The 139502-nt window shown below is 44.7% G+C and overlaps 1 protein-coding gene across 2 annotated transcripts; it reads right to left on the bottom strand.

The window, feature by feature from the left end:
* Nucleotides 1–19990: 19990 nt before the first annotated feature.
* DDHD1 (DDHD domain containing 1) lies at nucleotides 19991–88962 on the bottom strand. 2 transcript variants are annotated; one of them, XM_074821113.1, is made up of 13 exons: nucleotides 88163–88962; nucleotides 74601–74774; nucleotides 66021–66122; nucleotides 58188–58316; nucleotides 56276–56423; nucleotides 46040–46146; nucleotides 45784–45890; nucleotides 34115–34377; nucleotides 31890–31965; nucleotides 26168–26317; nucleotides 24597–24849; nucleotides 23121–23306; nucleotides 19991–21037 (listed from the first exon to the last, which is right to left on the bottom strand). In XM_074821113.1, exons 1-13 carry the CDS (start codon nucleotides 88875–88877, stop codon nucleotides 20856–20858), a joined length of 2592 nt encoding a protein of 863 aa, XP_074677214.1. In that variant the 5' UTR covers nucleotides 88878–88962; the 3' UTR covers nucleotides 19991–20855. The 2 variants fall into 2 exon arrangements, with proteins under 2 accessions (XP_074677214.1, XP_074677215.1); XM_074821114.1 differs by lacking the exon at nucleotides 66021–66122.
* Nucleotides 88963–139502: the final 50540 nt, after the last annotated feature.

The following is a 139502-nucleotide window of genomic DNA, read 5'->3' as shown; positions in this document are numbered from 1 at the left end:
GTGCTTTTGCTGTTATAATGGAGATAATTGTAAGGGCTATTCCTCTGTTTTCCCATATGCATTAATAAAAGCTTTCTTGAGCTCGCTCTGGGCAGACTAAACCAGGTTTTACCAGACAATTTGGGCTAATGTGGCTGATGCTGCCAGAGGGGAATTGGGTAAAACTGCCCCGAACAGTGGGAGGATGGACAGCAGATGACCTCCCCCACCAAATCCTCCCCGGGGCCTTAATCCCTGTCCATGTAACCCCCATTTCATCCCCCCAAACTTGGGAACTGGAGCATAATTTACAGGGTGACAGCTCGGGAGGGCAGGGGAAAGCCGGTCTGTAACAATAAAACTCTCACAGATTGTATCTCAGTTATTCTTCCAGTGTGAAACAATAGGACAATAAATAGAAAGGGTTACTCTCAACCCGAACGCCTTGGATGAGGTTCCCAGCTGATGCAATTCAATACGGCTCCGTGGAGCTAGTAACCTTTTAGTACAGCAGATTGCACGCCGTGAGGTAGAGCCTGCTGGTTCCTTGTGCTCTTAAAACCATTTGCAGAGCTTTTCTTTCCCGGAGGACGGGGAAAGCTGTTCTCTCTGCCCTCTCCATCCCGTCTGGGGCTGGGTGCTGTTGTCCCGGGGGTCTCTCCTTCCCTCCCAGCGCCGCTGCTCAGCGGTGGGTGTGCGGAGAGGCGGGCAGCATGATCTCCAATGCTCGGCAGAGACGCAAAGCGAGGTCAAAAATGTGCTGGCGAGGTTCTTGCGTCAGAGGCAGCCAAGCATCCCCGGGGCTCTTCCCACTGTTTGCAAGAAGTCCTCACTCCGTACAAGCAGCAATAGCCAAATAAGGTGCCGAAACGCACGGCCGCTTCCATCGGGACAGGGATGATACCTACCAGATCTGCCGGCCCGCTGCTCCTTCTGCCTCTGCTCCGTGGAACCCGGGATGCTTTTTCCGATGAAACCACTCAACGGGCATCTTTGGGAAATCAGCGATGAAGCTGAGCGGCTACTTCCCTGTTGTGGGTTTATCTGACTTGTTTTGCCCCTTTTTGTTTTGGTTCGTGACCTTTTTTTGTTTTTTAAACTGTTAGAGGCAGTTGTGGAAACCAGCTGGCTCCGGGGCTGCGGGCAAGCCGGTCAGACTGGCTCTTTGCAGGGTGACCAGCCACGGAGCTCTGCCCTGTGCATTTGGGTGCCTCGGCTGGGTGACTGCAGCAGGAAAAGCAGCACAACTGAGCTCCCGGCCTGGGTCCATGTACAGAGGCAGAGAAATTCCCCAAACCTCCGTGTAAACAAAAGCTCTGTTTCCTCAAACGCTCCAGCGCGGGCGAGCGCTAACCTGGGGGTGGGCAGCCCCTGCTTGGCCCCCGTCACCCCTCCGCTTCACCCAGGTCTCAATATTCCCTGTCTGCAGCTTCTTCCTTAACAAGGGCAAAGTTTCAAAAGAAAACCCAAAAAAGGAGAAACGCAGACGCTTATTTTTCCTCCGGCACTTTTTGTGTCTCTGACACCTCCCTGCCTGTGTGCGCCCTTACAACCCACTGCCACTGGTACCGCTCCTCTTCACACGGGGTTTGCAAGCTCTTTGCTTCTCCCCAAGTTTTACTCTGAGCTCTTTACAGACATCCCTTAAGCGACTGGGGACTTCGAGCATCAGTTGAGTCCCTCTGAAAAAATGTACTGCTAGAAATAAACTTGGGCAGCGACTGAACAGCAGCACAAACCACTTACTGCCTGCTCCTGCATCTCCAGCACCGTGTAACAGCAGGTGAGAGAGGTTCAAACTACCTGGGTGGTTTTCTCCATGTGTCTCTTCATCCCCTTCCACCTCTAAGCATCTTCAGGACGTAGCCAAGGTTCACTGTTCACAAATGACCATTTCCCAGCAGAGAGAAGGTCGTGCTCCTGGCAAAGGAAATGTGCTGGGTAACTCCGCTTCCTTGTTTATTCCCAGCCACATTCGTTCTTCCCTGATTTTGTCATTTCGGAAATGTCCATGTGACTTGGCTTTTTTATTTTTCTGGATGTATATGCAGAGTATGCAGCTGTCACAGATACGCATTGTACAAATGTGCAAGCACCTGGTATACGCATGGAGTTATTCAGCATCCTTGTAATGAAAGGATGGATAATATCTGGGATTAAGGTCTTGAAGAAGCACTTGAGTTGTGGAGGTTTAGCCTTTCTAGATTGTAGTAATTCCCTCTTGTGATCTTGCAAAGATTATTCAGCATCTCCATACCCCAGTGCCCAGCAGTGAAATAATATTTGCTTATGTCCCTTAGGACACAACTCCAGCGATGCAGCCCCACCGCTTTGCTCATGCGTAGCCTTCCTCCAGGCTCATCATCTCAGCTGGATGTATGTTTGCTTCTGATGAATGAGGTCAGAAGAATTCCCAGGAGTTTGTCTCATCTTTGGGCCTGTCCGTAACGGAGCCTCGGCACCCTTTTCTGGGAGGGTTCGTAGCTGACGTGGTGTCTTTGTGTTTTTCCACTAGCTGTGGGGGAGAAATGACAGCAGGTATCAGAGCTGGAGGGGTATGTGGGGCCCAGGGTTGAACACATAAGGCAGCACTGTGTATCTTCAGAGAGTTTGAGGGCCAGGAAGGACTTGTAGGTCTGTAGATTCAAGTCCTTGCATCTTCAGGATAGGATGTTTGTCCTACTTACCCCAAGAGAAGTTCAGGCAACCTGATGTGGAAATGCAGCTGGGTGCTCCGGGCAAGGAGTGCCAGTGCCAAGATGGGTAATGCTTACTTAAAACAAGAGCCATCGACCTTAGGAGGGCCATGTGGCTGGCTCTCTCCTCCTGATGGCCAGGGACACATGGGATGAAGCCAGAAACCAAGATTTGAGACTGTCACAACAATCCAGCTTGGTCCTTCATGCCCAAAGGTTACAAAATACATCCCTGCAGCTGGAATAAATCCTACCTTGCAAGAGATAGTTATGCTCAGATAAGAGACGTGGAGCCAGAGTTACCTCCTCCCTTGGTAAGTCAAGCCAAGGTTTCATTGCCCTACAGCTACAAAATCACATCTCGTTTCCATGCTGCATGTGCCTAACATCAGCCGTGGTGCACTGGAGCCTGCTAGGCTTGTGTCGCAGGACAAACCCTGCTGCAGGGCTCTTCTCTGTCCCCTCTTCACCTTCTTTCCAGGAATTGGGGTCAATTAAGCTCTTGAAGCCTCAGGCTGGGAGGTTTGTTTCCCAGCCTCTTCCTCCGCAATCAGCTCTTCATAACAAATAACTCAGCTGGCTCTCCTGACTCGGCGTGTGTCAGGCATTAGTTTCCTGTTGACATTAATCCCTGTGCTGTCGTTTACTTTTACCTTTTTTCTATCATGCGGTTGTGTCCTTCTGATGTTTCTAGCTGCTAGGAGTGAACTCCACAGAGTGTGACTCTTGCCTTGGCCCAGAAAGGAGGCAACGTGCTCCAAATCATTCCCCTGTCGTCCCCAGGATCAGAAAAGTCCTTGAACTTTGTGTCTCTTTGAAAGAGCTGGTAGGTCCTAGAGCACCCTCTTGACATCTGTTTTAGCCAGAGGGAATTGTTAGCTGAACACTTGAATCCATGTGATGGAGAATTTGGATAAATCCCAGGTAAATGCTCCTAAAAGTTGATTCATCCCCGGGGCTGAAAATGTCCTTCCAGCTCCCTGCCCAGTGTCTCACAACGGCCATACCCAGGACCCCGCTCCCGTTGCTGATCTTCCTCTGCATCATCTGCGCCTGGCTCGTGGGTTTGGTACCCCTCATCATCCTCACCTTGGACTCTTAATGTCACCTCATGACTTGTGCAGCAAATCACTCTGCTCTGCATAGCCTGTGTTTTAGTAAAAGGTGGGACAGAAATGCTGCACCAAACAGCCCCAGGACCCCCAGGGATGTTGGACCATTGCCTCCATCCAGCCCACCACCAAGGTTTCCAAATTCTTTCGACAAAACCTGTCCCAAACATAGCTCTCAGAGGGTGCTCTCCTGCAGATGTTGCGGATGCTTTGCATGGTGCTGTCAGCAAGTGGTTGAGGTAACTCATTTTCTAGAAACCCAGGGTGGAAAATGCTGTGTTTTGATGAGGTAATCCCAGAACACAGTCAGTCTGTAGAGTTTTTTGGCTAAAAGTGACTTCGAAGGGTACTTTACTGCAGTACTGGTTTGCACTTGCCCAAGAGAAAGGGGCGTCCCAAAGGTTCAAATATCTCACACCCTGCCTCTTCTCCTGTAATATACAACATATTAAACCACTTTCTATTGTCCATCAGATTTTTTGAGCCTTTGTTACTCCCATTCTGGCTTTTCTCCACCTTCAGAAGGCCTCCTATTCTTTTGCCTTTACAAATACAAAGTACAGGCTGGAAGGCTGGATTTCTCCCATGGAGCAGAGGCTCAAAGAAACACAAATGTCACGCAATGCTCAATCACCATCCCTGGAGCTGGTGACTCTGGGGCGTTAGAAGAAACACCCAGTGTCATTTATTTACTGCTAGTCAGCAAGAAGGAAAAACAAAAATCCCAAATAATTCATCTGATGGCTCCGACACCATCATCTGCAGAGCCGGCCAGATAGTGGAAAGCCTCTATTTGGAAGTGATTTACTGGGAAGCAGTAGGGGAAGAAAAAAATAAAATCCCCAAATCACACCATTAATTATCCACATCTGCTATTCAAGCCCTTTAAGGGCAACCACTTGATGGGAAGCAGAGCTGGAGGAAAGCACCCTGTGGTGGCACCCAGCACCCTGCAGATCTCCCCAGATCATGAAGGAGGGAAGGAAAACTACCCCCAGCACCCTGCATAGCCCCGTCCTGTGTATTTGCAAAGTGGCAGCCCCGCAGTCGGCATCACCAAGCTACAGCATCAAAGCCCCACCCCAAGCCCTGGCACTGGCACTTCCCGTTATCTCTCCAGCCCCAGCTCTCCCCTCCCCAACGGTCTGGGGGAAGCTGGCTCCCAGCCCGCGGGTTTTCCCTCTATCAGTGCTGGGAGCAGTGAGGCGAAGCTCATCCATCACACTTTGTTGGGGGCCCGAGGGCTGCGGAGGCGTAGAGCATCCCTGAGACTGGCTGGGCCATTCCCACCCCGATGGACGCTCTCCAGAGAGGGGTCAAAATCAGCTCAGGATGTGTGGGGGTCAAAGACAACGCCCAGTGAGAGCAGATCTGTGTCCTGCCCAGGCCTGGGGTTTCAGCACACCAGTTTTTCTTTGCTCAGCATAAGATGAGCTCCCCAGGGCACTCTTTGACCCCATGGCATTGCAAAATTCCATGAAATAGAGTAGCAAATCCAGCCCTGGGGACTGTCTGTCCAGCAGTGCTCAAGGGACATCAGGATGGGGAGGGACTGGGATGATTTTCCCACTGTGGAAACCCCAGCCTGGGCCACCCATCCCCTCTGGCCAGTACTGGGATGTTCCGTGCTGGCTGCACCACCGACCTACTTGGTGCCAGTGTCCTGGTCCCCACACTGCAGCCCCAGAAAGATGCTCTGAGATGGGTTTATTCTTCATCTTCCATGACCAGGGGTACAACAGCTGCAGCTCAGGGCTTGAGTGGGGATACCCAGACACCCCCCCCCCAGTGTGGAGAGCAAACACCAGTAGGAAATTGGGACACACTCGTGGACTAATTAGGCCCCAAAACCCTCCACTCCCCTTCGTTTGGCTTCCTGAGAAGGAGCCATGTGGCCTCAGGCTCCCCAGAGAGGAGCTGCCTGCTGCAGAAGGAAGGAGAGGCCAGCAGCAATGGCCTTACAGAAATTTTGTTCCCATTGCCCGGTCCCAAAAGCATCCAAATCCTCAGGAATAAGGATTTCGGAGCAAGCCACACTGGCGCAGGGAGCTGGGAGTTCCCCACATCTGCAAAGCCCCAGGGGCCAAACAAGAATAGCAACGGGCCCATAAATCACACCTATCCTTTAAATCACACCCTCCTGATAAATCTCACCCCTGCTGCGGGAAGCTGTGAAGGTTGGAGGAAGAGGAGGAGGAGGGCACCACGGATGGAGCCACCGGAGTTTGGCCGCCTTTGCTCATGCGCTGCCTGAGAACAAAAAGCTCCGAATGAGGGTTTTTATCGAAACGCACGTCAGAGCTCTGCGAATGCCGGGCTGATAACAGACAGCCGAGCAAAGGCACCGACGCGACGCGGGCACCGGGGGCACCTGCAGCACAGTGGGGTATTTGGCCACGCAGCCCTCATGGAGCCGTCATGAAGGGCAATTTCATCCTGCACAAATAACCCAGATTTGACCCAGACCCCAGGTTGTGGGCGCAGGGGGAGCAACCCAGCATCGTCCTCTATGACCGCTTCACTTGGGCATCCGTGGGGCTCCTCACAGCCCCCCAAATGGCTCTTCTGTCTTGTTTTTAACCAAACACAAGCATATCTTGGCTCCTCTCGCTGGGTTTGGGGTGTTTGCTGGTCAAATCTGAGTACAAAAGGCTGCAGCCAAGGAAACTGCAGTCGTTTTCTCCCCATTTTACAGATGGAGATGCTGAGGCCGGTCACGCAACAGTGACTCACAACCCCTGAGGATGCAGCTCCCCCCTGGAGCTGGGATTGTTCTGCCCAGGATGGCTGGTGTGGTTTGGTACAATGGAAAAGCACAACAGCCCCTGCATGCAGGTTTGGGTCAAAAATAACCCCAAACTTCTTCCTTTTTCAGGGAAAATAATGCTGGGCTCAGATTTCCCAGCCATGTCTGCATCTCTCCTCTGTGGATCGCTTCGGCTCTCAGTGCTGTGCTGAAGTTTTCTGAGCTGAATAAAGGCATTTGGGGAACATCAAGCAGAAAACAAATGCATCTATTAAAGGGGGAGGGAAGTTGATACCTTTTACTCGCCTCTCAGACACCCGAGATGCCCTGTGTAGCTGCAGCGGCTGAGCACATTTGGGAGCCTGTTGCACCGAGGGAGGCTGGAGATGGATGATGCCCGGACAGCTGGATGGTTTTGTGCTTTTTCAGCTTCAGTCTTCACTGGAAAGGTCAGATGCAAGCAATATGGTAATGCAGTTAGTGCTGGAAAAATAGAGACAAGAGCAGATCGGAGTGGTTTAATAAGGGAGATGTTATTGAATCAGCTGAACTTCACCTCCAAGCAAAGTGGTCTGAGGCGATCAGCGTCTCTTGTAGGAAGGAGAGGTGGGCTCTCAGCTGGTCATGAAGAGGCAACGCGGGGAGATGTTGGGAATCCCCAAAACCCCACTGAAGTGTGAAATTGCCATGTCTTGAGAGCTCCTAGAGGACACACAGTGGTCTGCAGCCAAGGGTGCTGTCGTGCACCTATAATTTCTGGTGCAACCCCACATTCCCTGCAAACTGGGGACAGGTGGGCTCAATAAGATCCCTGCTGGGGACCTCAACTTCCAGTTTATCAGCGGTTCATGGCGAGATGGCAGAGTGACCGGTGAGGAAAGGTTAAAAGAATTCAGGCTGTTTACCCTAGAGAAAGACAAAGACAGATGGCCGATAACATCTTCAGGTAGATAAAAGAGGGTTTATCTGGAGAGGGAGGGGTGGAAGAGGGAGGAAATGCTCTGTTCCCCGTTTCCGCAATGGATAGGCAAAAAATAACGGGCAGGTCACCCAGAGAAAGGTTCTGGTTAGCTCTTTGGGGAGACTGTTTAGGTGCAAAGGAGTGAAGGACTGCAGATGGAGGGGATTCATCATCATCAGAGGGTTTTAAAGCTGAGCCAGAAAACACGCATCCTGGATGGTCTGTGTGCCTGCTCTGTGTCAGTGTGGCTCTCCCACCTTCTCTGATCAGTAGAAGCTTTTGGTGGCTCATTGCTTAAACTGGAGGATGCTGGGGCTGCTGCCTGATCTAAAGAGCAACATCTTCATTCTCTCCAAAGATGGGCTTGAAATTTGTGCCATGCACAGACTTGGCCCAGTCCCCACTTGTAGGTAAATCTCTGTGCTCCACTGTGTGCTGCATCCAGCACCGAGGATGCCCCAACCCCACCGGATGCTGGGAGGATGGCTGTCCACTCGTGTCCTTGCAGCTGCGTGTGGCTAAGACCTCTGGATGGAGAACATATTGTTGCTAGACCATCTCATGGGCCAACAAAACTACCAGCAACACAGCCCAGGTGGGAGCGGTGGCAAGTGCTGGGGAATCAGGACCCTTCATCCCTGCTGCCCATTAGCGCCATAGAAAGGTGGTCTGGGATTGCTCCTGAGGTGCAGCAGGATGATACTCATGGGATCAGCAATGATGGCAGGTTGGTCACATCTTGGACCTGCTGCTCCCCGGGGAACGGAGAGGCCAAGACGAGGTCATGTTGCATGTTTTGCGGCCTGGTTAAAGCTGCAGCTCTCATGCACCAGGCACAGTGAAGAGTCAAGCACAGTCACTAGGGCTAGAAACTGCAGAAACCAGCTGGGGCTTGGAAAAGAATAAAAAAAAAAACAGCCAGAAAATAACCCGCCACATTGAGAGCTGACTCTAAGCAACAGTTGTTTAAACATGGCAGAGTATCAGAGCGCTCGAGGAGCTGGATGTGTGTACAAGAGGAAGGTAGCTGGAGGTGGGTGCCAGTATTTTCTGGCAGCATTGGGTTGGAAATATCCTTCAACTCCTTAGATAGCAAGCCGGAGATTACGATGCAAAGGAATGCACTGCGAGCCGCTGCTGCACACAGCCGTGGGAGGGTGAGAGGAGAAGCCAAGCCCCATGGCAGCATGATAGGAAACAGCCTGGAGACGCACAGGGAAGAGGAGAAAGCCAGGCCAATGCTCTGAAGTGGCTTAACAGGCCATGGGGAAGCTCTTGGGAAGGAGACTGGAGCAGGGGGGGATGCGTTGGGTGAGAGGAGGTCTCCATGGCAGAGAGATCATAGAATTGTAGAATGATAGAATGGGTTGGGTTGGAAGGGACCTTTAAAGGGCAGAGAGATCATAGAATGATAGAATGGGTTGGGTTGGAAGGGACCTTTAAAGGCCATGTAGTCCAACTCCCCACCATTAGCAGGGACATCTTCAACTAGACCAGGTTGCTCAGAACCGCGTCCAACCTGGCCTTGAATGTTTCCAGGGAGGGGGAATCTACCACCGCTCTGGGCAACCTGTGCCAGCATCTCACCACGCTCATCATAAAAAGTTTCTTCCTTATATCTAGTCTGAATCTACCCTCTTTTAGTTTAAAATCATCACCCCTTGTCCTATCAAGATGGGGCGATGGCTATTCCCCATGATGGACGTCATGGTTTCAGCTGGGACTGCTGCTCCATGCAGCACAAATGCAGTGAGAGCCCCAGGGAGCATGAACTGAAGTGACAAGTTGGGGGGGAGGTTTAGTGCCACCTTTTAGGGGATGGCAGGGGCACTGGCCACATTTGAGATCCCAACCCAGGCCCTTGCTCCCCTCCCACCTTGGCCTGTCAATCAATGAACAAGGCCAGGACATACAGACCTGGACTTCACCACGAGCGCCTCTTATGCAGAGGTGCTGTGCTCATGTGCTGGAGAGCACAGGAAAGCATTTATCACCGTGTTTGGCTCCCCAAAGCTCTCCACACCGAGCACCGGCTGCTTTTGGGAAACCCCATCTCCATCCGACAGCCCCAAACCTCACAGGTCTGTGTCACCCTGCATCCAGCACCGTCCCCCATGCTGGCGGTCACGCAGACAGGGAAGGGCAAGTCTTGAACGCTTCTCCTTGGCAGGGGACCGGAGGGAAGGGAAGTGATACAGGAAAGTATCTATCTCAACTGCATGTTTGAATGTACAGCCAGCAAAAAGATATTCCCAAGACCTCACTCATTTTCCCAACTACACGGAAACATGGCAATGGAGAGGAGGAGAGACCTATTTTGGCTGCCCAATGTGCTTTTCCTCCCCAGAGGGCTTTAACTAAGGTTCTGAGAAGCCACTGCCGTTTATACTGAGCTTGCAGCCTCCAGCTCTTTATTTTGCTCAGTTTTAAATAACATGAACATTGTACTCCATCAGTTCCTTTGGGAGATTACTTTTTTTTTTTTAAAGGCAGAGTCCAGGACATTGTGCTGCCAGAGTATTTTTTCCAAGTATCAAGTCCCCTGTCCTTCCTTTCAGGGCTGCGGTATTGCCAGGTTTTGCTTACATCTTTCCAGTGTTTTGGGCACTGGAGATGCTGCCAGCTGAGCAACGATGGCTTATTCCAACTTTTGTTCCTTGCAAGGAAACACCTCTGCTTCCTCGCAAGGAAACACCTCTGCCTCCTCCTCCATCTCCTGGGTGATGACACCCGATGATGACAGTGCCAGGCCAGGAAAAAACAGTGATAGCAGCACTGGAAAGAATAGGAAATAAAAACCCCACAGAAAAAGAAAAAAACCCAAACCAACAAAGTTCTGTCAAATTGCATGGAAATTAGGCACCATCTTGCAGGAGTCACTCCTGGATCTCAAAGGAGAGGTTACCAAGGCCATGTGGATAACTGGCATGCGGTGGGTTGGTTATAAATGATGTGTCCTTCCTGGAAGGGACCCTGGCATGGAGACGGGACCTGCTGTCCGATGAAGCAAGCCCCTTCCTAGGAGAACCTGAGTCCTGGGAGCAGGGCTGGCATCTCAGGTGGCTTTGGCACATGACACCACGATAGCCACCTTCCGTACCCAAACGGCTTGTGGTCACGGCAAGTTGTCTCGGTGTGATATCCCAAGTGGCCCAGGGAAGAGCAGCTCTCAGGCTTTGCAGAGGGACAGGGAGGATCTGATTCCCAATTTCCTTTCCCTGGGAGGGGTGGGTGCCAGGTTCAGGCAGGGCCACCCTGCGGTGCTGACTCACAGTGCCCTTACGTGTCTTTTGCCATCAATCCAACATCCAGGGATGCGCTGCTGGAGAGTCACTCAGCTGGAATAACTGTAGCATCACACTAGTGGAACGGCCACTGGGAAAACTCCCAGCACGGGTAAGCCCGTAGTTAACTTTCCAGGCAAAGTTGTAGGAAATGAGAAGTGCAATAAGGGAGAGCACAAAGGCTGGCGCGTTTCGGCTCTCCTCCATCCCAGAAGATCAAACAGATGGGGATTGTCCTGTGAAGCAGAGCAATTTGGGGAGGTAAAAAAAAAAAAAAAAAAGAAAGGAGGAGATGCTTCTTTGCAGCAGAGCTGCTCCAGAGATCATGGGTGACATTTCCAGCAGGGCAAGGCATGCTACACAGTCATGTCCCAGCTAATACAAGGAAGATATGGGCTCGTTTCCAAGCACTCTGGCTTTGGGCCAGTCACTTAACTCTCAGCATCTCAGTTCCTTTAGCTGGAAAAGAGGCAAGCTGTTCTTCCTGGCCTCTGCTGTGCCGTTAGGTCTTTGGGAGGTGCGGGTGGGGTGTACACCTACAGCCCTACCACAGCAAGCTCTCAGTAGTAGGGTAAGATGGACACTGGTTTTCAGGAACCCAGTCCTATGCTCGCAGGTGCAAGCTTGTTTTCTGCAGGGTCAGGTTCAGGAAGCATCGTTTGAATGATTTATGGCCCGCTTTTTTGGGGAGCTGTTTCCTTGTTGGCCAAGTGCTGGAAGTTACCCACTGCTAAGGACAGGATGCTGGGAGCACTGGGTTGGCTCTGACAAAAGCCCCATGCCCTTAACTCGCTCTCTCCGAGGAAATTTGGCATCAGCAGTGAAGGTCACTGCACCGAGAGCTCTGGGGGACAGCAAAAGGATGCCTTAAAAGAAGTCAGGAAGGGACTTGTCTGTCTGTCTGTCCCTCTAAGCTGTTTTACAGCCAGCATCTCCCTTCCTTAACTCACAGCGATTCTAAAAGCATCGCGGGGCCAACAGATAAAATGTTTGAGACTCCCTTGGGCTTCTCCTAGACTGCCCAGGCACAACAATCCACATGCAGGATGCAAAAGGCACTGGCAGGCACCGGAGCCGGACTGCCTGGCTTCTGGAAAACTGTTTCTGGGGCGGGAGAGCTACCAAACACACAAAGCACCCAAGAACCAGGTAAGCGTCTTGCTGCTCCCTCTGCTCTCCAGGACACCCATCCTCTCCTTCCAGGAGCTGGGATGTTTTAGAGCTCGCAGAGGCGATTCACAAAGTTAACTGCAAACTAGAAAACCTTATGTCAGGAAGAAGTCACAAGGCATCCTAACCAGAAACATATTTGGGGAGTGAGTCAGTGGAGGGGGAAGCAAAAAGAAAGTTGCACCCTTTTACTTGATGAAAAAAGCATATGGCAACAGCCAGTATTGTGAACAACATTCCCCACTCCAGCAACCCAGCCAGAAAGAAAACTCATGACTCAACCATTGCGTTTCATCCAAATCTGAAGAAAAAATCTCATTCAGGAGGGGTATCTTCAGGGAGAGTCAGCAAGAACTGATTTAGGCGGTTAATTAACTAAATTGTTTGGAGAGGGTAAAATTATTTTGCAGACACTTTTAGGCTCATTTTAAAGCCTTGATTTAAACACAGCTTAGACTGTGGAGAAACAAGTGCACTCTGCAGACACACATAATGCACAGAATATATGCATCCGTGCTCGCATACACACATGCTTTCTCCAGATACCACAGAATAAACTCGGGCGGACCTTAACGCTTACACAGAAACAGCTTGCATCCAGAGCTCCTGCTTCCCCCAGGAGGCTGCAAATATGCCACCATAAATCATAAACCCGAGGAGGCCAAGAATGCCATCACGATTATGGAATATAACTAGAAATTGGCAAAACGTTTACTGCAAAATCCATACATATCTAATTTTCTTTGGGTAACTAGAATAAAGGAATAGGATGCATTGCAGAATGCAGGATGAACACAGTCTGCAGACGTTTTCAGGCACTGTCGCTGGCTGAGGCTGTTCAGAATCAAAATTCACTGCAGAGAGAGGCAGTGTGAAGCAGCCAGTCTTCAACTTTTTTTTTTTTTTTTTTTCCCATGACTTTGTGGTTGCAGATGTCAAAGCTGTAACGCTCAGTCAGCCCAGTGACTTGGGAAAGAAAGTGAATAATCCCTAGAAAGCAGCCTGGCGATGCTGGGTGGGAAGCTGTTGCCTGCAGGAGGTCAGACAAAACACATTGGTCCCTCCTGATTTGAGCCATCCATCAGCATCCAAGTTTAGGTGGCTCTGGGTGGGGAAGTGATGGCTCCTGTTGCCTCAGCACAGAACCGCAGCCCAGCTGCTCCTTAGAGGCTGCCCACTGAGAATGGGCTGGAGAAACGGGCTGGAGACCGTGCACCAGAGAACCCCCAGCATCGGGACAGGCTCAGAAAGGTGTTCCTGGAGCCACATGTGTGCACTATGGGCTCCCTGCTCCAGTTCTGGGAGGTCCCACCTAAGCAGACAGGACAGAGGTTGCTTTGCAGGACTGTCCCCTGACTGAGTGTGGCCACTGGAGTAATTAAATACCACCAGGACAAGCCTTGGGATAGCGATGTTCAGGGTGCGCAGCAGTACTGTGGTTCAGGTGTGCTCGCGGCGAGTAGGAAGGGATCTCTTGACCCCAGAGAGTCAGAGGGTGTGAGGGGCAGGCCCAGGGCTGAGCCCCCCGTGGGAGGAACGGGCCGTAGCTCTGGTCCTGCTCGCTGCCATCCGCCTTGCGCCCACGTCTCCTGATGGGAGAGCATCAAGCTACAACATGTGTTGAACACGTGCTGGCTGATAAGCATCAGGCTGTTCCACAACGCTGCCAAGCTTTGCCTTGATTTAATCAGCGCTTCTCCTGCCTGTTTTTAACTCCCCCTCCTTCCCCCGCCCTGTCAAATGCAGATGTGGTGTCTCCAACACCAAGGAGATCGCAGGTTTCTTTCGTGACAGCAGAGCACGCATCGGTGGAAGGAACATTTCTACCCTCTTCCTTTTTTTGCAACCACCACAAAGCATCCTCACCTCCCTCCCTCCCCCCTGCTGGTTTTTAATACTCTAGTTAATATGAAAATTAAGAGAACCCACACATTCAATTGCATGCAAGGGGCAGTCTGGTAAGCATAAAGGAGAAACCCTGAGGAGCGTGCCAAGCGACATAACTGTCCCATCCAAACATCGTGCTTTGTAAACACAGAATACTCAGCTGCTGTTTCAATATAAACCCTTCCTGCAAAGCACACAAGGCTCAACACCAGTGCCACATCCGAGCTCTTTAAAGATTCCTTTCCCAACAGTACCTCACCTTATACGAAGCACAGAGATTAACGGAAGGACCCTTCACAGTCCAGCAGTGTTAAAACTAGTTGGGGAAATACTGGTGAAACGTAGCGGTGGCATCGCTGGAACACACTCCTCTAAGACACCAGCTGGGAGATAAATAGTGTTTGTTTTGGAAGCAGTCTGTCCTTCTTTGCAAATAAGTCTAACCATTTCCTTACTGAAAGCGCGCTTAGCAACATTGAAAGTGTTATTTTTAAACTTACGTATTGGTCACTTAGAAGTAATTATGAACGCGAAAATTTTGGACAAATCCTGCATTATTAAACATTCTGGAAAGTTATCAGAGCAGGACATTGGCATTTTCAGCCTGCAAACGTGCATGCTCCTCATTTGGCCCTTCAGCACAACAGAACGGGAGCGGGATGAAAAGCAGGAAAGATAAAACATCTGTGCACGTTTCAGAGGGTTCTCCTCATCTCGCAGAGATTTTTGCTGTTTTGCATTTCCTGGCCGATTCACAATGGGAAACTCCTACCCTGGGAGGCGGCGGGGGAGCCCGTTCCTGCCCAGCCGGACGCCCGGTGACAAAGCCCAGGGCTCGTGGCAGCCCCACGCCAAACCGTGGCGAGGGGGAAGCCCCGCTCGCTCCGTGCAGGCTGGCTTTTGTAGCACCGGCCAACTCAGCACCCAGGTTTCACAAGCACCACTGCCCCGAGACCACGTCCATTTACACCGGCGCCTTCGCTCCATCGTTCACAATTACCTTTTCCACTACGGAGGGTTAATCGAAATTGTCTCCATCCCCAGCCTGCTGGTCCTGATGCTGCAAAACCTGAATATTTAAAGTCCCCAAACCCCAGTGCATGTTAGTGACTCAGTTCTGAAAACACAAGCTGTGAAAATACACCAGAGGCGATGTGGTCTGTCAGCCTCTTTCCGGTGGCAGCACAAACTCGTTTTCAGTTTTAGGTAGGTGTGAGTGACAGCAGTAGATGGAAAGAGATCACAAATTCAAAATCCCCCTTCCCACTTCCTGCTTTCCAACCAGTCTGGGCTTTGCAAGGCAGAGGAATATGAATAGAAAAGCAGAATTCAACCCTTTGCTTGCTGAGAGGCTGCTGGGCATAATACAAGAGTGCAACAGCGCACGGAGCCCAACACGGATCACAGGGTATCCAGAGATTCAAGGGTTCAGTGCTGGCCAACTTGCCAAAGTCTTTTATTCCCCCACTTAATCCATATTACATAGAAAAGGCAGGAAGAGTAACAAGCACTAAAGGCACTCAGAACGTGATCCAACACTCGCTGAAGTCGAGGGAAGCCCTTTGTTTCAACAGGGTTGGGATCTGGCTGTTAGAGAAGCAGCATAAGCAGGACCACACCGGTAGCTTGAGGTGGTTTGTCATGTTACCAGTGATATCATATCAGAGAGAAAAAAAATCTGGACTCTTAAGGCACTGGATAAGGTTAATTTCTACTTGAAACAGCTATCACAAGTTCAAAACCCAAGCTAAAGGAGCCTTCTCATAAACTGAAGAAAGTAGTAAAACCTGGAAACCTGAGATGCTTTGGCACAAACATGCTTGAAAATTCTGTTTTAAAATGGAAGTCGAGGATCTTCTTTATCAAGGAGTATGGTGAAATGGTAAGATCCTTTAAGTGGCTGCTCTTTAAGTACAAAGTATGGGACCACTCTCAGATGACATACTGACTTTTAAGGAGATATTGAAAGAGCCATAAAACCAGTAAGAAAAACAAATTGGACATGGGATCCTTGGAGCTCCAGCGTCTGGTCAGGGCTGCAGCCTGTGAAGTTTGCACTTTACCTCTCCCATGTCCATGCTTACAATCAGCGAGGCACCAGGGAATGGGCAGAGGAGCTGCAAGAAATGGTATTTTATTTAAGAAACAAAGAGCGAAGTTAATCTGTGGCAGATGCTCATAGAATTGTCAGATGAAAACCCTCCCTTTGGATAAATCAGCAAGGATTTCAAAACCACAAGATTGCTTCTGGGACATCTCATGTCTGCAGGGGACTCATTGACTTTTCACTCTTGAAGGGAAAGGATGGGCCAAGGTCTGCTAGTCAAGAGCTGCTGCAACTGCAGCTGGGGAGACAGGGCATTTTGGGAGGAAAAGGCTGATGTTGGAATTTGCTTCCTAATGGGACTGGAGAGCACTGACCTCTGGGACAATCTGAAGCTCTCATAGCCAGGCATTTCTCTCCATGTATTAGGACTTCTCTGATTCCTTGGAAGAGGAGACCATGTCAACACACTGTCAGCATCAAGAGCTGTGCATGCGGTTTTAAGTGCTTCTGCGATGGCATGCAGAGAAACACAAAACATTGTGACATCTATAGCAAAGTGTGGGTCAAATGGGCCTCAAGGGATGTAGGAGAAACCCAAAGAGCAAGGAACCCATCTTAGGAGAGGCCAGCCCAGATCCACTGCTCACTAAAATGCCAAAATTCATTGACAATGACAGAAAATGCTTTGTCAGTCCTGGAGTTAAGCTGACTGATGGAAGACACAAACGCAGTGAAGGGAGAACATGCAAATCCATCCTGAAAGCTAAACACATCCAGCTGGGCTTTGCTAACGCTGAGCTTTCAAAAGTCTCCAGGATCACAACGTGCCTCTTGGGTTTCAGAGTTTCCACTTTAAGTCTTGAGGATGCACAGGCCATGGTCAAACATGCATGAAACAAGCTTCAATTCCAGCCGACAGAAATCAAAGCAGAAATGAAACGGTTCAGGAAAGGTTCAAGTGCAATGGGTAAGAGACAAACTGTGCTAAAAAATACCTATGGAAGAGGGAGGGGAAAGCCAAACCAAGAGAACTTTGCTTTTGTTGAAAATAATTAAATGCAGATCAAACACGGAACGCAAAAAAAGCGTCAGGCTGAAGTCTATCCGATAAACCAGAAAATGGGATTGTCACACGGGTGACATTTTAAAAAAAGATTTTAAAGCTTTTCGCAAGATCAGCAAAGACAATAGGCACAGACTCTGGGGAAGCAATGAAAAGTGGTCGCTACAACTGCAGATGGAGAGCAACCAGTAAGATAATGCTTGGAAAATGGAAAATAACTCAGTACATGTGGCGGTCTATTACCAGATCTGGGTGTGTAAAAGCTTACTGAACCCCGGACAGTCACTGAAGATGTATGGCAGAGACGGGGGAGATGACCCTGTAAAACACCACGGGTCAATCACCTGCAGTTCAACTTCAGTAGAAAAACGAGGTGCAGAGGCAGAAACCTAATCTCCAAGAAAGTAAGAGAAAAAAATGGGAAACAAGGGATTTCAAATAAACTGGCTGGGCAGAGGGCACACAAATATACATTAACTATCTAACTGCAAACAGTTGACATGGTGATTCATGAACTTGAAAAAAAAAAAAAATCAATCCCCACTGATGTAGCCACAGGCAGAGTCATCTCAACTGACAAGTGGCACGGGACATGAGCACCAGGACAACAGAAAACCACAACCAGGCATAATATATCTATGAGAATGCGAAACATGTTTCAGAGTTCAGCCTAATACTACTAATTAGGAAAGGAGATAAAATAATTGAAGTTGGCCAGCTAGACTACCACGGTGAAATAAAGCAAAGGGCCTCTGACTCCAGAAACACGGGCAACATAAGCAGAGAGCATATACAAGGGGAAGGGAGGCTTCCATGTAAAACCATGACAGAATAATTAGGAGCAAAGGGATGGAATTCAGAAAAACAAAAAAATAAAATTTAAAGCTTATTATCTGCAAAAATTACCTCAGAGCAAAAAACCTGAAAGGGTCAAATTTGGACAAACTACTCCAGGAAAAGTTTCAGAAAACTGCTCGGTATCAGTCAGAAGACTGACAACAGTGCAGCACATTTCTCTTATCTTGGTTTCTCAAGAAAAACCACCAGTCAACACAGCTTGTAAAGCTAAACATTGTTCTTGCAGAAGAAAACAAGTCAGTAATTGGAAGCCAGGACATTCCAGCTCTATATTATGCCATGGACCATCTGACCAGAAAGTTTTAAGCGTGAAATTTAGACTCCAGCATGCAGAGACGTGACCCTACTTGGATCTGTGTTACACTGCAGAATAGAAATGGGGCAACCCTTTTCCTAACAACTTCAGAATTTAATTTTCAAATAGTATTTCATCTTTGCAGGAACATAAGAGATCTTTTTTGAGGAATGGAAAGATGAAAGTCTGCCTACAACATGCTTAACATCTTTGCATACACTTTAGAATAAATCTCCATTTATTCTTTCAAGGTATGTTTTGTCCTTGTAATTAAGCTTGGAAATTACCAGATGCTCCATGAAGTTACAAATTAGATCGGAATCATACATACATATGTCCTTTAACTGAGGAAAAATGCAAAGCAATGAACAGGTATTGGTCCTTATTATCCCTTCTCCTAGCAGTAATATGGTTTACTCCTCAGCTCTATATTGTCCCTGATTTACCAAGGGGTACGTACGTAAAAGTAGGATCCCATCCCTTATAAGGACAGCAGTCAGCAAGTACCAGCATGTTCTGATGCGAGAGGAACAGCTATTCCATAAATCTGAAACATGTTCTGGACAACAGCAGAGTTTACACAGACCACAAGAATTGTAGGAATTAACCCCCTTTTGTTTACAGCACTTAAAGAGAGATCTAGTGTAGATCCAGTAGTGTAAGGGGATAACGCAGCAGTGACATGATCCGACTCACGGTGCTGAAAAACAAACCATGCACATTTGGAAACGTTTTGCACCTTCTAAATATAAAAGGAGATTCGCCTTTTGTGTTTAACTTCTCCTAATTAGGAAAAGCTGATTAAACAACTTATGTGGAAAGGCAGTAATGTAAACAAAAGCCTGTTTTCTGGAGCAGAGGTGTCAAGCTTCCTTCTCTTAGAGGGTTACTTTATTTTTTTTATGATTGTTCATCAACCAAGGTAAACATGTCAGGCAGGAGAGTTACAATTCACTGAGGCAAGAAGGAATTTTTTCAGAGATCTACACTGAAGCAAGGTCCTTTACACCATCTGAACATCTTTGCTGGGTATTGGTTCAGTGCACTTATAGCGCTGTTTCTGTCATCATCTTCCCTTCCCATTCCCCTCCACTCCGGCCTTTCCTTCTTCTTTGCCTTGTTTTTTATCCCTTCATAACTATTCCTAAATCCATAACCCCAACATAGAGGCCTAGCTCCCAATTCCTCCCCCACTGCGCCACAGACCAGGGAAACAAGCAACAGCCTGAGCAATATTATTTGGGAGAATAATTTTTGGGAGAATCTCCCCCTAGAATTTCAGAAAGGGATGTGTGGGTGGTTTCCACGCCTCTGAGCCACTGGCTGAGGCTGTCTGCTGGTGTGGGCTGATGTTGCCACATCTGTTTACACTAAGAACATTGCTATTCACCAACGCCACAGCCTGATTTTTGGTTTTTAAAGAAAAGTTTAGATTCTGCAGCTTCTACATCTGCTATACAGATCATAAATACCTCGGGCAGAGGCAGCTCAGAGGCCATATATGACACTTCTACTCCAGAGCCTTCCACATTGTTTTAAAATCTCAGCAATGACCTTTTAGTGTTTCATTTGGAGATTATTTCCTTTCATCACAACACTTCTCTCTTGACTTCTTCCTGAATTAGTTTCAGATGCAAACCTAATCTAAGCTCTGGTATTCTCAGGCTTCACCAAGTTTATTTTATGCTGCTCTCTTTCCTTTAGATAGGATCCTTGTGCATAAATACACATTTATTTTTATACAAACACGTGCACACATAATACACATTTAATAATGGTAAGTGAAAGACAGCTGGATCCTCTGCAAACCAAGTCTAATGTGCTGGAGAAACACTTGGGACTTAAAAAGCAAAGGCAGTTACTTACCTTTGAGAAGAATGTGACTGATGTCATTTGTGTGAAACCACAAATATTTATTTTTAATGAAAAAATACTTAAAGTGTGCCACAGTGTCCATATATTCATTTGAATAGTAGTACAAAGATATGTATTTCTGAGAAAAAGTCTTAACACTGTAGAAAATAAATGTGGTTCTTAAATTATGTCAAAAGAAACCAGTAAAAAAGTAATGTTTTATACACTGGAATAAAATGAAACAATTAAAGATAATAATAAATTATAATTACAGTATTTCAAATATTTGCTTCATGCTTTTTTCAGCATTAGTTTCTAAATGTGTCACGTATAATACGCCCTCGGAAGCCAGCAGTCAGAATGGTCTTTCAATGATACTGTGGATAATAGGATGTGGAGCTGAATAAAGTCTTAGAAAAATGACACCACCATTTGTTATTTACTGATACACAAAACATCAGAACATGGCAGTTTTAGGTTTGTACCTAACATATATTTTTGTTAATGGAAATTAATTTAGTTTTGTTTTTTTTTTAATCAACTAATCTTTTATACTTCAATGAACTAAACAGCAATTATGGTCATTAACAAGTATGTCACCCAAGCACACTGCACAACCGTGCTTACGGGATGCTACACGCTGCATTGGCTTTTTATACAGTCAAAGTTAACAAGAATTTGGAATCATTTCAGGTCTAATTAAGCACTGCAAAATGTTTAAAACTATAAAGTGCTTTTAAATATAAATCATTTTTGCTTTTTAGAAATAAGAAAAAATCCAAACATGCACTTAAACCTGAAACCTCCATGCCATATATACTGCAGTTTAACAGTAAAACATGAGTTTTGTGCCATTTGTTTTAAAATTTCCTTTCCCACCCCACCCCATCCCCAGTCAAAAATTCAAATAGTGTCTAAATTGGATTTGTCAGTATCTTCTTGGTCGGGTTTGCACATGAAGGTTAGAAGGAAAAGAGCAATATCCAGAGATGACCAATAGGCAGTGTGTGATGTGACTGCAGACCAGTATCTGCTCTCCACGAGACCTTCCCTGAGCTCGAAATCAATCCTGTGCTCCAGTTCCACTAGAAATTGAACAAGAAACAAAAACGTTGTTAGAATTTTATGTCAGCAGAATAAAAAACACCGACATGTTTTTCTATCAGGTTTGGGTTCTGATTCTACTTGTTGCATATAAAATGCACAGAGTATCTCTATGTTTACATTTAACACTACACTCGTCTAAATCAACTGTGATTTTTTAATAATACATACATACATTCTGATGCACACGCATTTAGCACAATGACCTAGGAGTGGTGCTTAGTTCAGGGATAAAAAAAAAAGAAATTAAACCTTGGAAAAAGCTGGCATTTTTTTTAAGCAGCTGTTTTCCTTATAGGAACTACATAAATACATTTATTTATACTCCTTATAATAACCACACAGCAGTACCCAGCAAATGTTGAGGTCCTGTTAGGAACCACTGACTTTCAGAAGGTGGATGCTCAGAACTTTCTGAAATAAATGGACTTCTCGCAGCTTTAGTGGCTCTACAAGGAGACTACAGCCAATATTACAAGCCCTTTCTGAAAACCAGCCATCCCTACACAGCACTAGCTCTTTTCATTTCCAGATTATTCAAAATATATTTCAGCAGTTATCCTTTCATTTCAATGGCTGCTTTGATTAATACCACATTCAAAGCAGTTTTCACTGTATGTTTAACTGGGCCAATGGCTAATCTATTGTTAAGACACTTTAGCAGTTAGAAAATCTCTACAAGGAGCAATAGAATAAAAAGGACAAAACTAAAAGCCTGCTTAGCTACAAAAGCCAAAACCCCATATTGAGTAAAAAATGCAGCCATTTATCAAAGCCAGTTTCAAGGAATTTTAATTCTTGGCTCCAAGAGCACATAAAGGGAGCATCGCACAGGCGCTGCCTCCGCCCTCACGGCACAGTGGCACCCGGGGAACGAGATGAGGGCCTCGTCTTTTCACAGGAGCACTGCACCGCTCTGCAAACGCAGCAAGGAGAGGGAGTCAGGGCTCTCCAATACCAGGAGACAACCACAGTCGTTTCCACTAAGACGCATACATTAAAAAAATTAAACACCCAACCACCAGTCCCTCTGCAGGAAGGACGCCCCGAACGACTCTGTCTCCCTCCGACGAGAGGCCGTTACAGGAGCTTGGGCGGCTGCCAAACCCCACCACAAGCCCAGCGGCCGCCCTCTCAGAAGCAAATACTTTGGCCATGGATTGCATCATTCAGCTTCAGCCTCGCTGGCCTCTGCTCCACGTTCTCCTTCTATGGAGCAGGGATGGGCTTGCAGCAAAGAGGGACGCAGGAACCGTGCAGAAGGCCCTTGATGTGCCCCCACCCCCTGCCAAGGACCTCATGGGCAGCTCCACAATACTCACTGTCATGCCACTCTATTTTCCTCAAGTTTAAAACAAAGTCTCTGTCCTCAAATACTGACTTTGACAGATTATCTGTTGAAATTAGCAGTGATGAACGGACAGCAATGTATCATGTGAATGATATCACAAGATACAACATACTTGTGACTCCTTAGATTGCAAAAACCCTTGCCTTGCAACAGTGCCAATGAGAAGTTTAGAAATAATATCAAGTATGAATTTCTGTAAAGGAAGTACCTATACTTTTCCAAAAAAACTGCTGCTAAAGTTGCACTTTCTGTTTTGGGCAGTTCAGATCAGGACAAGGACAGCTTCTGTTTCCAGTCACACATGTCTTTAAATCCGGATTGCATCAGAATTGCAAATGTATGTGGAAATTTAAATAAATCCATTTTATGATAAATGGTGAGAGGGATTCTCTGCACCAATTATATTGCTTCTCCTAGTGGGAGTCTAGGAACTACTGATATGCAGATCTCATTAGCCAAAACTCATACATGCATATGTAAGTACAAACACATATACAGATAAACCTCCTTTAAGAGGAAAAAAAGATTAAAGGGAGAACAGAGGCTGTCCTTGGACAGCAGGAATGGATTCAATATTTATCATTTTAGAGCAAACCAACAAAATTAAATAGTGGCATATGTTGTTATGGTATTCCCAGCCTCCCACAACATACAGATGCAGCCCACTAAAGGTCTTGTTTCCATGGGGTTTGTAAGGTGGACTCGTCACTAACCTGTGGGCTCAAGAAAGCCTGAGCTGCTGTGAGGCAAAGGTGGTGTCCCAACAGTTGTGGCCTTCTTGTCATCTCCCCCCTCGGCTCCATCTTTTCCCGTCTCGAGTGTCTGTGGGGTGGTTGTACTAGATCGACCAAATCTTGAAAAAAGCATCCCGCCGAGGCCCTTCCCAATACTTGCAGCTCCTGCATTCAGCATGGAGGAAAAAAAAAAAACCAACAACTAAGCACGAGGGCAGCTAAATCAAACCGCAAATTAAAATCACTGTAGCACCCATCAATTAGAGTTGAGTGACAGACAGAGAAAAACACTATTCATACTTTTCTAGGGTGGGAGCAGCTTATCTGACTTAAGTGTACACTGTTTATCATGAGACTAATCTAGCATATGAGCAAAGGCTATAATTTGAAAACTGTAGTTAGGGGAACAAAAATACTTGAGAACACTTCCTCAGCAAGAAATCTGGTACTTTTACAGACATGTTACATTGCAATTCCTCTTCGATAAAAAGTCTTAAGACAAAAATGCTTCATAACAATGTTAGTACTTTCTGCACGCAAGAATCCCATCAGGACATTTAAGACATTCCTCTCATTAAGGGTCCTTATTCTGGCATCACCCTTACAGACACTTAGAAATGCTACATCACCCTTTAAAAGGACTATTTTGGTTGCTCAGGAAGAGGGGTGTAAAAGTTAAGAACAGATACGTGATGTTTTCTTCTGACTTTGCTGCCACCTTATGGACAAGACATTAAAGTTATTACAGTAACACAGAAAAAGCAACCCTGCTTTGAAATACCACATCTTTCTACTTAAGGACTAAACTGCTTTTATATACTTTACTTATTTGATTGGGAAGATTCCTGGCACTAGCCTTCCTCCAAATCCCATGCAGAGAGCTAAAGAAAAGCCTTGAGTCAACAAAAACTGCAAGTGCGTGCTCAAATATAAGCTTCGGGGAAAGTGAATTTAAGCTCACTTAAACCAGGGCTTATTTTGAATCAGAAAGCCAGAAGGGGACAGACTTCATATTAAAACAGTCTGAATTTCCTATTGTAAAATCATGAGTTAAATGTAACAGCTTACATAGAGTGATTTTTCTCCTATTTGCCAATATCAGAAAATGTAGACACAAAACAAGCTGTATTTTTTTTTCCCCCATGAAGCAGAATGGAAACTATTAAATCGCCAGGATGTTACTTCAACAAGGCAGACAACAATAAGGCAGCAATAGCATAAACTCCCTGACCCACACCCTCTCCCCGCAAGCCTTGACTCCGGTGTATGTAAACCATCTTTTCGTCAAAGTAAATGTCAGCTGGGATTAAAACAAGCCCCATACGCCTACATCGAACAAACCGAAACGGCCAGGAATAGTTTGCTTATGGTTGCACCTCAAACACCACCCCACAGAGTGGTGAAGCTCTACAAGAAGGTCCTATATCTAAAACAAAGGACATAAAGAACAATCACCTAATATACTCGCTTTGCCTATGTTTGTTATAGACTCTCCGTAGTGGCGTCGAACCATGACTGGTGAAGTAGTTGGGCTTGGTACAGTTGAAACACTTTCGCTATCGGTAACTGAGGTAGGTTCTTTTGTTGGGTTGAGAAAACTTGGCTTCATATGTTCGTAAGGTAGAGGGTTTGCAGTGTTGTACCAGTGGATCTGGACAGGCGAAATGTTGCTGTAGTGTTTCAGAATTAAAGGTTCTAACCTATAGGCCTGCAAAAGTAATTCAGAAAAGAAAATCCTGAGCGTCAAGACTGAAAAAATCACCTTCCCTTCTCATACAGAGTCCTCTCCAACCTCAAATCCAAAATATCTGCAATGAGTGAAGCCTAGAAAGTGACAGAATGGTGGAGTTATGTTCTGGTTCACTTTTATTTTTACAGCCTGGAAAATATCTCAGCTGCCCAGTTGCTTGTGCATTCACTTTTGCACATTTCTCTGCAATGCTTCTACTACGTGCTCTTACAAACATGCAAGTTACTGTTAACAGGTATTTGTTATTGTGCATTGACAGAGCAAATTTTACATACAGTTGATTCTGCACAATACAACAGAGGAGGAGGAACTGGCTTTGTAAACATTTTGCTTGATGACTGCATTGATCCCTGTGCAAACCATGAATTGGTGTGCTTATTAAAAAAATCATTTTCTATTGATTCTTTATTTTTCTTTGTTTACTTAGATATAGAAAAGCATTCTGCACTTCTTTATCTCAAAATTAAGTTACTATTTGCTGAGTGGGACCACAGAGTGCAGCCTGACCCATTGTCCTAGATGTCCCAGGGAAATTCTGGTTTTGGAGTAGCTGAAGCTGAACAAGATCTTGAGATGAGCAGAACCAGCATGTTTGGTCTGAAGTCTGAATATACTCAGATTCAGGTAGAGTTTAAACACATAAGTATCCTCAAATTACTCTTCTACTGTAGGCATGAAATCCCTAATCAAGCTTGCATCAAAAAAGTTGCCAAGGTGATACAGATCAAAGGCCCTTTGATAACAGCAAACACTGGCTGCCTATGGAAGAGTATAAGGACAGGGTGAAGCTGTACCAATACTGCCCTCCCAAGTGCTATCCCGCCCTCTAACAATCTGTTACTCTGGATCCCTTGGGGATAAAAACCCAATGATTTTGTTTTTCTACAGTATTTCGGAAACTGCTTGTGAAGCCTTTAGCAGCCGTAGTATCTTTGGACAGATGATGGTTAATGGAAGACTGTAAGTTAAACACAAGTTGGAACTTGACTGAGAAGGATTATTTCTCTGCAAAAAAAAAAAAAAAAGCAGAGTAATCTCGAATCTTATGTTTATTAATATGAAAATAGAAGCAAAGTATATGGTATTTAAGGCAATTATTTGTTGGAACTGTTATTCTACAGTTACAAAAACCAAGACATTGTACAAAAATCATTAACAAATAGTCCCATGCTGAAACATACTTGTGTTGATTCACACGCTTTGAAGTTAACATCATCACACAGCTGATGCTTAAAAACAGTCAAGGTAAAAGCTTGCAACTGCAATTAAAACTCACCACTGGATCTGTTGGATGAAAAATATTTAGTAAGCGGTTACAAATTGTTCTGGGCAGAATATGGTCTTGACTACCGCTGTTTCCTGGACGGATGCCACGCAATGCCAAAAACACTGCTAATGGAGATCCCATACAGAAGAAATTCTCAACCTAAGGAGAGATTTCATCCACATTAATAAGGATGGAAATAATGCTTTCCAACATGGCTGGATTTGATTTCTCTCTTCAACTGATTTCTCAGTTTCAACTTAGTATTACTAAGTCAGAATGGGGAAGACCACTGTAACATACATACTGTAACATCAAAGTTAAGTTTCCCATTTCCCTTTGCTGTAAGAAGAGAGTTACATGTTGTGGTGCTACATCGCTGGAAAACTAAAAAACAAGTCAGATACTTGAACTGAAAGAGGTCTCCCAACACTGGAAAGGCTGGAGCAAGAAGAATCTGGAAGACGCTAAGGAAATGTGATGAGTTTCACAAGACTGAAGCCTGATTTCTCATGAAACTTCCCAAAGCTTACACACCTTCTTAATCTTACCCTAACCAAGTACTCCATGATTTGTTTTGCTACACACATCCATCGAGGAAGTAGAAATGCAAGCTATGCTGAGTATTAAAGTTAGTAGTAATACAGTAGTCACACACATACAGGCTGGTGTTATGTACAACCTCTTAAAAACACCTAGTGTTAAGTGAACACAATGGTGCTCGTCAAAAGCGCCACCACGTCACACGTTAGGACCCGCTACCCAGGAACAGGTACTGCACACTGAGCGACTCTGCGGGCTACTCTCACGGCATCCAAAGCTCCTGTGACCTTGCTCTGAAAGGACTGCCTCTAACACCAAGAGGCAATTGAGTAAACCTGAACTGCAACTGCTACCCCATCTGACAAAGGTCACTGAACATGCATCAGTGGTAACGACTTTTGGTCGCTGCCAACCTGGGCCGGGATTCAACAGTGACCTAGAGGTGAAATGGCTTCGTATCCCATTACCAATCCTCAGACATTGTCTCCTAGAAACATCAAATGTAAAACTCTGTAGTCAAATATATTTTTGTAAGTCAAAGTTACTTTTTAACCTTTATTTTCTTATATGAAAAATTAATTTTACCATTAGCAGACCTTCACTGCAGCTTTCCCAATAGTAGTGCCCAGTTTGCAGGGCACTACAACTGAGCAACTCCTAGTGTGCTGCTACTTAACCAGCAAGAGAAATCTCTGCATTCTTGCTAAGTGCACGCGGAGGATGCTTGGATTCCCATGTGCCTTCGTTACATGTCAGTGCATGGAGTGAGGGTGTAGAAATAATGGTCTGTTTGATCTATCAGATTCCAGCACTGCACAAAACATTCCTCCTCCTCTGACTTGGCACTGGCACCCCACCTCTTCCTTCCAAATGAATGCGCAAGTCCCAGTTCAATGGAAAAAAAAAAATAATTTAGGTCTTCAGCAAAGCTATTCAATGTCATATGCTGCAAAGCACTGCTCTGTCATCTATACCGTCACTCTAGACTGGTGCAAAGCTGCTTTCCTTTCTTATAATCAGGCTCCACACAGACCCTTACATTTTTGCAGTTTGGACAAAAAGCTGTCTTATCTTCAAATACAATAGAAACAGATATTCACAGTGCAATCCTTTAAACGCAGTAAGTAACCTTTAACCCTGTCCACCCAATAGTGCTGTATCGAGCGCCTGGAGTACATAATTATGGTCCTTCTGCTTCAGAAAGAAATCAGAGAGTGACTGCCAGCTTACACTTGCTAGCAGATGCTTAAAAGATGTTTTCATGAATTCATCTTAGGCAAGCACAGACTAGGCAAAAATCTCAAAAGGTAGATAGTTTCAGTGGCTACATGGTGCGTGGTTTTGTTCCATTGTTTTTATTGGTAAACATAAGATTAACAGTGATCACAGACAGATGCTTTTTTCTTGGAGGGTTGTTCTTTGCTATGTATCTTCTTACATGTGTAAGCCTTTTAACATGGTCTTCCACCTCTGGAATTGCTTACAAAGTACCGATTGGTGGGTATCTTAATGGGTAGCACCAGAGCAATACCAAAGCAGTGAATGCTAAAAATCAAAAGCAAGCCTTCCAAAAATAAAATCCTTTAAATTGCAGCCATTAGACTCCCAGCGCTGTTGCAAAGTGGCTGAAGATTGCCATGCGATGAAACCTACTGGGAATAGAGGACTAAAATCTTTCTAGAAAACATTTATTAATTTTGGTGTTTCTCCTAGAAGCAGGAGTGGGGCACTTCACATATATGCCTGTAAATGTTTAACAAGAGAAGGCGTATTTAAGAACATGACCTTTCAGGATAGCATTTTTCTCCTGGATATGAGTCAAACAGAAGACTTAATGAATTTATTTGTATTTTAAGCGGAAGCTAAGCTAAACAGTCATCAATTCTACTTAAGACTGCAGTATCTTCAGAATTTAAAAAAAAGAAAAAGCTGAATGAGCCAACAAAAGCAAGGCAGCGCAGCTCTTCTGTGCACAGGTAGGTGTGGGGAACAAATGTTCTTTAGTGGTGATGTTAAAACAGAAGACAATTACAATTTATGTTTCTATGCTGCCTTTCAGCCTGGAGGATCACAGACATCTTCTCAAAGTGAGGAAATACAGACCTCTGCAGCAGCCTCTACCCATTCCTGCATCCAGGAATGTTCTGCAGCCCTAGCAGACAAAGGGAACAGAGACATACCAGTACTACACGGGGAATTGAACTGGGCAGTTGCGTGTTGAACTACTACAGCACATTTCTGCGTTCAGTTTAAAGGCTTCCTCCTCTCAGGTAAGGCTGCATGTCAGCATCCCATTAAGCTCTCATAGTTCTTGTACATGTAGTAAATCACTAGTATTTTATAAATAACTTGTGACAGTTGTTATCAACACTGTCAGATGATGCTACATAGAAACCACAAGGTCAAGTACAAGCTGGAGCTTCTTTCAGAAGAGTTTCTGTAACTCTGGGTGAATGAGAAGTGCTAAGGAATCCTGAAGCACATTGACAAGTCCAGATTTAAATGAATTTCCACCTCAGTACTAGGGAGCAACTGAGGTATGTCCCACCCTCCTCTTCCCTAATGTGATTGAAAACCATCCTACAACACAGTTATTTTCACTCACCAGAGGCATAAAGAGTAGGTACTGCACCATTCCTGATGTTTTCATGTTCTTTAGCTCCTTTAGCCTTTAACTCTGACTGCTCTTACATAGCTGGTAGGGAGAAGGCTGCCCTCCTAAGCTTTACGTTTACAATGGGCTGTTGGCTTTGCTTTTAACGCACACAGGTCCTAATGATTTAGCAGATTATTCAATTGTGCCATCTGAGGAGTAGTAGAGGAAAGAGAGCCATAAAATACCTCACTCTCAAGTTCTCATTCTGGTGGCTTGTCCAATACATGATTAGAGTCCAAGACACTCCATATCTTCAAGGGTTTTTTTTTCCTCCCCAAAGGGTCAGTTAAACACAATCATTTCTTCTAATATTAAATCCCAGCCAAGTTAGCTGCTGTATTTATTCTCACATTTGTCTTGCCAAAAGCTACCTTTGTGCTTCCTCAACATCAAGCACGCCTAACTCCAATTAATGTAGGACTAGTGACTTTCATCCTGGGAAGCTTAATTTGTTTCAGTCCATAAAAGAGGCAACGCGTTGACAGTGGCTAGCCTTTTTCATTACAGCTGTAGATGCCTGTTTCCTTGTGTAATACAGCCTAAGAAGATCAGTGACCAAACTCTCCTGCATCACACAGACCAACGTCATTTGTGGATCAAGCACTCGTAGTTAATAGCAACTCATGATCAAACCAGAGCTCTGATCTGCCGCAAAGAGCCAAGGTGCTGGTAGTTGGTACCTACAAAGCAGTTAGTTCTCTTTCAACAAGCTAGTCACCCTCCATAAGCAGGACTGGCTTGCTGATCAGCAATTGTCTTTCAATGACACCCTGCAGAAATCCTCCCTTGGCAGAAGCACTTTGCCATCATGTTCACGGAAAGCCTCTCTCTTCCCCTGGAGCTGTCTCAGGCATGGTACTCAAGCAATGGGAGTCACTAGTGTAAAGCTTCACAGAAACAAACATCTTCCTTTCAGTAAGGGTAAGAAAAAGGATGTACTGCAGTAATTTGGATTGATACAGTCCTCTTTCTTCCCCCTTTCTTTTCCCCTCCTTTCCTACTCCCTCTAAAAGCATCTGTTCAAAAAATCTTCAGTCTAAATGCAACTGAGTGAAGAATAATCTTTCACAGAGCTGGAGAAGTATCAGCTTGACTCCAGCTTCCTTGATGGTAGAGATAATAGCGTGATACATGTTTTTAAGCAGTGATGAAAAGGAGAAGGCTATGACAAATTGAATTATGGTTAGTTTCCTCTTTTTTATGGTTCAAGGTTGACCTTGGCTTCTAGGAGTCCTTCTGAACTCAGAAGGAAAGAAAAATGGCAAGTTAAGAAACAATAATCTGTTTTGTTCTCATCTATCATGTCACACTTCTATGGTTTAATATTTCAGGATATAGTCAAGCAACTAGAAGGTGTTGCACATCCCATCAAGCAGCTAGAAAATGCCTTTTCCCAGTGATGAGAAATCCTAGCAATTTGTACAGCTGATCAGCAAGCAATCTATTTCATAAGACTAAAAGTAACTTGTGCTAACTGTCAGACCAGAGTAATTTGGAAGGAAACAGGTTGCCCAGAGAAGTGGCTGCCCCCTCCCTGGAAGGGTTCAAGGCCAGGCTGGACGGGGCTTTGAGCAACCTGGGCTAGTGGAAGGTGTCCCTGCCTGTGGCAGGGGGGTGGGACTGGATGGTCATTAAGGTCCCTTCCAACCCAAACCATTCCATGATTCTATAAAATCCACTGCTGGAGGAAATTCAATCAGATTTTCTCAGAGATGTGACATGTTAGAAGTAGTCCCCAAGGAAAATGGATTAGTCAATAAAGTAGAAGTGAAATTGTTAAAGATAGGTGATTAATGTAATTTGCCAAACAGCTTTTACCTTCCCACATAGTTGTACGTGTGTGTGTAATATGTACAGGTAATGTATATATATTATGTAATCACAGAATCACACAGAATCATCTCGGTTGGAAAAGACCTTGAAGATCCTCCAGTCCAACCATTAACCTCACACTGACAGATCCCAACTACACCAGATCTCTCAGCGCTGGGTCAACCCGACTCTTCAACCCCTCCAGGGATGGGGACTCCCCCCCTGCCCTGGGCAGCCCATTCCAACGCCCAACAACCCCTTCTGCAAAGAAATACTTCCTAAGAGCCAGTCTGACCCTGCCCTGGCGCAGCTTGAGGCCATTCCCTCTTGTCCTGTCGCTTATTACTTGGTTCAAGAGACTCATCCTCAGTTCTCTGCAACCTCCTCTCAGGGAGTTGTAGAGGGCCATGAGGTCTCCCCTCAGCCTCCTCTTCTCCAGACTAAACAACCCCAGTTCCCTCAGCCGCTCCTCATACGACATGTGCTCCAGACCCTGCACCAGCTTACACAGGTTTATATATTTACATAAACATATATATTTGTACTAAATAGTAATATATGAATACAGTAACATCTTTACACACACTTCAACCAATACATTAAGATTATTCTCTAAACATCATGTCTAGGGACATGGAAAAAAAAGTAAGTAGAATAACTCATATTGCAGGTGTATTTTTACAGCAAGTAGAACATTCAGTAAAACCCCTCGAACATACATACCTTAAACTTTAAGACAGGTGGTTTTGATATGGTGGATGCCTTTAACCCATGTAACCTCTCTTCTATCTCTCTCAACCTAGAAAATAGAGATCTTTCTGAGATCCAATAAAAAATGTAGCCTTAACCTCTCTGATCCAAACAGGCATTCCTGTGGGGTCCAACACAGTTTTGTCTGCTGGGAAGAGAGAGTGATGGTGTCAGTATTTCTTGGATGCAGTCCAATTGATTAAGAATCAAAGTATGTGAAATACCATTTCTCTGACCACAGAAGGAATCCATCAAGACATGACAGTTTCCTTGTTCACCACCCCAAGCATCTGCTCACCCTCCTTCCTCAGGAGTAGGTGACTCACCTCCCATTTCCTTGGTGTTTTTGCAGCTAAATCACCTGTTTTGTTTGGTGTTTTTTTGTTTTGTTTTTTAATAAAAAACCCCAACAAAAGCCACAGGAAACTCCACGGCCCAAGTGGAATAGCTGGAGGACAGTATCCCACCCTTTCAACTATCATTAAAAAAAGGTTGTTCACCTGTTTTTCTAGTTAGCCTGAATTTAAAGAAGCAGCTACAAAATAAAGCACCATATGGACTGGTAAAACTGTTCCCCATCCCAACACTAGAACACTACGCCTGCTTTAGAGCAGGAAAACACCATCTCTTCAAGTTCCACAAAAGCATTATGTAAACAAATACACTAAGCTTAACCTCTGCCATCCTGATCACAAAGAAGCAGGTCTGCAGCTGAAACTTCTCAAAGACTTCCCAGTACTTTCAAAAAAAGTTTGTATGCTTTAACGAATGTGATTCAGTCCTAAAAAAGGCTGCACGCGGAATTCTTGACTCTTGTGAACTGTTGTCGAAGATTTCCAATACACAACCTCACATGCTGTATGTTATTCTACAATTTACACATGCTACAACACACTCTACTCAGGCATAAGCATTTCCAGAAATCCACTGTGTGTTTGCCAACTTTACAATACTAGAAATCCAGAAGTTACAGGACATCAGCAGTGTGTTTTCTATCCTTTCAGACTGAATTGCACTAAGATGGCTCACAAAATGGAGAGCCACTCTAACTACAGAGAAGTGCCAGTGTCAAATGATACTTGGATTACTGTGGATGCAACCTGAAGCACCTCAGAGGATGACTAAGGAGCTGGAGCTGTGTGAAAATGGTAATTTTTCCCTGATCATATGCTAGTGATATGCCTGAAGGGTCATCTTACCACTAGACAACTTCATTAGGTTTCTTGCTTCCCTTCCTCAGAAAGATAATACTTTATCCAGCCCTGCAGCTGACAGAGATGTCCTGTACCAATCCCTAATTACACACATACTGATTTCAAGCACTGCAGGAGATCTGATGCTATATAAACGCTTCCAAAGCACTGCCAATACTAAGATAGGTTTCAAGAAGGAACCCAAAATAACTGATATGATTTTTCCTCACTTCCCACTGGAAAGATGGAACCTTAAGATACTATTACTAGATTCTCTATCTACAGGTGTCTCATAGTACCTCAATATCCAAGTTAGGACAGGGAAGTCACCTTAACACTGTGGACACATCACGATGATGTGCAAGGTTCCCTAACACTGCAAACCCCTACCAGCACTTGCAAGGTGCTGAAAACAAGATCCTGTTTGTCACAGTGGGCAGTGCTGCTTTGCACTCCAAACAGCACCATCACTTCTAGATGGCAGCAAGAAGCAGCTAGTAAATGATCCAGAGCAAAGTAGCAACCCCATAAGCCCCATCACAGCAATTACAACACCTTTATCCAGCTGGTGAAGGTCAATTTCCAAGCTGAGCCTAGGACAAAACTTCCCATTTTCCTCTAGAAATGTAGGAATTTCACTGCTCAGGTTCTGCTCAGTGTTACAGCTCACTGCCCACCTGCAAGCTACTTTGTTGTGCTTCTCCTCAAGTATCTGGAGGACTAAAGGCCTGACCTTCTTTCTTCCTGGCTATGATCTGCTCCCTGAACATTTGGTCAGTGAGCAGTAGCTAGTTGCCCATAGGACACGGATTCAGAGCTCCTATTAGTGGTGCCAGCTCCCTGTGCCTGCTCAGTCTTGTGCTTAGCATTTCCCCCTGCCATTCAGCACCAGCAGAACAACATCAATCACAAAAGATAACAGTCATGGTGGGTTCTGGAAACACTCCAAGGGTGTCATCTAGGGACGTGGCTTTCTCCTTTAATAATCAGAAGTGGATGTATTACCGTTGTTTAGTTATGTAAAGTTCTTCAAGTAAACGTTGCTCCTCATAGCTCATCCAACGGTCTTCAAGCTCCTCCTCTTCCTTCTGCAGCAACTGTTCGTACAGCCTGACCGGGTTCCAGCCAGTCATGATGTCGTAGGTGATTACACAGCCCAGCGAGTGGGACACAATTGAGACTTTCCCTCCTTTCTCCTCAAACTCTGGATTCCGGGAGCAGAAGAGTGTGTATAGGCGGTTCAGCTCCTGCTGCAGCCCTTTCACCAGCTGTTTCAAGAGGGTAAGGAAAGAAAGTTTAATATCAACATCTTATTACTCCTGTTCATGCATGTTGATGTACTGCACTGACCAGCCTCTCGAGCATGCAACTAGGATGAGCATGATGGTCTGTTCACTTAGGCTGGGAAGATGAGTAAACTCTTATGGTCAGCAGCAACAGCTTGGTTGACTGTCACTGACTCCAGTGGTTCATCTCTCCCCTCCAGACCCAGCAGCAACCACCACACACGACACATGGTAACCCTAGAACTGCTACACTACACAGTCCAAGGCATTAAATTGAAATAAACCCTTAAACAAATGACAGCTGGGCTTAAAATGCTTACCAGCATCCTCTGAGGTGAGCAATAGCAAGGGTCCTTGGTTTTCACTAGCAGTCCATTAGCACAACAGCAAGGATTAACACAGCTGTGTTTCCTTTATTGCTCGTTTCTATACCTTTTCACAGCACTGAATGTTTCTCCTGTGTCAGAGGTTCAGCTCCTTTTTTAACCTAAGGAGGCTGGAAGCAGCCTGAGCCACACATGATCTGGAATCAACTCACATCTCTGCCACAAGCTTGGCACATAAGCCTAGACAAGTCATACTCTCTCTTCTCCATTTATCAAAGTGAGCAGCAGCAGCATTCCTACCTCATTGCGGGGGACTGGGAAGATAAATCCACTAAAATGGATATGCTCAGATACTACAGTGACAGCCTAAATGGGTTCTGGGAAAATATCCTCAAATTGCTTTTGGATCTTTGTAAAGCATACTTGAACTCATCAAGTCTTTCATTATTCTGCCCACTGCTTGGCTACAAGGAGATGCAGCTTTCTGTCCCACTCCCCCTCCTACCGTACCGCTCCTATTGTAATTTCTTCCAAAGGAATCAGAATGAAATGATGCTGCTAAAGAATAAAAAGCCTCATCTCAGGCAAAAGGAAGATCTGGGAGGAGAAAAAGCACAAATGAGACAGGCAGAGCCAGAATTTGAACATTCGATAGAAATAACGCGAAGAAAACCAGTTCTCTGGTTATGGGTTTCTAGGAGGGTTTTGGGGGGAAAAGCAGGAATGCAGCATGGTTCTCAAACATCATAGGCTAATCCTACAGTCCTACTGCAATAAATATATATTGGTCCTATGTTAATTGAGTCTTAAGAGGCTTATATGCTTCAAATCCTACACTAGGGTACATATCCATAAAAATGTTCAGATTCACAGAAAGTAGAAACGGTGAAAGCCATGAGATTTAGGAACTAGACAATACAAAACCAGCAGCTTTCTTTGTGAAACTCAGCATGGTAACTGAGCAATGCTTCCAGGCTGTGGCATAGAGGAGGACAAACAAGAAATTGCAAATCATTCCCTTGTTAGCAACAGGAAATTAAAGCTATAGAACATGTAATTTGAACATGATTTTTCAAGAGCCTGAATCATTACCGAATATAAATATGAGTGGCACTAGGACTGTCAGTGTTTGGTACACATTTTACTGAGCGAGAATCCACACATCAAACCCTGTGCCTAAAGGACTGTGAAATGATTAACAAAGCCTTGCAACAGCTTGGAGAAATAAGGAGAAATAATAGTACATTTTCAAGTATTTTTGACTGTGATGCTGCCTATTCTTGCATTTGGCTCTATTCAGACTTTCGCACATGAACAAAGAGGCAGAGGTTTTAGCAAGAGTTGGAGCTGAAAATAGAAATCAGGACTAGTTTTGGCTGGCTGGCATTTTCTCAATTTAAAAAGGTTTTGATTAAAACCCAAAACAAAACAGCAGAGACGTGTTGAAATCAAAGTGTTTTGGGATTCCTGCCAGGAGCTCAGTGAACTGAGGGAATGCTGATATCCAGCAGTTTGCGTGGCTGGCTGCTCTGGTGCCCTCCAACGGAGCCAACGTTGCCATCAGGGAGCTCAGCAGGGAGCCCGGGACCCCCAGCCATAGAGCAGACACTCTGGATGGAGCACTGCCTTCAGATTTCAGAGTTGGCAGTGTAAAAAATGCCAAGCAAACCAGTGCTGGACTCATCACAGCTTCCAGCATCCCTGTCAGTACAGCAGGGAGAGAAGTAATGTCATCTTGTTTTAAAAAAAATCCTAAATAAGCTGTATTAATATATCTCAGCATCCCCAAATTTCTTCCGTGGTGGGAAAAGTAAGATGCACAGCAACTCAACCACTTCCCTTGGTTTCTTGTTGCATAAAAGCTGTCACTCCCAATGTCCTGCCCAACTTGCTCAACAGCCCTGTACCCTACTCTCCTGTACCCTATTCCTGCACAGCTTATTTCCCTGGAAAAGCAGATATCTTCCAGGAAGAATGATATCATGTCAGTCTCCCCCACAGCCCATAGGCACAGAACGGGTAACTAAGCTTCTGGCATCATGGCATTTCATTACAAAGGCCTTGTTCTCTTGCAATCTGGGGGCATAAGACAGAATATTCTTGGGAAGTCCTGGTTGGACACCAAGTCCAACCCTGTTTTTAACTGTCCTGCTCCTTAAAAAACATGCTGTTACTGAGAAGTTAGGCAAAAACATGAATAGCAACTAAGAAACTGCATGGATTTCCAAATAGCTGTGTATTTGGAAGTTTGCAGACCAGAGTCCAAGCACTTAATTCAACTAAATCATCTGATCAAGATTGTTTCCAAACTCCAAATCACTGGTTACCTAGCTTAATTGTAGAGTAGAAGGTCTGCTGTAGTAAAGCCTCCAGATTTGCAGGCACTATGAATGGTCTGGTTTGCTGCTATGACAAAAACAGAAGCCCTCCACCTGCAGCGAGCGCTTATGGATGTCTGTATCTTGCCAACAGTTCTGTATCAGCACTAAGATTAGAAATGGAAACTTTTAGTATAAAGAAAAAAAAAAGGAGAAGAAAAAACATACTCACTTTAAGTCCCAGCTAAAAAATTATTTGGTTAAGCAGTATATGAAGTTAAGATAATATTTAATCCTGATTTGCTTTCTTAGTCTTAAAAAGCGTACAGTATTCTAACTTGTAAAAGAAAAGCTTGGTTTGAAAAGGGCTTTAGTCCAGCAAGTGTAACATGAAGTGCTTTCAAATCTCTTGTGTAGTTACAGCTTGATATATATCCTAACACTCCATATAATAATACCTTCTATAAACACCAATTGTCTTTATATTTGTGAAAAACTAACTTTTTTCATTGGAATTAAACATGAAAAATAGAACTACCTAGCAAATTTTCTCTCCTAAACAGCATCATTGTAATTAAAACCAACTTTAAGAGCTGAAGTATTTTTTTTTTTAACCACAGCTTGTCTTTTTCCTGACCCAGAGCTTGCTGACAGCTTCTCCTGCTCTCACAGCACCTACATCCAACGACCTCCTGATAAAGGGAGCCCTTTCCCCGCTGGTTTCCCCGGTGCTTCTGCCAACCCCAAGCCTCACCGTCTGCCAGTCCATGGGATCTATTATGTGCTTAGGAAGCACCTGCTGTTTTTGCCTGAAAACAGGAAAGCAGGAATCATCCAAGAAAAAAAAAGTCAACAGTGAAATGCAACATGACCAGACCCTTCTCTCTTTCCATCAACCCTCTTGCCTCCTCTCTCCCAGTTCCCAGCTTATACTGGGGACCAGTGGGACCGAACATTCACAAAGCGCTGTTTCTTCAGCCCCCCCAGCAGGGCTTTCAGCAAGGTTTTCCCCACAAAAAGCCTAGAGTTTCCTTGAGTTACTGCCCGACCCATATTACCATCTCCTAAGGCTTCTCCCACAGACTAAACAAGCTCGAATATCTCACAAAAGAATAAATGTGGCAAGCAGTTGATTGAGTTGAATTTTTTTTTCCTGTGCAGCTGCTCCCACCAACGCTGCTTGCTGCTCTGACTGCTAATCTGCTGGCTGCTCTGCTCTGCTCCATTACCCTCAGCTCTTCCAGGAGGACCAGTGAAACACAGCACGCTTACGTGTCTGTTACTGAACAGATCAAACATCTGTAGAACACTTCCTATTTCTTAAAAAAAAATAGCCATATCAAATACCTTCCTCCCAGCTGACCTTTGTACCACAGCATTAATTCAGCATCAGCCTGAGGACACTTCAATATTTGAAAGAAAGGTACAGAAAATTTTCCAGTGTTCCTATTTTCTTCCCCTGAAAAGTCCTTTCTCCCTGTTCTGATTTTTCAGGAAAAATTTCCTAAGCACCTTTTGCAGACCAATTGTTTCAGTGCAAAAGTTTAGTGTAGGATTAAAATGCTACAAGCCTTGTAGATGTACCCCTGCAAATACTCACAGATACCCAGAGAACATGAAATACAAATAAAGCAGGACTTTGCAATGACTTAAGCCTTTAATACAATCAAATTTCCAAGACTGATTTTATGGCAAGTCATAATCAGGGACATGAAGCACCACACAATTCTCAGGCTGCCCTTACGTACTATTAAATTTTCAGACCTGCTCAATACCAGCAGAAGCACAGGCACTTGAGACACAGCCTATGATACAGTTTGACAGAGCAGCGTGCAAGAAATCGATGTGTTTCCTACATATTCTAGTCTGGTCCCAAAGGGCAAGGGAGAGACTTGACTTCCATCAGTCAAAGATCTCAGCAAAACAAGGTGAATGGAGAAAAAACGCCACCGGACAACTGAGCAGATGTGCTACACTGCTGTTTCTCTGCGAAGCTCTTCTGGGAACGTGTTTCATTTTTTGCTTCATGAGAAGGAGATTGATTACTAGTCGCCTGAAGCTCCCTTTATCAACTGAAGTTTTGCCAATAAATCTTCCATGTGGGGAACTCAAGCCTGCAGGATCAAGTTGCTCAGAAGTCATCAGCCTATATTCTGACAAACTGAGGTTAAGTGCTCTATGCCCTTCACAAACCAAATTAAAGGCAGACCAAGGAATGGTCTTTCTGCACATTCACAGAGAGCCAGCGGGTCAGCTGTGTAATTCGAGGGGAAGCCAGAAACCAGACTGTCGACCAAGGAACAGGTTTCTGGATTTGATCAGGCCAAAAATCCCCTCTGCCTTCTACTTCTACGCCTGCTTGGCATATACGGCTTCCAAGAAGTCCACAAAATAACAGCCCATTCCACCTGTTCAGGAATCCTGGTGGCAAGGGCCTGTGTTTTATAAAGACAAGATGGGAGGCTGATGCAGATGAGACACGCTACTGTCATCTCAGGCAGAAGAAGGAGCTGTGGCAAGGCTGATAAAAGAGGCAGAAGGATCATGTCTCTAATTACCTCTTGGGTATTGGGTAAGCCTGAACTGCTGGATCTTGATGGGGAGCAAGTAACCACGTAAGCAGTGAAACACCCAGAGCTGCTGCCTGTCTCAGCTGAAGCCCTTTTGTGCAGAACATTAACAGCATCCTGTGCTGAGCTGGAAAAAAACAAACCTCTAAATCCCTGGTACCAGCATCCAAAACAGCTGTTTGTTCCTCCTCTGACGCAAAAGAAGCCTTGCAAGACACCAGCATAAATAAGCATGCCTGTTTCTTACAAAGCAAAAGGAAGTCGGCTGGGTGCGTGGTGGACAAACACCTCCTGGACCCACACCAAGGAGATCCAGGCAGGAGGAAGAACTTCACCCCCAGCTCATTCTAGCAGGCAGATTGCTGGGGTTGAAGGGGCTTTTCAGTACATGCCAAAAGTTCTGGGGTAGAAAATTACATTTTCCCCTCAATATCCAGGAAATGAAGGGTTTTTTTTCAAGAAAACAAGGAGTACAAAACCCCTGCTGGCACCCTGAGTACAGAAGTAACACGGAGCTCTTGCTCAAATCCTCAGTGACCTGCTTGCTGCCAAAACTTGGCTATAGCACTCCAGTCCCAACCTCTTTGATCTGTCAAATCCAACAAAAACACTTGTTCTCCCCTTGGGCTATGCTGATTGTCCTCTTCTGAGACTGCTCTCAGCTCTGACCACCCCCTTGCTGTAACTTTCAGAGCTCCTTTCTCTCTGCCGTCGCCGCAGGACCCTCACCCACTGGACAATCTACTCAAATGAACAGCTTGAAGCCCAAGAGAAAAAAAATAAGATTAGCTACATATGAAAAGGGAGTGCAGGAAACCTGACCTCTGTACCCCTCCAGCTTGAATAGCATGTCTGTTTTTGTAGGCTTCGTGGGAAAGGAATTTTAAGGAGATCTGAGGAACAGTGAGTTATGCAAGCAGCTCCCTCCAAATGTCAAGAGAACTTCAGGAGAAAGTGCAAACTCGTTTGAAATTCAGCAACCAGGCAGTAAGAAGGTGCGTGAGCCAACTGGAGGTAGAAGAAGGTCCTTAAAAGCCAACAAAAGATCTGCAGTTCAAGGATGGATTGTAAAGGACCATGAAAGCAAAGACAAGGAGTGTTTGCTTCACGTGAACCAGGAGAACGTGCCAGCACACAATGCAGAGATGGTGAGACTGTTGACCCTTCAGAATACAACAGTTGTCACGCTTCCTGACTGCATCACTGATGTATGCCAGGAGATTGTCACAACAACAGATGAGAGGCCAGAACAAGCTGTGTGAACAGACAGGAACGGCTGCGTGTCTTAGTGACGTTACAGAAAAAGGATCTGCTCAGACCCGAGTCTCTCTCTCAGTGACCATCTCTCTGTTGAAAAGCAGAATCTGACCCATTTCTAACCAAGTCACTCTGTTCAAGACTAGGTTTAGGTTCAGGCAGAACCAGTAACCAATCACTTGATAAAGTTGAGTATACATTCAAGGACAATCAAATGAATTAAGCAAGCCATGAAAGTGCTGCCAAGCAGCTCCTTGTCTATAATGTTCAACAGAGTTGAAACCAGTGTTGAAATAGTCTCAGCTAAAAATTTCCTCCTTCACATCCCTCTTGTTTTCAAACACACATAAAACAACTGCCTTTTATTGCTGAAAGGAGTGCATAGGAGAAGGACATTTCCATTGCAAAACCTCATATCAAAGAGGGATGAAAGCTCTAGTAGAAGTTAATACTTGTCCTGAATTTCAAGAGCATAGTCATTAATTCTCCTTTTTAATATGTGTATAATAGCAAACCATCAAGCTGTTTCAAGGTGGACAGTGAAGTTTGCCCAAGGGAGCAATGCTACGTTAGCTGCATTACACTGCATTCCCCCTGGCCTCCTAAAGCCTGTAATGCACCTCTAACCCCGAGCCCACAGCCACCACGTCCCAGACCCCGGCTTCTTCGTTTCCTCTCCTCAGCTGGTGAGAAATGTTCAATAACCACCACGTTTCCCTGCACTTCAGCTGTGGCAGAAGTAATCCATAAACATCTCCTACTAATCTTCTGAGGCTACTGCAATATTTGCACCAAATCTTTAGAGAGCTTGGGATGACGGATGTAAATAATCTTTATTCTGTACTAAAGGCATTTTCTGCCAAGACAGATATCAATAATTTACAGAATTACAATTAGCCTGCAAGTAAGTACAGTGAAGATCAGTAAAATAAGCACTTAACAATATAATGAAGGTGACAACACTAAATTTACTATGCATCAATTAGTCTTTTTAATCTCTGCTACAGCCATTTATTATTAAAGAAATATGAAGCTACAGTGACACAGATGTGAAACGAAGTCAGCCACTGAAGACATTGAAACCCAAGATTACGTTACCATAGATGGGACTAGCAAGGTCAGAATTAAAATGTGAAATGATTGGTCATTTAGAAATAGACATGTGTGCATCAAAATATCAATTTATTGCTTTTCCTTATTATCTGTGTAATGTTTAAAGAGGGATTCTGTTTTACTCCCTGGGGATCATTGTACAGGTGAGGACTGCACAGCACAATTCACCTGCAGCCATGCACAAACACCACAGCTGAATCTGTTGGCCGCAGACATCGTCCAAGTGAACTCTGAGACCAGGCTGAGATGTTCATAGGGCTGTACTGAATTATTAATACCTGTCTGGTATCACATTGCATGTCAGAAGTCAACGGCACCTTTTGGATATTCTCCTACCATGCCACAGAAGAAACAATACCTGAAATCAGAGAGGAGGTCATCCACCACGCTCCCGTAACGCTTCGCAGAGCAATCCATCTGCATCTGAAACAGCTCTCTGCTACCTCACGTGAAAGACAATATGACAAGGTTTCCTCCCCCTAAAAGAAGATAGTGGCTACCCACTTGCAAATCCCTTAAGTTGTTTAAAGGGTGGTCAAGAGCTTTAAAGAAGCCGTGACGTTAGTTCTAGATGTGGGGAAAATCCTTAGAAGTAGAAAGAAAATTCATTATCAAAGTACTGTTGAGTGTTGTCAGGTGAACAGTGGCTTTACTCTTCTCTAGGCTGAACTTGCTGCACTGCTCAATTTATTTCACAGGAGCACAGCAAAGTTTAATTAGCTCCTTTTGAGATACTTTTAGGATTTCTGGATGGAAAGCATTAGGAGCGTCCACAGTACACAAAGAATCGGGTTGGCGTGATGAAGTGGCGAGCAGGAATACTAATTCTGAGCAACATGTGACCATGTGAATACTTGAAGACAAGGCTCATTTCTGAGCACTCAGGGCAAAGTGCCACAAAACAGCTCCACAATGAACATGGGAAAATACCCAACTGTTTTTCCAGAAGAATGCTCAACTTGATACTATTGTGCTTAAACTCTGTCAAGTTAGGTCACAGAAAATAAATTGGGATAAGGAAGAGTAACCAAAAAAACCCCCTAAATCCCAAACCAAGTCTCCTTTCTGTAGGTAAAGGCAAAATAAAAGGTGAAAAAGTCTGCAAAAACTATTTAATGACTATGAGCTTTATACAACTTCTAACCAAATGAGCTGAATCAAACAAGAAGTCACACCCCTGACAACTCACTGGCAGAACACGAGCTCTGTAGCTGAATGAACAAGAAGAAAACCTGCATCCCAAACATTTTGGCTGCAACATGAAAGATGCATTTCAGAAACCTGTTCTTCAAGTTTTTAACATTTCATTTGTAATAGCATTTTGTTTTTTGAACAATACAAATCGTACAACTTTGCTTTTGAGCAAGTTGTAAGATTTATCCATTCAGTCTGAATATGGTAAGGTAATGATCAACTTGTTGCAAATATTTCAAGAAAACTCCCTTGATTCAGTGATGAAAATGTAGTCTTTTGTAATCAGATCTAAGCACAGCCACAGCACACCCATTTTACTTGTCAATTATTGTATGTGAGGGATGGTGATATACCTGCAAAACTACAGTTCTACTGAGCAATGAATTAAATTTTTCATGCATTGTTGGCCAGCATACCTGAACTTTACTCACTAATCCATTTCCCATAAGATGCCCACAGACATGCTGAGTGTCTAATGCAGTTTAAAAAGAATCTATTTTAAAACTGCTGGAGAAGTTTTCATCGCTTGTTACAAAGTTCATGCTGGCTTCAGTTCCATAACAGAGAAGCCTGATACGCAGTGGAGAACCCAGAAGCCCTGAACAATGAACTCTGCATGACTGAGCAACAAGAGAGGTACAGCTTTTGCTGCACCTATTGCTAGTGTTGGAAGCTTAAAAGGCTCTTAGCAATCTCACCATCACTGCTGCTATCAGGAAAAGAACTATTATTAGGTAGTTTATGTTTTAAAATTATGTTGCCAGTCTAAAGGACAAACATACCTAATTTTAATAAAAGGCAGCATCAAATTCCTACGTAAGCTTTGAAAGTCTCTCTCCTCTCACCCTGCCCCAGTCTAACCACGCACAGAGCACCAAGGCTGCAAGAAGATTATCATTGCTCCATACATAATGTAGTCAATACAGAAAAAAAACTACAATTCCTGTAGAAACTAATCCTAAAACGTCCCCACAGGGGTTTTCAGAAGTGTGACACACAAAGGAGACTTTGTCCCAAGGCTAATGCCAGCTGGTTACACACTCAGGTGTTCAAGATATTGACACACAATCCTGAAAGAAAAGCGTTTCTGTCACCAAAAAAAAGACTGCATTAGCAGCTTCTTAAATACATATATCCTTTGACATTTTTCTTTAGGATACAGCTTATCAAAGGAGATGGCATGAGCCAGACAGACTGTGCTTATGGGGGTAAGGAACATCCCACATTTGTTCACTCTTTGCATTTCCCCGATTTTACACAAAACTATTTGGACTGCCACCATTTGTTCTTTAACAAAATGGGCAGTCTACCCAAAAACACTACTTGTAATTCAAAACTCAACATAAGGCATTTTCATTTGGTAAAATACAGAATTCCCTCTTCATGTTTCAGTTTGCCATTTATTCCACCAAATGCCAGAGCAGCCTTGCTGCCCTCATCAAGTATAAAGCAATGCATGAGCACCAGCTCCTATTGCACAGCAAATCGTCGTTAGTTGTAAACAGATTTCATGTCTAACAGAGCCCATCTAAAGCAAAGAAAGGATTTCCAGAAGTTCTGTATTTATTTCTAGTCCGTTCTACATGTATTCCTATACTACATGAGACTGAAATTTGATATTCTGGACTGCACCACAAATCAGAGAATAAACAGATTATCTTCTTGTGCATGTTTGTCCTCTCAGCAGGGAAAAAAGGTAAAGACCAAGACTAGAAGTCATAATATAAGAAGACTTTTTAGCTCTACTGACAATGGTTTGCAGGACAGGTCCTACATGGCACTTCAGATTTTATTCTTCCCTGTGTGACATTTGTTATATGCACTGCCTTGAAGTGGCATGGCAAGACCAAACCCACCCATCCTGAAAAGTTCTGCGCAAGGAACTTTTGCAGAAGCATTATCTTAAGACGTAACTTTGACAGCATATGATGAAAGCATAGCGTATTTGAAAGCATAGTGATGCACTGTACGTGTTTTACAGGCTACTTTATCATATATTCAAGGCTTTTCCCCTCTGATTAACGGGCTCACTCTACAGCTACACAGATTAAAGCACACATGTACCTACAGACCTGTGGCAAGGTAAGATGGGAGCGCCCAGGATACGAACACTCCCCTAACAAACAGGTAACTGAGGGTCATCTTTCTTTTCTGCAAGGCAAGTGTACACAAATGCATTAAAACTGGCTTGGGCATGTTTGCACATGCTGTCATCCCATCCGCCTGCAGAACTGACAAAAATGAAATGACAAGCATCCACAGATTTTGCAAGAGGTAAGAAGAATCTCAGCTCTGTGGAGTCCCATTGCTCTGAATATACAGATGGCATGAAATACTATAAAAAACCTTCCCATTTCCAAGCTGCTGTTACAGACCCATCTCAGCTCTGCTCTAAATAATTACATTGATTGTACTTTTTGCTGTTTCTCTACTCCTATCACTCTTAAAACTCTGTATTTTGATTACTCTGGATGACCATTACATAGTAGCAAAGTGTTAGTATTCTTCATGCAGGATCTCTCAGAAGGAAGCTTTGCTTACATTCCTAAGTCCAGTTTGTTTCAGCCTCTATGCCCTGCTCTAGTAAAACTTGCATAAAAACACACTTACTTCATCTCTGTAAAGAGGACTTGTATAATACATGATATCCATCGCGCTGCTGTTCAGCATATCCCTTAAACCTCGTACTTTATCTGGAGTAATGGAATCCACAGTGTCTAAAAAAACAAAATGAGAGGGACTTGAGTTACATGCAGGAGAATGATAAAATCCAAACAAGGCACGTGCAGAGAACACGGTATGAAACTCCTGGGGACAATTTTGCAGACTGAAGCAATTGGAACAGTAAAAGAACCAGGTAATGTACCTCCATCAAGGGTAAGTTTTGATCTCCATTCAACCGGAAGAAATTCAACATGAGTTGCAAGATTGGAAAAATATTTTTCTTCTATTTTTCTTGCAGTATCTCGCATCCTATAAAAAAGAAAAAAGGAACAAGTTCCTGTGAAGACTACTGTTGGTATTCTTATCAAATAAAGCCCATGCATCCAGCAACAACACATTTCTTGCATTTCAAGTATGCAATGCATGCTTACTAACACAGGTAATCACCTCAACCTCATGCTTTTGTTATAAAGTGCTTAAACTCTCATATAATGAAAAATTCTGTGCATTACATGCTCAAAAGAGTTTAAAAAACTTTAAATGTATTACACTATGGGCTTAACATAAACCACCTAAATTCAATTGAAAGATATCTGTTAGTTAACTCTGGTGGGTTTGGGGTAGAATGTGACTGAAAATTAAAAATTTTACCACGGCCTTGAAACCCTGAATCCACTTAAATTAACACTTTAGACCAGTGTGTAAGGAAGATAATTCAGTGCTTTTAAACACATAGAAAACTATTAAAACTATTGCTTGAAAAGTCAGAATTCTATTTTAATTTCACATATCAAATTGGAAGGCTTGATAGCTCTCAGAGTGAGAAATAGGATCATTTATTAGCATTTTAACTTGTAGTAGCAGATGGACAGGCTAACTGTCCTTTTAAAATACTTTTCCTTTTTGAAGCACATCTGAACACGAAGATTGATGCACTTCTCTGAAGTGATGTGAGAAACTTTGAAGTACCTCAGAAGCAAGTCTATCTGACGCTCTTTGTTGTTCAGGGGAGATGGGGACAATGGTATATTCTATTCTTTTAAAAACGCTACTTTAGTAGTGCTGTGTGAAAGGCTGATCAGCAGAAAGTGAAAACCACCATGAAATTATACAAGTTAGTAAAATAACCATGCATTCTATCAGAAACATTCAGCAACCAAACAGAGGAAGTGTTGTATTTTCCTTTCTTTCCATGAATCTTGGCTCCCAATAGCATTAGCATTTTTGAAGATGAGTGCGACAAACTAAATCTGACCGAGGGGCAGCAGTGCTGGGTTTCCAGCAGCTGCTTCCCAGTTCCAAGCATCAGAGGGATTTTTATTTCTGAGGCAAAGCCCAGAGTTTCAACATGGTTTTCTTTCCCCCCTATTTTCAAAGCAAACACCTTTTAATGATTGCTACAACTAAAGGCATGATGACATTAATCTCCCATCTGTACTTCTACCAGTCCAAAAGCAGTTTAATAAGCTTAACCCCCTAGTTGAGACACTTTCCTTGAATATATTAATGCTCCTCTGTTCTCCTTCAACAGAAATGAGACAGTTTAACCTAAATCACTACCAACACCTGAGACAGTAATCGCCTAAGCTTCTCCATTTGATGAGCACTTTCTACACCAACACAGCATCAGTATTAAACAGAGATCCCATACAGACAACTCTGCGTGACTCCTGTCTTGTGTTTCATCCCCCTTTAAAACAAAGGCAGCAGTACACAGCAGGTAGCTGCAAGATGAAGTCAGGAGCCACCCAAATCTCCTCCAGGAGGTTGCCACCGGAGGTGACAATACAGATAAAAAGGAAGAAGTATTGACAAAGTTTGTTCTTAATCTCCCCGTGTAGCTGTCGCCCCGTTTGGACGTAGCTCACTAGCGGGATTTAAGCTGTGCAGGAGAGCTGAAGGCAGACATGTCTGGTGGAACAAGCACAGAGACGAATTTCAGCCATCAGCAGCAGCTCCTGAGGGCTGCAGAGAGATGTCATGGTGGCTTTGGGCAAAACACCTTCTACGTCTTTAATTCAGCCATATCAGCTGCACAGTGAGAGAGAAACACACTTCACTGAGGAAGGAGTATGAAAGACAATGCCTTGCCAAAACATTTTCCACACAGATAATGAATTCTTTTTCTTTATCATGTTTTTCCCAGGAAAAGCCCATCACGCTACTAAAAAAGCGGATCAACGTACCAAATTTTTGAAGCAGGCAGTCAAAACACTTTTCCGTAACTGACACCTACTTTCTGATGAAGGAAAGGAAAGCAAGAAAGAGAGCATCCTTCACACCCTTTCTTCCAGAGCAGTTACTAACGGCATGACCAAACAGTCAAAAAATACAACTGATCAGCATCTCTACTTTTAAATCCTGGTTTGATTGCACTCCTCATCTCCTAGTCTCTCATCCAATGAGATGGCCAAGGTTTAAATAGAGCAGAGTGTCCTTCCCGTGATGAGAGGGGAAAAAAAAAAAAAAAATCAGCACAAGGATCTGCATAAATCGGGGTTGATTTAAAGCCTGAACCGACCTAGCCTTGCAAAGCACAAAACCACTCTCCCCACACAACACGCCTCTAAGGACACTTATTTGTGAGCCCAACTTCAGCCACACCGAATTTCTAGATTATCAAGAAGATTAAAATTCAGTAAACACATTAACAGTCCTGAAGTCCCTGAGTAACCAAAACAAAAGAAAACCACCTGTCTGAACAAAATCAGACAATTACCAGCACAAGAAAATCTAAGGACCTAAAATCTAAATGAATAGTCTTTGGAAATGCTAACTATTCTTTGGTATTGCCAAGTCATCTTAACTTTCCCTGCATGAAGGAGGATGATGGTCAGCTCAGATGAATTCAGAAACAGTAAGTTTAACAGTAAACCACTGAGGCAGCAATCTAAAGCTGCTAGGCTTAAAAGCAGTAAAAGCATAGAAACGTCGTATGAATAAAGCACAGAATTCTACACAGCAACAACTACTTTAAGTGAAGGAACTTGCAAAAAACCTGGTCCTAATAGTGCAGGAAAAAAACCATCCAAACACATCAGTAGCAGCTGTAAACATTATGAACTAATAATTATTAAAGCTGTTGACATCCCCCTCTTCGAATATTACAGCTACAGGGTTTCTTCCTGTTCAAAAGGGTCCAGGTCTTACTAAAGCTATTCACAGGCAAACTGACACAGAGGATATTTTTAACTAAAATTCTCCTTTCTAAAGCTAGATATATGAGTTTGGAAAAAAACAGTGCAGCTTAGCAATTCTGCCAAAGCTTTTGGGAAAAGCTTCAAGTCTCCCCTCCTAAAAGCTGTGACAGCTTTGTGTTGTTATCCAAAATTTTGTGAAATGCAAAACCTGATTTTACTCAGATCTGGAGGGTTCCCCCCATATCATTTGAGGTTGTCCAGACATGGTCCAGCCTCCGGCAGAATAGTCCCAAACTTCTGCTAGAACAATTATGGACAAACATTCAAAAGCACTCAGGTACGTTAGAAAAACAAACCACAATTCTGTGCGCAGCTTCCTTATGCCTTGCAAAATACATTCTGGTAGAAGTGCACAAAAGCTCTGTTTCAACAAATTTTGGTTAACTGCCACCTCACTGATGTCCAGTCAAGTATGTAGCAATTTTTTCTCAGTGTTTCAGGTGTGCTCATCCACCACAACATACTGCATTGCACACTAACCTTACAAACTACTGACTGGAGTTCTGCAGATTACAAACTATGCAGTTATGAAAATATTTAAATTTTTGCCTTCCACTAAACTTTAAGGCAATCCAGTTCAGTGTTATTATCCAAATACTGTCAGAGGTGCAATTATTCTCTCTTTCATTATTTTACAGCAGCAATGTCACACTGATCTCCTGATCACAAGAATCGTGGAGGCACTAAAACACACCAGCAGAACAATTTCCAGTGCAACCCATCTCATCTACAGCAAATGGCACTATACAACATCTCCCACTGATTCTGATCAATAGTTTGATATTATAAATTCTAAGGAAAAACTGTGGTGTAATTGCCAAGCAATGTGACTATGCTCACACGCAAAACCCCAGCATATATACGTGCTTATCTGGTCTGCTATAAAGGTGTTGGGTTTTTTTCTCCTTCTGTGTTTTGTTTTTTTTTTTAAAGAAATATTTTGAGCTATTTTATTAGACGGCAAGTCCCCCTACTCATTTGCTAAATTAACACCAACTGAAGTAATAAATCTTCATCTGAACAGGCAAAGAATTCTTCTCCATTCCAGTATGAATGGATGTTGAAATATTGACCCCAGAGCAACAATTACTTAAATCTATACATTGGAACACATGGTAACAACTAAAATTTATGATTTTTTAAAGAGAAAAAAAATCACTTGGGTGCAGATGCAACACATACTTTAGAAAGCATCTTGACATATTGGTGTTTTCCATGCAAGAAGTAATGGCCTGAAAATAGATACTTTGAGACTCACCATAAATAAAACATGCTTGGCTGCCTTTCTCTGATCAAAATAATAAAACCATATTTTCACAGGTATACATCCTTGCTTAAGCAAGTATCTTCCAAAGGTATGTTAACATATTTATGATTATTACTGTGGGTTTTTTTTAAAATCTTATGCTACTAATTTTACTCTTGTAGGGAATTCACAAACACTACATTAAAAACTGGAAAGCTATAAACAAGTTAGCTTCAGCTAGTTCACAAATTTTATAAAATGACCTTGATAGCTGGTAACAGAGCAAAATGCCTGAAGGCTTGAATATGTTACTCATTTTATTCCCAAGTCATCTTTGCAGACTCTCTTCAATCACATGATCCATAGCCAAGAAAAAGGGAATGAATTTTAATTTTAAAAGCATTACACCAGCCAACTTCTTACACTGAACTCTTGATTTAAGAGATAGGGTAATGGGATCTCCCCAGGAAAAAACCTAAACTCTCGCTACTGCCTGCAAAACTGTGGATTCATCCCTGGATTTTGGTCACACAACTGGTAAATTATGCTCTAAAGCACTCCCCAACTGCTTTCACCACTCTGGAGTTCCCTCAAATGGAGCACAGCACTCACTGCCTCTTTGAGGAAATAATACCACGAGTTATTGAGGAAATTCAGGGCTGGCTTGAGCTAAATTTGGTAAGTCAAAGTGAGAGTAGCAGGCATGAGTAATAAAAATTGAGATCTGCTCAAGCCAGAGGAAATGAAAGGGAGGCTGTTTTCAAAAGCGTAGCTGCATTGCAGGAATGCAAACAAGTCTTACTCAAGGCAGATTTCAAAGAGCAACTGTAAGACATAAGTCATCTTCTACCACTGTTCTTCAGGGATTCATCTGCTCTCAGACCAGACACATTAAGGCCGCTGCTCTGGGACATGTGCAGACTCATTGTACTCCTGAAGGAAGATGGAAATTCTAGCATACAAACAAAGTAAGCATGATCGTGATTCACACCTCATCCTTTTCAAGGATAATGGGACACTGCACGATCAAAGGAACTCGAGCTGCTCGGTTAGATGATTATGGGATCTCCGAGACAAGCCTGCGGAGATCCCGGTGCTCCGAGGGCGAGTGCCTCCCTCCCCAGCACTGCTTTCCAAACGGTGGGCAACCTTGCCCCTTAGGGAGATGCTGGCTTTGGCATAAAGCAGATCCGTCATTCCCTGTCCCTGTTGTCCTCCTCTGCCTCCTCACCGCTCGCTCCCATCTTCCAGACAGGGTTCCAGTTTTTCAGACTGACTGCAGTGATCCGGTTTACATACAGACAGTCGTGCTGGTGTGGGCAGGGAAAGGGCAGCGCCAGGCAGAAATGAGGGCTGGGGGAGGATGGGAATGAGAACAGATCTAGAGATACATCTAAGTCCTAAACAGGCTGTTACAGCTTCCATCCAATATGCAGTCATGTGTTAATTAATAAAATGTACGCAAAACAAGCTCTTATGAAAGTATTTAATGCCCTAACTATCACCTTTTACCTTTTGGACTGAACTTCTCACTTAGCTTGCAAGACAAGCTCAAGTTGAAACCTGTAAGACAATTTTTACCATTTGAATACTTAATTTCAGAAGAACATGCAATTATTACCAGCACCGAAGAATGGAAAATAAGCACATAATATGTATTTAATGCAATGAAAGCACTGAAATGGAAAATAAGCAAAACTACCAAATTAGAGCAAAGATTTTAGAGGAAATCTTGATTTAATATTCCAGCAGCGCATATTTAATATACTAAAAGGCCTCTGAGAGGCTCTGCACTCTGTAAGGGCTTGCATACCACTGGAAATTTACCAAAATAGCTATTCTGAAGTAATTATTATAATGATAATCCACAATTAAAATGCTTTCAAATGGGACTTGCAATAAAAATGTAATTGGTGATTATGGAACGCCAAGATGATGTTGCTTGTGCAGACAGCAATTTCAGTGCTATAAGCAGCAGCTATAAGCAAATATAATTTTTGAATCAAAACAGGAGATTCAGACAGAGGCAGACAGATACCAGCTTTAGGGTAAGAGCAGCCAAGATGTGTCACATTACAGCTATTATGGAAATACACAGAACAGTTACTTCAGTCAATCTGCAAGCACAGGAGCTGATGAAATTTAGAAGGTCAGCCTAAAGGTCTGACCTTTACCTAAGTCAGGTAAAAAACCAGGAGTTTTTAAAGGAAGTTGGAAACATGGATGGTAACATTCCTAAATTTTATTTAATGTGTAAGCACACCCCCCACACCCAATCTAGAAGCACAAGTTCAACAAAATCAGAGATTAGGCTTCAGTGAAAAAAATATTACAAATAACAAGATGAAAGTGTGCACAGTAAAATAAAAGGATATGCCCAAGCTATTTTTTTTTAAAGTTAACATTATACCTTATCAGAAACCTAGTAACGCCAGAACACTGAACCTGATAGAAAATAAAAAAATCTCCACTTAAGTACATTATGCCATAACATCTTAGTTTCTATCACACAGAAATACAGAATATACTATCTTCTTCCTTAAGTAATCATCCCTGTGCTACCGAAGTGGCTCACAGCACATTATTCTGTTCACGTTAGGTCAGCTGAATCACTCTTCCAGCCTGGAGGAGGTACTGTCTCTTCCCAGACGAGTTCTGCAGTTAATATCAGCACTGACAGGAGCAGCTTGTTGTACCAGCTGCCGTGCTACATTTAGATAATAAATGTGTTTAACTACACTGTGAAGAAACAAAATCATGTCACATCTACCAAAGACCTGTTCATTCAAGCATCGATAAAACGCATCTTTTCCATTTACCTACTTACAGGACACCCTGCAACCCTAGTGTCTAATCACATTAATGATTAGATTGAACTCCATTCCTTTAATGAAATTAGTGTATATAATTTTAAATTACCCTAGAAGAAGAGTTCTGTTTTCACCTCTGTAACCAACAGGATCTGCCTAATGATGCAGATGTATCACGTGAGCTGCACCAATGTCTTCAAGGCGGTAATCTGAGGACAGAGCATATCAAATGAGCTCTGGTAGGGTCTCTCACCAGCCTGGGTTACAGATAGAGTATTCCATGTCTGGGTTGTAAGATGTATTTTTGCACTTTTTCTTTATTTTTCTTTCTTTTAGGACCACTTGTTCAAGTGAAGCTATGTTTCTGTGCAAGGAACTGAAGAATTGCTCTCACACAGGTTGAGATAAACTCAGGGTAGAATGAACCCAAAAAGAAGCAACAGTAAACGTACATGGCAAAGACAAAATGCACAAGAAATTTTTTTTTTTGTGGATGGTAGAAAGAGAAGGCACCTGAACAAGCTATTTCCCTCTGCAGATCCCAGAGTTCCTCCAGGCACCCTAACAAAAAAAAGCAAGGTGTCACGGAATTTGCCTTGCCCAACCTGCCTCATCTCTGTTCTCTTCCCATCCATGCTCCCGAGTCCACAGAGAGGACTGGTGGCACTCTGCAGAGGAATGTGTCCTCTCAGATGTCCTGGGGCCCGAACCAAAAGCAACTTTCTATTTCTAAGGGACCCACACACCACTTACCCCAGGGTTCCCACACCAGCACATGCGTATCACAAGTGACATCCAAGTACTGCAAAGCTGCACGCAGCCCAAGACAATGATGAGCTCTGAGGGCTGATAGTGCCTTCTACATCTGCTGGTGGTACCCAGATATTGATGAGGGAAGAAAGGAGTATAGAATCATAGAATCATTCAGGTTGGAAAAGACCCTTTGGATCATCAAGTCCAACCATAAGCCCCACTCTACAAAGTTCTCCCCTACACCACATCCCCCAACATCTCATCTAAACGACCCTTAAACACATCCAGGGATGGTGACTCCACTCCCTCCCTGGGCAGCCTATTCCACTGTCTGACCAAAGTAGTAGTTAGGAGTAGTGACAGTGATGGGCAGACCTATGGCTTAATTTACAGATTTAGCATGGCTGCAACTACAAGTTTCCTACTAAAGAATGTGCATTTAAAAGATAAAAAACTACTGAAGTCTTTTTCTCCTTAGCTTCTACTTTAAAGTGTGAACAGTCAAAAATATTTCTCCTTATCCCTCTTATTTTTCAAAATGCAGCATTTGACTCCCTGTGTCCCTAATTCAAAAGAATGTAAAAAAAAAATAATACACACATATATCACAGATGAAGGTGCTAACAGAAAGTGCTAGTACAACTTGTGGGAGCTGCCATTGTGCTGGCCTGGCAGACATTTCTTCTAAAATCTCTTCCTAGAACATATGGGATGTTCTTCACTGATAAGTTTTAAGCTATAAAAAAGCCAAACCAAAACAAAACCCACTTCAATCTAAAACGATGCTTTCATTTGCAGATTTTGTACAGAATACACAATTTATGCTGATAATTAGCATTTTAAAGGGCTATGCAATACTGTCTGATACTTCCTGAGGATATGAGCAAGATTTACTGAAGCACGAAAAGTCTTGTTTCTCTTTTAGATAAAAGAGTTTACATAACAGGCTGCCAGTTAAAGCAGGCTTTCTTATGGAATGAACGCCTATGCACTGTGTCCTGAGCTGAAGTTAATCCACCCATACAACCTGAAAATGGGGTAGGGAGAAAGAAAAAGCAGAAAACCTTAATGATTCCAAAGTGGAAGTTTTATTTCTCATTGCTGTTAAAACGGCAACTTGTATTTAGGGTATTTCCATTTCCAGTGTAATTGTATCCTACAAAAATTTAAGTTTTTACATTTATTTTGGTGACTAACTTCAAGGGCTGTGGATCCCTTTCTCTTTGGTTTTGATTGCTTGCTCTAAACAACACGAATAAAAGAGCAGGAAAATGCCAGAACAACGGGAGTAGGGAGTAGCAGGTTGTGGCTTTGAGCTGACAAATGACACAGCAGTGAAATCAAGAGGTCTGCTCTACCACACCAGAGGACACTAGAGTGGAACGACGAGCTGAACGAACACAAGAGCCTGCTGACACGATGGTACACACCACAGTGACGGCACATAAGCACTGACCTACATTGCCATTCTGCGTTTAAAGGGAGGTTCACAAAGCTCTTACCATCAAATCAGCAGTCTCAGCTCTACACACACTTTCATAGGTGTCACTGGGTATGTCACTATTCCTGTCAACTTTGATGGAACATGGAACTTTTTGGGACACACATACTAATCCATCTGTACAGTTCAGATCTGCAGTTAATGTTTTTTTAGCCTCTTCTTTCAGCTAATGAAGCATTCCTTAACACCACCCTGTCTCCCACAATACTGTCATCAAGACTTTACAATTTCTTCTAACATTAAATCTTTCCAGGTACAGCATTCTCAATAGCTCAGGAGTTTCTCCTCCCATTCACCAGCACCCTAATTGGCCTTCTAAGTTAGCTCAGATGTCAACTCAAAAACCATTTGCAAACCAGTCTTCACAAAAGACAGTCAATGAAAAGATCTGGCGAGCTTTCAGTCCTGTTTTACTTTTTATCAGGCACCTATGCACAGAGTTTGATGAGCAGATTCACAGCGATAGATTCCAACTGTATGAACTCTGTCCTGTTAGGAATGCCAACATTCCTGCTAGCTCCCCATTTCCCCTCTCTTACTGGTAGGTACTTCACTTGCCCACTATTCTGACAATCAGCAGAACAACAGAGATTCCCCGTGATTTAGACCAAATGAAAAATCTCTCCCCGCTCAGTCACTGACCACAGGTGCTAGAAATTCACAGGCCAGACCCCTGAAAGCTGCAAGTGCTGGTCATGAAAAGAATATATCTTTGCTCTTCTGTCTTGCAGCTGCTCTCACAAAGTCCACACATCCAAATTCACACAGAAAGTAGCGTACCCACAATATAAAGACTAATAACTCAGGGGAAGAGGAGGAGAAGGAAACGGGGAAATATACAGCTTAAACCAAAGGCTCTGCTGTTATTTATAACGTCAGTCTTATATTCAGGCTAGAGTTGGTACTGCAAATATTACGAAGCACTCACATAGCTGTATTTTTGATGATCCTTCCTTGGTCCATTTTCTGCCCAATACCATGCACAACAAACACAATGTGACTAGTTTGTGGTGGTTTGTCTTCTAACGTAGCTTCTTCTACATAGCCTCTATGTAGCCTTGTCCCACTACTTGAAGCTGTAGAAAAAACATTATCCTAGATCAGTTACATTCTATGAAATGCAATGGTCTTATACACGTTGACAGAAGCTTGACTTTTCTCAGATCAATACGTTAAAGTATCTTGAAAATAAGATTATACATAAAGGAACAGCATTTATTTTTAAATATCTGCAATTTTAAATTCCTGAGAGATTTGAGCAACTAGGTGATAGTAATTGTATCAATTTCTACTGTAAAGATAACTAATTTCAGAAATCTTTTGAAAAACAGCTTTTTAGAAAAAAGTTGTAGAATTGTCCATCCACTTTTATAACACAGTATCCTTCATTAAGCTTCTTTATATCTCCACCTTACTCCCACAGCATGGAAGGATTATGGAAATGATCTGGCCACAAAACTGGTAAGCGTTGTCATTCTTTCCCTGACCCAGTTAAGGGAGCTGGTTGAAAAGCTTTACCATTTTTGATTTTGTCAGGGAAAACCTACATTTTGTTTCAAGCTGATCCAACCTCAAATTTCCCCACCTGTTCTCCAGTCCAGTGACCAAACCAAAAATCAATTACCCAGGGCAAATCTGGGTGTTCTCTCAAGCCCTGCAGATGGCTTGAGAAACCCACTGGCAGAGCGTGTCTCCATCCCCCTCTAGTGACAGACCCATGGAGAGGACCGCAGCCCCGCACAAGTGCCAGCTGCGCAGGAGCCTGCCAACCCCTTCACATGGCCACGTAGAGGAAGGCAGCATCATTCCCCACCACAAAAATTGAAACAAATAACTTGTTTGGTTTTTAAAAACACTAAGGACAGTTTTTACACAGGACAGGTTTCGTTTACCAAGTGGGCTTCTATTTGATATTTCTCCCTTAAAATTGTTTAGGGTAGATCTTTCTTATTATTTATTATACACTATCCAAATCATGTTCTGGATACAGAAGACTTAATTTCTTCTGTCAGTGAAGCATTGAATTGTATTAATTTTTGGCAAACATCAAGTATCCACCCAAGAGCCCTGTGGGGTAAAATGGCTTTAATTACAGGACAGCAGCATGAGAATTAAAGCCAAACCTATTACCTGATCTTGTCTCTTCAGAAACCAAGGAACAAAACAGATGTGTATGTTCTTGTTTTTGTAGCTGTCCAGCAGTGCATAGGAGCACCATGACAGAGAGGACAAGTTCCAATTTTCTAGGTTGGCAATAATCTGCCTTTTGCTTGAGAGAGACCATCCTCTCTTTCAACCATCTCAGCCTCATTGGCTTTATGACTGGTAGTTTTGAGCTTAAGTGAGCCTGGATTCCTACTGCAAACAATTTCTGTCTAAATGCTTTACCCCTCCTCTCAGTTCATACATCTGTTTAATGAACGGAAAAAAAGGCAAGAGGTGGTGAGAGGGGAAGGTATGATCACGTACGTAAGGAATGCATCACAGTACGTAAGCACACAGCACTGGAGTTAAGGTTGCAAAGGGGACTGTAATTCTTATGTTGTAGCTGCTAGACTCTGCCACTGCAACATTTTCATATACTTATTACATCATGTTAACTGCTGCATCCAAAATAGTAATAAAATACATAATAAAAATAAGTCATAGCCTATTCACATCTAGTTACGATTACATACAACCACCTAAGGACCCTAATACACTCTTCTGTAAAAACTGCAACAGCCAAAGTGGGCTAGTCACATATTAAAACTTCAAACTTGAAATCTCTCTCTAGCGTTAAAGTAACAAACTTAAAATACTGGTATTTACAATATTCTTTACAAACTGAGAAATATTACCTTTGGAAAACCCCAACTTTTGTGTAACAGTTCTTGCAATTTTAGATGTTGTTGCATCACTGTAAAGATACACTTCATCCACACTGTGCCAGTCCACATGGTTGCGACTCAACTTTAGACTATGAATAGCTGCAGCAAAAAGGAACAACATTTAATTTAGATGAGCAAGAGGGAGAAAAAAAAAAAAGCCTCTTCAAACAGAGAGAGAAGGGTATTTTACATACAGGTTAAAAATCTAGAGCTCCATTATATCTAAATCTGTATCACTTCTTACCTTTTTACCTTTAGGATTAATCTGACCAGGGCAAGCAGCAGTTTGGAGAACACCTCTGAGTGTTTCACACCATTCTCCTCCCACCCTCATTTTGGGATGGTAGGTTTCCAAAAATATTCCCAAAACCAAGGGGTGGCAGGGCAATGCATGCTGGAATATTGCAGGTTGGTGTGATGACCAGGTGGCTGTCCCATGCACTCTCATCACTAGAAAAAGAGCAATTTGACTCCTATCTTATCTCTCCTGTGTCTGTACAGCGAGATCCCTGGTTTTGACTGCACTCGGCAGTAACACAGAGCCTTTCAAGGGTCCATTACTAGAAGACTCCATTGCATTTCTTTCCTTTCAGAAATATCTAGGAGCTGGAAACACAGTTCACTGAGAAAGCCTCTGAATGAGTAATTTCTGGCACAGAACAGAATCTAGCTCTTTCAAAAGCCACTAAGAGCTCTAGTGTTTTTTGTGCAGTTATTGTGTTTTCCAGATTTGGAACTGATTGAGCTCTGGGACCAACCTCATGACACACTGCCTGATTGTCGGGATTGAGCACAGCAGGCACGTTATAATGCAAGTCAGAATCTCTCATCTAAGGCTTAGAGCTTGCTTGAGCAAAGCAGTACCACTGCTGTATTACTAGTAATTCAGATTTCACCTGAGATTGGAATCTGCTGCTTAGGTCTCATCTAACATGGGATGCACAACATTTGGAGAGCTGACAACAGCAATAGCCCTGTGACAGAAAAAAAGTGTTATTTAAGTGTCAGCAATCTTGCTAAAAAGTTCAAAGTCATGGAAAACACCCAGAGGGGTTGTTTTGGGTTTTTTTGTTTTGTTTTTTCCATAACAAGTGGTGCTCTAACCTGTCTCCTGCTTGAAGCCACTCAAATAAACTTTTTATAGTCTTCAAAAACATTCTGAAAAACCCTGTGCCATCACTATTTCATATTTTAAATCTGCTACAGCACAAACTAGCCATGTTAAGCTAGATATTGTGACCTTTCTCCTGCAGTATTTTTTCTTTGCCAAGGCAGGTGGACCTGACATTGATGGAAAACTAAATGAAGTCTGTAAGAAAGAAGGGGATTAGAAAAGGATTACCCCTTCTGTAATAGCAGACAATAGATTCACAAAAATAACTAGAACTGTATTGCTGTTTTACACTGACAGGGCAAGAACAGGAAGAAGCCTGACTTTGAGGAGCAGACATGTCAGCTTAGGGTAATGACTGGCCAGAGCAAGAAGCAATCTAGTGAGAACTCAATGAACATGTTTCCATAAACATCCTTGCAGGTGCAAAGATGAGTCCATGTCCAGAAATCTCAATTTAGGATTGGAGAAGGAAAGGAAATTCCCAGCAAAACTTCCTTTTTCAGACTTGGAGACAATGCAACAGACTGTGATGTCCTGAGACAGGCATGTAGTCTAGTGGCAAAGGCAAGGGACCTTCTTGCAGATGTCTCTGCAATCTCCTCCATCCTCAGTTCCATGACCAATGTAGACTTTTTACACGTTGTCTAGCAGGTTTTTAAGAGCTGTTCTACCTGTTAGATTGGATATTAGGAAGCATTTCTTTACAGAACAGGTTGTTAGGTGTTGGAATGGGCTGCGCAGGGAGGTGGTGGAGTCCCCATCCCTGGAGGTGTTTAAGAGTAGGGTCAACATAGCGCTGAGGGATACGGTGTAGTTGGGATCTGTCAGTGTTAGGTTAACGCTTGGACTAGATGATCTTCAAGGTCCTTTCCAACCTAGATGATTCTGTGATTCTGTATTCTGTAAAATCCCTCTCAGAGTATGTTCCTGGGGAGGCTGACTGAGAAGGCTGGAAGCTTGATGCCTTTGGAGAACGTTGTGCGCCATGTCCAAAGCATGCAGAGAAAGAGACGGACAGGTCTGCGGCTGAGTCACTTATTACCACTGGAAGAACAGCAGTTTGGGGAGGAGCAATCCTCAAACTCTTTCTGGAATCAAGTCCAGCCTCTCTATTGGAAAGAATATACAGAAAGAAGTTTTTTCCTGCCCTGCATGACTTATTCTCACTTGGGAAGAACAAATTCCTAACTTTTACGGCGTTCTTCAAAGACACATATGTTGAAGGACACGTCAAAATGAACTACAACGCATGCAAGCACTGAGGAACTGCAAATGAAATATCCAACATATTTCTCTGCATATCTAATAAGGTCTTCAAAGGGGAACCTGAAAAATTTGGTCTACTCTTAACACAAGCACCACATGAAAGCACCAGTAACCTTCAGTAGGACCATACTTCCTTGTCTCTTGACAACCGAGTAACTTACCTGAGAGGTGTTATCATGCACATTGGATTCAAGCTTAAATAAAATTTTTACAGCACTTGGACTATACACCCTTGCTTTCTACCCAACACCCAGGAAAAAAAAAAAGTGTTTCTTTGTTCTTGCTTCTCAGTTTTCCTTCAACCACAAAACGTCAGGACTTTTTAGGGAAGTGGCAGTATCTAAAATATGAAAAACATTTGCTTTTCAGAGAATCTACTAATTTGCCAGTAAAATGATACATTTTGCATTTTTAGCTGACATATTTACATTTTAATTTGCATCGCTTAGTAAATTTTGTTTACCAACATGTTCACTGCTTGGCTTTTGAGTGCCTATCCATGTGCACACTCCAGAGCAAAGTCCAAACCAGCAGTAGAGACTCAATCACTGAAAAACAGTGACTGCGGGACATTTCAAAGGCACCATCCACTCCAGTGCAGTATTTTGCAGAAGTCTGGATAACACCTCCAGGGTGTCTATCCTGCCAACCAGGAGCCGACACATTCCGTCAGAAGTTAACAAGTGTCACGTGGGTCAAAACAAACTAAGCTGGGTGTTCCACCTTGGCACTCTGTTTTGAAATCCCATGGGATGCACTGTTTAAAAAGTTTGCCTGAGGATCAATGCACCCATTCCACAGACCAACCCACCCTCTTACTGAGGTGGGGTGAGATTTTGTCTCCCCTTTTTTAATTTATATAAACATTGGGATGTCTGTACATCCTCAGACCCCAGATGTGATCACAGAATCATGGAATGGTTTGGGTTGGATGGGACCTTAAAGATCATCCAGTGCCAACCCCCTGCCACAGGCAGGGACACCTTCCACTAGCCCAGGTTGCCCAAAGCCCCGTCCAACCTGGCCTTGAACCCTTCCAGGGAGGGGGCAGCCACAGCTTCTCTGGGCAACCTGTGCCAGGGCCTCACCACCCTCACAGGGAAGAAATTCTTTCTTACATCTAATCTAAATCTTCCTCCTTTCAGTTTAAAACCATTCCCCCTCGTCCTATCCCTCCCCCCTGATCAAGAGTCCCTCCCCCCTTTCCTTAGCCCCTTTCAGTCCTGGGAGGCCGCTCTAAGGTCTCCCCGGAGCCTTCTCTTCTCCAGCTGAACCCCCCCAACTCTCTCAAGCCTGTCCTCACAGGGGGGTGCTCCAGCCCCCCGAGCATCTTCGTGGCCTCCTCTGGCCCTGCTTGAGCAGGTCCGTGTCCTTCTGATCTTGGTGCCCCCAGAGCTGGACCCAGCACTGCAGGGGGGTCTCACGAAAGTGGAGCAGAGGGGGAGAATCCCCCCCCTCGCCCTGCTGGCCACACTGCTCTGGGTGCAGCCCAGCACACGGGTGGCTTTCTGGGCTGCCAGCACACATTGTTGGCTCACAGTCAATTTTCCATCCACTACTATTCCCAAGTCCTTCTCCTTGGGGCTGCTCTCTATCCACTCCTCGCCCAGCCTGTGTTTGTGCTTGGGATTGCCCAGACCCATGGGCAGGACCTTGTCCTTGGCCTTCTTGAACTCCATGAGGTTTGCATGTCCCCCCTCTCCAGCCTGTCCAGGTCCCTCTGGATGGCACATCCCTTCCCTCCAGTGTGTCACCGCACCACGCAGCTCGGTGTCGTTGGCAATATTGCTGAGGGTGCCTCGATCCCACTGTCCACGTCACCAAAGATGTTAAACAGTGCCAGTCCCAGCACCGACCCCTGAGGTCCACCAGTGGAACAGAAATTCCCCTAATAAGGGAAAATCTATCACTCTGAGCTCCAGGCCCTCTTGCTGTGCAAGAATATTCCTTCAAAATAGGAGTGACACCCCACACGATGATTGTCATTGCGCTTTCTCTGTCCTTACATAAGAATCTGTCCCAGTGACGACAATGTCTGGGGAGAAAAAAATGGCACACCCTTGCAGATTTGCATGGCAGAAACCCAACTGAGAGAAGAGCTGCCTAGCTGAGATCAGTCACGGGGATAAATGATCCACAAGCCATGTGTGCACGCACAGCTAGGCAGAGACAGTGGTTCTCTGTCACTATGCACAAGAAATACTCTTTAGGTAAAAGAAAAAAAATAAACCTGCAATAAGGTACCTCTTCATGAGGGCCAACACCATACTGGAGACTGTGAAGAGATTCTCAAGGCTCTTGAGAGCCCAACCAAAAAGAGCGTCTGCCGCTGAGAGTCCCAGGGTGTGTTAATAGTGAGGCAGGAAAAAAGACCAAGTGTCTTTGGAAAAGATTTGATAGCAACCTAAAAATAATAATCAAAATATGCAAATTGTGTTTTCCAGGTACAGGATAACAAGGGCTGCCATTGCTGTTTTGAAGCTGAACACGAGGAAGAGAAAGTTTAGTTTTCTTGAAGGTGATAACATGATTTACATTCTCTTTGCAGAATGGTAACTGTCCTATAAACCTCTTGCATGCTGCAGAGGTGGTCAAATTGACAGCTCAGGAGCTTTTCCTACTAAGAGATATCGCAGAGCATCAGGAAGTCACCAAGGCATGTCGTAGCATGGCTGAGGAAGCCAAGTCACAGAATTCAGATTAGGCAGTGGGTATGGCACAGGGGAATGCTCTTCGTGTTCATTCCTTTGCCTTCCAGGCCCTTCAGAAGCACACTTTCTACATTTGCAGATTCTCTCCAGGGCACCAGGCTAGGATGCTGCCAAGCTTCACTGAGACCTGACTGCGGCTATGGCATCTCTGAATGTCAGGCACAGATTATGAAGGGTCTCTCGTAAAACCATGAGACAGGAATCTCCCTCTGGACCCGACTTCTTGCAGCTTTGTTTTCACATGAACCACTTCTCTGACACTGAAAACGTGCACAGCTTTCTCAGTAGGCATCTCTGGAGGTGCATCTTCCCCAGTGGCAGAAAACCCTCCATATCCTGCTCACTGCTTAGTTTTCTAGTTTGGGATTGAAGGCCAAGCCCATGGAAATGAGACCAAGTTTTGGTTTCCTTTGTGGCCAGAAACAAAACATTCTGCAGGAACACCAACCATGACAGACACCTAGAGTATGAGTACGTGGAAGGGACAACCCCACTGTAAATGGGAGACTGCCTGACATGAGACAGTAGTGAGCAAGCCATGCAAAAACAAGGAGAAAAGCACAGGGGAAGCGAGAGGGATCAAGAAAGGACTCCTTTCAGCTGAAGAAATCAATAGTTACTATTCACACAAACCTCCAGTTTCACCAATATAGATGAACACAGATGGAAAAATCCCTCTAAAAAGTTTAAATATGAAAAATGAAGTAGTAAACGTAAAATAGAGAATACATATTCCTAAAGCCTTGAAGAACCTGATCTCAATTAGACTGCAGAAACTCACCTGGAGTCAAAATAACTGGAGAATAACTGAGGAGCAGAAAGCCTGCACTATTTTTTATGCTCATAGCACAAAATGGAGAAGCTGGGAATGTGCATGCTGCGTGTACACTGCTAGTGCACGCATCCTCCCAGCTCAAGGGCTTGAGGAGCTGAACACCTACAGCATCAAGTGCAGACAGGCAGGCACTTGAACATGGCATTTCACAGGGCCAACAGTTTAAAATTAAATACCTTTTAAGGTAAGCACCTGTTTTTTTTGCTTGATGCTTTCATCCACCTGCCAAGACCAAAGCATGGGCTGATTCTCTTCTACCAGACTCTGACTATACTCAAGTCAAAAATCAACCTAGAGAAAAGCACCTTTGAAGTGCTAAAAGCTGATATTACCTCCATCGCCTCCACAAAGGCACTGTCATTCCAGTCAGGGCTAAAGACCAGAGAAGTATACATACTGTCTGAAAACCTTTTCTGCCCTCTTTTTTTTCCCCCAGGGATTTTTAATTTAATCTTGCAATCAGTAAGCAGTAGTTTCTGCACAAAAGCCTGACACATCATACAGGTAGCTGAGAGCATAATTTGGCCACTAGTGTTCTTTCTTAAACAACCCTGAAGTTCTGGCATGTAAACCTGAGGTACAGCTGTAGATTTTAAAAGCTTTTCTTATTCATTTAAAAGACAAATGCAAAGCAATTAAAAATGCTATGGCTCTTAATTTAAAAGGGCTGTTTTGCATTGCTGTCATTTTTATATTGCACTTCATTACCTCTCAATTCATCAATGTCATTGTTAGTTACATAAGCACTTTTAAATTTTTTAATTCAAGCACATTCATTACCACAACTGAACATGATTTGGAGAAAAAAATGCACAAAATTATTTCAAAATCACAGTCACAAAATAAAAGGCAGAAGTCCTTTCTTACTGCTCAAGACAGCAGTTACTCTTATTCACCTTTAACAGACTTGAGTTCCATGGGTGAGAAGAGGCAGGAAGAAGTTTACTATTAAATATTTTGATTTCAGGCATTTTCATTTGGACCCAATTATAGAAAAATATAATTAAAGGAAGTCAAAAGGCAAACATTTATGCATGTCAGAATAAATTCTCATACTTTACAATATCCCCAGGAGCTAAAAGAATATATGGTATGACAAGAATAGCTCTAAACCTACCATGTGCATTTACATTTTAAATCGAGGGTGTAGTTTTCAGAAGTCTACTTCCACAGTCACTGAAGTGAGCAAAAGTTTAATCACTACTGGCTTTAACGATGGCAGAGAAAGACCAGTGACAAGTACTTTTGAGCCTTCTGCAATCATTAATGGCTCCTGTAAGATCTACTCCCACTTTCTGAAACAAATTTGCACAAACATCAGCTGCTGCAAAGTTCAAAGTTGTTTTCTGAAACACAGCAGCCTTTATCACATATTCTATACACCTCCCCTTGTTATATCATATGTTCAAAGTCTCATTTCATTCCAGTACTCATACAAAAGCTGCAGTAAAAATAATTTACAAGATTAATTAGACGCATGCATTTTCCAAAAAAAAGTGGCAAAACATTATCTGGTATAAACCCTCCATTCCTTCTCTGACATAAATTATCTTATACATGGCCTGCTGTGATTCTAAAAAAGTTGGGTTTAGTTTATTGAAAAAGCCAAACCACATATAAAGAGTGTAAAAACCAAATGTTTACAGTTTTCATCACAGTCACAAACAATTATAATAAGGATTACTGCATGATACTGTTAGCATCTACTTTTCTTCTAAGATTTATACATTTTCCTTCCCTTTTGAAGGAAATGGCATGAATACAGCTCAAGAAATTGAAGCATGTAAATCTAACACATTTAACTGATATAAGCAAACTAGAATTTAAAGCTTCCTAAGCCAGGAGTACTACAAAAAAGAAATCTACAATTACTGTACCTTGGGAATGCTTTCGCTTAAGACATGCAGCATCTGAATTCTCCTTATATCCTCTCCATTTGAACAAAGAAGGAAGGGAGAAGGGAGGGAGGTAGTAGAGAACTAAAAGTAAAAACACTGAGCTTCAAAGTAAAATTTTTAAAAGGGGTGTAGTTTTTTCATTAGTATTACCATTTTTAGAAAAAAAGTTGGCACATTTTCTGAAAGAGTATATGTACACTTAAAAAAACCTGGGTTTGTAGCAAAATGTCAGGTCACATTAGCCAAATTTAATTTCTTTTCTCTTCATAAACAATCATGACATCACAATAAAGCTAAAGGCATCAGTAAAAGACAGCTGGAACACAGCATAATCAGACTCACCAAATGCCTTTGCATTTACATGTACAAAAGCATAAATGCTCTATTTGTATAGGGTAGAACACAGTAACCCTTCTTAAGTATATGCTAAACATCTGAAAAAAAACAATAAACCGCAAAACAACAACAAAAACAACCCCAACCCCCCCCAATCCCTCAATTTTAAGCATAGCTCTATTATTTTTCCCAAAGAGTGTAAGAGGATCATTAAAAGATTTGACAAAATATCCTGCTGTTACCCTGTTCTGTAAGTCCTCAAAGTTGCCGTCCACAGTGAAATGCAACGCTTTGCTGCTGAGCTTCCCCTTGATGCTAAGGCAAGTCAGTAACTTTTATTAGACCTTCAATCACCTTATTTCACTCCTCGTGAGAACATCGAAATATTGCGCAGCAATCCAGAAGACTCTTTTTCAGGTACTTACATATTTGTGCTGTGTGATTATGGCAGAAATACTTTAAGGTAAATGAAAGCTGCTGCTAAGGAGCAGGTGAAGTTATGTGAGAGGAAGAACCTTGCCATTATACAACAGGAGGCTTGTAGTCACTGTTAACTCAGTTACGATGGATACCTTTTATGCTTCTTCAGGGGTTCCTGAGCAAGGCTGAAAGTGAAGTCCTACAAATCTACATCTCCTGTGTTACAGCTCTGTGGGCCCTCAACTCTCACAAAGAGTCTTACTTTCAAAATAGTTTAGCCTCCAAAACATGACATAGTCAAGAGAGAGTGTTTAAATTCAATGAGGAGTCAAGGCTCTCCAGCCTGGCTTCTGAATCCACAGTCATTAAGCTGTCATTAATCAATTAGTCTGTTGGAGAGTGGGGAGAAACGCAACCGAATGACATCCTCCCTTGCAAACACCAGGAGTAGTTAATAGTCTGTGATCCAGTAACTTATGCCAGCACAAGTGAGTGTTACTCCATGCTTGTGTCAAGGGCTTTGACTGCCACAGTTATACCGGTCCAGGATCACGCTCAGTCACACCCTCAGCTAACAGCTCTGTCAGCAGATGCCTTAATACAGATGCAAGTGAATTACATTCCTGTTGCACATCACTTTTCTAGAGGAGAGGAAAATTACGCTCGTAGCCATTGCACTTGGGACTTGTTGGAATAATTTAGTCTGCAGAATATTGTACTGGTTGTGGCAATACAACACTCAAGAAGAATATACGCAGGAAATTCAAGAAACGTGTAAGAAGAAATGTTTTTCACGGTGAGGATGGTCAGACACTCGAACAGACTGCCCAGGGAGGCTGTGGAGTCTCCATTGTTGGAAATACTCAAACCCCCACTGGAAACATCCTAAACCTGGCTCTTGTTGACTCCGCAGCTTTAAGTGGGAAGGTTGGACTAGATCATCACCAGAGATCCCTTCTGATCTGCACGACTCTCATTCTATGAATATGACTTTCCCATCTAAAAGGTTAACATAGCCAGCTGTGACAAAAATTCATTGTTAATATAGATTTATGAACAGCGAAAATTTTATTTGAAATTTAAGGGAAAAGAAATAAACTATTCCAAATGCAACTTTTAAAGTTTTGTGGCATCTAACCACACACTGAAAAGCCATAAGGAAAAACAATAAATTTCTGCAGTTTCAAAATCAATGCATTAAAAAATTCATTCTGATTCTGACTCTCAGTATCTTTTTCTACATTTCTTATCTATCACAGAATCATAGACTTGGTCACAGAATTTCTGTCAAAGGGACTGCTGGGGTTCGTCTGCTCCAATCCTCTACACAGAGCAGGATCAACTTTTAAGTCAGATCCAATTTCAAGTTTGAATCATGTTGCTCAGGAGATTTCCAGCTGAAGTTTGAGCATCTCTCTGTGCAAGTAGAATGAACTATGTCTATTCCTATCTTATTATCACATATATTAAAGCTTTCAGCTTCACTTCATCCTAATTAAATGAATATACCTGAAAAAGATGATGGAGCAACAGATGATAGGTACTCAACTGTATTTACGATAGTAATAGCTAACCAAGGATTCTTATGGCAGAGATAACAAATGTTAAAGCTGTTAGAGGATATTATTTACACTGGGGACCACTTTATGATGTACCCTTTGAACTACTGCTTTGTGGTCTTGAATGGAAGAATGAGAACTAGCCCTCATGCTAGCCTAGAGCAGTGGAACTATGACCTGCTGCTTCCTCCCCAGGAGCACGCTGAGCACTTGCTGCTCCTGCCCTGCCGGGTGGCACCGTTGCCACTGTACAGAAGGCAAGAAGTGGTGGTTTTACCAAGTGCCAGCCAGCTGTGGGTCCCACTGATTGAACCTCCAGCTGGAAGTCGGACTGTGTGACAAAAGCTGCTCTTCCATCCTTGACCACCTCCCAGCACCTGCTAACAGCTCCTCTGTGCTCAAGGAAATCACAGCAAGGGATATGTGGGCTCTCACCACAGAGCAAAACAGAAAAAGCAACGCTGAAGTTAGCAACTCTGACCCTTTGTCAAGAAGCTCTTGGTCTGAACATCACTGCCTTTACTGTGGTTAAATACCATTAGCAAAATATCTAGTCTGGGAACCCTTAAGAACCTGCTACAATCGGAGTTCATAGTCCAGTGTTATCTTACAATGGCCTTGATATTACTGAAATCTCCTGAAAACACTGCTCCTCTGACACATTAGAGAAGTCACTAAGTATGCATAAAAAGCAGTTTCTAAATTTTATGTTAATCTGTAAGTTTTAAGCTTACTAACTGCTAAAAAGGTATTACGATACCCTTTTTGTATTCCCTTCAAAATGATTTCAGTGAAATATTGCTTCACTGAACAAGTGTTATAACCTAGGTTTTCCTCAGAAATATTTATAGAATTATTTTACAGTAGTAATACATTTAAGTGTAATCACTGGGTATATGCAATACAAGAACGGTCAGTATTTCTGCACAAAGGTACAGAGATATAACCCATTCTCGGTGTGATCAAATAAACACCCCAGATATTTCCACATTTTAAGGGTTGAAGTTTGCATCAAATATTTAAAATTTTGAACCTAAGAATTTAGATCAAAACATCACCTTACATCTTGTGTTGATATTAATTTCTGTATGTTAAGTTTGAAGAATTAATTGTTCTTAAGAAGGACAAGCAAAGCCAATATACAAAAAAGCCTCGTGTTACCTGGATGAAAAAAACAAGTACTGGACAAACGAATTTGGGGGCCCAAAACACCCCCAATGTTGTCTACCTATCAATAGAGTGGCAGAACAACAAATCAGATCTGGAAGCCCACATATACTGTTACAGCAGTGCAGCATCTCATTTAGGGGTTTAAGGTGTCATCAGAGTTGACTTTTTTTAGCACAGACTTGAGTGGCAAACACTAAGCTCTACTCCTCAATATAAGCATAAAATGACAATGTGATGACTCTCATTTTGCTCAGAAAAATTAAAGTAAAATTACTTTATGTAATAACAAGCCAAAAGATGCCTGCTTGAATCTGCCAATATGCAGATTTGCATTTGTGCAAACTGGTGATTTGCATTAACTGAAACACAGGCTGCAGACATTCGGTTTCACAACAAAGCAGTCGAAATGCAGCCAAACCCTTAATTCCTCATCTGAAGTGTGATTCCTTCCTGTAGCTGTATCAATTGCTCTGTCTTGAAAGACAGAATAGCAATGTCCTTTCCTGTATCTATCAACAATAAAATGAACTATTTAAACTGAAAAAGGTAAGTGGAATTTGGCCGGGATCAAAGCAGACTCCGGGGCGATGAGATGTGAACCAGAGTGCGGTCAAGCTGTGGAGGAGATGGGTGATGCCCTTGCAGCATTTGCTTGCACCAGGACTTCAGCAGCATTCCTCTGGCCTGGCTTTAGCACCTCAGGGGGCAGAGCTCCCTGCAGAGTCGATGGAGAGAGAGACTCATGCCCGCAGCATCACTCCCCGACATGCAGACATGACCTGTAGTGGTCTGGGGAGTCGGCTGCCACACGCCAACACCTCCTATGGACGCTGCACTTCAGAGATGGCCGGTCAGGGCAGCTGGCCTTTTACAAGTGTTACAGCTGCCAACACATTCAGAACCAAGTATCCCTCCAGAAATCTCAGAAATTTGACCAACTTCCAAGCAGCAGACAGAGCTCTGGTACCTGTGAACCATGTCTGTGAACACAGCATAACCTTCTTGAACGCAAATCCACGTCAACTGGATATGGCAAATCTAAAGGCCACATGAACCTGCTTGGACAGTCCTAAGAAATAAAGTGCCCCATTTCTGCGTTCTGCCATAGCAAATAATTTTTCCGAGAGAGTCATGCCACTGCTGAGACCAGCAGCCCACTGAAGGGGATCAGACACCAAGAGGAGTCAGCGACATCAGGCACCATAAATGCAGCTCATTTTGCAAGGCATGAAATTAAATACTTTGTAAGATGAAAATCAAAATGCAACTACAGTTTTCTCAGCAGAGGGATGTCCCGCTGAAGCAGTGGTCTCCAGGTCGCCCCACGGAAAACAGAACTTGAGAAACTCTTCACCTAAAGACTGTCATATGCTTTCTGTTACCTTCAGCATTTACAGCTTCCTGTGCATGGGCATTATGCTACTTATAGGCCACAGGTCGGAGACTCCTATTCTGAAATATTTTGCACTTTTGGAGGAAGGTTTGCTTGGGTTAAGAGTTTAATGATGGGGCAATTATTCATCAACATCCTAACACAAACAAAACCCCTGGTTAAAGCCTAGTTATTTCCTTGTTAACATGCTGCAGTCCAGGAGCAGAATTAATAAATCAAATCAATGGAGTGGGAAATTGTATTTTTAGTCTTTAGAGTACCCTTCTAACGTGTGTCCCAAAACTAAAAATATGAGGAAGGAAGAGGGGCACTGCATGCTGAGCAGCTACCCTTCACAGGCAATGTGCATAGTGCTCACTGCCAGCTTCTGCAAGACAAACTGGTCTGTAGGGATGACTCCACGTGCCAAGGGGCAGCAGCACCACTTGCTCTGTGCTGAAATGGGGTGATTCCATTGCCAGCAACCCACTGGGCAGGCTGCTCAAAAGCTGATGGTGCTAAACACTTAGTAAACTTGCTTGCAATTCTGTTTTCTTCACAAAAATATTTCAGAGGACAATAAAATAAAGATGATTGATTAAATTGCAAATAAATTCTCAACTAAGTCTTGGATACTCAGTTCCAGGATATCATACGTTGCTTTGAGTTAGCAGGCTGAAGAAGAGAAAATTATCCAGAACAGGAGCAGCAAAGTGCTCCTAACTTTTCAGCCTACTGCCACCATTCAGAGGATGGATGGGGTCAAATCAAGAGCCAACAGGTTTGTCTACTGCATATGAACAAGATGCTTGCTGACAAGCTAGTTTTTCATTATTCATGACGCAAACTGGCATGTTCATGTAAGACAGTAATTATGTTTAAGTACTAAGAGACTGTTACAGCAGATCATCTTAATTTTGCTGAGGAATTAGAGGAGATGGCTAGTTTTTCATCATTTACAACACTTTATCACAGCATTGTGAATAGTCACTTTGCCACTCAATGATATTTACAGATCTATTCTAACTTTCACTAGTCTTAAATAACAGCTACCTGTAAACCTTGATGGGACCAAAGTGTGTCATACAGGATGCAATTACAACAAATTATAGCATTTAAGAAACATATAAACTGCATTCAGCTCTTCTCCAACTAATTATGTTTACTTCACCAGCAATAATGCAAGTTATAAAGCTTCTCCCAGTGCCACGTGCAGATGGCAGTCGTGGATGCCAGCTGATCAGAGATGCATTGAGAGGCATATTATAATGACAAAACCACTTTTCACACTTACTGTTAGCTATAATTTTCCTGCAACTCTCCTATTACTACAAAAAAAAAAATCTATTGGAAGTTTCTGGTGACTTGACATGTATTCCATTTTGAAGTGACTGCATACATAGCTTGGAGGGTGGTGGGTTTTTTTTGTTTTGCTTTGGGTTTTAACTTTGGTTTTAGAAAAGGCACTGGTGTCTGAATTTGGAGTTTCTTTTTCTCATCTTTCATGTTGTCATAAATATCAGGGATAATATCTTTCTCATCACTCTCTCCAATCTCTCCTACCTCAAATCTGAAAATTTCTGCTCCACAGACCAGACTTCTGGGGAAACAAAAAAAAAAAAAAAAGAAAAGAGAAAATAAGTCCCTTTCTTACTCGATGAGGAGAATCCAAGTACAGCTGAAGCCATCCTTCCTTCCTTCCATCAGGAGTTAAGCTACCAAATGCTGGAAGCACTCAGCAGCCACAAAGACGTGCTCTCCATGTAAAAGCATACTACCCTACCACAAACGGCATCGCACTCACAGTGGGGGTGCAACTGTACTGAGTGTTGTACCAGTATACTGGAACAATAAACCAGTACAAATACACAGAAATACAGGTAAAAGTGCCTTTTGAAAGGGCAGTTGTACTGGAACAGTGCTGTGGCTCATGGATTCACCATTTTATGCACCTACCTGACAGAGCTGTTAAAGCAGAAGACTGTACTGCAGGCTTGGCCAGTGGAAAAGATCTTTTGAAGTAGTACAAACAGAAAAAAAAACTGAGTCCTTGCTAGGTTGTGGGGAGTTAGAAAATTAACTACTCTCTGTACTGTTGAAAAATCTAAGTCAACAAATAATAATCTGGTTTTCCTTACAGTAATTACAGAAGTAGCCTGAATACTGCCTTGCTTCCAATTTATTAACAAGCTTTTACTTGTGTTGTCATGTAGTTCATACATAAGAACTCCTCCATGCTCATGGCCAAAACACAGCTATTCCTACACTCTGTAACTGCTTTGTACAAAGTTGTAGTTGAAAGAGTTTAAAAATAAAGTTGCTTTATAAAGAATAACACAACCAAAACCCTACTAAAATATATTGTGAGGCCTCTGTACTTGCAGCTCTTGGGTTGTAGATTGTTCACCAAGTGACAACCAACAAACTGAAATGAAGAGTGAAAGCCAAAAATACTGAACTTTCTCTGTGCTATACTTACCCTGAGCAATCAATTCAACTGTTGTCCTGGTTTTGTTTGGGACAGAGTTAATTTTCTTCCTAGTAGCTGGTATAGTGTTGTAGTTTGAATTTAGAATGGGAATAATGTTGATAACACACCGATGGCTTTAGTTGTTTCTAAGTAGAGTTTATACTAAGTCAAGAACTTTTCAGCTTCTCATGCCCTGCCAACAAGGAGACTGGGAGACACAAGAAGTTGGAAGGGGACACAGCCAGGACAGCTGACCCAAACTGGCTAAAGGGATATCCCAGACCATATGATGTCCTGCTCAGTACATAAACTGGGGGGGAAAGCTGGCTGGGGGGTGCTGCTCGGGAACTGCCCGGGCATCAGTCAGCAAGTGGTGAACAACTGCATTGTGCATCACTTGTTTTGTATATTCTAATTATTTTATTATTATTATTACTACCACCATTATTATTATTTTCTTCCTTTTCTGTCCTATTAAACCATCTTTATCTCAACCCATGAGTTTGGTCTTTTTTTTTTTCCGATTTTCTCTCCCATCCCGCTGGGTGGGGGGGCAGTGAGCAAGCAGGTGCTTAGTGTGTGATGCTTAGTTGCCAGCTGGGGTTAAACCACAACAATTGTGTACATTAAATAATAGATCAGTAATTTCACAAGGCTATTCTTAAAAATGTTAAATGCATTTGACCGAGAGCCCCGGGAACACTAACTGAACGTCCTCAGCCTGGTCATTAAAATACAAGGTCTTCCGTAATAGAATGAACGCCCAAGATTTACTATAGCTGAAGACTACTCTAATAAATTCACAGACTGAACAAGAACGGAAAATGAAATGTGATCTGTAAAACTGATACTCCCTTTAGGGCAGAATTAGGAATGCTGGCCAGAGAGCTAATAGCCAGTTTGTATTTGGACATTGACTCTTTTTGTCCCATCAAGAGATTTCAGTTTGACGTGAGATTTCAAACACAATTAAAAGATATGAAACACGAAGCAAAATGGGAACAAGAAGTTTATCCATGAATATAATTTTTACAGTGTTCATCAAATGTGCTGCAGCAGGAAATTCTACAACATCAAGATGCACTGAAAAACAGGAGAGCAAACTGATGCCTGTAACAATGTTCCTCCTATGTAGGATGGAAAACCATTACAGATCACGTTCTTACTTAAGAAAACCAGACCCCAACTGTTCATAGAACATACTATAAAAACAGTGATCTAAACACCCTTACCTTCCTTTCCGTCAACAGGTTTTGATACTTCCATATCAAAGCTCTCTTGCAGCTGCTGGCCTCTGAAGCGGTTGAGATGCTCCTGTTCTATTAAGTTACTCTCCTCCTCTTCCAGAGGTTGCCACGTACCATCAATAAACCACTGTCCGCGCATTACAGGGATCTTTTCCGTTTCTAAAAGTCAAACAAGAGATTATTTTTTTTTAACGCAACAAAGCACAAACTGACAGCAGATAAGAGGGAAAGGGAATTCTGTTTGGTGTTATGATGAAAAAGTTACGCGTCCACTGCTGGGACCCCTAACAAGGTAACCACAAATGCCTTGAGAAACCCCACCACCTCTTCTCATGGGGCTGAAATTAGTAGTGAAAGTAGTGTTAATCTGCAAACAACTGAGCTAATGAGGCCAAATTTTCAGTGTGTGAGAGGATGTGAGAGATGGACAGAAAGATGCAGAGTCTGTAAAATTTATTAAGGGTTAAGTTCAGACAACAGTCCAGCTGTAATGAGATATACTCCTCTCCACCCAGTTTCTTTGAATTTTCAAAAAATTAGGAACTTTGCGAGACTCATGCTCCTCTCTAAAATTTGACTGATAATAACCATTGGTTTCAAAGTTATCAAGAGGGTGCAGAATGAGGAGGAGATACAAAACCACTCATGCTTACCCTGACTGCACAGAGCCTTGTTTCCTTTGGGACTTACGGTAACCCAAATTACACAACAGTTAGCATAGAGGGTGATTTTAAAGATGAAAGTGGGTTTTTTTATTACAATCAGTCTTTCACCAAGGGTTGCTTTCAGTCACTGTCATTCTAGTTTCAGTTTCAGCACTCCAAATGAGGAAGCTGGGCGCTGAACATTTGCTATCTATGTGACAAAAGAGAAGTCTATGAAAATGTATCCTGCTGCTTCCTCTTCATCAAACTGTGCTTGATGTCCTCACTAACTACTGAGGCTGTAGGGAGCAAGAATTCTCCCTTATACCCATCCCTGCAAGCAAGCCGAGACAATAATATCCATTGTAGCTCAGCTCAGAATTTCTCCTCCTACATCTGGAAAATCAAGAAGGAGAAATACTGCGTGTGCCTGTGCTCCACAAGCCTGTAAGTGCCCAACCTCCAGCCTCATGGGACCAGCACAGATACAGGTCTGCTGAGACCCCAGACCTCCAGTGCACGCTAACGTGTGTTGCTATACACACATGTATAGAGAGACTCGGCCAAATGCAAACGTCTCGGGGGGGGTGTGCACACTAACCACCAAATTGAGCTCTCCAAAGCAGCCAAGAACTCAAGCACAAAAGAAGAGGCTCAAAAAAAAGATGGGGGAAAAAAAATAGGCTTTACTACTCAAAGATCTGTTCCTACCTGAAAGGTGAGGAAAAAGCTGGTGAGGACAGCTTGGAAAAGAAACAATAGATGTAAAGAAACGGTAAATGAAAATTAAGTAGAAAACAAGACACAATAGAGAGCATGAAGATTTCAGAGTTACTGAGCAAAGGAAGGGATCTATCTGATCTATCACCAGACCAGTACAAATGCAGCTGGGTGAGGTGACCCGGCCAAGGGCAGAGGTTTTTAGCCTGGCCACACCGCTCTGTTAGCTCAGGTCACGAGAGCACCTCTCTCCCCTCCGCAGAGCACCACATCGGCACTGAGCACGTCCCACCGAGCTCGACGGCGGGTCAGAAGTCTCTGCACTGCCCTCCGTTACAGATATGTCACTAGTGCTCGTTGTGCCCGTGGACACTAGTACACACCAGAAGTGTTTTTCATCCTAACCGCAGAAGTTAACCATCACTACAAATGACACAGAAAATTGCCTATGAAAATTCAAACTAATTTTGGAGTCTACATCCCATCAATGATGATGTGAAATGTCAATGAAAGAAGTAGTTTTCTTGAAATTAAAGTTAACCACAGCTGTGTTAGCTGTCACCACGTACAGTAGCCTCTCATCATGCACTTGTCTTAACCTTTGCTGTATTTCCCTATATTTTACACCTGTCATATATCTGCATTTTTCAGAAGAGCTAATACACACAGATCCAGTCAGGCTGCCCTTACAAACAAAGCACTGTCTGTAGGAAAAAATGAAAAGCACATAATATGTGAGCGTAAATAAAGGATCGCATTGTTGCTGAAGCAGTGACACAACTACGTCAGACGTTAATCCTTACTGGGAAAATCTGTAAGCAATTCCTTAATTCTTGACTAAGCATTCTGATGAGGGTCCATTCATTGAATTATTTTTTTTAAAAATAATAATCATATGAATACTATTTTGTACTCCAAACTGAATTAATACAACACACCTCTTTTTCAGTTTTGAAGGGCTTTATTTCTCATGGGAATTTCCACCTACAGATTTCTAAAATTCTAAACATAAACCATTAAAATAAACATTGGCAGGCTCTTTCTGCCTGAAAGAAACCTTCTCATAGTGTTTTTTCACAAGAGTAGACCGTAGCACTCAACAGCAACTCTGAAACATAAGACAGGCAATGCCTTTTCCCGAAAGGCTCAGCCAGGAAAAATTGGCATGTTTGAAATAAGAAAAATTTTATTGTAAAATTTTTACAGGACAGTTTAGTTTGAGAATAAACTGATATATCTGGCTCTGGAAAAGGCATTTATATGGAAATATAAATCACTTTCAGATCCAAAGACAGACTATTATGAAGCTTTGTTTTCAGACTAGGGCTTTAAAACCTGAGTGAGGCAATTCTGTTTTCCAAAGCTCAGTGGGATCTTAGGGGGGCCCAGGAGTTGCTTTTTTTTTTTTTATCATCTCTTCCTTTCAACTGTTGCACACTATGCGTGCAGCCCAGCACCCTGAACTACAAGCTTGTCTTATTTCACATCGTTAGCTGGATGTCAGGTTTGATCACTGTGCTACTGGGAAACCTCAAGAGAAAACCGCCTGGTAGAGGAAGCAAGTAAATGACATTTCCTTCCATCAGAAGCACGGTTTGGTTTTAAGAAAACTGAACACTGTCTTTCAGAACTGAAACAATCAAATTTGTGAAAACAGCCCACAAAGAATCATTTCATCTTCTTCTCATGAGAGAGGAGGTTTGGTAAAGTGGAGAACAACAACTTCCCATTAACATCTGTGTCTTCAAAACTGAAAAATGATGGCTATAATATTAGAATTGTGTAATGCTGGATTTCAGTCCAGGTCAAAGTCTAACTCCAGTCATGATGATAATGACAACCTACTGATGCTAAGTCACCAGCTCCAAAAGCAAGTGGCATTTCAGTTACAAAGAAAGAGGTATATTAATGGTAATTACACTGAATACTCTGGATTGGGTGGCAAAATGAGGTGATTGCAACCCAAGAGGAGATATTTCAGTATAACCTGTTGACTGGGGGAATGAGTAAAGGCACATCTTCATAAACACAGTTCCTCTGTTTAATCTTGGACGGGTCATTCAAAGATTTCTGTGATTCATCCGGAGAACTTGATGCAAGCTATTACAGTGTATCACCATTAAAAAGTGATGAACAAAAAATGCCATTTTAGCACCCAGTTTCACTCACTCCTATCCACCTTCAATAAATTCATTCGTATCTTGGATATTCAGATTTTAGAAAGCTTAAACTACATTCAGTTATTTTTGTTTTATGGAAGAATTAAACACACAGGTATTTATATCATTGTAGTTTAACTTTTGGTTTTGCCAATACAGCATTCCAAATTTATAATATGAAGTGTTATTCATCTCTGTCCCTATGATCTTGATCCCTAGGCAAGGATTTGCCATGATTTCTTTGCTGCCTTAAGTCTTACGCCATATAATCTGCAGTTGGCAGTGCTTCAAACTGAAAGATACCAATATATTTGGCTGGTTATACACTTGCATGGTTTATTTATACAAGAATTTCTAAATAAACCTGAATGGCAGGGATTACAAGCTTATGAAAGGCACTTTATTTTAATTAGTCATACATATTTTACCACTGTTAGAGGAAAACAGTTTAAGTGATCTAGACTAAAACAAAGGATTTAATTTTAAACAAAAAGGGCTTTTTCCCTGAAAATCCAAAGAATAAAAGAATACAAGTGCTGTAATTAATGATGTGAAGGGACAATAACATGAGCGATTTGCATTATGATAATCACCTAAATCTTCCAAAGAATAAAAATTATTTTAAAATAAAAACTATATGCAACCTATAGTACACACGTGCAGTAATTTATATATGTATGCCCCAGCTACTCCTTTTTTGTGAAGATCTTTAAACTGTGTGATCACATCCAATATAAATTGCATGAAAAAGCTACGTAATCCATCAAAACACAGTATGAAAAGTAATAACTGCACAGAATTTGCCTTCATTTTTCTTCTTGTACTAGTACATCAATGCTACCATTTGTTTCCTGCCACCACATTGGTGAGAACAGCGTATACCTAAATTTAAACATTGTACAGCTCAAACTGAGGTTCACATAACCTTCTTTCACCTTACTTGATTCAGAACCAGGAATCTGTTGCAAAACGAGGATGTTACAGAGCTAATAACTAAAGGTTAACAAAGAGAGCTTAAACACGTGCAAAAGGAGGTCTGGTTAGGAAATACCAACACCAGCTAGCATGCAACCTGGAAGACAGGCAGAATAAAATTATAAGAGATCAAGATTAGTAAACTTCTGTTTCATTGCTTCAAAGCTGACATCCTGTTCAGATGGCTTGATGGCAAAGTTAAGGCACTTCTGGCACCACTCAGTCATCAGTCTCAAGACAGCTATAACAATTTATCCACGAATGAGATCTAAAAGGTTAATATAATATTCAAAGGCTCAGAAAATTAAATTAAAGCTTGTGTTTTGCTAAAAATTGACAATCCCAGTTTCCCAGCTTTCCAAGCCCAAAGCCAAGAGGTTGAGCAAGAAACACGAGCTCATAAAATGCAGTCAGCTCGAGATGTTTTTCAGTACAGTAATTTCAGATTCCTGCTTTTCAGAGTAGTAACTTCTGTTCCTTAGATTTTTCTGCTTTATTACTACAGTTGCAAACAATTTGCAGTGCGTGAGGATAACATCTGCACAAGCTGAAGGTAACTGAGGCTACCATATGTGACATCTCAAGCTGAAAAGTATTTAAATAATTAAGTGCCCACACATTTACCAAGAGAAAAAACCACCCAGGCAAAATGGTCTTTTTTTTTCTTTTTTCTCTCCACAAAGGCCTGCTAAAAGTGCTACATGTCATGTGTCTTGGAGCACAGCACTCCCAACAATCGTAATACACACAAAACCTGAATGTTGCCACTGAAATAAATGTATTCCAGAATAACATCAACAGTACTATTGGCAACTTTTTTTAAATTTGCTGTCCATTCCTACTGTATCAGGCCTAAAATTATATTTTGGCTATATTAACTACTGCACAGCCTGTAAGACTTTTCATGAGAGCAAACACTTAACTATAAGGACAGGTATTACTTGACCTCGGCATCAGTGTGCCTCCTAGCCACCCAGCAGCCACGGCCACTGCTGCCTCCAGAGCAATAATGATTTGCAGATTCTGTTTTCGCCAATGCAAATACACAGAGTGCAGCCTGCAGGACAAGATCTCTTCCTCTTACTCTGTTTCCCTCATGGCTGGGTTTGTAGTCTCATAAGGGGAAAAAAAGGAAGAAACACTCATGAGCACAGGAAGCTTTGTTATGAGAATAGATGGTTACAGAAACTGATGGTGAGATTGAAAATTCCTACATTTTACTGTGACATGATCATGCATGCCAGATGATTAAACAGATGTTATAATAAAACAGCCCAAAACTAAAATTTCATCATTTCATGTTTGCTAGGTAACTTTTTTTTTAAAATAGCTTAATGTTCTACAGCTTTCTAGCTATTCCCTAACATACTATTTCAGAATAGAGCAGGTTACTGACATTTAAGTAAATTGAACTACTCATTTAATCACAGCCCAGGTTACCTTCCTTTGTTTAACCACAAACACATGCAATCTGTTCTGCTCTTTCAAAAGTAACAACATAACCTGAAGAGGAGTTCAAAGGTGAAATCGCAGCCTTCGAAAACTTAACAGAGCTACACAACTTTACAAAGCCAGACTTTTATTTTTTGTTCAGTGTCCAAGCTGAAAAAAGATTTGATTCACTGAGCAGTAAAGGATATTATTTTGCTGGTCCAACAAATAAGTCTAAATTGCTTTATTGAAGCAATTTCAAAATGACAGGTGCAAGTTACTTTTGAGTTTCACAGAGGCTAAGCACATGAAGAGCAATCTGATTGGCATAGATGGGATTTTCCTTCCAGACTCTGATCTGCAGAGCAGCTACACATGCGAGCCTCCGCGTTTGCTTCGGTGTTAGATGCAGCAAGGGAGGAACATGCACTTTGCTCCACTGCGAATGCAAAATTGCCTCTGTTTTACCAAGACTGCCTGAAATACTCAAGCAACGGCTTGTAACTGTTTTTCCCTGAACCATTTTTAATCAGTTTACGCTATGAACTGAGCAATCCAAAACAGTAATGATTTTGGTCTGGTTCAAATGTCAAAACACAGAAGGAACCCCTTAAGAGATGAACCCCCTCAAAGTCATCTCTCATCTCAATTGCTATATATCACCCCAAAATATAGTGCGTATCATGTTTTTCAAGATGGACTTTTATGGTTTATGATAGTTTAACATCTCTACAATTGTGCTTTATACAGACCTGAACCCAATGGTCCAAGCAAAAATCCTAAAGCTCCCCTTACCAGCCACGTCAATGACGAGCGGGAAATGCTCATCAAAAAACCTTGGACTGCTGAAACAGGGCTACAGTTTTTAAAGCTTTACTTTTATTGAATTCTTATCAATTAAAATAGTTTACCAAATTTTAATACTAGTACTCTGAAGTGAAGCACTTCCACCACCAGCGTTCGCTGCTGGAGCAGTAAGCTGTAGGAGCTAGTCCCTTATCAGCTCTTTTCTCACCCAGAGAAACTTGTATTTTTTGAAACCGCATTAGGCGAAAGCTAAACTGACCCACAAAAGAACGACTGTGCCGCATGACAACCACGTGAGTACCTCCTAAAAGGTAAGCATGTGCCCAAATCCCATTGAAAGTCACGGGATTTTTGCACAATCACACCCTGGGCTCAGTGTGTGTGCTCTCCTGGCAGGCGCTCATCAATCGGTCTTTGCTAGTGAGCTCTCACCAGCGCCGAGCAGCAATGATCATGTATGTACAGTTTGAGCAAGGAGGCTCCTACACAGGAGTATCTTTTTAAAAAAAGAAAGCCAGATTTTTCCTGTGCATAGCTCAGACTAATGAGCAAGATGAAGATATTCAAGGGTACACCAACTTTTGCTCTCAACTCCTCCTTTCTCCTCTTCAGGGATTTTTTTCTGCACTCTCCTCCTAACCCCACTTCCTTTTTTCTGTCTACTCCACCCCAACTCCAGATTTCCTAACACTTTCATCCCCAGATTTCACTTTCTCCTTCAATTTTTTAAACCTTACGGTGTTTTATTCCCCAGAAAACCAGCATGGTTTTAGTTTCTTTCCTCTTAAATATCACTGCCCACTTGCACCTCGTACTCCCTCCATCCCAGCGCTCTCCAACCACGCTCTTTAACACTTAATCTCTGGAGCTTCTCCTCTCCAGTTCCATACCAGGCATATTCTAGTGTGGCTTCAGCTACTTGCAGCCCACTCAAACAGATCATACCACACTGGTGACCTTTTCTCTGGACAACACTGAAAACCACTAGTTCATCTTCACTTTTTTCAACCTTACAGATACCACTGACAGAACCGTTTATGCTGCTTCTTTGAATTTCTTGCTCTTTTGCAAATTTTTCTTTCACCTAGTCCTTCTGCTTACTAACTTACACAGTGTTAGCTCTTCCAGATTCCTCTCATGCTCTGTGGGCAAAGAGGAGCTCTGCCCAAGGTCTCTCTTTGATTTCAGTAGCATTTTTTCCCTAGAGAACATCTGCCCCTCACACACACACATGCAGAAATTCACCTGTCATCTATCTTTAATTTAGCCCTGTCAACTCCAAATTAAACCTCATCCTATTTCTTTGATATCGCCACAGCTGAATCAGTATTCAAGCCTTAATTAAGTCAGAACAGAACTCCTGATCCTTCTCATCCCCCAAACATTTTCTGCTTTCTCAGTTACAGTAGATTAACACCCCATCACCCACAACTTGGAACTCAAGTGCTCTCTGCATCTCTGCCTTCTTCCCTGTTGACCACATCCAGCAGAAGTAGTGCTGGACCACATCGAAGGGCAAGCACAACTTGCTAAGCCAAGCCCATCCTTAGCTACTCTGCTGTAGCTGACACTATCCACTGGAGAGCAAGTCTGTGACCCTGGTATCATTTACAGGAGTAAGACAACAGATTCATTTTGCTTAAATAATGCTTACAAATCACAAATATAAGAGCTGAGGACACAGAAGAAACTTTCTCTCAAAGACACATCCAAGCAAAGTGCTGACATCTCATACCTGTTCTAGTGAAAACATGCTAAATGTCACAGGTTCTCTCTAGTGAAAGAAGGAAAGGTAACCACAGACCATAAACAGAACATACATAAAATGCAATTTGTGATTTATGTACAGAGCACTGCAAATCTAAAAATTATTTCAACTATGTGTATTAGGCCTTCTGGTCAGGAAGGAGCTGGCCAAAACTAAGCTATAAAACACTTTTGGAAGGGTGATATGGTAAGAACAGAAGGAAAAGAGTAAAACCCAGGAAATACTTTGAGTAGCAAAAGTAACACTTTACCTTGGCATGTAAACTATCAGTATTTTATTTATAAATGAATAACATACCCAGAGAGAAAAGCAAGAAAATAGTATTCAGGAATTCAGCCTTTGATCACAAGGTCCTTTTCATAAAGGAAATTCTATCAACCAAGTTCAAAGACTGTCCAATACACCAACAGCAATGTTCTAAGCATGCTGTAAAGCAACTAAAAACGTGTTCTGCTGCTGAGAACAGACTGAAACAGATGCCAGCCACAAACATACTGATAAACTCTTGATTCCAAACCCTTAATTTTCATCTTGCCTCATGAATCTGTTTTGATACTATTTTTGTTTCAGAATGCAAAACAAAATCCGTAAACTAAAGATGCAGCCGCAGAAGAAATATCCAACACTGATTAAAGCAGCCAGGCAAGAGGTCTAGTGAGGCCTCAGGTTTAAAGTTGCCAGTCTGTAAAGTGTCAACATACAAATTTATGCTGCCAGCTCTAGGGAAGGCACAAGCACCCAACGCTCCCACGCAAAGCAGTCTGCAGAGAAGCACCTTCCTGCTCTGAAATGTTGATTTTTAGTCTTGATGGTGCAGCCCAAAGAACCACCAGTGGCTGAGGTACAAAAGGCTTCATATCTTACTGCTAACGTCTACCTCCTACACCAAAATAAGCACATACTAAAAAAAATCCACTAAGAAAATAGCCTTATGTAATCATCTGGTGCCAAGCATCAACTACCATACTCCAAGACTTCTCAGTAATCTTGACCGACTCTAGGTTCAGAGGGCAGATACTCTGCCCTGGCATTCACGTCTCATTTCACAAAAGCTCAACCTGCAAAGGCTTTTCACCAAGTGCTCATGGCTGCCTCTTCTTCCAGTTTACAAAGCACCTCAGAGGGCTTACAAAAGAAAATATAGGGTCTTGGATACTTCCTTCAGTCCAAGCTTAAAGGTGGCTGAAATAGATTTAAAAAGCTGTCCAATTCCAGCCTGAGCATACAATTTTTAAAATTAAGACTCCGTGATGCACTCTGTACTCACAGGTATTTGCAGGCTAAGGTCAGTAAAGTATCTGTTATATCAGTACAGCAGAAGCTATTCTTACATCTTCACTCAAAGCCAGTCCTAGTGAACAATTATTTTTTAATACAAGAGGTATTTTACTTAATAGACTACTGGAACTACTAGGTACAAAAACATACATGTTAAAAAGAAAGTAAACCAAAAAAGCCCTTACCAAATCTGTGTGCAGGAGTAGAATATTTTACACTTCCCTAAAACACAATGCTCCACAGACTCCCCAAATGGCTGCAGAAATGCACATTTTTGTTGTTGCTTCTGTCCACATGCCACCGAATTTTACAAAAGCCCTACTTCCATTTTTAAAAACTACTGTTGCAAGACATCAGCCAAGGTGATGAGTATCGCCAGCACACAGTCAGAATTGAAACTGGAGAACAGGCTGGGATGAAGACAACTACGTGGAGAGCAAAAGTGTTATATGAAAACACTGCAAGAACTAAATACAGGCAACTTGACAATATAACCATCAGAAAGCAAGAGAAAAGCAAATACTAGATAGGGCAACAGTCGCACTGGACAAACTCACAAGACAAGGAACAGGAGTCACCCAGAAGTGCCCAAGCTGCAGATTTAACAGACTCATCCAAGACTTTGAAAACTAGACTGAGGTATATCTATAGAAAAATGGTTGTGAAACAGCCCTCCAACTAGGAGGGCAGAAGAGGGCTGTATAACCTAAGAAGATTCAAACAGAAGACCCACATCTAAGATATTACTTGTTGTTATGTCCACAGAATACAAGAAGCAGCCCAACTCCAATTTACTTATCTAGAAGCCTACAGTAATAATTTTCATCCACTTGTGCTGTCTTTGCTAGTTCTACAATACTAATTAAATAAGTCCCAGAGGTCACAAGGTAAGGATAAAATTCTCAGTAATTAATCTGCTCAAATTGTAACTCAGTCTGATACTTCTGATGTTACAAACGAATCCTGTGATGAGCTTAAGATGTCTGAAGACCTGGAGTGAAAAAACATTCCAGCACACGCCAAGCTATAATCAACATTTCCCTGTCATTAAGATGCCACAATAGCTGAAGAACTGTCAGCATGTTCAGTATTGTAGCTGTGAGATAGCAGCCTTCCCCGAAATACAGCACATATGTGAAACAGAACAACAAAACGGGCCAGAACAACAAAGATAAAAGCTTTTGACCTTTGCTCTGAACTGAAAATGTGAATCAGCAAAACTGGATAGCAGTTTCTGTACTCTTTAGACTGTACCTCAGAATATTTAAGTCAGTTGTACTCATTAAACTTCATGCTCATGGGATCAGAGAGCAAGATTCTCCTTCCTTACTCATGGGCTTCACTCGTGTGAGATCTTGTTTGCCACCACCAGCTCCCTCCCACACTAAGGTGAACTAACATAGTAGCTACACTTCTGGTCCGAAATTATATGCACACTATCAAATGGGAATAATTTGGGAATAACAGCTACACCGAGGCCTTCAAAAGCACAGATGAGACTGAATCCCTGGGACCTGATCTTGCTGTTTTCTGTGGTCTGGATGCAGCAGCTAGGAGGAAAGAATGGGAGGAAGGCAAGGGCGCAGATACGCAGGGAATTGAGGCAAGGAAATGTGCAAGTGAAGGAAGAGTTAGACCAGAAGACACTGACAGAGCCTTGAAACACCAGAAGTTTATCTCAGTCTTACGAAGGAGTGGACTTGCTAATAAGAAAAGACTTGAGCACTCTCCTTAATCAGCTTTCTAAGGACTAAAACACAGCCCCATCGTTAGCCTTCTCAGGTCCTTCTGAGTTTATTTCTCCCCTGCCTAGCACAGCTTCTGGTGTTAACCTCTGGGAATCTCCTTCAAGCATCAGAAACCGTCTCTGCAGAGTGTATGCTGTCATTTGAAACATCTGCTCCTCAGGCTTAATGAGCCTGAATCAGCTTCCAAAACGGACAAGGCACAGGGTCAAGAAATTAAACCTTTAAGCTGCTGACGAGTACAGCCTCTTGCTCCCATTAACCGCCTCACCTGACAGCTCTGCTCATTTGTTCCCCTCTCTCCCCGTGGCACAGTTACAAGAGGGACAGCAGCAGTTTCCTCATACCTTGGATGAGCTGCATCATCTCTTTCCAGTAACCCTGTGGCAGATGCAGGGGCTTCAGTGTGGTGACAGCGAGAGCCACCTCCACTTTCTGCTCAAGGAGCTGTGCCCAGGCTCCTCTAACTCAAAATACGCATGAACTGAGATCTCTGCTCGCTCCTCGAGCTCAGTGTCTGTCTGCTGGGGCAATGATTTGAAAGGCAAATTGTCACACTACAAGTGAATTGTACCACCTGGCATTGTCATTTATGGATTTCCCTCCTGTAAAGATGCTGATAAAGAAGAGGGGAAACAAGCAAAAGCTCTAGTTTTTATATCTGAAAGAGTTCTGTTGTTTCTCTGTAACTCCCACCTGAGTCTCAAAAATATGCAAAGATGAGAGAAACCTGCCTGCCCCTCTTCAAAGTCCATGCCAGGACAGCGTCTACTGCTCAGCTACTCTGCACCTCTCACTCTACTCCATAACATTTCCCTTGTTCTTGAAGGAATGCAGTTGGAAAGCAAGTCCTCAGGGATGGAGAGTGAGCAGTGAAGTTGAGGGGGTAGAAGCAAATTCCCCTCTCCTGGAAGAGTAAGAAGTAAGGACTCTGCGTGTATCCGAGATGCCTGTTGCATCCCATTTCATGCCCCCTCCCAGTGGACAAGTGATAGGGAAGCACTATATCATCATTTTCCTAGTGAAGAGGACAAGGGTAGCAGAGGGGAAGCCAGGCATCAGCCCTTTCTTCCATCATTTCTCACTAAAGAGGAGGGATCAGAAGCATGCGTGAAGCCCGGAGGCAGTGGACCAATAATTGCTGTTTCTACCCTGCTCCTTCCGAAGGAAGGGTGTGAATCTTGAGGGAAGGGAGGGAGCGTTGAAGGCACATACCCACCCTCACTCACCCTTTGTTTCAGAAAAAGGAAGCATAAGCAAGAAGGTTCTCAGTCACCTTCCCTCCCACTTTTTTCCACACATGTCAAAAAACGAGACCTCCCTTTCCCATGTCTCTGTATGCCCGGAGTGAATGCCCGGATCCCCATCTCCTTCAGGTGCATGTGCACAGCGGGGCGAGGCAAGATGCCCAGTTCCCTTTGCAGCTGGAAGGGGCTCAAGAGGTGCCCAGCACACCCTTCCCCCACGACCCTGCACGGGGCACGAGGGGTACCCAGAGCCTCTCATCCTTTTGGGGGGGGGGGGTGGGGGTGGGGTGGGGTGTCCAGTGCCCCCTCTCTCGAGTGCTGAGCGATGCTCACCCTGCTTCCCCTCTGAGTTTGTCTGGGAGGGTGGGATGCCCAGCGCTGCATCCCCCGTCCATCCATCCCCACCGTGTCCCTGAGACTTGGAGGGGAAATTCCCAGTTCCTCCTCGCTCGGGTCTGTGTGAGAGTTGGGTAACATTCTCCAGGGAGAGGGGTTCTCCTGTACCCCTTACCCCCGAGGCCAGCAAGCGGGGTGCCCTGTCCCCTTGGTGTGCTGGGGAGTGCTCAGACCCCCGTTACCTGTGGGGGTGCGCTGGAATGGCTACTCGGGGGATGCCCAGCGTCTCTTACCGGGGAGAGGGGGAAGCGAGAGGCAGCCCAGCCGCCCCCCGGGTGCCCCCCACGGTCTCGGTGCGAGGCCAGCGGGACCTCCCGGTCCCCACGGGAAGGGAAGGGCCCCCCTCCTCCCCTTTCCCCTCCGGTCCCCGCACTCACGGTTCCAGTAGACGGGGTAGCTCTCCGCGTTGACCACATCCACCTCGTAGAGCCCGCTCCGCACACACACCGGCTCCACCGCCGCCGCCTCGCCCTCCCGGGGCTCACCGGGTCCGAGGGCGCGGTAGGCCAACTCGATCCGTAGCGAGTCGTAACCGATGAAGGGCTTCCAGGTTTTCCGGTCCTCCCGGTAAAACCAGCGCACCTCCTCGGCGCCCAGCTCCCGCACCACCTCATAGCGGGGCCGGCCGCCGCCCGGCCGCCTCCTCTCGGGCAGCGCGGCCGCCGCCAGGGAGAAGCCGCTGCCGCCGCTCTCGCTGCTCGCCAGCCCCGCGCCCTCGCTGCCCTCGCCGCCCGTGCCCGTGGAGTAGCGCGGCGAGGCGCCCGATTCGGCCGAGTCGAAATCGCCGCCGCCGCCGCCGGCCTCGTCGCTCAGGCTGGGCTCCCGCGGCAGGGCGGCCGCCGCCTCCGGTTCCCCCTCAGAGGAGGAGGAGGAGGTGGAGAGCGCGGCGCGGAGCCGCGGCGCGGAGCGCTGCTGGGGGCGGCGGGGCGGGCGGGCGAGGGGATGCTGCACGCCGCGGCTCGCCGCCTCCGCCGCCACCGCTTCCTCCTCGCCGCGGGTCGGCCGCTCGTAGCAGCCGCCACCGCCGTAGCCGCTGGCTTCGCCGGGCAAGTCCCAGGCGCCCTGCGGCGAGCCGGGCTCGGGGTAATCCATCCCGCGGCCCGGCCCGGCCCGGCCCGGCGGTGCCGCCTCTCCCCGCCCGCCCCCGCGCTGCCCGGCCCGCGGCTGCCGCAGCCGCCGCCGGCTCCGTCCGGGCGGGGGCGGCGCCGCATCGTCACGCGCGCCGCGACGCGGCCGGGGGCGGGGCGGGGCGGTGGCACGCGGCCTGCGGGCGGGCGCGAGGGGCGGGCGCGAGGGGCGCCCTCAGGCGCGGGGGGCGGAGGCGGGGGGGAGCGGGGGTGCGAGGCGCCCTGAGGCGCGGGTTGGAGCCGTGCCGTGTCTGAGGGACCCTCGGACACAGCCTGCACCATGTCCGTGTGTGAGACACCCTCAGACACAGCCTGCACCATGTCGGTGTGTGAGACACCCTCAGACACAACCTGTAGCCATGTCCGTGTGTGAGACACCCTCAGACGCAGCCTGCACCATGTCCACGTACGAGACACCGTCAGACACAGCCTCCACCATGTCAGTGTGCAAGACACCCTCAGACACAGCCTGTAGCCATGTCTGTGTCTGACACCCTCAGACCCAGCCTGTAGCCATGTCTGTGTGTGAGACACTCTTGGGCACAACCTGTAGCCCTGTCCGTGTGCGAGGTACCCTCAGACACAGCCTACAGCCCCAGCTCTGTGTGTGAGATCCTCAAACACAGCCTGTAGTCCCGTCCATATAGTGAGACACCCTCAAACACAGCCGACAGCCTCATCTGCATGTGAGACACCCACAAACGCAGTCTACAGCCCTGTCTTGTGTGAGACACTCTCACACACAGCCTACAGCCCCATCTGCATGAGTGAGACACCCTCAAACACAGTCCCTGGCTCTGTGTGTGACAGGCACCTTGAACTACAACCTGTGTGCATGAGATCCCTACACCACAGCCTGCTGCCTCGCGGACAGGAGTGATGCCCACCAACACGGCCTATGGCCCTCTGTGTGGGCAAGGCACCCCAACAGGCAGACCAGTGCACTAAAGCACAACCTGAGGCCCCAGCATGTGTGAGATACCCTAAAGCACAACCCACGGCCTCACAGGCAGATGAGACACCCTGAAACACATCCTCCAGCCCAGTGTGTGAGTGATGGGCACCCCTAATACACAAACCATGGCTTGGTGTGTTTATGTCAGGCGCTCCTAAAAGAACCCTCTGTGAGTGGGGCCAACACCCCCAAGACACGAACTGCGGTCTGCAGCCCTGCAGGGGATTGGTGTCTATGTGTGAGGCACCTCCAACACACATCCTGATGTCTTGTGGGGGGTATTTGACACTCTCAGCACTTGTCCCGATGCCTGATGGGAGTGTTGGTGTTGGTCTGTGTGTGCATGTGTGCTGCTCTCTACAGCCTGCCAGGGGGGGTGACTGAGGTTGGACCTGTAAGTGCGGGTGTCAGGCCCAACACACACCTGCTAACTTAACGGGATGAGCGGGGTACACATGTATGCAAGAGAGACAACCCCAGTCAACACCTTGCAGTGTTCCAGGAAATACTGGGGTTCATGTGCAGGGGAGAAAGTGGACCCTTCATCACACCCCCCAACACCTAATGTGGAGGTAACCTGTTCATCTCCGTGTGTGCTGGGGGTGTCACATGCTGCAACTACCAAAGTGCAACAGGAATTCCTCCTGTGGGCATGCAACCCTACCCCCCCACACCAAGGAAACCCTACAGGCTAACGCTTGACAATCATGCACAGGGTGACACTGTGCGTGGGATGTCCTCCCCGAGCTCAACACCCCAACAGTCTGTCAGGGAGAGGTGGTCAGGTTTGACCTCTGCTTGTTGGTGTGACACCACTTTTCCCTTCAGCCAGGCATTTCTCAGTTGTGTAGCGGTGTGTGAGGCAGGCATACCCCGAACACACACTCCAAAAAATAACAGGGAGCAACAACCTGGAGTCACCCAAATGCTAGCTATGCTCCCCTAAATTGGAGGGGCTGGGGTTCACCTGGGCTTGTTTGTGTGTGAGGAAGAAACACCTGCCTCCACCCCCAATACACACCTTGGAATCAACAGGAGGGGGTGTTGAGATGCATATCTGTGTGATAAAACACCTGGCAGCCTGTAACAGGAAAAAGGATGAGGGAAGGTGCCCAGGTTTTACACCTGTGTGAGACAACTCCACGTCCCAACACACACCCTACAGCCGAGTGAGGGGCAGTGATGGATCACCTCAGTGGTGACACTTCCCGCCACCATCTTTTCTCACGGGGTGAGGGTTGGTCTGTGTGTGTGGGAAAGAGAGAGACTCCCAGCAACACACCCCAGCTTACTGGGGTGGGGTCACCTGTTTATGAGACACCCCCCCTTTTTTGCAACACGCCCAGGAGAAAGCAGGCGGTGAGAAGGTGAGTGATACTCCTATCTCAGTTACACCTCGAAGGGTGAGGGAGGTGATACCTCCGCATGTCACATCTGTGTGTACAATGTCCCTGCTGCCTTACTCATATACACATCACAGCCGGCAGGACAGGGTGTTGGTCTGTCACCTCTAGCCATGTACACCCTGCAGCCTGACGGGGGGATGTGGCTGTGCGCAGACTGTACCCCCAACCCAACCTTCATACACACACACACGTTTTCCTAAGGTGAGAACAGGAGAAGAGGAGACAACTAGATATCACCTCTGAACATCAATTACCCAAAACACCTGACTGCCTGTGCTGGCTTGCGGTGGATCGCTGGGTTTTACCCCACCTAAAAGCAGCTAGGGTGGGGGTATGTACAGTTAGAACGCAAGAAGGAAAGTGGTTGGTTGAGTGTCATACACATTTGTGTGCCCCCACCCCTAAATCTCTGCGTGTGTCATTCTCCTTCTTGATTTACAGCAAAACCCCCTTTCACAGTCCTGCTGTCAGAAGTGGGAAAAACCCCAGGGTACAGTTCATGTGTTCCCTGATTCCCCCGTCTCCTACACATTCTGCTTGTCTCCATCCTACAGTTGCCAGCGAGAAGGGGACTTGCATTGTATGTCCAAAAATAGGTTTGTGCCCTACCTCCTACATCCTCTTTCAGCCGGGGAATCCTGTTAATGGAGTGTGTTAAAACACAGGGAGAGGCCAGATGAAGTTCAGGCTGGAAGGGTAGGTCAAGCTTTTAAAAATGTTCACTGCTGGCGTGTTGTTTCCCTGAGTCATTAAAATCATGCTGAAAGACTGCACACAGATCCTTGAATGCATCGGCAACGCTTTTCAGTCCTAAAAGCTCCAAGAAGCATTCACAAGTCCCCACCGCAGGAGCTGTGTGCGTGCTTGTTCTACCTTTTCACATGGAGAAAGAGAGGAAAAAAAGAGAGGAGATAAACAAGGTACAAGCAAGAAGTCAGGGGAGGAGGCTGTGCTGGTTTGTTTGACCACATTGCTCCAGCAACAGGGACACGATCTGTTTGTTTAACTTATCTTTTGCATTTCTAATGAACTCCACAAGGTGATCTCTTTGTCCCAGATTTTTCTCCACAGTGGGGAAGAAAAAGGGAATGTTACTTACCTTGTAGATCACTTTGAAGGCACAGATTGTAGGATTTTCACTTTTTACCCTCATTTCCATCAAAGCCAGGGGGTATTTCACCATCTTTTCTCACTCAACAGGTGTTTCACCCTTCTTCATATCATCCTACTCAAATTCTCCCTCCTTTTGCTCCTTGTCTGACATCAAGGAAAAGTTGCTCAAATCAATAAGGGGCACTTTAAATGTTCCTTACCTTTTTAAAATATTCTTTCAGATGATTTGATTTATTTCTCGATCTGTGTTTCTGGGGGTATGTGTCTGCTCTCCATATGCTACATTCTTGTGCATAGTCTCTCTGTAGACAATAGGCAGGAACACTGAGCACAAGTGGTTCATCATCATCAAGCTGAACCGCAGCATGGAGAGTTGCAATGTGACTGTTCTCCATTACAGCCATCTCGAAGACCTGTGGAGACACATGGCCTGAAAACTGTTTTTTTAAAGGCAAAGTGAAGGGAACTCCAGAGCCTGAAGCCCCTCCCGAAAGAGTCCCTATGGCTTTCTCTTTGATTTTTTGAGGAAAGGCCTTTGCTGGAGTGGGTTGGTATGAATGAAGTTGAGAGCCCATACCTCTCTCATTTGAGCTCAAAAAAGGAGTATTTCCCCCTTTTTACTGTTAGCGGCTCTGAGCTCACAGGTGTGGAGTAGCTTGAAAGTTTCTGGCATGACACAGGACTCAGGTTCCACCACCACAGAGTTTCACGAAATGAAAAATATGACCAAATGTATAAACTTAATTTGCCACCAGAGGAGGAAAATTTCCTTACAGTGGAATAAATGTGGAAGAATGTAAGTGTCTATATGGAAGTTTTGAAGCAAAGTTACCTTTATTTTGTAATGTCATTTATAAAACTGTGAATTTCTGTGCAGGCTAAGAGCAGCAGATGCTGTGATCCTCCTAGCACGAGAGCTTCACAGATTTCCATAGCCATGTGTGTATGCATGTTTCCTTTCTGCTGAGTTAATACAGTTGGGAATTCCCTGGAAGAGACCTAGAGAGACACCATGAGGAGCTCCCAAGGACCTCCCTTTGTCCAAGAGAAAAAGAGGTACCGTGAAGGTAGGGAGTATGTGTGTAATTGAAAGTATAATGCACTGCAAATCATCTCTGAATATCCTCCAGTTTTTAACATTACTTAAAAAAAAATCTGCACACGAGAAATGGACTCTGAATTTCTGCAGCAGCTTCACCAAAAATGAAACTCAGCAATGCCTCCTATTCATCCTGCTCATTTGTCTGAGGTTGCTGTTAGCTCCAGTGGCCACAGCATTGCACTGGAGTTACCTCACTGCAAATGTCCCTGAAATACAGTTTTCCACAGTACGCTCCGCTGCTTTCCAGGGTATGGACTAACCAAGAGGCACTTCTGCATTTAGAGATTATGTCTAGATGACCCTGTGCTGTGCTGGATATTTGTTCCTAAGTGTAGGACTTTGCACTTCCTTTAACTAAGCTTATTTTACCAAGTTCTCCTAATTATCTTCCTCCCAACAGTCTTTGTTTGCAAGACAAGCTACTCCCATTAGTGCAATTTTAAATAGTGTAGTTTTGAAACTATCTCTCAAAGTTCACAGATGATGCAATCATCTTGTATTTTCTTGCAGATCCTAAATAAAATACAATGAATAGCACAAGTGCAAGTGCTTGCAAGAATCCATTAGGAACAATCTTTATTCATTGATGAATCCTTTATAACAAAGGCATTTTAAGATCTTTCCATTAGCTATTTTTAAACCATTTATTATGCACTCATATTGATTTTGTATAATTTTTTTCCTCAAATCTGGATACTGTGCAGCACTGAGTCAACACAGTTACTGCTATCAACATTCCCCGTGATTTTATTAAAGAACAAGATTAAAATTATTCTTTGACAGGAACCACTTCCCATGAAAACTATTGGTTGCTGTTTCATCACATCCCCACTCTCCACCTCCTTATTAATTGGTACAAACCACTTCATTATACCTAGGTCAGGAGCAGTGTTGGAGTAGCCAGCCTGAAACTACCTGGGCTTACCTCAGTCACACTTTTCAAATATTGACACAACACTGTTTTGCTTCTTAGAAATGGTCTTCTGGACTGTTTCTAAACTCTCACATTCCCACCTTATGTGAGAACAGTCATCTGAAGAACCAGCTCTTAAAATGCCGACATGCAAGTCCTCTAGATGCGCTGCTTTTAAAATGTTAGTTGTGCTGTTTGATGTTCTTTTTCAAGTTGCTTGAATAGGAAGCGTTTCATCATGATTATATAATGTGGAAATGGCATTCAACTTTGTCCCAAATACAGGCAGGAAATATTTATCAAACACTTCTGCTTTTTCAGTTTCACAGCTATCCAAATATATTTGGACACGCTGAGAGTATTAGTAATTGGACCTCACTAAAATATTGTTCATCAAATTAAGAAGGGTTCCAAAAAATCTTTGCTTACAACATGGTATTTTCTGCCCAGGGAATATTAACTCCCTGGCTCTTTTAGAAGGGATGTTGGTCAACTGGGTTAAAAATTCCCCTTGCGAGTGTTTTACCCTACTGTCAGACATCGGAGGCTTCTCTGTTTATGTTTTTCTTTCCCTTGAGCACCAGCACTTTTGGCACAGCTCTTATGCCAAGGTCAAAAGTGCCTTTCACTAGATCTGAAATGTTCTTCCAAAGCCACAGCTCCACGTTTCTTTACCCCTGCTGCAAGCAGCAGCAGAATATCACCCTAGCTCTAAAAGATAAGAATTAGGGGGCAAGGAGAGGGTCATTTCTGTGATATCAGACACTGTCTCTCTCAATGCAGCATTGTTAAATTGTACAGGCTTTTTCCCCCCCCCTTTTTTTTTTTTCCTTTTCCTATTGTTCCAGGGCAAACAAAGGAAGAAAGCAAAGTAATGCTCCCTGGCAGAAATATTTACTCTTTCACCATTTGATCTGGAGAAGTCCTAGTGTTAAGTGTTCACCTATCTTTTGGTGAGACTCACAGAAAGCCGTGCACAGGCAGACTGCTGGCAGCACTTGCAAAGAAAAGGCTGTACTGGAGCCGTGCTACTGGTGTGGGCTCAGCCACCACATCACCTCCTGGCTCCTCTGTATCTCCTTCTGCATCTCCAGGGGTACAGATTTTGCCCTTCATGCAAGAGTGAATGAGAACGGGGTGACTTGTTCAACAAGACACAGTGGGGTTGATGGGACTAAGGGAAGAGTTTCTGATTGTGAGTCTGTCTGTTATCACGCAAACTAATGTTGTCATAGAGATGTTGGACATGAATTACTGCTCACTCTTTCTCTAAAAAAAATCCTGGACCCACACAGGTCCCCCTGGTAAAGAAGGGGGAAAAGATGCCAAAGATATAAAAGCATCAAATGAAGGGGCCTCACTCCATCTTCTAGCCAAGACCCCTTCAGTGTTCTTCTGAGGAGTGTTAAGTTAGTCACAAGGTAGGCTCACTTACTCAAATAACGTTCTCTGTGTGTGTGTGCGTGCACGTGTGTGCTCATAGAGATGGGTAAAAGGCCTCTCCCAAAAATATGACTGCAATCCAGATGTATGTCCTGCACCAGAGACAGTCCTGCAAACCCCGGTACTTCTCCTCACAGAGCACTGACGTAGCCCATCTCCAAGGATGCCGACAGCTGCTCTCTGTACACACTGTCCCAGAAATGATGCCATATCATTTCCAGGATATTTCCCTTCCTTCCAGAATACTCTTCCAAGAGAGTTTTCTCACATGTCCCTCGCCTCTGGGATTGGGGCAGTTCCCAGTATTAGAGGGGTTGCTATTACTGATTTTTTTTTTCCTTGCTAGGGATGGTGAGCACATGGATGAAAATAGTGTAGAAAAGGTAGTTCTTGTGGTATTTTTTCCCCTCAGTTGTAGCAGGATGCAGAAGGTGCTTGAAGTCCCACTTTGTCCAGGTCTTTCATTTAGCCAAAGCCATTAAAATATAATCTGAGAGTAAACATATTTCTTCCCATGGTTGTTTTGGTTTTTGGTTGGGTTTTTTTTTTTTTCTTCCTGATGAAATACTATGAGTGTGGGTAACAGGAGGCAAATGCATTTTGTAGATCCAGGAACAATAAAGTTGACACAGATAATTTTTTGGTGTGGGGAGAAGAGGGGTGTTGTATAACATTCTGGTAAGTGTTGATTGTGGGCTTGACCAGATCAAGGTTGAAAACAAGGGCTCTGTATTCATACTGTGATGACCATTCAGCCAAGAGATGAAGCACAAAGACCTTCCAGAGGAAACTGTGACAGGCCGTTGGGAAAACAGAAACCTGGTTCCCTTCTCTAAACACTGAAGTAAAGAGTAGGAGGCTGCTGTCTCTCCCACACACCTTGAGGTTGGCTGTCTGAAAGGATATGATACACACAGCACAAGCTGGAAGTGCCAGAAGGAAAAGCAAAAAAAAAAAACTTTATCCTGCACAAAAACCCCCTGTCTGATGAGTGGCTGAAAAGCCAAGAACAAGAGGTGGTTACAAGTTGTGAAAAACTCCTGCACACAGTGATTATAAGGGAACAAATCAAAAATACTCCCTCATTCACTTGGGAGTGGGTTGGTGTACACAGGGCCAGGGCGAGGAGGGTTTTATGGGGGTGTGGGGCTGTGCTAGAGTTCACAGCTAAGGATTTTGGGAGTGGGGTCAGATGTGGAGTGAAGAAATTTTAAAGCCCTCTGTACCAGAGTCACAAGGTCTGGAGGGTTACACATGAATGTTTCGTCTCATAATAACACCCAAAAGCATTGCCGGAGTTGCAGAACCTTGGGAACACTTGGCACTAAAAGTGACTTTGAGGTCACTGTCAGTGTGATTGTGTGTGAAATCCTGGCTTTACTGAGACCGATGTGAGTATTGCCATTGATTTCAGCAGGCTTAAAAATTCACCTGCTCTCTGTGGTTCCTCCTTTCCCTTCCCAAGCATTTATTATTGTCAATTGATCACAATCCACTATATTTCTGGCTCAAACTTGAGGTAACTTATGCATGATGAATCATAAGAGAAACAAAATATATTACCTAGTCCTTGCAGTACATTCTGTTCTAGGAAAGCATAGTAGCAATGCTCGTCATTGCATCCTTGATGGAAGTACTAAGGGACATACTTAACTTCAAGCATGAGCACAGTAATGGAAATACTCATGTAAAGTCAGGTACTATCTTAAGTATCTTACTGAAACAGGGTCTGATTGAGGAGACCTTTAAGTCTGCACATATCTACAGAGATACAAATACTACATCTTGGTAAGATGACACCTGATGTAGGTGAGTGACCTTGGATCATCTGACGCCGTCATATTGCCCCAAGGGAATGTCCTTATGACTTGTGTTGTAGTAGGTAAAATGGGATCTTTGCTGCCTGTGGCTGTAGCACGTGTGAAAATGTGCAGGAGGGTTGTGGAAAACTGCTATGGTAGCGTGCGGTCAGAGACACTGCGCTGTCATCTGGCTGGAGCTGGCTGTCGGTCAGGTGGCAGCGAGGACCAGATTCCAGCTATAAATATACCACATTTTATTCATTACGTGGAAGAGCTTTCATCAAAAGCCTCCAACTCCTATGGGCCTCAGGACATTCCGCTTTTGCTCTTTGCTGAATATTCCAGCTACTTTGTTCTGCCTCCGTTGCCAGATTTGTTCACTTCTCCTCTAATGTACCGTTAAAAGGTCTCCTCTTTTATGTCATGTCTGGCAGGTGGATTGAACTGTGGTTTTGCAAGCCTGAGAGGGACTGAAGGCCAACTGTTCCTACAGCCTGGGCCAGTGGTGCAGGCAGGAGATCTCCTTACTATTTATGGTGGAATTACTGTTATAGCAAGTAGTAAAGGGCCTGGCAAGGAAAGTCAGGAGAGGGGCCTCGGAGAGTGAGATCTTTCCAGTTAAACTTATTTAGCCTTCACATTTATCCAAGATTGCTGCTGTCTTATGGACAGTCTGTATTCACATGGTACAGGGGGATCCAAAAAAGAAAGAACAAGCATCTGATGTGGAAAATCCTCCTGTGGTAGAAAATCTGACTGCAGTAGGAAATCTGACTGTGGTGGAAACCTTCCAAGGGCTCAGATTATTGAAAAGACCACATGAAGAAATTTTCTCCCTGTTTCTTTGCAGAGGTGGATGACCATCTAACTGTGAAATATTCCCAGTGATTTGCATTCCTTTACAGTCCCAGAATTTCCCATTTATATAATGCAAAGTGAATTATTAGAGTATTTCCAGCACCTTCTGCCTGGGCAGCATGGATAGGGACACTGTGTGGCTGCTCAGGGGACCAGATCTCTCCTGCTTCTGCCCTGTGGATCTGTCCCTGGGCTGGCATAAATGCAGTAACTGAAATCTTTCAGTATATTTTCCCTTCTTCAGTAGGTTGAATCATATCCCTTTTCAGAGTATTCTGGTTTTCCAAAGCCTTCCTAGGGAAAGGCTTGTTGGCTATTTAAGTTCCAGGTCACTGTCACCCTCTCACCCCAGGTGAACTACATGAGTGGTTAGAAGCTTACAGTCATGTACACCATGTTTGTAAAGCAAGGTGTAATGGGTGGATCTGCAAAACAGCGATGTCTTTAATGATCCTTGCCCTGTTTCCCAAACAGGTACTTGTGCTGGAAAACAGGTGCCTGCCCTTTCAAATTGGCTTAGTACAGGAATGACATTTTAGGTGGGTGAGGGATGTTTCGTGTCATTCTCACTGCATCTGATTTCACGCCCTGATCTGAGGGTTTGTTTTGCCTACTGGACTTTATCACTTGGCTATTTCATGGGATTTGTACTTCATAAGGGAGATTCTGGTAATAGAGTCACATATCCAAAGCTGGCGTCAGCACTGCCATTGGCTTGCTGAGCAGCACGAGTAATGACAGGTTTAATGATGTGAACATCCTTATTCAGACAGTAATGTCCCGTGCCTCATTCTCTTTTTAACAGTGATTTTAAGTCAGCAATTCCCGATGAGGGGAGGGGGGGACTAAAATCAGAACCACATTCTGTATTTTCTCCCCTCCTGGCCTGAGTGGGTGGACAGCACTGCAAATCAGGACTTGGGAAGGTAAAGCACAACCAGCCAAAGTGGATATGCTGCAATTAGACCTCTCCAGGCAGATAAAACTCCAAGCAGAGGGTCTATTTGTGCATCACTTTCTGTTCAGATCCTTAAGAAAATGGAGAGAAGAATAATTCTGGGGGGAGGTATGTGGAAGGCAGTGAGTAGGCTTTATCATCGTGGCTTCCACATCCATAAAGTCTTGAGCCCCTAGTAAGTATCAAGGTGCCAGTACTGGACCTTTCATTGCCTTATATCTGAGACAGACCCCAGTAAGATTAGCCTGGCAAAAGTGGCCTTTCTGCTGCCTTTCACTATGCGCTGAACATCACTTAAAATGAGAGGCAAAGCTTCCACTCTTGCTACTATTCTTGTGAGGTTTTTTTTCCTTCTCCATCAATTGCATCTGTTTTCCTTCTTTCCTTTCCTAAGGCCTAGCAAAGCCAGCCAAGAATCCACATTTTACAACTGTTGTAACTGTTGTAACTGTTTCTGATGCTAGAAAAGCAATACCCAAGGAAAGAGGCCAAAGCCAGCAAAAATGTGTCAGGTTTCAGGGCTGCTGATAAGATGGGGAAAGTGTCTGCTGCCCCAGCAGCCAAATCACAAATGACACTTGAAATCAAGCGGTGATTTCTATTTTTATTCCTCTTTTCTCTCTACTTTACCTTGCAATCTTTTTGTAAAAAAAATCTAAAGCCTCTTGCTTGTACCACCTGGGGAAAGCCAGGGATCTTGGCTTTCTTTGCGGAGCCTCTGTCCCTTTGTGGGACCAAGAACAGAAGGAAGGACATCAGCATCCCCTGTGGATTACATGGCAGAGTAAATGCCTGCAACATGGGCTATCCTTGATGTCAGATTTTTGTAGGATTTGGTTAAGTCTCACATGATCACTTCACCTGGATCAAAATATTTGGTCACTTCACTATTTTCCCTTGTGGCTCTGATCATTAAACATCCATGCTTTGATAAGAGGACACTGTAGAGAGGTTGTAGAGAGATGGTGCTCCCATGTTCTCACAGGTAATTAGTGACAGAACAAGAGGGAATGGCTTTAAACTGCAACAGGGGAGGTTCAGACTGGACATTAGGAAAAAATTTTTCACAGAAAGAGTGGTCAGACAGTGGAATAGGCTGCCCAGGGAGGGGGTGGAGTCACCATCCCTGGATGTGTTTAAGGGTCGTTGGATGAGATGTTGGGGGATGTGGTGTAGGGGAGAACTTTGTAGAGTGGGGCTGATGGTTGGACTCGATGATCCCAAGGGTCTTTTCCAACCTGAACGATTCTGTGATTCTGTGAAGAGTCTGAGCACCTTCACCATGTGCTTTTAGGCCAAGGACTGCAAAAACCTCTGAGCCATGTTGTCCCAGCAGTGGGGTTATGGTCACAGTTTTGGGTACAGCTACACAAGCGAATACAGGTACCACAAACATGCTATCCCTCCTTTATCAGTCACTTCATGGCAATCACTGGTGCAAAAGGCCTTAGCCAAGTAGTTTTTCCTCAGTTTTGTGGTCTACTCAAGCTCATCTATTCCACCTAAGTTAAAAGCAATGCTACGCTTAGGAAAAACAACCCTCTGCCTTGTGACTTTCTCTTGGGGCCGTGCTGCCTCCCTTTCTCTCGCATCCAGCTTTTTCTCTTTATGTGGCTTGTGGATGCTTCGGCTCATGGACGTGCTGGCGAACAATACCCACCTCTGTGTCTGTGCTCAGCATGAACAAAACGCTCCCCACACACAGCTGAGCTCCCACTGGTGTAAGCTGCTGCTCGTGTTTTTGGTGGTTCTCTCTTCCTCTGACAAGAACCTCGTCCCCTTCGTGGGTTCACTTCATCAGGTCAGCTTGAAAACACTTTGCACAAAGCAGCCAGGAGAAGCTCCTTGTTTTCACCTCTGTGTGCTGGTGCTTGTTATAAATCAGTCGATAGTGCTCGAGTGGAAGGGCTCTTTGACTTGATGTGAATTCATTAATGAGCTTCTCTAAGGGTTTGATTCAGTCAAGGCAGCAGGAGCCTTTTCAGGAGGTTCTATGTGCTTCGGGACCAGCACTCTTGGTTTATTTATTTTACTCAACTGTTGGTACCTGAGCCACCTCTAGCAGCTGCCCTCTCCATCCTAAAGATGACACGGGGTCTTAGCCCTCTTTCACCCAACCTTGCTGTGTGTTTTCCTCCAGCCACGCTGCAAAATTCAGAGCAGGTCCTTTGCAACCATCCCCATCCAGTGCCCTGGAGGCACGAAACTGGTGGAGGAAGGGTTGCCCCACACCAAGCACCCAGCCCTCTTACCGCCTCTGCTCCTGCAAGATGAGATGAGGGAGCCCAGGAGAAGGGAGGGCTCCCCTGAGAGCTGGCAGGCACCAAGCTGGTCCTCAGAGCCAGGGGACAGCAGGAGAGGGCAATGCAAAGAGAAATACAGCCACCACAAAAACTAACTTCTTTATGCCACGGAGCAGCACAGATCATGAAAAGCATCTCATATAGCCTGCTCCTTCCTTAACCCCACAGCAACCTATCAGAGACTAACTTAGTGTATGTAGAAAGATGACTCTAGGCAGCAAATTCTGGAAATTCAAGCTTCCTTCTGGGTTGATTTCAGCCTGGCAGGTGGCAGAGTGCTGCTTGGTTAATTCTTCTTTAAGATCTGAAATGGCTTTCATATCACAATTTGTTTTGCACATGATGATGCTAATTTATTTTGGATCATCCTTCCTCCCCTTTTAGCAGTGACATAGCTGGCGATCCAGAAATGCCTGGTCAAGTTGGAACATATCTAGCATGTCCAGGAGGCTTTAATAGCTCTTAATAAATATGATTATGAACGACTTAAAGGCCTTAACCAAAACAGAGCATCACTGTGCTGGGTGTGGTGCCAGAGAGGTGCAGCCATGTTTGCTCCCCAAAATGTGCAAGCTCTAAGGAGAAACTGAAAAATTAAGAAAAAGAAAGTGTTTTAACATGTTGGCAGAGAGTAAAGTGGGGCACTGAATGATTGAATGGTTTGTGGGAGGGCACATGGGGCTCTTGCAGAGTCTGGATGTGAATCCTTCTGCCTTCTGGCAGAGCGAACTTTGCACAAATAACAGCTGTTCCCTCTCTTACATCTGTCTTCAGGGACCGTCTCAAAGAAGCAGTGGGGAAAAAAATCTCCATGATGAAAACAGCCCTACAAGAAAGGGCTGGGGAAAAGGACTCATGTCTCCTGCAGCCCTGCTTCTGCCCCATCCTTCTGCCCTCTTGGCAGGAGGAGAGCATGAATGCTGGGGAGAAAGGAGATTAATGCACAGACCATGCACAGATCTTTCAACCATCTCAGGGAAGGCACAACTGTGTCCATGCTCTGCAAAAGGCAAGTTCAGACATGTGTGAGCACAGCTAAGCTGGCTGCATTTCTGTGTTAGATAAATACTGATTGATCGAAAGCTGCCAAGTGTTTAAATAACTGGCTTAGGAGCCTTTTTTTTTTTTTTTTTTTTTTTTTTTCTGGAGTTTGCTAGTTTTTCTGCAGTAAGACCATCCCAAGCATTTGGAACCCATCTGCAGTGACTGTGCATCCAATGTTGTCCAAAAGGACGTGATAGAGGGATCAGAGATTTAAACTTCCTGTCCCCTGTGGCTCCTTACAAGCACCATTAAAAGCAGTCTTTTCAAACTTCTCCTGCGATGATGAGACACTGCTTTTTTCCCATCCCATCTCCACATTTTCATTTCCAGGATTTGCCCACCGGCGGAGAGAACCGCTCATGAAAAGACAGCCCTTCATCACTGCTGGTAAAATGATGAATTTTTCATGTCGTGTAGCTTCTGTGAAACACTACCAGGAAATAATATAGCGAGTGCCTTTAGAAATCCATATAGAAATTTTAGTAATAAGTCTAATTACAACAAATCGGCACTTATCTGAGTCTCACACACAAAATCTGTGTTTTTCAGATGTACCTTCGGTCTCTGCAGGAATCTGACTGTTTAAATGAAAGAAAAGAAATATATAAGCAATTAGAACGCTTCTTTTTGTGGGACGCTTTCTTCCTAAGGTAATCAATGTCCTGAAGACATCATCTGCAGCATATAGTCATAGGAAACACATAGTAGTCCTGAGGAATTGGAGCTGTGCCTGAATCCTTGCTCTGCAAAGAGCATATAGCTTACTTTCAGTGCAAAAATCGTATCGTATGGAGTTTCTTGAAGGTCAATGACTGTAGATAGAAAATTTCTTATTAGGCGACGTTAATCAGATTGAGGCTGATCTAATCAAAGATGTGAAGAGTCGGCTTTGGCTCTGCTTGGCAGCGCAAAGCCTGCTAATCCAAGTGCCACAGATGCTGAGACATTCCTTCATATGGTATGAGCCAAGTCCTGCACCCTGCCAAGTGCTTCCTCTGAAATTCATGGGAACTGGGAGTGTGTGGCACCTGGCAAGACCAAGCTTGCTGTAAAAACCCTTTGGAAAGAACAGAGTTTGCATACCAAAACCTGGTGTAGTAAACTGACTGTGGCCCCAGTCTTGCCGTTTGGCAGCACGAGCCGACATCAGGATCATGGTGTAGGAAAGCTTGTAAGGCAGGGTGGGGAGTCTGCAGCCTGAGTATTTACAGACTGGAATTTCATTCATACAGCCCTGATCACATGGCTCATTCTTCCATGGTTTTACAATAAAATCTTGGCTAATGTGTTAGTAAAGCCTATTTTGCCCTGAGAAAGGAAGAGGTTCCCCACCATTGCTGCTGAAAAACATCAGATGCATTGCACAACTCCACTGGGAAACGTGCTGAGGAGCTCAGCAGCTACTTAGCCAGCCTGTGCCTAGACTTGGCATTGTCTTTATAAGCACAAGAAGCCTGAACTTGATTAAACCTTCACACCAAATCCAGACAGAGAATAGAAAAAGGCAGATTTTCCCTCTTCCACCTGAGAGTGCCAACTTTTTAAGCTTCAAAGTCCAGATGCACAAAGGCAAACATGTGCTGACGAGATGTGCACCCACATCTTCAGAGAAGGTCCCCACAGCTCACCAGCAGCTCAGCACTGCAGGAGGGTAGCGCAGGTATTGCTGGAGTTGTGGTGGTGGCTGGGAATCGCCAGGAGATGATGAGGTCCCATGGCCAAGACCAATGGCAGAACAAAAGAACCAAAGGGCAGAAGTGCTTTGCCAAATCTTTTTGCTGATATTTTATGTTTTGAAGCTCATCCCTTTAGGTGTTTACCTGAAGCCAAATTCACTGGAGTTGTCATGAAGGTTTTTTTAATCATTCCTGCAGCACAATGCTGCTACAAATCTTGGTTACCTGGCAGTTGATATCCTTTCTTACTGATGATTCTTATCTCTGAGTTAAACAAAGTACATGAAACATGCTTTCATTTGATCTGAAAGCAGGTTGAGCTAAGAAGGAACTGGTTGGCCAGTGTGAGATGCAAAGAAGATTACAGGAACCTTGCATCAGCCCCGCACAAACAACGAGCTGGCTGATTGAGCCTGCAAGAAGCAATAATCAGGGCTCACCCCAAAATGTTTGGTGTACCTGGTTTGCTGGGGATGTGACTAAACCTCTGGCACAGAGGTGTTTATAAGCTTTGGCACAGATGCCCGGCTAATCTTCCCCCAGCACCCACCCGGATCCTGGTGTGGGCAGTCGTGCTCATACGGCACTCGGCCTGGGATTGTCTGCTCTGGGCGCTTGGCTGGGGGGACCCTGCTCCTGCAGCAGAAAGCAGGTATTTTGGGGTGGTTCCTCGTGGAGTCAGTGTGGATCCACACAGTGGGCCCTATGTTACTTGAATTTTTTCATTATGTCGCCTACTTCAGCCCCCATGAGCTGGACAATGAAATTTGACCTAATTCTGAAGCCATGTAACACAGTCTAGCTCTCCGGGGCATTAGAAGTCGGTGTAAGTGACCTCTTCTCTCCTTACACATTTACTGCCCTATTTCAGGCTGTAGGTCCCATTAATTTTGCTGTTTGCAGATCCCAGTTTTTCAGGAGAAAACTTTTGGATTTTATTGTTATATGATGTGAAGGTTTGATCCAAAATCTACTCCAAATGAGAAAAGCATATAAAAAGAAAGTGACTTCTTCTGATATGAGGACCTTACACAACACAACCATGAACATTTTATAGCGATGGCTGGTCCAAGGGTCCTACTGGGACATGATCCTTGCTTTGCTTTTGAGACACTTGAAAGTGCTCTTCTGAGGATTTTTTGTAGTCCTGGATTGACTGCCAGGTGATGCAGGTCTAGAACTTAGATTTGGTGCCAGCCCTCAGCCCTTGGCTTCACAGAGATCAGTCTTGCCCCAGGAATTAAGTAGCACTTGGTCAGGTGTTACATGACTGGCCATGCACCACCATTTGGTTGTACATAACAAAGCAATGGTTGAAAACAGAAAATTCTTGCTGGACATTGCCTGACAGCTAGAGATGTGCTGAGCCACATCAAGCATGGAGTGTACCAGTGGACAAGCTCTTCCTCATTGGCCTTACCTCTCTAAAATGAGACACAAACACCCATCCTGGATTATTTTTTGAGTTATTAGTGTGCTGGATTTATATCAGTGTAGTCATCTAAGGCGAGCCCTTCTCTAGACACCCATAGAGTAGTATTGCAAGCAGGCTTCCTTTCCTCTGCACTGAAGGAAGTTAATACAACTAACGTGTAGATTTTAAGTTCAGAAATAAATATTTTGACAGTTTAATCTGATGGTACCCAAGCTTCTTGCTGGACTTCAGGTTTTGTAAGTGCTGGGGAAGGACTTACTGCTCAAGATCAATTTCTGTGTAGAAAACTCAGCATGTCTGATAACTCTGGATCAACTTGGCATGTTCTGTACTGCACAATGCTGCCCCAGAGAAGACATGATTTAGAGCAACCTGCTGCCTCTAGGACTACCCAGATACCTGGCATTGGAAACCAGCTTTGCCACCGGACTGATACAGATCTATAGCTGACAGACCACAGCCAAGAGATGATGATGGGAAGCAGGATACATGAACTGTTGTAGGAGTGATGGGCCACGCACAGGACTTGTGTTCCCTTTGCAGCTAACTCCAGACAGTACCAGCTAAGGGAAATGTCTTGGTGGGCCATCAGCTACTTTTTAGATTGAAGATTTCTGATTAACTAATGTCTTGGAAAACATGGGAAAGAAAATCTCTGGAGCTGCCACAGCCTGGCTCATAACCTGTGGTGCAGTGCAAGGTACAAAGCACCACCCAGCCTTGGCCTAAAGCCTTCAGCATCAATGAAGTCTGGCTTTGAAGCCTGAAATATTTTTTCTTAGCTAACTTTAACTGTGATGCCATCAATGACTCGCTCTCAGGTGGTACCAACCACATCTCGTGTCAATGCACAGGTACCATTGTACTTAGTATACACATATCAATGCGCAGTGTCTGAGGAACCCAGGGCCTTACAATGGTGACCACACAGATGTCATTAAGTATGGAGAGACTGAATTGAACAAACCTTTTAGTCAGGTGGTTTCTGGTCCCTGTCACATGCAGCAGGACAAGGGAGCAGTGTACGATGTGGTCGTTATACACATCAGCTAATAGCTAGACCAGAACAGCTTTGGGAGTGTATCTTACTTTATGCACAGAGTAACCCCACGAGTATCTGTAAATCCCACTGACACTCTGAATCACACTGAATGAGTCTGGAAAAGAGAACAGGGACAAAAGCTTAGTCGCGCTGAAAAACCAACCAAACTCCCATTAACTTCACTGGAGCCAGGACGTTACCCTGGGACTCTCCGTACCACAAGCTGTTCTGTGCAGATGGACCTCTGATTTTGTTCAAAGCTTCACTGTTTTTCCTGGGGCTGCAGATGGCTCTGAGATCTGCTGCACAGAGCAGGGCTGGAGCAAATGCTCTGAGGAAGGAACCAACAAACAGTGTCTCCAGCTCGGAGGGGCTGCAGCTTGGCCCGCTGGCTTTGCAGACCCTACAGCCTTCCAAAGCTGCCCTGCCTGGGGTGGTGGGCCAGAGGGTATTAACCAGGAGTCAGGGGAAGTCAGCAGCAAAGTTCAAGCCTAAGTGTATTGCTGAACACTGCTTGAAATTCCCTGGAGCTTTCGAGGATGACAAGCAATGTTAAACACCCCCCCTCCCTTAGAGGCCACCTTTTTCAAATGTCACTTGGTGGAAAATAAAGTATCCTCTCTAATGCGTAGTGAAAAGGTCAAAATCACTGCAATTTTGGAATACGGTGCTTCCAACAAGGGCTTTCCTGGGGAAAACATTTCCCAGAAATTTTTGATGTTACCAAACCTGGAAAAGTACTGCTTGAGCCACGAGTGGTGGTAGATCAGAAGGAAAAAAATCAGAAGATGTCTCATGCGACCACGAGATGGCAGCTGGAGTCTGGGAAGTTTTTTGCAGACACAGTAGCTCCCATGGAAAACTGAGTCATTTGCCAACCCAGTTTTAAATCGCACGAGACAAGAGTCTGCATTTGGGAATATGCACCTGCACCGCTTTGGCTTTGAACATTTCGCATGTGTGCTCAGAGCGGGCAAGCTCCGGAATATCTGATTACCCCTTTCATTTCCCAGCTCCTCTGAGCCTTCCTCGATTAGTCAGTATCAAATAAATGGTTTAACCAATGTAATCCCTGTTGATAGGAAAACAGCAGTGCATCTGGTTTAACACTGCTGTTATGATCTAGTCTGCTCCAACACCTAATTCAACAGAGATCTGCAGCCAGATGCTCTGCCCCCTTCATGCCACAACCACTTCTGTCTGCAATTTTTCCTGGAGCTGTACTCTTTCACTCGCCTCTTTAAATGGCCGATTGTGTGTGTTGTTAATCGATGATTGTGTTTCATACCAGAAGAGACCACATTTCAGCGGCAGTTTAAGCAAGCCCTAGGATGCCCTTCATCTCTGCAATGCAGCTCAGCTGGGCTCAGGCTCTGCAAAGGTCTGTCATGTGGAGCTGCTCTCACGAGTGCTGCCCTCACCAAGGGTTGGGAGATGATTCACAAGCAGAGTTAAACACCCCTCAATGCAGGCAGCGTGAGGCCTGAGATTTCTCAGCCTGCCTAAGATCCTCACGGAGGCCAGAGAAATGTGAACTGGAAAGTGGAGGCTTAGGGTAGAAATTAATTATCCTGGTAGAAGAAAGGAATAAGCATTTACATAGATGGATTTTAAGACCATAGAAGAAGCACACGCGGTGGTCAGGGCAGCAATTTGGAAGTCCTGCTGTAAAGCCATTTGGTCTAGAGCCAGCGTACGTGAAGAGTGTCAACACATTTGGCTGCTTTCCCCAGAAATGACAGCATGGTTTGCTCGATCCCCACCTTTTGCAGCTGCTCAGCATATGCCAATGCCGCACAGGAATCCTGTCCTTTGCATAATGGAAAATATGCTAATATTTCCATATTTCTGCCTGTGGGAGATCTTCACGTGATGTGCAGCTATCACTGCCCATCTTCACTCTCTTCCAGCTCTGTATTTCCCTGTTGAGTCGTTGTTTTCCCAGTTGGGGCGGTGGTAATTATGCCACAGACCACTGCAGTGCTGAACAATTTCTCAGCTGAGCCAGGTAACAGCACCTGCCGCTTCAGAACCACCTTCAAAAGCAAAAGAAAAAAGTATTCAGTTTATGATTTGTGTCATTGTGGCAGTCTGAGCTGCTGGCTGACACAACTGGTGCTAGAGGAAGGTGAAGTGATTCACCCACACCCCAAGCTAGGGCAGATCTGCCCCCCTAAATCCTCACACCACCCATGATATCTCCTGCCAGAAGAAAACATACCTGCTCCTTCTCCCTGTACCACCTTGCTTTTACATGCCATTGAGCAGATAGTTCCTAGGAGCTGTCACGCTTCTCACAGCAGCGGGAGGGTTTTCTTGGCAATCAGGAGGCGGTAGGAAACAGTCGCAGTGGGAACGCTGAACAGAATAAGGAAGAAATTGTTATCGGCCGTGGAAAAAGGTGAAGAATCATCACAGCGATTTCTGCGCTTCTTGAATGGTTTGGTTTGTGGAATGGAAACTACCACCGCTCTGGGTGAATTTGTTTAGCAAGCTTTCCTCTTTCTTAAGAGCGTAAGCTTATTTTATAGGACGGGGGAACACAGCCAGATATGAGCTGTTAGCTTCTTTTTTCCCTGACCTATCGTGAGTTATTTACAAAGGTTTAGACCGAGTTAAAGCAAAGATGAATTTCTGAGTCTGCTGGTTAATATCTTGCAGCTGCTCTTCTAAGGCCTGATCCAAAGACCAGTAACGTTACCAGGCACCTTCCCTCTGACATCAGGGGGCATTAGGATGGGATTTATGCATTTGGCAGAGGTTTTCCTATAATTTATTTAAACACTGGAGAGAGAAGCAGTGATTCAAGTCAGGTTGAGGGTTCAAGATTAGAGCTCTCTCGAGTGCCAAGTCTTGTGGGTTTCCCTGTTTGTAAATGAGGCACTAACCTTGTGAATGATATGGTCCTCATGAGAAAAGAACAATTCCTGCCCCATTGTCTCCTCATCTTCCAAGCTGTTGTATCCTGATAGCATCCCCTTGCTGTCCCTGGGGCTCTGTGGGCTCTCAGGAGCCAGGTAGTAGAGCTTATATGCTGATGGATTCACACTGCTCCTGTCCCACTGCTTTCTGAGCATTATCTATAACCAGCAAGCTAACCGTCCATGGATTCAGGCTTCTTGAGATGATTCACCGGTGCAATCTGAAGCATTGAGTCTGTGTGTTTCAATATGAAAGTGGTTCTGCAACCGGGAGTTACCCAGTTGATGTACCATGCAGAAGAAGGAGGGAATTAAGAGAACAGGAAAGTGATCTTGTAGATCACCTTAGGGATGGTGAACTGCAAAGCTTGAAAGCCAGGAGGTGGTTAAGGAAGATACAGAACCAAAGGGTTCAATGGACAGGAGATAATGGAGGTTTGAGTTATGTGAAGAGCAAAGGAGACACTGAAAAAAGTTAAACCAAGATCACCTCTTGGTCACTGCAGAGGCAGTATCTGCCTGCCGTACGGCTGTTTGCAGGCTGCAGTGATGTCCCTGGGAATGCAGCTCTACTGCTTGCTGTGAGATGGGACACTGGAGAAGGAGTGGGCCTTTGCTCTGCTAAAACATACAGATCTTCTGAGGCTTTTGGGTCCCCCTCAGCGTCTCCTAAGGCCCCATCCCCTGCTGCTCAGTACACGCACGGTGACTCCTGCATGTATTCCATCACAGCGGTGCACAGGGGTGTGAACTCACAGATGCAGAGGGAGCTCTGAGCACAGCAAAACCTACCCAGCTCTGCTCCCACAGTGCAGATGCAGTGAGTAGATCGGTGGGAAGAGGCATTGGCTGTAATGTCCCAGTTTATACCTGCTGCTAGAGAGGATCCAATGTGAGGCTGCTGGAGTTCCTTTTGCCTTCCTGTCCTGGTAGAACTTGAGCTGAGGGTCCCTGAGCAAGCATGAACCTGGTGCAGAACTAGTTGTATCGTTCACAGAGACAGCACAATGAACCCTTTCCCCCCATGCAAAACTGTCACAACTGTGTATGACTTTATGAGTTGAGCATGGATTTGGCAAACCAGTGGGTGAAAGACTTGGAAGGCCTCCTGGTTTTAAGACCCTTGAGCATGTAAAGAGCAGCTCCTTCATGCAACGTGCTCTCTTGAAGCTGTTGGGGCAGCCAAGTGCTTTTCAGCCACTAGCATCAGTATCTCGTTGGGATGTTGGTTCTGCAGCCTGGCTAAGGGAAGCACTTGCACAACTGCCAGCCCATCCCTTGGCCCGACACACAGAAGCTGGGCTGCTATGGATCCTGTCTAACCCGAGGCGGGCTCGCAGCTGTGCCCCAGTTGTGTGGAGGCCTCGGGATCATAAACAGAGCTGGAAATTGGGACATCCCTGGGGTTTCATTTCCATAGCCATCCCCAGCTATAAATGCTGGGGCTGCGATTTCTAAATCACAGCCTCCAGACTTCTTTCTGGCGGATGTCTGGGTCCTTTTCTCATTGCATCCTTTCAGTTTCTAAGTGCCCCTTCACAAATTTCTGTGCACAGCACGGGATAAGCATGTAGACCCAGGGTCTGCATTGAGCAGGGCTCTGTCACCCAAAGCAAGAAGTTGCTGAAAGTGGAGGGAGCAAATGGAGCCATTCCCAGCCTCTCTGGGAAACTGGTATCAGTTGATTTCTTCTCTGAAGATGTGCCCTTTGGTGCCGCTTCCTCATCTCCTACCAGCAGCAATAAATAGAAAGATAAATCAGTGTTTTCTCAGCAGTGCCCATAGCCAGAGTGAGGTTCCTGGTGTGGAAATGGCACCTGTGTCATGGTCCCTTCGGCCATCGGAGGAGAGTGCACTCCTGCCATCTCATGGACATCTTGGAGAACAAGGAGGAATTTCTCAACAGGAAGAGGGGATTATGATGAATTTTTCTTCAAATCTATTTCAACAGTTGAGAATTTAGCTAAGTATTAAATAGATTAATATTTTTTTTGCCTTTATGCAGGCTTTTGATTATGCGTTTTTCGTAATGAACTCAATGTGGTTGTTTCCGATTTGGCCCTGTAGCATCTGGCAGGGAGCCTCTGTCTGAATGCGAGTCTTGCTGCATCCAGATTTGATTCCTTTTCCTTGGCACGGCTTTCCCTCCTGCTGATGGAAGCTTTAAAGAAAAAAAAATACCATGACATCTGAGACACTGCCAAAAAACATCAACATGCTTTCTGGCTGCCATCTATTGTGCAATGCAAACCTCTTAAGATTTAATATTTCTAAAACTGCAGTGCACCTGCTTGCAAGAAAAACTACCTTGTCACATGATGACATGTTTTGTTAAATCACTTGTTTTTATTTATCAGCTTCAGAATGTGGGTTTCTTCACTTTCTCCCCCTTTTTTCCTCCTCCACCCCAAGATTTCTCCATGAAAAAGTACTTCCTCCTAGAATTGTAATCTGTAACCGTATGATGCGTTTCCCACTTTCTGGTTTTGACAGATCCTTGTCTTCTATCTATGGTGAGAACTTCCATGACTGGGTGCATTTGGTTGTGCCCTGAAGGCGCTGCTGCCCGCTATACCCAAACACCAGATAAACTCCAGCTTGGCCCAGCTGGGAGATTGCCAGTGCCTGCAAGGTCACATTGGTTCAACCAGCTCTTCACTACCCGTCGCTGGACTGAAGAGGGCTCTGCTGTCTGGCCAAAGCAAGCTCTCCTGGCTGCCACAAAAGAAAGTTTCTTCTTCTGTTTGATTTTTTTTTCAGTTGTTTTTCAAGGTAGATTTCAGCTCCACAGGTGTTTTGCTGGGGTGGGAATCTGAGACGGAGCTGGATGTCGCAGGTGAGCTCAGGTGGGCCAGGAGAGCTTGGAGTGGAGAAGTCTCCTGAGAAACATGTGGGATCCCTTCATTTTGCTCCCACCTGGTAGATCAAAGTATTACTCAGTGATAACGTCTAGCAAGTCGCCTTCCAGGTGTCGCAGAGATAAGGCGTTTTGCTCAGGTTACATTTACCTGTTGCTAGCGCTTGCTGTCACTAGAGCGAGTGCAAACATGTGCTCACTTCAGGGATTGTTCTTGAAAGATCTTTTCCCAGTTTTCAGAGGGGTGGCAGCATGGTCTCACCTCCATCTCCCTTTGTTCAATTGTTTCTCGAGCCCCTTGATGCTTCTTCTGCCCTTAGAAGGTGACAGAGAGGCTAGAGTTCTCCATAAATAACCAAAAAACCATGTTGTTTTGCTAGATATTCTACCCAATATCTAGCAACCTGGCCCATGGGAGAGTTGGGACTGTTGAGCGACAGCACCTGGGGAGCGCCATCACCTTTATGGTCACTGGTTTTTTGTCACGTTTGCCTGTTGCACAATGGCAACAAGTAGAAATCCCGTGGAGGACAAACACAGCCTCTTTTTGCATGTTTGGACCCTTTCTGGGATGTTTAAACAATCTGTTGAGACCATGGTGGGAGACTCTCAGGGGAGTGTAGGAGCTCTGCTCATCTGGCCTCTGATCACCAAGCTCCTGGCTTACTCTGGCCTGTCAGCTCCTTCCTCCCACAATTCACAAACTGCTTTTGATTCTCCACAACTAGGAAGGCAAAAGTGCTTGTTCAGGTTTCTTTCCCTCTCTGGCTCCATGGCCTTTGGGAGAAGGATCGTGGAGAGCTTTTGGGTTGGATGACTGTAGCTGCTCCATCTGGAAAAAAAAAAAGGTTGCTCTGATGTGCTCCAGAGAGAGAATCTCAGCAGCTGAATGTGGTGACTGTGGGTTAATTTGGATGGGTCAGAAATAGCAGTCTTTCCTACCCCCATTTTACAGGTGAGGAGCTGAGACACAGTAGGCCAAGGAGACCTGCCCAACGTCCTGCAAGAAGCCAGCAGCAAAATTCAGCTCTCCAGTTCCTTCTGGGTACGTGTTAGCAGCTTCCAGTGTCTGATCTCTAGCAGCAAACCGAGACAAGGAGGAGTTCACACTGCTACTCTGAGCCTTGTGTCTGTGTGACCGGCCTCTGTGATATTTAATTAGAAGAGGAGGACGTGGGCAACCTCTTCCTTGCGCTTGGCTGTGAGCTGCCATAGGGGTGGGTGGCAGCTTGCGGTGACAGACAGATGCACCAGGCTACCAAACCACCTGGTGCTTTCAGCAGCTGCCGAATAAATGGAGACCCTTGCAAAGTTTGTCAATATTTATCCTTGCTGCATATAGCAGATGAGTGTTAGCTAATTACAGGCTGTACCACCACAGACAGGCAGGCTCTGGTTGAGCGGAGCCGGGCTTGCCAAGTGTCCTCATTGATGTTGCCTTCATCATCTGTGCTTGCTAGTAAATCAGCCGCTCTTCAGCTCACTGTTTGCCTCTGCAGAGGGGCTGGGAATTATCTCAGATTGCTGCAGACATTCTCATGCGATCCAGAACAGTGTGGATATACAGAGATTGCTGTAGGAGGATGTCACTTACTCTGCAGTGGTCTGAAAAACACACTGGACCTCTGGAGAAATGCAGCCTACCCTTGTTCGTGAGGCCATTTCTTTGAGTTGGCCAAATTCTCTTCCACAGGCTGAAGGTGACTGTTTTTGCCCCAAGCCAGCCCTTCTTGTTCTCTCCTCCATAAACGTGGAAAGGCTCTGCCTAGGCCCATGCTCAAAACATGTCTGTTTGGTGTATATATGGGGTCTGGAGATAACCAGACATGACTAAAGTACCCACTTTCCCCAAGAGACCTCCCAGCTTCTCCCTTTCCCCCGACCTGTGGACAGCATGTTCTGCTGCTGCTGGTGGTGTTGGGACAGTTTGGTGGATGCTCTCTCTTGCCAGTGAGCAAAAGGGAAGATCTCCCCTCCTGCCTTTTCCACCCTGCACTTGAGTAGACACAACATTTCTCATCGTTTGCCACAGAACAGCACAGGTCCCAGTTCCCATATTGTGAAGCCCTCTGCCATAAATCAGGCTGATAGGTTTATTCTCTACGTAATGGGAAATTATGACAAATGCAGCTGTATAATCTAGTTAGTAACTCACCATAATGACTACTTCTGGGGTGATTTATGGGTTTTGTCATATGTGAGCTTTCAGAACATTAGAGATTACATTTTTCACACTTTTTGTTGGAATCTCAGTTTATTAGACTTTACTGCAGCATTAATCACTTGCAGTACAACCCCGGACTTCACAAATGTATCAGATTAGCATGAAAAAGGCAGAGAAAACAAGAACTGTTGTGAATTAATGAGCCGGGTAACACATGTCTCACAACCAGTGATGAAACAACCTGTGTTCTTCTTCAAGCCGCAACAGAAAGCCCTGAAGTCTGTGATTTTTTCACATAACACAGGCAGCAGCAAACAACTGAAACACCACAGCCAGGCTTGAAACCTGAAAGATCTGTGAGGCTGAGTCTATTCTAATTAATGGTAAAATGATGTGTGAATCTGTCCTAAATGTTCAAATAAAGAAGATTGATTCCCAGTTATAATACGGCTTGTAAGCAAAACACAAGGATTATATAGGAGAAATGCATGTGTCGTGAAACAACCGATAAATCAGAGAGACAGTTCCAAGGTCTACTGTGAAGGTCTGGGAAATGTTCAGAGTTGCCATCTATGGAGTTTGGTGTAGGATAAACGGGACCAAAAGGCCATCGTTACCCAAATTGTTTTGGTTTATGTTGGTTTTTTTGCAAGAGGCCCGTTCAGATAACGCTTTATAATGCTCCAGGAAATATGTTGAAAAGGTCACCATGATCCATCAGAAACAAGCACAGGGGAAGGCTGGGAGTGATGCAACATGTTCCCTGCACTGGGAGGGAGGACAGAGGGAAGGCCTGTTTTGGGGTAAATCAGCATGGTTCAGGGAGGAGGTTTACACCCCAGCTCAAACCTTGGCTGGCAAAAGCCTTAGCCTGTACTGATGGGCAGCAGCACCCAGCTGACTCTGGTTTTCAGCGGGTGGGTAAGATGATCTGGAGGTGGTGAGGAGTATCTGTGTTCCCCGAGCACCTGGAGAGCTGCAGACACTGATAACTGATAACAGCACCAGCCAGGGAGGTGACCTGGGGTTGGTGAACTAGTCCTGGTGTCTCCTTTCTACTGCTGCTTTCTGCTAAAGATAACAGCCTGTTACCAAGCTCTTCTCGCTGAGGCGATAAATGACTGGTGAGATTCGGTGCTGCACGTCCCTGGTTTTGCCTGCACTTCTTCTGTGCTCAGCACCAAGAAGGATTGGGCCAGAATGGAGGGATTTGGGGTCTCAGAGCAGGAGCTGAGATCGACAGACAGGCAGAGCAGCTGAAGGTGTCACAAACCCTCTGCCAAAACCCCGCTCTGTTAATGCAAGGAGGAGATACTGAGCTGCACTGTGAATGTACTGATATCAGTAGGGTGCCACAGTGCTCAGGGCAGCGTATCTTCAGAGGAGAGGTCCTGCCCTGGGTTGAGCCTCTTTGGGTACTCAGTGACCAGCTCAGGCACAAACTTTTGCATTTTCTGTGAGCCAGGGCTTCTTTCTTAACCCCTTTTCCCTTCACTACAGGAGTATCACAGAATCATCTAGGTTGGAAAAGACCTTGAAGATCATCCAGTCCAACCATGAACCTCACACTGACTGTTCTCAACTCCACCAGATCCCTCAGCACTTGGTCAACCCAGAGACATGGGGCCACACAGTCCTTCATGCCTCCATAAGACTGCTAATCATGATAACCCTCCATGGCTGCTGACCCCATGGGTGTTGTGGCGTTGGGTCTTTGCTGGGAGAAGAGATGGTGTAAAGTGAAGCTCCTGAGACTGGTAGGTCTCCTGGAAGCTGGCCAGACCCTGCCTAACCGTAGAGCTTGCTTGGCCGGCTGCGCTCATGACAACTTACTGGGTTGTGCATGGACAGTTGTCTGTGGAAATGTGGACATGTGAATGACCATCGATGGGCATGAAATGTGGCCTCACAGTAGAAACAGCTGGCCTGAATGTTCTTTAAAATAGGCCCCAACTATGAATCTTTGCTGTCAGGAACAACAGACTATCCTTCATTAAACCAGAGCCTTTTTTTATTATTCTGAGGAACACAAAAGATCTTTCTTGTTTATTTTATTAGCATTTTTATTTCATCTTGTTTGGGTAGTGCAGGCCACCCATTGCATGAAACTTTAGATATTGCCAGAGTGTGGCATCTGCAATTAGATGTAAATGTTGTTGAATCTCCTTTTAGAGATTTGGAGATGTGGGAGTCAGAGGCTCAGGTCTTTCGGTGACCGGCAGCAGATGGGAGACCAGCACCACACAGCCACAGAAGGTGACACATACTATGGCTGAATCTTCCCTGTCAGACAAAAGCAACTGTGTTTGTACATGTAGTTTTGATTTTAAAAACACAAAAGGGGATAAAAGTTTGCTCTTGTGTTTCCATCTTCAGCTTGTTATAGGCTGGGAAAGACTTTTTTCCGTGAGTTTGATGCACCCATTCCAGGCTTCAGGCACCAATCCTGGTCCTGAGCGGATATAACTCTGCCTTGCAGGAGGCCTTGCCAGTTTGGGTGCAATTCAGTGCTGCCTGTGCAGAAGTGTGTGTGTTTGAGCTGCCTGCAGAGGGGCTGGGCAGAGGCAGCCCTGCAGGGCAGGCAGGCAGCCAAGGGTGTGTGGGAAGGGCTGGGAGCATCGCTTACATCCTGCTGGGGAAATGTGGTGACAAAGAGGGTGAAGGCAAGTAAGGAAACAAACCCGGTTTTTGCCGACTCTTCAGCCATCCAGATTGAAGTGGTCAATGTGGCAAATGTGAAAAACTGGGGACTCCGATGGATAAACCCCAGCAAGTCCCATTCTCTGCAGGTCTAGGATGATGCCAGCAGTGTCTCCATGGAAACCCAGGGATAAGGTAAGCAAGAAGAGCATCCCAGTGACTGCACAGTTGCAGGTGCTCACTCCAGTATCACCTTGAGCCCAGGGGACCAGATTGGCCCACCAAAGCCTGTCCCTCACTGGTGCCTGCCCCTCTGCGCAGAACTCAGCACAGCCAAAGGCAGGGGCTGGACAAAGCCCTTCACCAGCTCAGCCCTCCTCTGTCTGCACCAGCTGTATCAGGCCAAAAATACAGTCACATCCCAGGCTCAGCCTACATGATGTGGGAGAGATTTTAGCCTTGATTACCACAAGCACATGATGGCCAGTTACCTGTCCTCGGAGAGGCTGTAGGCTTTGCATCCAGAAGTGACCTATGGATGGAGGATGCAGGACATGGACTCAGGAGAGAAGCCAGAAAAAGCACCTTGCAACACCAGACCTTTAGGTCTAAGCACTGTGGCGAGGGACAAATCCAGCTCAGAGCTTCTCAACCTGTGCCCACTGGTCCTCAGAAGGAGAGTCAGGGCAAGGATGGGGAGTGGGAGAAGAACTCAGCTCTGGTTGCTGCTGGTGCAGCAGCTCCCCCTCGGTGGCAGGAGCCCACCGGTCTTGCAGTACTCTGGCACAGGCAGGGAGGCCTGGGCTGCTTTGGGCAGCTGCCTGATTTGCCTGTGCCTCAAGCCAGCCCGGCTGGATGCTCTCAGCTCCGACGCGGTCCAGAGGAGACAAAACAAGAGGCATTCCTGCCGTGTGAGGGGGAACGCAGGGAGCAGAGCCGTCACACAGTGCCGTACGTCATGTCCTGCTGACAGACACTGGCTGCAGCAAAGAGGCTATAAACCAAAAATAGCCCCTTTCTGCACACATGAAATAAATAGATGGGAAGGCGTGCGTGTGCCCAAATCTCCATGTCCTGTGCTGTGCGGTGCGGTGCCCCGGCAGAGCAGCTCAGCATCAGGAAGGGGGGTGCCCCCCGCCTGCCCCCCAGGAGGAAGGTGGATGTGAAATGGCTGGTGCAAAGGTGTAGGATCACTACATCTCCATGCCATATGTCCCAGCTTGGCGTAGGCCAGCTCTTGGTCTGCAGTACCATGTGCGTCTCCCACCTTCCACCACCTCTGGGGCCTGTCTCCATCATCTCAGACAGCTTCTCCTGGAAGGTGTTGCTAATAAGTCCCATGAAATGTTTTAACTCTGTTTTCTACACAGCACAGAGCAAAATGTCCCCATTAGGCTTGCTGGCATCTTGCTGTTGCTCTACTGAAAGCTTATTTCTCCCCTGCTTCTTCCCTTCATCTTTCTTGTGGGGAAACTGTCCTTTATTTCCAGCTAGGGAAAATGGAGATCATTCCTCATCCCCAGCCCTGCACACTGTGGAGTAAAACATCAGTGGTGGCCTAATTCCATTAAAATTGCTTTCTCCCCATGCCCATGGCTCCATGTCTCCCTCCACTCCCAGCCCAGGGGGTGCTGGGTTGCCTCCTGGGGAGCAGTGCACAGAGTAGAAAACCGGGGGCAAACTGGTGAAAAGGCTGCGTTGGAGCTCAAGTCGACAGATCTGCTTTGAGGTCAAGGAACCCTCTTTTTGCCAGCAAAAAGAGCCCAGATGTTTTTCAATTTACACAGGCAAGCTCGCCAGACACAGGTTAGCACTATCAAACTGCACGTTTGCAATGGCAAGGACCCCCTCTTTGCAAAGTCCCCGGCATAAAATATATGCTGTGAAATGGGAGGTCGGAGTGCTGAAGTGATTTAAGAGCCTTTGCTCCGACTCAAGGATTTTGAAGGGGTCTTCGTGTTTGTTGTGTTTCTGGGTTCTAATATCAATGAGAGAATTAAATCATTATATTAAAACATCAAAACACTAATGCTTTGTTTTCATTGGCATGGACAAAAATGATCTAACTCAAAAGCCATGAAATATCAGCCTTTTTTTTTTTTTGCCGATGAATAAGATCTCTGGCTGCTTGTGATAGTAAATTTAATAATGTCAGTGATTTGAAAGGTTTGAGGCCGAAACGTGAAGAAATGTGTTTTACCCCCTCCACCCTCTGCCTTTTTCTACCCCCCCCCCCTACTACTGTCAGGAAGTTTTGTGGTAAATAACCCAAAATGCATAGATTAGAGCCCATCGGTCTCATATACCAGGTGAGTGCCAAACTCTACATACCCAGTGCAAACCTCCATCTCCCAGGTGGTCTGAATTTGCTTATAGCTGGGTCCTGTAAGCAGATTTAATATTTCATAAGCACTGCTCCATCTCATGCCTATATTATTGACACCACATGGAAGTCAGGAAATTGGTTCTTTCTGGGAACAGTTTGCAGAAATATGCAGCCTGTCAGCTCCTTTCTCATGGGGTGCATTAACAGAGGGGCTCGCAATTACAAGTAATGAACCTTCTCCAGATGTCTGCAGTGACTCAGCTCCAACTTTATCTTCAACGTACGAGATGGACTTGACAAGATGGATTATTTGTGGATATAATATCATAACTTTGCAAAACGTGGAATTCCCAATTATTGCAAGGCAGGCGAAGTATTCAGTAGGAGAGGGAACGCCAAGGTTTATCCCCTGGATAAACAACAACAACCAAAAAGGAAATATGCTGTGCCATTTCCCCCTCTTGAAACTACAAATACTCCCATGCTGTTTTAATTCTTCCTCTTTACGATACCGTTTATGTTACACACATTAAAGTTAAGTCATGTCTTTAATAAGATGGAAACTGGAAGTGAGATTTTGAAGGAAAAGGAGCTCGGCGTCCTAAATTTACTCTGCTCTTGGAGAGCACAGAAAAACAACAGAAAGGATGGGATATACCAAAGAAAGCAATTTTAATTGTCATCTTCCATGGAAAATTGAATCCAGTCATTCCCCACCGCTGTGAGTGCCAACGTACTGTGCTATATATGGCTGGGTGCTTATTTTAGCAATTCAGCTGTACAGAAAAAGTGTAACCAAAGTGAAATTTCTTGGGTAAAGTTCTAGCTGCAAGTGATGCATAGGCTTTCTTGGGTTATAAATTTTAAACTGGGTATTTCAAGGCCTGCGTCAAATAATTGGGACAAATCTGTTTTACTTTGGGTTTGATTAAGAGCGATAATTTCATGCTAATGTCCTCCAAAGGCATACTTGTCAGGCGTGGATAAAGAGATGCTGAATTATCTTTCTTTTAAATCACAATTCTCCTGATACCCAAGTTACAAGACTGGGGTCTCCTTGGGGAAGTATTTGTATATCTTCTTGGGCTGAGCTGCAGGTTTGTTTGATGTGGATCTTCAAGATAAAATTACTGTGCTCCAGATGTTACAGTTTAAATGTTTGTACATAGGGATTTCCTTGGTTGTTGAAGAGAGGAGACTCAAAACAGACTCGATCATTCATGCATCTATTTCTAGCACATGCTTTGCTATGTTTGAGGAGGCGAATGTCAAGAGGAGCTTTTATAAACAGGCCTTTCTTTCTCAGAGCACAGTTTGTTTAGTGGGTAACGTGCGGAGCAGGCTTCTTCAGTGCTAACAGCAAACTGTTGATTTAAACTATCACGCCTCTCCCCCCAGCTCTAAAAAATCTTCCTTTCTGGTCAGGATGAGAAAATAAAGGGGGAAATGCTGCTCCCTACCTGTTACCTGCCAAGGGTGAGATGGGCTCTGCCTACACCCCTGCCAGCTGCTGTTGCAGCTTCTGCAGTGACTTTTTCCAGTCGTGGGAAAGGCTGAGCTCTGGGGATGCTGAACCCTGCCCAGCCCCAGGTTCTGCTGATCTGAGAAACCTCATAATCAGGCTCTTTGCTCCCCTGGGGGTCTCCTTGTGCTCCCTGCTGTGCCCTGTGGCTCTGCCAGCCCCGTGCTGTGCGCTGCGTGTCACCAGGGTGGTGTGGGGACCTGGATGGGGATGAGCGCAGCTGCGTATGAGTTTGCTGGCTGCATCCTCTGCATTGCGTCAGTCCTGCAACGCGAAACACAGCCGGGATATCAAATTTAATAATGCCAAACACCATGTCATCAGCCAGCTGATAGGAGGGAAAGACCAATGTTATGGGTTTCTCTACAAGATGATCTCACTCAATATCATACCTGCAGGAGACAAGCACTGTTGGCACTGGTAGGGAAATCGGTACCTATTTGGGAAGGAGTAGAGACCTTCCCAAAGTGGTTTTGTGACAGGAAAGAGACTCTTCATGGGTGTCCTCAGCAATTTAGGACAAAAACATGTCTCAAAGCAGCAGCAAGCATGTGTGGAGACACAAATGACTTCAAAGGGAACAAAAGCACATCAGTGTGGTTGATAATTATCAAAAGGAAAAGCCAGCCCTTTGTAAAGAAGAAAAATAAAAGCCCACTGCAGGATGGGGTCTATCCTGACTCCAGTTTTGGTGGCATTGCATGCAGCAGTGGGGGAGCAGGGCTGGATCCCCTCTCTTGGATGTCTGTAGAAGTCAAAGTAAAGGGTTGTGCTGCTTATGTGGGGATGGAGGGAGCCTGGGGCTAGCTCAACAGTTGTTATTCTCATCTGGTCATTTGGGGTGGCCTTCATGTCCCAAGTGATGGCTTTGTCAGAATGGAGGTGCAGAGGAAGGGTTTAATTCTTCACTTCCATGTATCTAAAAACTGTGCTTTTGACAGTAATTCAGAAATTTGGGGAAGAATAGACAACCCTATTAAATGGTGGGGCAGAGAAGAGGCAGGGGAATGAAGAACAAGGTGATGGAAAGGAGACCTGTTCTTAAGTCGGTCCCAGTCCTCTGTGCCCCACAGCTAAGTGAGGAAAGGTCTGTAAAACCCCATTTGAGGTGAAAGCACAAAGCTACCGCATTTCTCCCCGTCTTCCCAGGAAAGGGAGAAGGCATCCGGGCATGAGCACCACATGGACCTGCAAAACACATCCCCGCAACAACATGCTCTCCTCTCCCTCTTTTTCCATGCACACAGCCGAGGAGCATCGAGCCAGCACCGTGGGCCGCAGACGAGGTGAGCCTGCTGCGTGCAGCCACCTGCGCCCGGCACAAGCGGCGATTTCCAGCCAGAGCATCTGGGGCTCAGGCTGCCTCTTTCCGGGCACCTCATCCCTCTCCGTCTATGGTGGTGGTCTCGGATGAGCCTGCGGCTCCGCAGCTCCGCATCTGCCGGCGAGCAGGACCCACGCTGCCGGCCCCAGGGTGCGAGCAGGCGGCCTTGTCGGATGTTTCCCAAGCGACTCAAGGCGTTTGTAGTGAGAAAGGAATGTTCTTCCTGTCCCGCCCCATCCCCTTTCAAAGCCCTGCGTTTCCCAGCCAGCCATATGACTCCCTTCCCAATATATTCTTCCCTTCAGCTGTATTTTACTTTTTTAGGGTTTTCACTAGCCCGTAGGAATATAGGCAGCCTTTATGCTGTGCTCAGGAGAAACATTCCCCTGCAAAACCCTGTGGAGGAGAGCTTGCCCCTGCCACCTTACCTGGGAGAGGGGTTCACCTGCAAAGCTCATGCAGGCACCTCCGTGGCCTGTTCAGATTCAGCCCTTGGTTCATCCCTGCTCAGGCAGGTCCAGGTGGGCATCCAAGACTTGGGTTTTCATACTGTCATTTCCCACTGGAGTGGCAAGAAATCTGGTGGTTTGATGGTGTTTTAAACAGTGCTGTGACCTAGACACAGCAGTCTTCATCCCGAGGAGAAAGGAAAGTCAAGACTGTCTGGTTTTGTTGTTACTGCTGCAGAAGTTTGCATCCTCCTTCTTTGCATCCAGAAGAAGATGCACATTCCCCAGTTGAGGGGATAGCACGGAGGGGCAAGGATAGCAGCTACATGCTTGTGACTGTCCTCTGCAAGGTGACCTAGCACACGTGGTGACCACCATGTTCCAATCCCAGCAAGCCGGTGCCTGGAGAGCTGGTCTGGCCATTGCTACAAGCTCCTGGGGTTTGGTCCAAGGCTTGTTGCAGTGCTATGGATGTCAGGTCCTGGCTGGCCAGAGGATGTGCTTGGTAAACTGAAGGCCTGAGGAGAGTAACAGGCTGACAAAGAAGAAATAAGAAGCACAAGGAGGGCCGTAGCCCAGGGACATGAGCTTTCCAAAGCTGGGCAAGGAAATGATGCTGCAGGATCTTAAACTTCCTGTGGATGGCAACTAGAGGCATTTTCATTTAGTCTAATTCTGCCTTTTGCTTTCAGCTTGTGATGTTTTTTTACAGCAAGAATATGCAAGAAACTGAGCTGCGGTTTTCCTATTGTGCACAGGTTCCCCCCAAAATCCTCTATACAATATCAGCCTGCAGTTCTTTGTATTACAGTTATGGGTGCGGAAATGCTTGGTGTGTGCAGGTGTCGACAAAAGCAGTGGGAAAGTCACAGCCTATATTCCAAAAGCTTCAAAGCTCTGTTTTACGGTGGTTATGGTGACCTTACATGTGTGAGAGAGAGGAGGTTTGAACCCATTTACAATATCTGCTCTAATGCGACTGCGGTTCCCCAAAGAGCAAGATCTTTCTTGAAAGATTCCCACAGGGTGAAATATTCCCAGGGTTAGGAGCAGATTCACTCAGCTGTCCTGGGTGCATGAAAAGCAGCTTTGCTATAGACCTCCTTGACTGATTTTTCACCAGCTACACGTGGCCATGCAGTTGCTGGAGGTGTTTTTGTGACCACCCCACCCAGAGCATTCATCTCGAACGATGCTCTTGAGGCCGTTTGCACGAGGACTGTGAGTTCTTTCCTCACTGGCAGGAAGACTGAGTGACCAAAATAATCTGGATGATGGTCAGGGTGAGCTTTGAGAGTGAAGCCCTCGTGCACGCACAAAAAGTTGGTGCCTGCCAGCACAAAACTTGGGATATTTTGGATGGGAAGACGTGTCTCAGGAATGCCTCGTTCCCACAACATGAGCGCTGCACCCAGATCAGACCCAGCACGCACCAGAGCAATGCAGGTGAGTACTTTGAAGAAAATGGACTTTGCAGCATTTTTTACACTTTCCGAAGCATATATGGAGGACTGCCCAGGTTTTATACCCCTCCTGGCTCCATCCATATGACTTCTCAGTCACACCAGGCATTGCCACCTCTTACCTTGGCCAAGAATGGCTGTCTGCAGCTTGTTGGTCCCCAAGAGGACAGTCCTTGACTCCATAGCTGGATTTTCTCTGCAGAGTGGATTATTTAGTTCATTCCTGAGGTGAAAACTGGCATATATGCAAAATGAGCAGCAAGGAGGCAAAATTCCTTTTGGGGTGAAATCAGCCAGAGCATGATGGGGTGGAAAAATGGGAAAAATAGGGGGAAAAGCAGCCTGACAGTATAAATGTAATTCTTAGGGCTAAGAACCAGCATGTGACAAACAGGTACAATTTTTCTGGGGTGAAAGGAGGTGTGCCACTTCAAATAGGGTAAAAAAGTTGCCCATAGTTGAGCGGGCTCCCTTGCAGTGCTATGCTGTGCAGCTCTCCCTTTAAGCCATTGGCGTGGGAGACCAACACCACACTGCAGCACGAAGGATGGTCCCAGGTGGCTGTGTGGCTCGTGTCACTGTCCTTGGCCAGCCGGCGGTCCCCTTTGTTCCCCGGCACATGGCACTGGAGGAGCAGACCTCGGCACGGCCGCACAGCCGGAGCAGCAGGACTCCCACCGTCCCGTCCCAGAACACTTTGTCCTTGGATGCTGCTCGCGGTGCGGCTGCGAGGACAAAGACCTACGAGCCAACATAAATCATCGTTTGAAGTCTGCAATGACAACATGGAGAAACATTAATGGGATCGTTTAATAAAATCCACATTGTTTCCATCGGGAAGCTGTATAAACAGCACTATCAGAGGCTGCCTAAGCCAGCCCTTGAAGGCCGTGAGTGCGTGCTGTTCGGCTCATGCTCGTTGCATGCCGAGGGAGGCAGGGAGCTGGATCGAACGATTGATTAATCAAACGGTAGTTTGGCTCTGGGGTGGCTCACATGGGAGCTGGGATGCTGCACTAACACACCCTTCCCTTCAGCGGCAAGCTGGCCACCTCCTCCTTGAGCCCAGCTGTAGGTGAGGGATGCACAGAAGAATGCATGACGCCTCTTGCTTGTGTTTACCCTCTCATCCAGCCAGCACCCATGGGTCCCCTTGCGGCTGGTCCTGGCTGACAGATCCCCCTCGCTGCTCTTTCTGGGAAAATCAGCTCAGTTAATCAACGCCAGCTTCATCTCTTCCTGCCCACTGTTGTTTAGGGACTGCAAACCCTCTGTCCCAACATGCCATGCTTGGAGTAAGGCTGGATGTGGATATGTTCATGCATTTTGGCTTCGAGCTACCACCTAACTCCATTTCAGTTTAATTAATCTGATTATGACATGTATAACAATCCAGGGGGATCAAGGAGTTCTCAAAGCCTACCCATGACAGACATCACCCAGGACAATGGACTCACCTCTCTGCCAAAATTCCCTTCAGGACCATTTTCTCAGCGCAAGATGCACAAGTTGGCACAAGTTTCTTTCTGGAGTTTTTGTTGATGCCGATGTGCCGACTGCTGCCTTGGCAGAGAGTGTTTTCCCACAGAGAAGCAGAAGAGTGCAGGCTGGAGGAAGCATGGGCTGGCTTGTCCATATTTTGCAAAGGGATGAAGCATTTTCCTGCATTGGCTCAGGGCACTTGAGGAGTGCTTTGGTTTTTCTGGTATTTTTAGGAACTGCAGTTCTGAACTTGATTGCTCTGAGCAAAGCCTAAAGATGGGCAGAGCTGCCAACTCACAGGATTTTTTTGCAAGCCCTGTGGTATTTCTTAAGTCCCAGTTCTTGGCGTCATGTGACTAAGTGAGAATTTTGGTGTTTGAAAAGTGTTCTCAAATAAGTTATGAAACCTGAGATCACCTTCAAGACTCAGAAAATATAAAGAACAGAAAGTGGGCTTTTAAAAAATATTGGGGTTTGAGTGAGTGTCACAGTTTCAGGGAGCTGGACTTGATTTTAAATAGGGTAGTTTATGCTGAGAAAGTGTAATTTTAGTAGCAAGGTAACATCTGTGGGAAGAGGGCAATATGGGGCATGGTGGAGCAAGAGCATGAAAGCCATCCCTAGGAAGAGAGGCCCTGCTGGGTTTTTCCTGCCCTGAATTTGTCTCCTACCACTCAATATGGGTCCCTCTCGCCTGTGGAAGAGCAGCCCTGGACAGGGCAATACGGGCCACCCCCAAACCTGTGGCATTGCACCAAGCCTGGGTGCCCTCTGCAGCACCCCTCTCCTCTGCTCCTGGATGTGGACAAGCATCCATAAAGATCTGGCTGCATCTCATCACACTTGAGGTGCCTCCAGATGACTGCAGAGCTATGTCACAAGTGGCTAGCAGAAGATAAAAAGATAGCCAAGTCATTTCATATCTGCAAGAGGTGTAAGTCTGAGAGGTGGGACAGACCTCAGCCCTGTATCCATCTAAGAAGAAACCTCAGACCTTATTTCTAGGTTTCTAGACCTCCATTGCTACACCTGCTGCCATAAAACCTGAGGAGTCCACATCCCCATCAGCGCCAAACCTCCACCTCTGAGGGCATCTTCCCTCCCTTTTCCCATCTTAAAGCAATAGCTGAGAGAGCCGGAGCGAGTGCTGCTGTTGCCATCACCGCTCCTGGAATTTCCTTGGCAAGGCTGGTTTCCCTCCCCTTTCTGCTCCCTGCTGGCTGCATCCTTTCAGCCCCTCTCCTACCTGTGGACATCTTGGTAGACTCCATTCTCCAAAACATCAACTGGCCTTTCAGCAAATCTAACCTTTCTTCCTGTGAGTCCTCAGGTGAAACCTTGTGGCCATTGCACCTTTCAGTGAGACCAAGAAGCTCGATTTATGTAGCTTCAACTTGTTCCTGCCTCCCATAATTACTTTATCTTATGTTGATGACCACCATCCTTGCCAAATTACAGATCTAGCATGGATAGATCAGTGTTTATGATCAGTGTTTAAAGCAACCCAGCAGTTCCCATGATGCCTCTTGATGTTTGTTAGCATTTGGCTTCAGTCTCTGTGCTGGTGCAGTTTGCCACCAGATTTATTGGTGTCAGTCACACATATGGGCACCTCAGGGTGGATCCCTTCTCTGCTCTCTGGTCTTCTGTAGTTTCCTGGCCATCTCCAAGAAAATTGCTCTGCGCTAATCTTTTTTTCATCAGTTGCTTTTTATTTGTGCAGCAGCAACTTGCTGGGTTTTCTTCTAAAGCTACACGTTGCGCTCCCAGATGTCTTTGATCAGCCAAGGCAAAACACTTAGGTGTTTTTATTTTCTTCTGAGCTTTGCCTTTCTCTTGAATACAGAGTGCAGCCACACTTGCTTAAGAGTTTTTCTTGTGAGAGTACCGCTTTCCTTCCTATCTTATGGACATTTTCTCTGTTAATTTCCACAGGGGTGACACCTTGGTCTGGCAGAGTCAGGTGATTTCTGCATTTGGATCCGCAGGACTAGGATTTCCAGCCCTATACACCTTGGACTGTGGTATAAAAAACTGGATCATAATATCACACAGCAGTGTGTTACTGAAAAAAAAAAAAAAAAAAAACAACCAACCAAATGATTCACCAGCTCTCCTGCACTGTCATAGCTGTGGTTTTCCTAGATCCATCATTAAGCCCAGATCCAGTCCTGGGGGACTGGACAATGCTGACAGCAAGCTGAAGGCTGCTTCTGCCCCTGCTACACCTCCCTGCTGCACTGGGAACAACACATGGCAGAATAAGATGATCTTTCTGAGAATTTGCTGGTTAGTTTGTTAACTGTTTGGCAGCCTTCATGCACCCAAAATGACACCGTAACTTTAAAGAGCATAAAGGAAAACAGAAGAGAGAAAGAAAAATCTTTGCTGAATCTAATTAGTTGAATCTAATCAAGGGCTACAAACATAACCATGCTTGAATTATAACTGCGTCATTATTTCTTGACTGTAGGGCAGAGTTAAAGAAAGAATATCCTGAATGAACACACCCTGGACTGGTTTGGATTTCTTTCCCACTTCAATTTAATTCTGATTTTTCTGACCCTAGCTCCTGGGGCTTGGGATGAGTCCAACATCTCTGTAATGGTGTTGCTCCACCTGCAGCCTCCACTTCAGCCTGGATATCTGTTTGAGACTGCGTATTTTTTGAAATTGCAGCAATATCTGAAGACTCCCCTCCAGGACCAGACTCCATTGTACAAGAACGTGCACCAACGCCTACCAAGAGGTGGCTTCAGCTCAAAAGCTGCATGTGGCTGCATTTGAGGGGACAGCCCTGTGCATTAGCTGAGATTCACCTGCTGCCTTCCATGTGCTCTCTTTGCTTCATCCTCCTGTTAACACGGTGACTTGAACCCTACTGCACCATGTGCAGCCCCATCTGTCACTAAATCCCACTCTGTGACTATGCTCTGGATAATATGGGCAGTGGAAGGGTCAGTAAAGCTGTAACCAAGGTTTTAGGATTGATTTAGGTCTGTGTTTAGGTTTTAGGATTGGGACAAATGCACACAGAGAATATACTGAGTGTGATCCCTGAGTATAATTTCTGGATATATAGAAAAACCTTTTTCATGATGAGGGCAGTCAACCATTGGAACAGGTGACCCAAAGAAGCTGTGCAGTCTCCATCCCTGGAAGTTTTCGACTGGCTAAAGCTCTGAGCAACCTGGGCTGAGCTCAGAGGTTGGATTAAGGATCTCCTGATGCTCCTTCCAGTTGGATTAAGGATCTCCTGATGCTCCTTCCAGCCTGAGTTACCTGGTGATCCTATAACACTTTTTATTGGATCATTTTCTAGACCATATGGTCACCTACAGCTGATGCACCCTGTGACACCTTCAGCTCAGTCCCTAGATGTGGTACAGTCTGGCACAGCGAGTGCGTGAACCTCATCTTGTCTCCTGGTCCAAGCCATGTGCTGGGAACTTGCTTCGGCATCTGGGGCTTGCAGGGAAGAACAAGGCAGGATCTAAGGGATCTTTGAAACCCAGGGAAAAAGGTAGCTCTTAAGATGTGTTGGCATGGTATGGAAAACTTGGGCTGGATGGCCATGACCTCAAAAATCAGGTGAGAATAGCATCCATAGCATCTCTTGAGGATTAGGGTACAGCTGTACCAGAGCAGGAAACAAGCCCTGAGGCACATCCTATCTTCTGGGGACAAAACTTTTCAGGCTCTAAAGCAAAGAGAGGGTGTGAGTGTGCATTCATAACAATATGTTTAAAAAACTATAGGCTGCTTCCCTTCCCTCTGCAGGAACATGGCCCTGGGGCACTCAAACCTCAAGGGATTGCTTCTACATTGCTAAAATTGCCAAAACTCAGCATGAGCAGCAAAGAGCTGTAAAGCAAAGCCAAATAACCTTCAATCAGAGAGGACCCTGCTGATAAGAAGAGACCCTGTCTGGGGCTCTGGTGCATTTGAGGAGGGCATAGTGTATCACAGGCTGAAGAGGAGTCAGCAGTGCTCTGCCTTTTGCGAGCAAAACAGTCACCAGATTTGCAGTGCTATGCGGAAGACATGCAAAGTTATCCATCTGCTCTGCACAGCTCCAGGAAGACCTCGGCTGGATATTGAATCCAGCTTTTGGCACTACACTTGAGAAAAGATGTGGACTCCTTGGAGAGGGTCCAGAGGAGAAGAACAAAGAGGAACAGAGCTCTAGAAAACATGACCTGCAAGGAGACACTGAAAAAATTGGGGTTGTTTAGTCTAGAGAGGAGAAAACTGAGGGAAAACATGATAACAGCCTTTAAGTATTTTGAATTTCCCCACTGGATAGGAGATAGGAAGCAGTCGTCCGTGTCTGCTGGGGCTAGTATATAAAGTGATTAGGCTAAGGGCAAGGGTGACTGAGGTCAGACTTTAGGAAACATTTTCCAAGGGTGAGAACTGGGATTCCTTGTGTGGGAGGCAGTGGAAACTCCATCACCGGAGGCTTTCAAGAACAAGTTATTTAGCTATGTGTCAGGACAGACTGGGTGGATGAGAAGACCTGCAGGGATTAGAAGACCTCTTGAGGTCTCTCCAGCCACCCCTGTCCCATGTGAATTCACAAACTGAGCTACTCTAGCTTTGTCCATGCGGACCTTTAGAAGTTGCTAGGGGGTCATCCTATCTGCTGGAAATCACATCCACTGCTTCTTCCATTTCTCACGTCAGTGCCACCCCAGCAGCTCTGAAGAAGGAGTGAGGACAGGGCTTCCCAAAGCACCAATTCTTGGGCCGCCTGCAGTCGACATCTCCATGCAGGAATGCCAAAGCATGCAGAGAAGCTGGACATTGCTGCTGCAGAGCCGGGTGTTGGAGGAAAACAGTTGTGTCAGGGGCGGGAGGTACTGTGGGTGGTTTCATTGTAGTTGTTTTTGTAATTTATGGCTGGTGAGCCTGGAGTCTGGGAGGAGTGTTCCTTTTTATGCTCCTTTGTATAAATCCAAATAAATAAATTCAGGGAGAATCTCTTAGGCAACCAGGGCCCAGCCAGCGTATAGCTGTTAAGATTAATATCTGTCTCTTGAACTGTGCCAGAAGACCAGAGAGGGAGCTGGCAAGGATCTCAAAGCACTTTGTAGAGTGTGTTGGAAAGTCTGGCGAGTTATATGGTGCTCCAGTGGGAACTGAGTCTTTGGGCAAAACCAATCCCAGCAGAGGGTGAAATACGGGACGTTCCAGCCCAAAGTGTTTACCTTGGGCAAAAGCTATGAGCATTTCTAGAAGAAGGGGACATCCCAGCTCTGAAAACCACACTGCTTTGCGCAGCCCTGAAAATCCCACCAGTATATGGGGTGGGAAGGCTGTCACCCCGCTCTGTCCCCTCGGATGTGCTGTCAAGGGAGGTAAAAGATAAGCCAGGCAGCCCCGGGATCACTACATCCCCACCATGGTTTTAACAGACCGAGGAGGACACCAAGGGAGCGGCGTGTTGGTTTGTAGGCAGAACAGCCAGAAGGCCAACTTCTTTCAGAGGGAAACAGGGTGCCGCCAGTAAAATGTCACCGCCCAGTTGAAGCAGTGACAGAATAATGGATAGGGGTGAGCCCCGAAGAAATTTTGGATCCTGAACGCTCTCAGATGCTGCGTTCAATAATTTTATGACACGGGTGTTCAGGGGAGTTTCTCCCGGAAACATTTGTTTTATAAATGGCTCATTTTCTAATTACATTCTGCAGGGCTGAGCAGCAACAAGAAAAAGGAAGGGAAAAAAGGAAAAAAAAAAAAAAGGGAGGGCCACGAGACTTGCCAAAGCTGACTTGACGCACGCTTGCTGCAACTTCCACTTTGATGTGAATCAGAAACATCCACCAAACACAAGTGATAACTCTTGAGGGGAGATCTCCTGCACAGACAACCCTGCACCTGTGGGACCAGGAGCAGTGGGGTGGCTGAGATGACTTAACAAGGAGTACCCAGGGTAGGGGGTCCTCTGCTGCGGGCGGTCATGGCCGTTCTCCACAGGCTTCCCACTGAGCCCCGTTTCCATCCCACGCAAGCCATCTCTGTGGTCTCCGCTCACTCCTGATTGAAGAGTGTGTTTGCAAATGAATCCCATCGTGGGGCAGTGAAGGAAGAGTTAACCACTTCCTTCCAAAAAAATAAAGAAAAAGGCCACTGTTTCCTGACATTGGGCAAGATGAGCTGAGCAGCGGGGGCTTGCGGGGTGACCCTCACCCGTCCCCTTCAAAGAGGGGCAGGGAGAGGTTAGAGCATTGCTGGCTGGAGTGAGGGCCCCAACCGTCTCCTTTCGACATGTGCCCTTATTTACAGGACTTTTTTGGCTCAGCGTTACAAGGCCAGGTATCCCACGAAGCTGGGCAAGAGCGACTTTAAAGCATCGCCCATAGCAGGGGAAAGAGGGGAGTTAAAGGATGCGGCCCGTCTTCACGCTGGAAGGGAATCTGGTGGCCACATGTATCTACGTCCTCCGACTTGATGATGATGATGAAAGATGTCATGCTAGGAAACTCTGGAGATCAGAGACACGCGGACCACATACCGGCATTTCAACACGAGAACACAGCTTCCAGCGTCTGCCGAACCTCGGAATTTGCACCTTGTAACACTAGAAATGGACATCTGTAGACGAAAGAAAAACCCTTGTGTACACACAGATTTTATGAAGCAAGGAGGGGGGGGCTTTTTCATCCCTCCAACACTGCGAGGGCAGCCCTGCTGCCAACTCTTCCCTTTTGGATGTGAAATGCAAGTTTAGCAGCACTCGTGTGTGTTTGTGCGTGCCTACGTGCATGGGTGCACGCGTGTGTTATTCTGGGATTAGAAATCTTTTCCAGGCTCAACAACAAAGGGTGGCACATGGCAGCTATTGTCCCCGCTCAGCCAGGGTGAAGTCGGGGGAGGTCACAGATGTCCTGACCATATTTAGTTCTCAGAACAGGATTAATTTAGTTTAGCTTTTTTTTTTTTTTTCCCCCTCTTCTTTTTTTTTTTTCTCTCTAAGGAAAAGATTGCTGGCTGGTTGGCAGGAATGCAAGTCACAAGTTTCAGGACCAGTAAAGTTGGTACTCATTCTGGAGAAAGTCTCACAGAAAGGTTATTTTTCAGGGGAAAGGCAAGATCCTGGCGCACCTCCAGAGCCAGGGTCCTGGCAGTCCAGCTCATCAGTCACCTTTGGTAATCAGGGAGCTGTTTCATACAAAATCAGGAATTTTGGCTGGAGCCTTTCTGAGCAAGCGTGCCTAGCTTCTCCTGACCCTCCTCCCCTGCAGCCGTTAATGTGGGGGGACAACGTTCCCCCGAGCAATTCCTTCTACCAGCTGTTTGCAAGTCTGCCCCCTTAATGAAAGTAAGAGGGAGAAAAAAAAGCCCCAACCCAGTGACCCTCCTTCTTCTTGCCAGATGAGCTGTTCCTCAAAAACACCTGTCTGGTAAATTAGAGTGGGAATTGTAAACGCCAAGCGCAGCATATTTTCCTTCGCCACTAATATATTGAAGTTGCATATGGTGCCCTAGGGGAAAGGCGATTGTTTCAAGTCAGATTTTCAAATCGTGAGCAAATCCTAGGGAGAGAGATTCGCTGATTTACAGTGGATCTTGAGAACATATCACCATCCCATGCCTCAGGTAAGGAAAACACAGAGCAGGAGCTGGGGGTATTTACCAGGACCAAGACCAGGACCACCTTTCTGGCCAGGGTTGGTGCAGAGTAGGACGGTATCATGCGCATCGAGGCTGGAAGCAGAACCCAGGTGATTTCCAACTAAAACACAGACATGAATTTTAACCATTATAAATTAAAAACCAGGAGGGTCCCCTCTGCATTCAGATGTTCAGACTAAGGCCGGGGAAACGCTTTAGCCACATGCAGATTGCCAGCCCCGGTGCAAAGGAATGAGAAGTAACAGAGGGAAACTGAGGGGCACATGGGGTGGTTTTATGTCCCCTTTTTCACGTCCCCATAAGCGATGAGTCTGATTAACCCCCCAACCCAGAGACGGGAATGCCCGCACAGGAGCTGTGCACGAACTCTTAGCATACATATGCATAAAGGCAAAGTGACTGAGGCTTTCAGATCATTTCTGAATAAATGTTAATGCAAATAAAAAGCATTTAGGTAAGTGTTTTGTCGTTTGGTCCCTTCATAGCTGGAATAAGTGATTGTTTCAGATTTATGCACTACGTGTTGTTTTTCTTGGCAGTTTGCAGAGTGCCGTGGTCTCCACAGGCTTGCAATTTTAGGGATACTTTCTGATATTTAAAGAGAACATTTTGGCTGAAGTCCACAAACTGCCTATAGTCACAGATACTAAAACTTCTTTCCAGTGACTGCCACTAATCATGCAACACTTTTGTGCTTAACATCTTGCCCTTGAGTTGACCCAGGGACTAACGGATCCCCATTCCTGCGCACTGAGGTTGCGGCTTCCCCAAAAAACAGTGTGCGGATAAGTCCAGCGAGGCCGGAGCAGCCTGGAAATCTTCTGCCTCTAACAGGTACTGGCTTCAGGAGTTCAATAATAATAATAATAATAATAATTATAATAATAACAACAACAACAACAACAAAACAACAACAATAACAATAATAATATAAAAATAAAAATAAAAATAAAAATAAAATAAAATAATAATAATAATAATAAATAATTTATATAGATATAGGTGGTTTGGTGAAAAAAAGAGAGAAAATAAATATATCTATGCTGGCTGTTCCCGGCACTGTGCAAATGTTGACACACACCAGAGGCACGAGGTAGTAAAGAGCCGGCGATGAGAAAATGAGGTTTTTTCTGAGCGTGGGACATCAGTGGGATTCAGCTAGTAGTGAAAGGGAATAAATGAAAGACAACATGGAAATAATAATAATAAAATAAATGTAGAGCGATATTGAGGGAAGAACGGGTGTTTTTCAATGTTATTACCAAAAATGGTCCAACTTTTAAAATTTTAGTTTATTAAAAAAAGGACTTACACTTTGTATGTCAAGTTCAGGCATTTATATCCCAGTTGAAGCCACCAAAGAGGAGGATAAAACACGGATGCTGCTCCCACCTGTCCCCTGCCCTGGGGAAACAGGGCCATGTCACGCTGCTTCATACGCTCATTACCAATCCTGCTAATTTTATTTCTGATTATTTATGTTTTTTCATGAGCGGCCATTAAATGTTCATTTGTTAAAGGCTTAACACATTCCATTACACCACAAAATTTATATTTGTAACAAAACGATGTCTCAGAGTGATTCAGAATTAAATTAATGTGACACGGACTATTTATCAACATGGCAGCTTGGCTGCTCAGGAACAAGGGATGATTTAGTGGCGTGTATGTGTGCAAACCTATGGGCTCTGCCCTGGTATTTCTCTCATACTGCAAAGGAACTGATAAAATAATCCTCCAAAGTACCTCAACATATGGTTTAGATCATCAAAGAGAAAAATACTTGTAAAAGCACAAAGAAGGAAACCAATAAACATGTACATCTTACCAGTTAACTCCCTCTGTAGGAAATGTAAACCATGAAGGATGGTGGGTTTTGAGTCAGATTCTGTCATTTGTGTATTTTTTTAATTACAGTAACATGCTGGCTTAAATTACAGCGTGTCCATTCAAACAACGGCAGTGCAGGAAGGAGGCAGAAGCTGGTGCAGATCAGCAGTGCTACACTGATTTACACCAGTGAAAGACTGAGCCTGTTTCAGTTGCTGCCCCGCTGAACCTGCGTGGGGTTGTCACTATTCCAGGCCTCGCTGGGTTGTTTTTACTAAAAGTAGAATTTTATGATATAGTGCTAAGTATTACAGGCTTTTTTATTTTTAAATAAGCATGGCTTCCTTGTATATAAGATTTAATGGTTTTTTTAGAGAGGAGCAAGGCTAAAAACCAATGGATGTTTTGGCAGATTCACATCAACACTTATCACGACTTTTATCTATTTCATACTTTTTTAAGGAAGTGTCTATTGAAAATCTTCATATATTTGGGATGTGCTCTACCATATACCAGTTTATGCAGTGATACTGTACTCAGACGAAGCATATTGAGATTATTTTTTAAAAATACATCCACTTTGGCTACACGGCATTTAGTCAGCAACCTATTTTGAAGCATGCAATTAAGTAAAAATAAAACTCTCCTTGCATTTGCTTGGGTATACCATCATTAAAATAAAGCAGTAACTGTCTGAAGTGAAGCATGTCCAGACATCTGAGACAGTACTATTAGCACACCTGAATTAATAAATTACTGAATTTTGCAAAATAAATTGGATGACTGTCGAACATTTACTGAATTTAAAGTGTCAGATAATGCTCATAATAGATGATTTCAGGAAAGGATTAATCCTTCCTCTGGTGGAGTTATCTTTACTTTCCCATATCTTTTTAGCCACGTGGAAATTAATATCACTTTTTGAATTTCCAGCAATGTATTGGAAGATCTGGTCTGACATTATGTGTTTCAAATACTTTCAAGATCTACTCTTTGGAAAGAGTATTTAGCGTTCTTCACGGGTAAATCAGCCATTTCCCAACAAATTTCTCTGGATTCTTTTATATTTTGTCGTGTCAAACTTTGTGGTTATAGCAGTGCGGGAGTTATTTATGGCTTCCTTGAACATCCTCCATTTCCTAGAAGACATTGTCTGTCACCTGCAGTAACTTCAGGGAAATTTATGAAGCACATCGATAGCTCCATTTGTGATGATGTCACTCTCTTTAAAGGGAATGACTCCTCCACTTATTGTCAATATTTCACACTGAAAGTACCAAACTTAACCTTAAATGGATTCCACTTGGATTTCTTTCTCATCGATCACATAGATAAGCTCTATCATTTTGTTATTGCACAGTCTCTGTCTTCTGAAAGAATGAAATCAGCTTTCCTCCAGGTCCGTTTTGCACAGCTCACCCTGAGCTCAGCCAAGAACCCCCCTCCTGCATACCCCTCCATCGAATGCCAAAGCCCAGCACAGATTCAGGATGTGAGCTCAGTCCTCACACGGACCCACAACACATCTCTTGCCGACTTGTTTTGCAACAGGTTTCATCACATCTGGTAGCTAAACATGCTGTTTTAAGATCACGCTCGTCTTTGGTCTTCAATATGGAACCTGCTGGTCTCTGAAGGAGATGGGAAATTCTTGGGCAATGAAAGGAATTATAAGTTAAAAAGATTTTTAGCAGGGATTTACATATTTGCCATCAAATCTACTGAAAAACACACAGCTGTCCTAGGGCAGCTTTTATTTACTCAGAATAACATTTACCAAACGACCCCAAACTGAGTCATATAAAGGTCTCAGAGTTTAGAAGCACAGTTTCTACATTCACTGATTTCACACCAAAATGAGGAAAATACATTAACAGCTGGAAATCCTCCTGACCCAGGAGTTTCACCTACAATTAGAGAAAACCGACAACTGTGTTAACCATCTGTTATTTCTTTTCTGAAGATGATCAAACACTTGAGAAAAATGCTCCTTTGTAAAGTGTTGTCGGGGGAACAAGTGCATGACGTGGGTCCATATTTATCTAGGAAAGCAAATAAACCACTTGTCTTGCAAAGGGAATTAAATGGAAACTCCCGAGGACACAGATCATGTGTGAAGTCAGCTGCAAGACCTGTTTCGGGATATTCATGGCCTCAGTGTGTTTCTGTTGTGTTTTTCTTCACCGCACACCTGATGTGACTAACGTGCTTCAAATGTTCCGCAGTTGCTTGCTCTCCAGCCAGCCCACCACATCAATACGTGCACATTGAAGTATTTAAATCCTCAGTCCATTTTCACATTTTAGCTTTTGCTTTGTGCAATAATCTTGTGACAACTTTGTTTTGTAGCCTATCTTTCTGAACAAAATTCATGCTCTCCGGTGCCATTCGGTGACTGCCAACACTTAATGTGCACCCAATCAGCTAAAGACCATGGTGCTGTAAGAAAACTGATGAACACTTGCTGGAATAAAAAAGTTAGCATATATTTTTGCACCCAAACACCAGAGTTTTCATAAATTCTTTCTTTTTTTTTTTTTTTTTTTTTTTTTTTTTTAAATTGAAGATACATATTTATTCTTTGGGGGCTGGCTGTCCTTCACTCCAGGACCATTCCCAGTGCTCTGCCCTCTCCTTCCAGCTGCCCTCACCACCCTGATGCTCCAGACAACCCCAGCTCCAAATCATGCGGTGGTGCAGCCTTTGCATTTTCAATCTGCTGTGGAGAAGGCCCATGTGATGGTGTCTGAGGTCATTCTGGCTCATGATTTCCATGAGATGAGGGTTTTGGGCTGGGGTTTCTATCATTTCAGTTCCTTCTTCTGCCAAGGAGCTGAGCACCTTCCCTGGGGTCAAGGATGGAGAGTGTTGCTCTGCCCTCAGAATTGGAAATGGGCTGATTTCCTACAAACATGAGCTTTTAATGATTTTCCTGAAAACCCTGCAGGCATCAGATACTTGCATGCCCAACCACAAGCCAGGAGGTCTTGCCATGCAGGTTGGTGATTTGCAGCTACACTGTAGGTAACAAGGGCAAGGGATCATCTCTCCATCATCTGAAAATGCTCGAGCAGTGAGTATCTCTCTATCTATCAGCTTCTCAAACTCAGGTTGTCTTCATGGGACACCGCATCTCCTCAAAGAAGAACCCTACAGCCCAAGCACGTCCCACCTTGGCTGTATGGTCAAACACAAGCTGGGGTGCAGTGGGGTGCTGGACTGGGGGATGCCATGGGCAGGTGGCCAAGGGGCACCCCATGGTACCCCAGCTGCATCCACAGCATGTGGAGGTGAGTCTGGGTGTGTGTCTGGCCAAGCCAGAGGAGCGCAGATGAAACCTCTTTCCAATACATAATAAAAGGAGAGTGAAGCCAGCTGGAATATCCTGTACATTAAGTGTGATGACTAACTATAGCAGATGTTGGTACATTTGTTAAAGTTTCCACCAGAGAAGGAGGGACTGGAATATGAGCATTTGAAAATCAAAGGTAGCCCATGAGTTAGGGAGGAGAAACGGGAGATGAAAGGGAACGGAGCTGTGGGGAAGGAAGGCGGCTGCTGGGTTAGCGAGAAAGATGATGGGGGAAATTGTGGTCTGGGGTAAGGGGCCAGGGGAAGTTTGCAGGGTCTGGGCAGGGGGTTTGCATAGGGCTCCTTCATCAGAAGGGAAGGGCTCTGGACACTTCTGCAGTAAAAGGATAAATGGCTTCATTCCCAAGGGTGGAAGAGATGGAAAATCACACACACGTCTTTGGGCAGACACGGAAACCAGTGCTCGGGAGCCGTCACACATCTCCCACGCTGAGCCACCACCAGAGGACATTCTGAGGTCCCTTGTCACAGCTTGACCCTAGCTGTGCTGCACCAGGACACTAGAAAACAAGAACCTCTCTGGCAAGGCATTTCCTTTGCCTGTTGTGGAAA

The sequence above is a fragment of the Strix aluco genome, chromosome 4, assembly GCF_031877795.1.
Source record: "Strix aluco isolate bStrAlu1 chromosome 4, bStrAlu1.hap1, whole genome shotgun sequence".
In the NCBI taxonomy this organism is placed as follows: Eukaryota; Metazoa; Chordata; class Aves; order Strigiformes; family Strigidae; genus Strix; species Strix aluco.
Note: the sequence above shows the minus strand (reverse complement) of the source record. Positions and strands in the feature narration are given on the sequence as shown.

Excerpts from the sequence above, each read along its gene's own strand:
- DDHD1 (XM_074821113.1), bottom strand. The coding sequence starts at position 88,877 with ATGGATTACCCCGAGCCCGGCTCGCCGCAGGGCGCCTGGGACTTGCCC. Across the intron at positions 74,775-88,162 it reads CTACCCCGTCTACTGGAACC|AAACGGAAAAGATCCCTGTA; the intron begins GTGAGTGCGGGG and ends TTTGACTTTTAG. Across the intron at positions 66,123-74,600 it reads ACCTGTTGACGGAAAGGAAG|TTCTCTACTACCTCCCTCCC; the intron begins GTAAGGGTGTTT and ends TTTTACTTTTAG.